At 53.2% G+C, this 142,335-nt stretch overlaps 1 protein-coding gene and 1 long non-coding RNA gene across 7 annotated transcripts; both read right to left on the minus strand.

Moving 5' to 3' along the window:
* Positions 1 to 46,354: 46,354 nt before the first annotated feature.
* LRFN5 (leucine rich repeat and fibronectin type III domain containing 5) lies at positions 46,355 to 106,544 on the minus strand. Of its 3 annotated transcripts, XM_087746960.1 has the most exons (4): positions 106,024 to 106,214; positions 54,936 to 56,343; positions 53,494 to 54,206; positions 46,355 to 46,736 (listed from the first exon to the last, which is right to left on the minus strand). In XM_087746960.1, the coding sequence occupies exons 2-4, from the start codon at positions 56,321 to 56,323 to the stop codon at positions 46,627 to 46,629; spliced, it is 2,211 nt and encodes a 736-aa protein (XP_087603086.1). In that variant the 5' UTR covers positions 56,324 to 56,343; positions 106,024 to 106,214; the 3' UTR covers positions 46,355 to 46,626. The 3 variants fall into 3 exon arrangements, with proteins under 3 accessions (XP_087603086.1, XP_087603085.1, XP_087603084.1); XM_087746959.1 differs by lacking the exons at positions 46,355 to 46,736; positions 106,024 to 106,214 and adding an exon at positions 106,424 to 106,544 and having other exon boundaries at positions 49,360 to 54,206; XM_087746958.1 differs by lacking the exon at positions 46,355 to 46,736 and having other exon boundaries at positions 49,361 to 54,206.
* Positions 106,545 to 111,991: 5,447 nt separating this feature from the next.
* Positions 111,992 to 120,914, minus strand: LOC148056956 (uncharacterized). Of its 4 annotated transcripts, none has more exons than XR_015702150.1 (4): positions 120,587 to 120,914; positions 120,081 to 120,243; positions 112,689 to 114,093; positions 111,992 to 112,576 (listed from the first exon to the last, which is right to left on the minus strand). It is a non-coding gene; the product is annotated as an uncharacterized LOC148056956 (long non-coding RNA). The 4 variants fall into 4 exon arrangements; XR_015702149.1 differs by having other exon boundaries at positions 112,689 to 114,325; XR_015702152.1 differs by having other exon boundaries at positions 112,689 to 116,175.
* Positions 120,915 to 142,335: the final 21,421 nt, after the last annotated feature.

A 142,335-nucleotide genomic window follows, 5' to 3' on the forward strand; every position in this document is an offset into this window, starting at 1 on the left:
GATTGAAGGTCTTGCTGCCACAGCCAACTTTTCTTCATTTGCAGCAGAAACAAATAATAGTCTTGAACCACTTCTCACTCCTGCTCTGTAAACCTGGACTGACTACTTTCATGTCAAGAGAAATGCAGTCTTGTCATACCAAGATGGAGAATGAAGTCTCACACAGCAGCTCTGAACAAGTTCAGTTCCTCCTCCCTGCATGAATGGAGAAACATTTTCTCTGGAGGAAGGTGAAGGTTTGGCTGTGTGTGGGAAACCCAAACACCTGAACTGCTACGGGATCCCTGCTCAGCAGGAGCTGTCAGGCTGCCTCCACCTCCCCTCTAAGATGAGCATCCTAACATCACTAAAAATAGAAACTAATGGTTAGGTTTTATACAAATAACAGCTGGGATAAGATGTGGTTTAGATACAGAATTTTAGATCTTCTAGAGGAGAGGAATTGGATTGAAAGGAACCTGTTTCCCCACAGCTAGGGTACCCTTGCAAAGCTGGTCCTCTTCTCCCGTGCTATGTAATTTTATAGCGTCTATAGCAGGTGTCTTCTGCTATCACCTAGTCAAAGCATAATTTCTGTTTCCTTCCCATCACCACACAATAGACTTGAAGGGTTGCATTTTTTGCTTTTGCATGCATCTGTATGAGTTAAACAATTCATTGCTTAAATTATTACAATTTTAGACCAAACTTTTCTAAATCGAGATGCTGTTTTACTTAAACAATTTATGCATTATGAAATGGGAGAAGCAGGTTCAGCCATCATACCAACAGTATCCACAGATCTTGGTCCCCAAGGAGACAATTCACTATTCCCATCACGCCGTGTTTTCACCAAGGAAATTCCCCAGCTCTCGCCATGTTACGCAAAGGCAGGGCATTGCAGAACAGCAGAGACTTATTGCTTCCTTGTGTGTCCAATGCAGCGTCTGCAGATTTCACAGCCTGCCCATCTAGCATTTCTGTACTTCTCTTTCATAATTTAATTAGCAGTGGGATCAAGCACAGTGGAGGTCAGGCAGCAGCGTGGGGCTGATGAGAAGTGTGAAGCTTCACAGAGGTGCAGTAGAGACGACATCAGCCTCGCAGCCCCCCGGCTCTGCACACAGGGGCACCCCCCTTTGCCCTCAGCCAGGCTTCGTCTCCTCACTCACAACTCTGAGAGATCAGTAAACAGCAGGAGCCTCCCTGCTCCTTCCAATCAGTGCAATTAACTTGTAAACTGAGGGAGTGTGCGGATCTGTCCCTGGTGAGCCACCCTCTCATCTAGTGACTCCCGTTAGCTTACCTCAAGGGTGAGTATGGTGCTAACCTCACAGCTCAGCTGCTGCTGCTGGCAACTGGCATAGGGAGAGAGTCTCAGTACGGGCGGTCAAAGAACTGGTCTTGCATTCTGCCTGCCCTATGGAGACCTCTGGCTCCACAAACAGCTGTTAAAAAGCAACCAAAGAAAAGGAAATAAATTAGGGAAAATAAAAAATAAAACAAACGCTGTATGGGAGCACAGAAGAAACAAGTACAGCTGTGACCTAAGGTCAGGGATCTTAATTGTACCTATTAACACAAAGACATAACCTTTGCCTCTTCCCTACTCCTGTCTAGCTGTGTCTGAATACCAAAAGTTTTTCTTCATCTAATGAGCTCCGTCCACCATTTGTGTCTCATTCCTCAGCTCCATCTTCTGAATGGTCCTCAGAAACTGTGATCAGCCTGAAGGCCAGCTCAGTCTTTTTTGTCTGAGCTTAGATAAGCACTGTCAGCGCTATCTCTGTATCCACCCATTTCCCTCTCTGTCCTCCTACAGAGGATGCCAAGTGGATAAAGACACATCTGGCTGCTTTTGACCTTACCAGGAGTGCAGGAGTGTGTGTTGTCCTTCATCCTGAATTTTGAGCCTTTCTTTTTCTCTAACCCCATCTATGTACAGTTTCACCGAGCTTAACTCATGGGACAGACCCAAGCACGCACTTGGCAACCAGCTCCTCTCAGGGCTGAGGACAGCGGTGAGCAGACGAGGGCCATCCTCCATCTGGCAAAATTCCCCGCTCAGCCCTCAAAGCATGTTGCACAAGCCAGCAGATTAGAGGTTGCTCTGCCCACAGCATCAGGCAAAGCAGACTCTCAGCTCTGAACTTACCCATCCTCTCCACCCCAGGTCCCAGGGTGACGGTCTCCTGCTGTGGGAACGACGGAGCCATCCACTCCCTGCACAGCCCCCGCGCGGTTGCACAGCCATCCCCAGGCTGGTCTGGTGGGGCAGGAAGGTGGCAACGACCAAAGTGCCAAGGGCCAGACGATGACCAGCGCAGAGCAGCCCGGCTGGGCGGCACTACCTCGCTGCGTAACCGATGGTGGGCTTATGGTGAGTGTGTGCTGATGTAATGCCCGGGGAGGGGGGGATGTAGAAACCGTGGCTGCAGGGGAGGTGTTTTGATGGGGAGGCAGCCAACAGCAGAGCTGGTATGAATCACTGCCAATTACCAGGACATCTAAAATTACATGAAACATCTACAGTCTGAAGAATTACAAGCTAAGTACCAGGCAGTTTCCTCCCTGGTGCCAGCAAACCGTAGACATGAGCTGATTTGGTTTTATCCATTCCAAGCAAAAAATATTATGATTGCTCTGCCTGGGTTGTCACAGCAAAAGCCTCGCCAGGCTGCGGTCACTGACCCCGGGCAGGAGCCAGAGGGATCTGTCACGCGGCTCCTCCTCTGCCATTGCTCTGCTGCTTTGGGCCACTCTCGTGATTCTCCCTGGTACAATAAAAAGGTCTTGTGTGCGCGTCCAAGTGCCTTTCGGATCATGTGGTTCTGGGGCTTGATGCAGATAGACTTCATTCCCCGACCTGGTGAGCTCGTGAACAAACCCCCGAGGTAAGGAGCACAGTCACACCTTAGAAGTGCAGATTTTTGGTATTGGCATTCACTGCTGCCTCCCTGGTGGCAGCACTGAACTCATTTGCTAGGGAATTTCTGCTTAGTATTCATAATAATTTGCCTCACCCTCAAAAATAATACTACATTAAAAAAAAAACTTTTTTTCCTGATATACATTCAGGTTAATTGGAAAGCATCAGTCACATACCATCCCTATGGGCATGCAGAGCTTACAGACGACAATGTCATTCTTGCCCTGTCAAGCATCCCAGTAGGTTTCTTTTGGGCACCCAGTGAGCAGGAGGCTGCATCTCCCTGACCAGTGCAGGCTAGGGAGCAGGCGGGGATGCAGAGCAGGGGCAACAAAACGTTCCCAGGAGCAGCCTCAGGCGTAACCACTTCACAAAAGAAAAAGCAACGGGAGAGGATTCGTACTCCCGGGAGTGCGGGGTGCTTCCGAAGGGTTTCCTCTGCCCATTGCCCTCTGCAACCAGCTCTGAAAGCAGGGCGAAGATGCAGCTTGCTCCAATGTTTGGCAGAGGCACAGTCACTGTGAACTACGATGAAGAGGGTAAGTGCCCCATGTCCTGTGCTGCTGACCAGAGAGATCACCCCTGCTCCTGGTCCTACTCCCCCCATGCCCAGGCCTCCTTTCCTCGTCCCTCTTCTTACCAAGGTGCGCACTGCAGGGCCATCGCTGGTGTCCCGTGTCCCCTGAGAGCTCCTGGCAGCAGAGGCTTCAGCAGGGTGGGAGGTTTGGCTGTGGCCCCCCAGGGCTGGCAGAGCAGTCCCAGCTCTGCTTTCCCTGCGGAGAGCAGCAGCCAGCGCTGCAGCACCAAGCCCAGGCTCCTGCAAAGGCTTCCCCGGCACTCATCTGGTTAAAAGCAGGTGGTATCACCGAGCTCACACATCTCCCAGAGCAGACACGGATTCAGCCATAGCCTGTTCATCCCTGGACAGGCATCTTGCTCTCCTCTTCACACAGAGGGACTCTCGCTGAGCAGCCAGAGATTTGCCTCTCCAGCAGCTTTTCAGAAGATGCTACAGCACTGAGACCATGCTGTCTGCTCCCCCACTCCTTCGCTGAGACCGTGGAGGCCAGTGCCCCACAAAGTAGAGTCCCTACCAAAGAGCAGGGCACCCTGATGGGGGTGGACAATGTCACCCCGCTGTAGATTGCTGCATGAGGACCAGCGCTGCGGGGATGCGGTGCCTGGTGCATCACCCTCACCTCCAGCATCTCTTGCCCATGGCACGCACGGGTCAAAGCCAGCCAGGCATGGCCTGTGTGATCCAGCCCCTGCTAGCCCTCAGAGCCCCCAGCCAGCCTCGCCTGCCCAAGGAGGCTCCTGCAGCACACCTGAAGGAGCACATGAGAGTAATACCGTCACCTCTGCACTGTTAGTGCGTGGTAGCCCAGCCAGGGCCGAGCAGCAAAGGGGCACGTTCAGGTTCAACATACTCCCCACCCTGCCGAAACACAAACATGTGGATTATTATTCAGCAAATAGTGCTGGTTTTTGTAAGTCACCTAGGCAGTACGGCACTCTACACCCGACTCAAGATAACCCCCGCGGTGCCGGCCAAGTAGTGATTAATGGAGGAGAGATGAGTGCGGCAGGTGGGAAGATGAAGAGATAACCATCGGAAAGATGCTTTGTATGTGCTTTTCATAACATGCTAAAATAACACCCATAGTACTAGTTTCTAGTAAGACATACACTGACAGAAATACTCTGAAATTTATTAAAAATAAGCATATATTTTGGAACAGGTAAATTAATATGAAAAACGCAGACTACGGCTCTCACTGCTTTACAGTTAAACATATACGTTCTTGTTAGAGCTGGCTAGGTTTTACCACTACATCCATATAGGGATAGTTATACAACTAAAACTTACCAAATCAACGTCTTTGATGAAGAAAATAAGGAGTCTTGATGAATTTCAAAACAAATTGTTAGATTTTCTGGCATCTGTAAATGTTTAGACCACTTTACTGGAAACACTTGAGGAATTAATTTACAAAAAATATTTGAAGAAACCACACAGGAGCATGCAAAACAGTAAATGGAGCCAGAATATTCTAGGGGCTGGAGGCAATCTCAGGGCATCCCTGCCCACATCCTTGGGCATTCGGGGGGGGAAAAGATCTCTCCTAGTCCTTGCCCCATAGATTCAAAAATTTAAAACTCACTGAAAATATTATCTGAGGAAAAAAAGTACCTGTTTAATAAAATTGCACCTCTCTGTCAAGGAGCAGAAACATGATGATTTAACACGCAAAATCAATTATACCATGGAAATAGCAAAGCTCATGAATGCAACATTGTTAAAAAGTGTTTTCACATACCATGTGAAGTAGTTGTAAAAGCAAATTTTGAGTTTTTAGAAACATGGTTGTTAGCAGATGAAATCTCAGCCAGTAGTAGGCCACAGCCAAGAAGTAGGAGCATTATCACTATCATCCCTAATTTAGGAAAACATTCTTGAAGAAATTGCTCCAGCCAAATGTGTGTAACATTTGGCTCCAATTTAAATCTCACTTAAACCAATATGCTATAGGCAAGGCAGGATGGAATTTGAGATCTTTGGTCTCAAAACTACCGAGCTTGTTTCTCTCAGTTTGGCAACCACCCTTTGCAGCTTTTTAATGGGATGGTGTGAAGTGAAGGATTCCTGTTCCTTTTGGGGCTCAGCTTGCTTTTCAGACCTCTCAGGGGCAGGGTGAGGGCTTCTGGCCGCAGCGCACCCTTCCAGCCTTACCGAGTGTTTCGTTCTCAAAAGCTCCTGTGCCACTGGAGTCCTCCAGCCTAATTCTGTGCATGTTGCACCATAGGAAATGGTTCAAGCTCTCAAATGGCTCATTCCGGCTTTCAACTCAAGCTCTGGCTTTGGGAACATCCAGCAGCTTTCATATCTTCAGGACAAATTTAGATTTTTTTCACACTTTGTTATGGAGATTGCCACATTGCAGAGCAATTAAAAATGAAACATCAGTAACACGGCAAAGATGAAAGTACAGTTTCTGTCTTGCGGACAGACAGTATTTCCCCACCATTCCAAGATGCTTTGCAATATATGGCTCCTTTCTGGGAAGACCACCTTTGCTTCGGTAGCAGGGACAGCAGATCTGCAGGCTCCTCGCTGTCTGGATAATCCCATCTGCACATTCAGGCTGCAGGGTGCTCCCCCCATCTGACTGAGAACTGTGAATTGGAAGCAACAGGGACCTGCTGAAAAATATGTTATTCTTCCCATTCACCACAATGGCCACGATGCAAGCTTCCCCTGAAACAGCCTGCGTTCCCGCGGGTCTGCTCCAGTCCTGCAGAGAGGACGGGAAGCACAGCGTGGCGCTTCTTCGGCTGGCATTCACCAGCGGGCGAGGAGAGGGGGTCAAGCACCCGGCTGCTGCAGTTTCTGCAGAAACCTCTCTGCTGTTGTGACTGCTGAAGGCTTCCCTCGTGCAACATGCCCACCAGCCCTGTGCAGAGAAGCACCAGACAAACATCAGCTCGGGCACAGGGACGAGGCCCTGCTTTCCCAGGCAGCTCTGTGCTGCTGACAGAAGCAGAGGATGGGCAGCAGAGCTCTGCAGTGCTGCGCTGCTCCTGCACGGGTGCTGGAAACAGCCAGGGCCTTCGCGCCGAGTGGCCCTGTTCAAAGGTGATGAACTAGAGCAATACCTACACGTGAGCTCAGAGCCAAGGGCATGAATCGCACGTTTCCTACCTGGAGCATCTCAGTCCTCCTCACTGGCTGCCTCCCACCCTCTCTTCACATCCCACAGCTGCTAGCGTTCCTTCATTTTACTTTCAGATGATAGCACTTCAGCGAGGATAAAGAGACACAGCTATCAGTATGTTCATGGGGTCAAGGCAAATATTACAAAAAGCAGTAAAAGCATTATACGGCACAAAACTATTAGTGACAATTCATATTGACAATTGTGTGTGAGAATCACACACGGAAATCAGAAAACTTAGAGACTTCACCTCCAAGGAAAACATGGCTTTGTTATGTCAGTCTTTCATATTTAGTTCTGCCTACCATTTTTGAGAAAAGTTGATTTAAAAATACAGTGTATCCACGTACCTCAAAAGAACTTAAAAAAAAGGGCAAGAAACAGGTTATAAAGTGTTAATACATAGGAAGCTCTTTGCGACATAAAATTATTAATTTGTGCAATGACTGCATAATTAATACTTGGTCTCATCTCATTCTCTTTTAAATGTATTCCCACATTGCATAGAAGTTGTTGGCTAATAAATTAAACAGTTTGATGTTGATGAATCACAATTTTGCCTATCAATATTAAAATACTGCCAGAGGTATGTTTTTCAGTTTGCATCATGAAAGTTTAAATTGTAATACTGTCAAAAATGTAGACATCATATTTTCCCAAGCCTCCGTGCAAAATCAGAAGAGTCCAAGTTTTGTTTTCAGATTTGTGGGTTTTGGACTATTTTTGTTTGCTTTCCTCCATTCAAGCAATGACATGAACATAAAGTACCTTGCAAAACTTCAGACTTATCAATAATAGCATCTGAAATGGAGAAATCCAGTTACCCAGGAAATCTCAAGTCAAAACTAGTTTGTTCCTTCGACTATGATTAACGTGGTAAGTGATACCAGATGGTAAATGCTTTGAGAAGCCTCTGCTCTCAACAGAAGTGATAATTACTTCCAAAGCTGCAGCAAAAGGATAACAGAGAAAGAACAGGTCCCAGCCCAACATCAAAGGGACACAGGAGCGAAGGGCACCTCGGCACACGGTCTCTGCCAGGAGCCTCGGGCGAGGGACCCCGCGGGCCTGGGTGCTCCCACCCAGCACTCACCTCCCAGACAGGACCAGGGTCTCCGTGCTGGGTCTTCTGGGGCAGCTGATGGCATTCACGCCGTCCTGCGTACCGTCCACATACCACAGAAGTAATCTCCTGCCTCCAGAGGAGGGGGGTAACTGCTAGTCCAAAACAGTCAATAAACCCTTTATGCTTTCTATGGTTAAAAGACAGAAAACACTGACTTAGTAAGAGGTAAGCCACATACTTGTCCAGCTTTTGGCATCACGATGCCTTTTAGGCACTCTGGTGGCTGGCAGTCCTGCAGTGTTCATAGCTCTGACTTTGGTGGCAGGCAACACTTCTCCATTAAACGCATGCTTAATTGCTGGGCCAGGCTGGTGCTGTGATGGTCTCCACGCAGCACTGTGGGCTTTGTGCTATGAGCAATTTTCATCAAAGGGACTGTAAGAGGAGGAGACTGTATGGCTGCTAAAAATGATTTGATAGGCAAAATACTTTGTCATGAGCTGAGTGTTTCAGCAGGAGAAGGTAGAATAGGTTATACCCGTTTTAATAGCTTAGGAGGCCACCGAGGGTTCTGCCACTCTCCATGGCAGAAACCACCTGAACCCTACCCAGACAGCCCATGGCATGTGTAGTCACGCCTTGTATGTTTTTGCAGACCTAAACCAGAACCCAGCAATAAAACAAACTCAACAGCACAAGTGCATTTTTCTGCACGCTTGGGAAAGCCTCAGCGCCCCATCCCGTTTCTGGAGGTACAGCTGTGCTGCCTTGGCTGACCTGCACTGCAAAACCATTGCTGGGCTGTCCAGGGGAGAGTCTGTTAGCTTATGCTGTGAAGGTAAAAGCAAAAACAAAGACAGAATTGAAATTCTGGAGTCATGAATAGTTACCAACGCAAATGAGAGACACCAGCGTGAAAAGCCACACCGCTCCAGCGTGGGGGAGCAGAGCCCGGGCACGTCTGCTCAGCAGGACGAGACTAGCAGTGCGGGCAGCAATGCCCAGCTACGGGTGCCTGCCTGGCCCCCAGCCCAGTCGGGACCTGAACCGCAGCCATCAGCACATCGCCTCTCTCTGCCCTTTAATGCTAACAGCCCTGGCTGCCTCAGCACCAGCCATCTCTTTTCTTTATTGGCCAATAAATACTTTCCTTGCACGCCTGCAAGTCATATAAGCCCACTTCCAAGCCTGTGAATGGTAAAAATGCCCAAGTAAAATCCACATGAGGCACAGGGTTACAGACGAGAGCCCTTGGGAGGGAGGGCTCGGACAGCAGGAGCCAGGGAGGAACAGGTCTGAGCTGCAGAGCTCGGGGGTGACAAAACCAGGGCTGCAGCCTGCTGGACTCCGACAGAGACAGAGAGCCAGGCACAGGGGAGGGGAAGAGGCTGAAAATGCCTGGCTGCATGGGGAAGACTGACTCCTTGGAGAGCTCAGCCCAGGCCAGACTGGGAGATGGAGGAGTGCAATTAGCTAATGACACCAGTAGCAAGAAAAAGGTATCAGTTTTGCTGAGACTCACTGCTGCTTCAGCAGCCACTGACGGTGCAGCCCTTGCTGAGGTGGTCAAAATTCAGCAAGATCAGCTGTCCCAAAGCCAAACAGGGCTTGTGGACCGATGCCCCATTTCATGGATTAAAGAGATAAAAAGCCACAAAAATTAAAAAGACAAGATTAAGGACTTTCAAAGAGCATCATCCTGCCTTTCTGAAGAAAGCTGATTTAGTATGTTGGATGGAGGCTTCTCAGAGGTACAAAATGAACAGTCCCAAAATTATCACAAGGTAAAGCAGATTTGAATACCCAAAGCAACGAGAAATTACTGTTTCATTATGAAAAAAAAAAAAAAAATGCAACTGCATCGTGAGGTACCACAAACAAAACACCGGCAATAAACGTGAACTCTCGGCAAGGCTCAGCAGTCCTCTGCATCTGCGTGCTTTCGCTGTGATCACTGTCAGGACACACAGCAGCAACGGCTGCTTTGTGAAGGGCAAACCAAGGAGGTCTTCAGGTCCGACCAGGAGCACGACAGGATATGATATTGATGGCAAAGGCAGATCTATCAGGTTGACAGTGCATGATCCACAGGGAATCAGGAGGGTTCCTTGCAACTATTTAATTCAAGACAGTAAGTGAAGACTTATTTGGATTATTTTACAAGTAGAAAGAATAAGTCCTAGAAGTGAGTCTGATGAGAGGTCTGCTGCTTCTGTAATTTCACTGCTCAAAAGGTCATATTGCAGAAAAGTCACTTCTTCTAAAAACACCTACAGAGGTGAGCCTCTGGAGCGAGTGTGAAAGTAAAGTGGTTGTTAATGTACACTTAACCTTTACACCACTGAGAAGGTAATAAGTGAGAGCAACTGCACCAACAGTAGTCTTGAAAAATGTGAATTCGTCTCCATCAAATGTTAGTTAAAACTTGAACAGTCTCCATCAATACCTTTGGGGACTGCAGTATTGGCCCAAAAGCTCTAACAGGAAAAGCTGCACATCGAAAACTGGTCAGCTCTTAAGTTTCACAAACCTCGTTCTCTTTCTTCTGCAATACAGTGACAGACAGAGAAGGCTCCTTGCTTGCACGGCGCGGTGTCCAGCAGAGTTGAAGCCCTTCAGCACTGGCAAGAATGGTGTTGTCTGACCTGCTGTGATCTCCAGCCACCAGCCCAGCCTTGCACGAGGCTCAGATGGCTTATCTTCTACCGAGACGTGAGAAAGCAGTCGCCTCCTCAGCGCACAGTGAGGATTTCAATGTACTGATCTCTACAGCTCCCGTATATAAAGAAACACTGAAGACTCTCAGAAAAATCAAAGCTTGAAGGACATTTCAGTACTGCATGCTGGCATTTGCATTACAGCCTGCTCCCACTGCTTGGTGAGATATTTTGGAGCAGGTACTACAGCAGTCCTTAGCACTACTGACAGGAGCTGCCTGGAGAGCATCCCTAAGGGACTGTCAGACCAAAAAATGAGGAGAAAACATACAAGAGTGTCACGGGCAGTGATGGTTTGCACAAGGCTCCAACAAGGCTGCTGTTCTGCGGTGATATCAGCTGAAGTCATGCTCTGACTTCTTCCAAGGGAAGATCCATTTTGCTGTTGGGGTCAGTGCAATGCGATGGGAAAGTTGCATCTCCTCGACAAACTGTTACGTGGTAGGAAGAAATAGTGGTGACCTCATTTGTCCTGTGGTACAGGGCACCTTTGCCAATAAAGTCAGCGTATGCTGCTTCCTCTAGCAGGGCAGGAGCTTTACTAAAGCCCTGGCTTTAAGATTTCTGGCCTCAGCAGAGCTAAGACCCTAGACAGTGGGAGAGATGGTCTGGGGAATGGACTCTCATCAGCTGCCGTGTGATAAAATTGACTTACTTCAGTACACATTGCCAGCTACATCGTCCACGGCTGGTGCTGAGGGTCTGCACTGCAAGAGCTGGTGGTTTGCTGCAACCTGCATTATGTTCCTGACGCCGTGTCCCCGCCAGCCATCGGGGATGGGCTGGACCATTCCCAAAATCTGGCTGCAGTGCACCTTCCACCCGCTGACCCCCACAACCACCAGCGATGGGGGAACACAGACCCAGCCCTCTGCACCACATGGCCCGGGGAGGGCACAGCACAGAGCAAACCACCCGGGCTTTCGTCCTCCGCACCTCTGAAGTCACCTACCACCACACCTGCAGAGTGCCCGAAAGCTGCATGGTCTGGGGAGGCGTCCCCGGCTGCAGCGCTGCCGGCACGGTGTGCCGCCGCGAGTCCAGCCCTCTCCACTCTCTCTGGCATGTTTTCCTTTGCTGACTCCCGAAGGGCTTGCAATTTGTTACCAACAAACCGCTGCTTCACTGACGTCACTAGGGTCTGTTCTGGCTGGTTGCTGTTAGGAATACTTAGTACCCGATTCCCTCTGCAAACCCAGCTCTGCAGCAGAGACTTCTCCATAATAGAAATTAGTATATCTGTAAGTGCTTAACCAGGCTAACACCAGCAAATCACTTTTAGAAGGATTAAGGATCTTTGAACTTACTCTATGGAGAATTTCAAGCCTTGAAATTTTACTCCTAAGGATATACTAATTCATATAAAACTTCATATAAATCTCACAGATTGATTTAGGAGTAAGCATTCAATTTTTAGTTACTTCAGGGATTACCTTTCATTGACACCATTGCCAACATACACGGCAGTGGCTAGATTCTTCAGCTACATTGAGGAAAACATTGTACCAAGTACTGACCATGCTGAGGAAAAGACCATTTCTACCCCAAACTGCTCACCATCTAAGTACATCAGATGATAGAAAACAATTTGACATATCAGCTTATATTGCCTTGAAAGATTATATGTTAGCTAATCCCTTCAAATATCTGACCTTGTTCAATAGCACTTTATGAAATAATCTTATTAAATAGAAACTCAATACAAACTGTGACCATGCATAACCAAAAGTAGACGTAGTTTTGTAACATGCAAAACTATCAGACATGTCAGAAGGTAGCCATGAAGACAGGGCAATAGCAACACTGAGCTGAAATATTAAAGGTGGGGCTGAAGAAGTTTCAAAGAGGAAAATGGGAGCTCCATTAAGGCAGGGGTGCTGAAATTATTGGGGTCTGGCATTCCTCAGGGATGTCTCCTGAGGAAGAAGGACCAACTGCTTAGTACCACCATTCTTAGGCGAGATCCCCCCATCTTCGGAAGCACTGAGGATTCAGCTCTGGGATCTCTCACTTGCTATCAGATATACTGCATCTACAATTAATCCACTAGCCTAATTTATCATACAAGAAAGTTTGTCAATCACAAACAAGCAAAGAACGAACAGTTTGTCCTACTGTGCGTTTCAGCCATCTTTCAAAGAGATTGTCAATAATAATGTTATTGATCACTAAACCCAAGGAAAGAGGGAAACAATAAAAAGTCAAGATACAGATTCCTTTACTGGCATTTGAGTCACAACAGCTCTGAACCCCACTAAAATAAAGCCATCTCCTGTCTATATGCTGCACTGAGAGCAGTCACTGCTCACCAGGGTCCTAGGGGAAATATCCCCTGATGGGGGTGAGGAGCAAAGTCCCCCTCAGCCTCAGAGCTTCATCTTCTGTGAACCAACCAACCCACCCACCCACCCACCAGCTCTCAGCTATTTAGAGAGACATGCAGTTTTGATGTAAAGACTTCAAGTGACAGAGAGCCTACTATACCCCAGGGTGAGCTGCAGTTCTGGTTAATCACAGTCAGCCATCAAGACCTGTGTCTTGTGTCTAGTCTGAGTTTGTCAGGTTTTAGTTTTCACTGACTGGCTTTTGCTAGACTTTATTTCTGCTAGATTAAAAGAGCTGTTAAAAGATGTTTATATTTCTAGCTGCCAGCTCTGCAAACCTCTCCAAGGCTCTGCCAATTGAGCCAAGTTTCTTCCTGGGAATAGGGGAAGCATGAGCTCCAAATAATAGACTTCATATGCTAAACTTAATCTTCAGTGACACCTGTGCAAACAAAATACCTTCAAAGGCATTGCTAAAATATAATTGACCATCCATGCAAATGAAAACAACTGAAGATGCAGAAGGAGACAACTCAGCTCGCTGCTCCCACTGCACGGGGTCTGCAGCAGCAGAGTTAAAAAAACTGCAGACAGGTTTTATGTCACTCGGACATCAGGGAAGTGCTCACAGAAAAAGAATATCTCTCTGAAGTGTCCTTTTAGCATGTTAGTGCACCCGTTCCCCCCATCGAGGGGTGATCCACAGCTGACGAGGACATGGGACCAGCCCTGTGAGGCTGCACCCGAACGCGACGGCCCCACGGGGATGGTGCGGTAGCGGTCACCCCCTGCAGAAGGCGAGGGGACAGGGCACAGGACAGCGTGGGCGGTCCTGCCAAGGCAATTCCCCAGGCGCCTCACACCCAGTGTGGCCCTGGCAGCTGGAAGACGAACCATGCTGGTCTCCCCAGCGTGCCTCCATCGGGGCGCCCAGAGGAAAGAGCAGGGCGAGGTTCCCGCCACGGGGCCACTCACTGCTCACCTGCGGCGTCACCCCAGCAGAGCCGGCTTCTCTCCAATGCTGTGATTTCCAGGTACTCACGCAGAAAAGTGCAGTGTAGCCAATTATTTTGTGTTTGTGCCTCTGTGAAATGCTCTGTTCAATTGACAAATTGACCAGAAAAACAAGCGAGGCACTTCCCACCTTCCCCATGCCTTTGAGTGCCAGCTCGCTCTGTGCGCTCAGCTCTCTGCAGCAGGGAGAGGAGATCCTTTGAACAGGGAGTGAAGTGTTACCCGTACCTAGAAGAAAGCTTAATTGGATATAAGAAAAGATTTTGTATATTCAGTGTAAAGGAGACTAAGTCACTTAGAAAAGGATCAAACAAATCCTCTGAAGTGGGCCAGTATCATTTGATCAGCACTTGGTGTCTTCAAATTGAAAAGAGACTTTTTTTCCTTTAGTTTGAGAAGGAGATGCTCTAGTTAAACCACAGGTTTGAAGCCTATTGTGCCCACTTATGTAAGTGAGAGGGTATTATCCCCACTGCAGGAATTACTAGCCTCATATGCAAAACCTATCCACACAAACAAATGATTCATATGGTTTAGAATACAGAGTTGGGAGATGCATTGCGGCCTGTGAATGAGGGAAAGGCTGGTTTCATCAGGCTCAGGACCTGGGAAATGGGGCAGTGTTCCCACCTTTTGCCACTCGGAGCAGGGAGCTGCAGGTCAGCTTTCAGTATGACCCACAGGTCTGCAGCTGGCAACCACACAAGCACTTCAGCCCTCGAAGCCCCCCATGGCATGCTGCACCCAGGGCCGGAGGACCCCCTCCCCAGCTTGAGATGCAAAGGCACACGTCTTGAGCCGAGTACTAAAAGCACTGCATGGCTGGCACCACTGCAAAGGTGGGATGAAGTTTATTCCTGCATCCCTAGTTCTGCCTGTGATTTGCTGTGGCAGGAGCCATCTCTTGCCATGTATCTTTCAGCACTCAGCACCACGGCCCCTGTGCAAAGCTGGGCCCTCTCCGCACCCGTGGCTTGCAAAGGCAGGCAGGAGGCATGCAGCATTCCCTGAAGGAGCTGGACCTTTGTCCAAAACCTCTGCTTCCTGGCTCAGCTTTGCTTCAGCAGCGATGGTTTCCTTTGAGAAGGCTTGAGCTCTAACCGCCATTGCTAGTTACCAGGCTCAACAATCCTGGCAGAGATGGAAATCGTCAGCACAGGAGCCAGAAAGCTCCTGTGCAAGTTTTGACGTTGTGAAGGTAACTGCCCCGTGCCCTCGCCCTTGTCAAGGCATGGGCTATGTCTCCCTGCCCGACAAGCAGCACAAGAGCTCACAGGAGCACGCCGGCTGCCCTGGAGCAACCCCAGGGTGGCCGAGGGCGGTGCTGAGCCAGTCCCCGAGTGCAGGGCTGCCGCGCTGACACCAGCAGCACCAGCACGGGACGCAGCGCAGAACCAGCATGGGACCACCGAGCTCAGGAGAATCACACCTGCCCTTCCTGGAGCAAGGAGAGCCAACGGGTCTTCCAAGGTTGAGAATTCAGCCAAAAAGCCAAAAAGCAGTAGAAGAAGTGAAATACTAGAATAGGGCTGAGGATGTTCAAGCCTGTAGAACCGAAACTTGGCACTGCCAAAAAACAAGCCCCTGACAATTCCCTTCTCAGGTCAATGAGTGCAAATGAACTGTGCTTAGAGCATAAAAGAGAAAAAGCACTTCTCTGCATATGTAGAAATAAATGCACTAACTGACCTAGAGGTAATTTTTAGTAGACACTACCTCTTCTGCACACTGACAGTAGATACCACAGAAGACTTCATCAAGACCTGCCTTCCCGCCCACATACACTTCCCATCCGTGCACACAGAAGCAGCCTTGCCTTGCAGAGTTCAGATTATTTATTTATTTTCATATATGCTGAGCTTGCAGCCTGGCAATTCACCAGAGTATCTGTTTCACGAATGCCCTGATCCCTCCCAGGACCCAGGCCCTCTCCAGCCTCAGAAGTCAGCTTTCGAGATGGCCTAAGAGCAAGCAGGTACTTATAAATTCCTATACAAGCATAACGCATTATCTTGGAATAAGCAAGCCTCACTACTACCTTCTGACGTGCCTCATACAGTAACACAAGCAAGACCTGAAAAACTGATGGTGGGGGAAGGCAGCTAGACCCAGTTTTATAAAAGGCCTTTGGGCTGGTAATTGCTGAGTCAGTAGATGTGTGGTTAGCTGGTTTAGCTCACCTGTGAGCAGTCTGGCCTCCATGTGCCTCTGCTTAGCAGCTGGGAGGGCACTTGCAGCCCTCTGTGTGTCCGAAAGCAGTTTTGGGTGAGGCTGGTCCTTCTGGAGGATGTTCTCCCCAACAAGCCCTTCCTCTGGCAAGGCATCAGCCCCACACTGCAGACCCCAGGGCAGGACGGCACCCCAGAAGCGGTGTACTCGTGGTGCTAAGGAGCTTAGGGGTCTGTTGCATTATCCTGATTTTGCAAGAACGCTTTCATTGTTGCAGCAGTGTCTGCACTGCACTGGGGCCAGCGTCGAGAGCAACGGTGCCCACTTCACAGGGGCCCTGCACATCAGACTCAGGGGTCCAAGGGTGGGCTCTAGGGCAGCCGCAATGGGTCTGTAACCAGCTCAGAAAGTCACTGTGCTGCGAGCCTTTAGCCGAGCCTGGATACAGCACAAGTTCAGAGGCAGGGCCCTGCACGTGGCCACGTAAGCAGCAGTCATGGACACGGCGACTCCTGTTCATCCTCTGGCCCGGGCACTGCCTGCCTCCCCGATGCCGTTCACACTTCCCAGCCTTCTGCAGCAAGTGACACAGAGAGCTATTTGCCTTCCAGAAGGCTCAGTAACAGACAAAACACTTCTTGATTATGGCCTTCCACAGAGCACAGCTTTGCACTGCTATCAGCTAACAAAACTTCATCTGCATTCATACCTGAGGATCGCCAATTCATGTGGCATGGCTTTATTTTTGTGATGGTTGATTTTCTGAGAGACATGTGCAATGCTCTGTAATTGATTGCAGAATTTGAATTCATACTTGCATTGCAATCTATTTTTAGGACTTGGAACTTTTAAAATTATTTTAGTTAAATGGTAAAGTCAGTATTCATATACGTATATATAATTATTTAATGGAACCAAGGTGAAAATAATTAAGAAGATAAAATAATGCAAGGGTTTTAATCAAATGTCCTAAGTTGCTTAGCCTGGCAAATCGTTCATCGTGAACACAATATCTAACTAAGTAACATCATGATGAACTAAAGCTATCCGTCAGGCTCACAAAAGGACCAAGTTAGCCTGTTTTACCCACTGCACAGATGATTAAACAGCACCATAGTTCTCTCATACTAAGTGTCTGATTTTATTTCCAGTGTATGGGAAAGTCAGAATGGAGGATATCTTCTTCCTCCTGCTCTGTTCCAGTGGGCGCTAGCAACATCACGTATCTTACGTGAGATAATCAGCTTTCTGGTGCATCTAACATTTCTAACCAAGACCTGCATATTCATTTTTTATGTGTTAAGCCCAATAGTATGTAGAAATTCCTTTGGATTTAATGATGACTAAAGGTAGTTTATTTTATGTCATTCTCATGCTCATTTTATAATTCAATCCATGATATCAAAGTACTGTGCAAAACATACATGTAAGAGACACCAGCCCCCAGATGTCTAGCAGAAGCTGAGCAGGTGAAGAAAAAGTTAGCAATGGAAACCCTGACCAAGGTTTTAGAGCAAAACATAGGAACTGGTTGGGTTGGGATTAAGGACTTTGTATTCCAGTAATATTTGCCAGGACTTCTGGCATGAGCCAGGCTCTGTAGTGCTAGATGCAGCACATGTGGAAATATCAAGGAAAAGCATGGTCTGCCTGAAAAATATTCAGATTAAAAAATTTGCGGAAAAAAGTGATGGTAAAGGGCGATTACAGTTTCTGATTATAGGTGGGAATGGGAAACCCACAGAAATGAAGTTTGTCCAAGGAATCTAGTGCTCTTCCCCCACCTCAGATCCCAAAACAAGGTTTGCCCTGCATCCTGCACTCTAGTCCTAAAATCTCACAGCATTTGTTGCAGGGGTCAGTGGCTGGGCTGAGCCCTGAGGTTTCCCTGTGACTTATCTGCACCATTACTGCGTTAAAAATTTATTTCTTTTCTTGTTATGAAGATTCATGAGAGTAAAACTCATAACAAGGTCAGTGGAGAAAAATATTTCTCTTTTCCTCTCTGTTCCCCAGCTGCCTTTCTGCATCCAAGCTTTTGGAGCATTGCTCTTCCCTTCACTCACCAGTAAGAAGTGGTTTAAGATGAGAGGTACCTGAAGAACCCCTGTGCTCAGCACCGCAGGAGGACCAATGTGCTGCAGGGGACCGCCTGCAAGCGTTGGTCAGCACAGCATGACGGGGAGCGAGGCGTTTTGTCCTCTAAACAAGCATCCCTGTAGAAACGACCTGCCAGAGACATTTTCTGTGTCAGCCATGCTTTTGCTGTATTTGATGTTTTTAAGGCTTCACAGTCCCCTTGGATCTGCTCCGTTTCAGCTGACGATGACATCGCCTGGGTGCCGCGGCTGTGCGGAGCAGCGCGGCCCCTTTCCCCCTTTGGCGCGTGAGGAGCACGGGCCGTTACTGCACCATGTCCCTGTCCTGGTCCCCACAGCGGCACCAAGCAGCCGTGCAGCAGGTGTGCCTCACCATCATCCCTCTGGAGGAGCTGCTTGTAGGGCCAGAGCAGCAAGACAGGTCCCAGCGGAGAGATGAAGTCAGAGGGGCAGAGCTGGCAACGTCGCTGCGGGGCTGCTCGTGGGGCGGGCGGGATGCAGCCACCCTCCCCACCGCCCACAGGATGGTCCCGCAGATGAGCCCGGAGCTGGGCTGGTGGCCTTTTTCCATGGCAAAGGCAGGCGCTGTCTGGGGCGGGTTGGCAGAGGCCTTCATGATGAGAGAAACGAGGCTCAGCAGAGATTTCCTTCCCTGTCCGTGCAGTACCCTGTGCCAAGATCCCAATAAATTAGTTAATTTTTAAGAAACGCTCTGGTTTGCGTGTCTGTGCAACACAGCTGATATGCTGTGCCATTATGGTAATCGTTTCATCTGGAGGCTTTTCCTAGAGAGAGAGAAAGGAAAATGCTTTTCTGTATATACACTTTAAATGCAAGCTGCAACCTCAGACCAGCACTCTGGGGTCTCCTCTGCTGAAACATTTATATAAGAAGCCATCCAACACCGGACTTTCTCCAAAAATGCATTCAATGAGGAGAGTGCCTCATTTAAGTACCAGTTGGAGACCAAATTCCTGTATACAGATAAACTGAGCTCAGAGGCTACTGCTTTATAATGGCACTGCATTAGGCACAGGTGATTTTCTTTTCTTTCCTTTATTTTTTTAAATAGGCAGTCTGGCATGCTATCTCTTCCTACTAATCTGAAAAACAAAGAAACTGAGCCTTTCCTTCACTTACAGGAATGTTAAAGTCACAATTTTCCCAACATTACTCTGGTATGAACCTACCAAATGGCCTTAGCACTGAGTCACAGTGCTGCTCTTGCCAAAAGTGGGCAGATATCTTTTCAATCACTGTGGTTTGTTATTCTTTCATCTACGCTTTATCTAATACAGTTCTGAAAACTAGCAAAGTTTCTTTTAAATTCTAACTGAAAATAAATTAGTTTTGTCTGGTCTATTTTCCATACGCCCAAAGGCACCCGCAGGGCAATGTCTGTTTCATGTACTTTAACTTCACCGTGAATGTCCCTAACGCCCCTTCAAGGCCCCTCCAGCACAGGCTGGAGCGTCTTTCCCGTAGAGGCCGGAGTCCCCGCAGAAGCAGTGGAAAGGCACAAAGCGGCTGTGAGCCATCGACCTTTTCCTTGGGGATGCTCTCCATGGGGGATGCAGCTCTCTGTCCCCACAGCCACGGTCCTGCCACCCCATGCCCTGCACCCCGTGATGGCACACGCAAGGCCACCACCGCCGGCAGGGACCCGCCAGCCCTCCACCCCTTGCTGGCTTACCAGCCCCAGCCTCCCTCTGCATGAGCTGTGCTCGTGGGACCCCCCCAAAGGAGGGGTGTCAGCCCCACTAGGAGTACAGGCAGAGGGCAGCCCCCATGCCTCTCCTTCGGAGAGACGCTCAGTTTTTGCCCCGGCATTAGAAACATCACAGTGATACCAATCGTCGAGCTGCCGCTGCATCCCACGGCCCGTTCAGAGTATGCACGGCACTGTGCATGGGTTGACACATGCATAAAGGAGGACAACTGCTGGGATCATACCTTTTTTGAAACCTCACATCAGCTTGTATAGCATCATTTCTAGATAATGATAACCAGCCTCAGCCATTGCCTATCAGTTCTCAGTGCAATTAATGAGTCCCTCCTGCGGCGTTAGCAAGTTAATATGAACACATCAGCTGTCAGCTGAGGCACAACCCCTGCTCAACACGCACGCAGCAGTGCCCAGGGCACCCTGCAGCTCTCGCCATGCAGCCTGCTCCTGTCCCGGCTCCAAGGCAGGGCTGGTCCCTTCAGGCTGGTCCTTATAGGAACACCTCAAACAGAGATTGTCCTGAGCTGAAACAAGACTTACCTACTCAACGACACCCAAATTAAAAAATAAATAAATAAATAAAAGGGGTAAGAGAGGTGGAGAGGGGGCATTGCTCCATCGCTGCAAGCCCCAGAGGAGGAGGCAGCCCACAGAGCACAGCGGGGCACCCCGCTCCTGCCCTCACATGCTCGGGGATGGGACCTGCTCCTGCCTGCAGCGCTGTGCTGGGGTGGCCGTTCCTGGTGGCCCTCAACTCCTTTGCAGGGAAGTGTTTGCAGCAGCAGCTGGAAGCACTGCCGGGAACAGGGCAGTCACCTAAAGGGAGACAGTGCCTGGCAGGATGGGACAGATTCTGCAGCACACAGGCTGCGCCCAGGAGAGCATCAACAGCTGCCCCGGTGCGCGGGGACAGCCACCCTCACGCCAGGGCCAGGAACCAGCTTGGCAGCAGCAAGCTCTGCAGTTGCCAGCATCCATTCCTATAGGAACGCTTGCAGCTAACCCACACCGGGGCATCAACCACCCCAACCTCTGTGTGCGTGTCACCCTGCCGCTCGCAGCACAATACCTATGGCAAGGAGTGCAAGACCCTTATAATCATGCACGTGACTAACAAAACCACTGCAGCACAAGCGCTTTCTCCTCATACTAATAGCAACGAGACATTGGCACAAAATGTACAAAAGCAACACCAGGCATCTGAATTAAGCTCAGTCAAGTTATTTGTTATTCTTTAAACCAAACTGCAAAATTTCAAACAAATTTAGACACAACTTCAGCTTCATTTTCTGCAAAACAGATGTCCTGCATGCCAGGGCAAAGACAACTTCTGAAGATGAACAGGGGTGCTCTGGGAGTATGGAGGCCAGGGGCTCGCCTCTGCAGCTAAGTGCAGTTCTGGCAGTGCAGAATAAAGCTGTTGTGAGGTGTGAGAGCATGGCTCCGCAGTCAGGGAGCAGCTATTTGCAAGGAACCAGCATTTTGCCAAAGCTGGAATGCAGATTTAGCTGGGTGAGTGCTCTGCTCTTTCAGTGAGCTAAGGTGGATGAAGGCACCTGAAGTTGAAGTAAATTCCTTTTTGGTTCAAAAGTGAGATCCTCCCAGGCACCAGCTGCTCCTTCCAGTGGTACCAGAAAAATCCCCATGCTAGCGCTTAAGCATGGTCATGGCATACCCAGAGAGCGCTCCATTTTCTCCTCCTTTAACTTTACTCCCTGTCCTGATCACTGAATAGTCACTCCATGCAAATAGTACCCCCCAGCCAGCCCCCAGAGCGGGGCTGAGGGAGCACGTGTTCCCGCGGGCCGTACCATAAATTTATTAATTCTCACTTTCACAGAATCATAGAAGCATGGTACTCAGGGGTACCCAGCCCCCTGAGCTGGAAGACAGGGACAGGGAGCAGAATGAAGTCCCCATAAGCCAAGGGGAAATGGTCAGCGACCTGCTACACCATGCAGACACACACAAGTCTACGGGGCTGGATGGGATCCACCCAAGGGCACTGAGGGAGCTGGTGGAGGTGCTCACCAAGCCACTCTCCATCATCTATCAGCAGTCCTCGCCAACTGAGGAGGTCCCAGATGACTGGAGGTTGGTACCTGGAGTACTGCGTCCAGCTCTGGGGTCCTCAGTACAAGAATGACATAGACCTGTCAGAGAGGGTCCAGAGGAGGGTCACAAAAATGATCAGAGGAATGGAATACCTCTCTTACGAGAAAAGGCTGAAAGAGCTGGGGTTGTTCAGCCTGGAGAAGGCTGTGGGGAGACCTTATTGTGGCCTCCCAGTACATAAAGGGGACTTATAAGAAAGATGGGGACAGACTTTTTAGCAGGGCCAGCAGCGATAAGACAAGGGGTAATAGTTGTAAACTAAAAGAGGATAGATTCAGACTAGGTATAAGAAAGAAATTTTTTACGATGAGGGTAGTGAAACACTGGAACAGGCTGCCCAGAGAGGTGGTAGCTGCCCCATCCTTGGAAACATTCAAGGTCAGGCTCAATGGGACTCTGAGCAACCTGATCTGGCCGTAGATGTCCCTGCCAATTGCAGGGGGGATGGACTAGATGACCTTTAAAGGTCCCTTCCATCCCAAAGCATTCTATGATTCTATGAAATGTGATGCCCATCTACAAGAAGGGATAGAAGGAGGATCCCGGGAACTCCAGGCCTGTCAGCCTGACCTCAGTGCTGGGGAAGGTTATGGAGCAGATCATCCTGAGTGCCATTACACAGCACGTGCGGGACCACCAGGGGATCAGGCCCAGTCATCATGGGTTCATGAAAGGCAAGTCCTGCTTGACTGACCTGATCTCCTTCTATGACAAGGTGACCGCTTAGTGGATGAGGGAAAGGCTGTGGATGTTGTCTACCTGGACTTTAGTAAAGCCTTTAACACCATTTTCCACAGCATTCTCCTAGAGAAACTGGCTGCTCATGGCTTGGACAAGTATATTCTTCATTGGGTAAAAAACTGGCTGGATGGCCGGGCCCAAAGAGTTGTGGTGAATGGAGTTCAATCCAGTTGGCGGCCGGTCACAAGTGGTGTTCCCCAGGGCTCAGTACTGGGGCCGGTCCTGTTCAATATCTTCATCAATGATCTGGACGAGGAGATCGAGGGCACCCTCAGTAAGTTTGCAGACGACACCAAGTTGGGTGGAAGTGTTGATCTGCTGGAGGGTAGGAAGGCCCTGCAGAGGGACCTGGACAGGCTGGGTCGATGGGCCCACGCCAACTGTATGAGATTCAACAAGGCCCAGTGCCGGGTCCTGCACTTGGGTCACAACAACCCCAGGCAATGCTACAGGCTGGGGGAGGAGTGGCTGGAGAGCTGCCCAGCTGAAAAGGACCTGGGGGTGTTGGTTGACAGCCGCCTAAACATGAGCCAGCATTGTGCCCAGGTGGCCAAGAAGGCCAACAGCATCCTGGCTTGTATCAGAAATAGTATGGCCAGCAGGACCAGGGAGCTGATCGTGCCCCTGTACTGGGCACTGATGAGGCTGCACCTCAAATCCTGTGTTCAGTTTTGGGCCCCTCACCCCAAGGCGGCCATGGAGGGGCTGGAGCGTGGCCAGAGCAGGGCAGCGAGGCTGGGGCAGGGGCTGGAGCCCAAGGCTGGGGAGGAGCGGCTGGGGGAGCTGGGGGGGCTCAGCCTGGAGAAGAGGAGGCTGAGGGGAGCCCTCATCGCTCCCTACAGCTGCCTGAAAGGAAGCTGTAGGGAGGTGGGGGTCGGTCTCTTCTCCCCAGTAACAAGCGATAGGACAAGAGGAAATGGCCTCAAGTTGTGCCAGGGGAGGTTTAGGTTGGATATTGGGAAAAACTTCTTCACTGAAAGGGCTGTCAGGCCCTGGCCCAGGCTGCCCAGGGCAGGGGCTGAGTCCCCATCCCTGGAGGTATTTAAAGGAAGGGTAGATGTGGTGCTTAGGGACATGGTTTAGTGGTGGGCTTGGCAGTGCTGGGTTAATGGCTGGAGTTGATGATCTTGAAGGTCTTTTCCAACCTAAACGATTCTGCGATTCTATAAATCAGATAGTGAGAATGAATATTCATACCCTTAAAATATGCTGTATTTTAAATCCTTTCTTCACTGAAATGCCAACAAGAAAAAAAAACCATGTCAAAGAAGAGATATGCCCCCAGTAAGAAGCACAGCTGTCATACCAACCTCTGCAAATCTCATTTTCTGTTTATGTATTCCATGTGTGTATATAATTACATAAATGCAATTGCTTTCACATGTTTGCAAAATAATCCTAGTGAATGGATTGTAAATTATGAACCAAAGCTGCTGTGGACTGAAGATAATTGCCCTTCAAAAGGATGCTGGTGCTGCCCTTGGCCGAGCAGCGCAGCCAGGCTCTACAGCTCTCTGCTTGAGCCCGGTCTCTGCAGGGCTCGGTCCCTTCCTGCCACTGTTCAACCTCAACAGCTCAAACATTAATCCAGCAATTAGGAAATATAGAGTTACTTCTCTACCAAGAGAAGTTCAGAAGACAAGTCCCACTCCAGGCAGATGACACAGCAATGACAATTACTGCCTTACATTAGCAGAAACAAAAGAGGAATGGCAAGATATTAAACACACGACTCTGCAGTAAGAAATTCTGGCAGGTTATCGCCATTGAATGGTCACTTCCCCTGTCTAAAAATCTGAGTTCAAATAAGAGTTTCCTCTGTAATGAATTCAAGGACAATTAGCTGGAATCATCCAGTGAAATCTAAGATACCTCAGAGGAAGTGTTATGGCTTGCCATAAAAATATATACACTCCATTTGTTATACTCAAAATCTTGTTATGGGCAAAAGGGAGGGTACATCTGAGATGCCAGGAATTTATTGCTAGTATAATTAACATTTTACCAGCCTAATCAAAATATGAGAAGCGGTTATTGTTAGTCCAGTTACAACAGCACTGATCACTCCAAATTATCTAATCACTATTTAAAAATTCATTAAATGTAGTTAAAATATTTATAGGTAAATTCCCTGGTGTTTCTTCAAGGGGGAGCTCCCCAGCGCTGGGGCTCTGCTCCCGCTGGGAGCCACAGGAACCCTGGGCTGCTGGTACCCTCCCGCACCCGTGCTCGTCCCCATCACAGTTTCATTAATTATGGGGTCACAGATGGTTCACACCAACCAGCAGAGCTCCTTACTAGCACTCGCAAGTAATTAACAAAAAGCAGTTAAACTACAGCCAAAACAAACTCAGGCGATAGTCACCCAACCACCGGGCAGCCGCTGCCCCGGTGCAAACACACTGATACCATTCCGCACCACGCAAAGCCGGGGCAGGGCTTGAGACTGCCTGGTTGGTACGGAGCCCACAGCACTTTTTTAGCAATAGCAAAATTAATGAGATATTGGTTAGTTAATTTGGTGAGGAAAAGCATCAAGAAAAGCTGAGCCATTACAAAATACTTGGGAAAGGTACTCAGGGGAGGAGGAGGTACCCACCGGGGCACTGGCTGGAGCTGCCAGCCAGCCCAGAGCTGCGCACACGACATCCATCCCGGTTTTGCTGGAAGCGGAGAAGCGGCCCACGCATGGGCCTTCCTCCCACGGGACGCTGCCGAGAGCGGCCAGCACCGAGGGTGGATGCTTTCCGCCTCCCCACCGGGTCTGCTTCTCAGAAGTAACTCACGGCAGGTACGAGCGGCAGCTCTGGGCACAGGCGGTCCGAGGCTCTGGGCTGCTCGCCCCCTGCTCCCCCCCGCTGTAGCCCCTGGAAGGACCTCAGCCCCCCAACCCACGCAGCAGCGGGCGGGAGGCCTGGACAGAACAGCAGAACAAGGAAACGCTGGCGCAGCAGCGCGACGGGCATCAGCCATCATCCTGCCCTCAGGGATTTATTCACCATTAATGCCGTATAAAGTTTAGAACAATCAGCCAGGTGTTGTCAGACGAATACACAGAAGTTCAGAAAGCTTCTCTCACTAGCACTCTGTGCTACAATGTTATATCTTACACCTAAGCTAATTGTTGGACTAATTAAGAGTTTTCTTTGATTTAGAAATCTTTTAAATGCAATGTATGCATAGTTTTGGCTCAACTATTTTTGCAGCAGCATTCCAAAGAACATACTCTGTGCGAACCGGCTTGTTGCATCCAAAGCAGAGCCTTCAGAGCTGCCTGGAGGAACCCACTCAGACCTCAGCTCCAGCTGCAAGCTCGGCTCTGGCCTATCTGCAAACTCAGATGGAGGATATAAATTTAAATTTTTCCTTTTAAGAAATTCATGCAGTCTAGTACCATTGATATCAAAGCAACTGGATGTAAATTTGATATTCAGTATGTATTTTCCTGTTCAAAATAACTCCAAAGGGATGACTAAATTACTTTTCATTCCAGCTTGGATTTATGACTTTCTCAAACATCACATGGATGCATTTGCCTGCCCCTTTTTCACCCGTCCAAGGTCAGGAAACATTTTTAGTCCAAGTTTACTCATAAACAGCCAGGGGTGCAGCATTTTTAGTACTTTACAAAAAAAGTATCTGTAACAAACAGCATGACTGTTGAAATTTTCTGAACAGAACTAAAAGTGTAGTATTAAAGTAATCCATCACGATCTGTTTCCAGCCCAGAATAACCTTTCATTCAATCCCACGTGAGGTCTCGGGCCAGTCGATAACCCTGATGGCTGCCACAGCCCAGCCGAGAGCCGCCAGGCGCTGTCTTTCACACAATATTGGAATCCAGGGGACGCGCCAGCTGCGCTCTCTGCACTCACCTGGCCGGACCTCGGGACCATATGGCAACTCACAGCACAAGATTTATCTCATGGACTTGAGTGCAGCAGGAAAAAAATGAGCCTGTGCAGAATAACAGGTCCAGCAGCGTGGTGACCTTGCTTGTTCCCTTCATTCAAAGCAAGCTGGTACTGTCCCCAAAAACAATAAAGAGCAACTAGTGGAGAGTCAGCTCATTTCCAGACAGGCTGGATTCAGGGGACCTGACAGTAGTGGAAACAAGTCAGGGGTGTGTGCAAGTCACCATGTAATTCCCTGCCGAGGCTCACAGGGGTAAGGTGTTTAACATAACCATGCAAGCGCAATTGCATCTTCCTTCCAGTCCCAGCTGCTTGGTTTCAGCCCCTCTCTGCCCCCACACGTGCCTGCCTGCGGGTCCCTCCTCCCACCGCGCCCGGGGCTCGCTCCCATAAATGTCCATTCACGGCACTCTGGTTCCCAGGGTAGGGGTCTGCAGAGACTGCACATGACACTAGAAGTACAGGTAACAAATTCAACACCCAGTGTTTTGTGTCTCCCATCCATCACCATTTTTGCCAAGTTTGAGTCTCCTGTCACCAGAAGAGGTGCTGGGGGAACATCTCACTTTAGCTTAGTGAAGCCGCTGAAGGCAAAAGCCCACACATGAAAAAGCATTTCAGCAGTGATTTATTTTCTTAACACATTTCGATGGGAAAAATGTATTTGCAATGATTTTGGTATCAGTGAGAACAGTGGGAAACATAAGAGAATTTAAGAGGCTCCAGCCAGCAAAGAGACTGGGAAAAAGGAGGCTCTTTAAAAAAAAAAAAAAAAACACAAAAGCAAAAACCAAACACAACCACAAATGAGCTGGTTATCCCACTGAAATAACTGAAACCACTGTCAGGGGAAGGCTCCAAGTACCCTTGCTAAAATACACAAACTGCTTCTCATGTAAATCTCCCTTTTTCACTGCCTCATTGATTCTGAATAGGATGTAAAGATGAATAATGCTAAGATAATTTAAAGCAGAGGAAGATATACCAAACAGGAAAAACTAAACAACCTTTTGGGGAGGAAAAAAAAAGAAAAAGATGAGATGAAAAAGAGAGCTGTTAAAGACAACTTCTTTTTTCACATCAAGTAGTTACATTCACCATAGAGATAATCTGGAAAAGCAGAAAGAAACACCAGTTCCTCCCACTTACTCTATTATTTCGTAAACATTTTTATGGCTTCAGACACAGGCTTGCAGCTGGGGCAGAAGGGAAAGACGCTCGATATGAATAGCCACAGCATGCACTGCAGCCTATTTAATGGCAGCTATTAGTAAGAAGGGACCAAGTGAGGAACCTGGTCCTTGGTCCGCAGGTTGTTGGCATGGCACAGGCCAGGCAGCAGCAGGTTAATGCTCAGAGATGGCGGTGGGGCGGCGGGTGCCCTCCCCATCACCTCCCCCTTCCCCAGCAAAGGGCAGCGCTCTCCAAAGCGCCTGCCTGGGGCCGCGCAGTGCCTGGGGACAGCAATGCGGGGGCCTCGTCCTCACCCGTCACACCCAGCAAGACACCCTGCACTTCTCCGGCTGGACTTCGGCAGGGTAACAGGAGTGGAACTGGGACAGATCCCTCTTCACAGCCCTCCCATCCTTTCGTTGGACACTGCCAGGCCATCAGGTGTCTGTGTTTTGCTCTGCTCCAAAGCATCTAGCTGCTCAGCAGCATGCAAATGAAGCAGTATCCCACACCCCTACAGGAAGATAATGAAGATTTAATGTAAAAACATACTATTAAAGTGTTGCAGATTCCCCCCTCCCCCTATTTTTGTTTAAAGCATCCATATATGCTTGGAAACTGAAATGCATTTGCCTGGTCAGATATGGACTGGATTTTGCTATTTCACCATGCAAAGATGGAATCTACCAGAAAAATAAAACCTTTTACTCTATCCCTAGTTCCTCCACATAAAAAAAGATTACCAACATACAACCCTCTACAAACCTCTCATCAGCTCTGCTCAATTCTCTTTTTAAATGACTTTTTTTAAGGAAACACAAGGATTTGGGTTTTCAAAACAGCACTTCCATCCCAGCCACCTGAGCTGCGTGTGTCGGATAGACAGAAGGCCCTAATGGCTCTGATCCTGGGGCTGGGGGTGCCCGACAAGGGCAAAGTCACTGCTGGAGCTGGACAGTGCTTCCCACAGGCTGGAGAGACAACGAGCAATTGGGATTCTTCCTAACAAACTGGCCAAGGGGAGAGAGTAAGGGAGCTTGTTAAAACAGAAATCCTGGGCAACTTCATTGTGAAATCTGTTGAGCAAAAGAAAACCATCATGACTGAGCACCCACTCAGTATTCACCACTGCCTTCATGCACTCAGCTTCACAGCGGCCAGTGCTGCTGTGAATGGTAATAAGTATTTTATCATAAGTGACAGTCACTGGCTGTTGTTTCATGCCACAAATACACTCTATATAAAGCGGAAGGAAAACGCCTGAAGAATTGCAAATGCCTTTTGATAGGCTCTTGTGGGAATCTTATTAAGGACACTTGATTTTGCTCTGCAGTTATTGATGTTAGAACCAAATGGGAAAAATGACTGAAGTGGCAGCAAGTACCTCCCCAGCACAGCAGACACATCCCAAACGTGACAGCAGTGGAAGGACAGACAGAGCACGGCGAGTGGAGGCAGCTTCCTAGGGCAGTACCTAAATACGGCAGCAAGTGAAACGTGGAGCTACCGCGCTTGCACAGACCAGTGCAGCTCTGCTGCGCCGGAGGAAAACTCCTCCGTCCGGCGGGATAAACCCTGGAGTCCAGGAGCCTTCAGCCTGGAGAAGTCACAGGAGCTGGAAGCCAGCTGTGTGGTGACCATGATTATTCTCACAGAGTTCAACAACAGAGCATCACAGGCACTCACCTTACTGTCAGCACCGTTTAATTACGTTTAAAAAGGGGCCCCAAGACTCACACCCAGTCTTTGCAAGCTTTCCTGCGATGGTTTCCTTACACTTGTAGTCACTGTCAGTGTCTTCCAAACGAGCCCAAGGTGACACGTTGTAGCTGGAACAGTGAAACAGGACACAGGAAAGCCTTTTTAACCAAAGGGTGGTGTGTGCCCCATACACGCACAGGGACAGGATCATTTGGTAGCGGAGTCTCTTGTTTTACTGTTCCAAAAGTGCCTACTTGTGTACATTTGTCTCCTGGAGAGAAAACCACTATTCTCTTAGCAGCTGAACTCCTCCTTTCCACCCATTCCTTCAAAAGGGATTGCTAGTGTGATTTAAGACTCTTTTCCCTAGATACACCTCAAGGAAACTTTGTAGGTGGCACAGTGGGACAAGAGGCTTCATCCACTGACTTGCTCCTCATTTTGCATGCTGGGCAAAACAGCTACTTAAAAGCAGCAAAGAGGTTCATGAAAAGAGATGAGAGAGTCCCTCAGTTCATTTGGTTTCCTTTCAAAGTTAGAAGATTTGTGTGATAAGAAAAAGTACTTCCCTCTAAACAGAAAGACAGAATCACAGGAAATGGCCTCAAAGCCCCCGACGAGCCCCCTGCCCAGGCAGGACCTGTGCCATCCCTGGCAGAGGTGTCTGCCCTGGAAGAAGCCTCCTGAAGACCTGACGGTCCTCCAGAGCGAGCTGCCCCAGGCCCCCAGCCCCACCACCTCGGGCAGGTCCCACTTCTCTGCTCTGGGCCACCTGCTCTGCAAACCCATCATGTGTTCCCTGGCCCTCAGAGACACCAAGCAGATTATTCCTTTCCTCTTTCAATCACCATTCCCTTCTTCCTTAAAACACACTTGAAGACTATTAGCATATTTGATAGCACTCAGTCCCAAAATGTCAGTCCTTGGTTTATATTTAATTCAAAAAATAAATCATCTGCTCTTTCCCAACAGACTATTTTTATAGATGGCTCATCATGCAGTCCCTGGACCCCCCCAGCCTGCCCACCTCCTCTTACAGAGGGAGACAGAGTTGGACCTGCAGCCCAAGGAGAAGTCCCTACGGTCCCCTGGGGAGCAGAGGCAAGCCTGCCTGTCTTGCAGGACCGAAGCCTCCATGGTCTGTGCCCTCGCTGCCACGCAGAGATCTTGCGGCAGCCCTGCCTCCAGCAGTGCTGCACACCCTCGTTCCCCCCAGCCCGTGCTACGCAGCCCCCGCAGCGCTCCTTGACTCTGCTCCTTGTGCTGGTTTCTTTAGGTCTGCAGCTTTGCCGTCTGCAGCCAAAGCCCTCTCGCTCTCAGCTCAAAACACAGGCCGAGTTCACCAGCCACAGCACGGGACTCCCAGAAATCAGGCAGCCCTTTTCTCTACCAGAGCAAACCAGGCGCCTGGTCAAGCTCATGGTCCAGGGCTTTGCACACTCTTGCTCATGACAGCTCTGGGTTGCGGCAGGGGTCATTCTTTCGGGGACAGGGTGCAGGAGTGTCCATCTCCCATCTCCAGCCAGCCCTGCCCACGATTGCCCACCCAACGCACGGTGTGCAGCCGGGATACTGACCCCTGCGCGCAGCAAGGGCAGTCAGCTGAGCATCCAGCAGGCACTGCAAACCCAGGTCCTGCCAGAAGCTGGGAAGGCTAGCCCCAGACGAAGCCTTCACCCCACGAGCAGGGGGCTGTGTTTTGCCAGCCGCGCCTGTCAGCACTCCAGGAACGCAGCGGCAACAAAACCCACACGTTCCTCTGGCACAAAAATACCTCTGCGTGGGCTGAGCCGCGCAAACGCTCCTTCCGCACCAGCATCCGCACCGTCACGACAGGCAGGCGAGACGTAAAAATAGCACTCCCCATCTCCCACTGCCTCCTTCCAGGCTGAGAGCTCAGTCTGCCGGAGGGTTACGTGTGCCAGGGGGGCGAGCAGCTGATCCAGCACTGCGAGAGGGGGGAAACGCTGGCGCTCCTGCAGCCCACCCTGCACACAGTGCCCGGTGCACCTGCTCCCGGCGAGGCAGGGCTGCGGGCAGGCAGCAGGGACCAGCACTCCCCAGGCAATTGAGCTCTGCTTGACATCAGTCAACACAGGTCATCTCAGCAGCGTGGAGACAAAGCCAGGCATTCAGTGCCATCGTAGGAAACCAGTCAATCTCTGAATTGCACCAGGTATGGGCTAAAAAAGCAAAACAGAATAGAAAGGGGGGAACTGTATTCTGAAAGGCTTTAAAACTGGCATTTCATTTCTGTTCAGAGGCTGAACCCTGAGCCTGCCTGAAACAAGTGTTACAGCAGCAAGACAGTACAAAGGAACAAGATGAAGGAAAACCCTTCACCTAAGCACGCACACACAGCCCTCTGTGCACCTTCTGCAAGTCTCTGCTGTGCCATCCTATTCTGCTTTGACCCACATGGCATTTAGGGCAATGCTCGAATATATTCATACACTTTTCCCTCATCACAAGGGGCTGTTCTGACACACGCGGGCCATGAGGGGGAAAAGCAGCGTGCAGGTAGGAGCCACTGCCGGCAGTGCCGCTGGCCCAGGCATCACGGGTCAGCCAGGGCAGGACGGGTCAGCGCCAGCCGCTGCTGGGACAGGCTGTACGAGGCAATCCCTCTGCTAGCTCCGACACAGCCCTCAGGCTGAAGCTGCCTCTCCCCTGGAGCTGAGGGCAAGCAGCCAGAGCCTTTCCTGCCATCTCCGCAGGGTCTGTTCCTCCAGCCTCCCCCGGCTCCCCAGCACAGCGTTTATCACAACACTTAGCACAGAGTTTGGTACTGGTAACACTGAGCAGAAAATGACCCTGACAGAGCCCTTTGCAGCACTGGCTGGCACGATGCTGCGCCAGCCCTTTCCTGGCAGAGGCGCAGAAGCAAGAGCCTGCCCTGGCTCTGAACTCACACCTTCCCCAACGAGCAAGAACGGCAGTGTTTGCTCTGCACCATGCAAATGTTCAGCAGAGAAGGCATCTCAAACTCCATCTGCCATCACACAACAGCAGCTTCTGCTGTTGTTTATTTAGAAGAGGGGTGAAGGCAGAAGATATTTAGCAGCTGGATGGGTTTTCATGGAGCAAACACAGAAGGAGCAGAGCAGAACAAAGCGTGCGACTTACCCAACACAAGCGAATAAGATGCACAGAGCGTGCCAAGGCCAGTGGCAGTCTGAGGAGACCTGCCTGCACCTCTCATGCTCAACAGAAGGTCAGGGTTTGCTAGTGCATGGGCAGAGGAGAGGAAATCCCAGAGCTGGTGCGTCTACATAAAACCCCAAGTCAGCTGTTGCACCCCTGGAGAGGAGATGTCCACATGCACTGTTGCTGTTGCCTTCAGCCAGAGCCCTGGTAGCCTGGCCAAACAGCACACATCCATTGCCCAAGGCTCAGACCTGTTCAGAGCACAGGGAGCCCAGCAGCTCCCGCCCAGCGCTCCCCGCAGCCAGGCAGGGTGCTGAGCCCCACAGCCCCGCACCAGGCACCCAGGAGGTGCCCCCACAGTCATACTTGCAGCTAGGGGCAGAAAGCCCCAGCACGAGAGTCCCCATCCATCTAACAGGAGGCACACGAGCTGCTGAAAAAAAAAAAAGTAGGTAGGATCAAACACTGCCTTTCCTCTAGCTTTCTGCAGCCAAGGGGCTCCCAGCAGCGAAGAGTGTGTTGGGAGCTCTGCATTGAGCAGTTGGCCATACAGTGACCGACCGAGCTGTGGGGTGCGAGCCCTTGGGCTCTGCCTGTGCTCGCCCAGCACCCAGGACTCTGGTTTCAGGGGAACTATGGAAATACAACTTCACAGAGCTAGAGAAACGAGCCACATTGCCACACGCTCCCTCCTGGGTCACACACCCCTCCTCGCATACCAGTGCTACCGACAGGGTTAAGGACAGGCGGTGTGCACTCGTGCTTTTGCAGTCGTTAGTTCATCAGCAGAAAAAGCACACTTGCCTGGGAGGCCCAGCTAAAGGCTGCACTAGTTTTTGTAATAGGTCTAAAATACAAATCTGTTTAAGCATGGAATAAATATATATTTATCTTAGTTTCAAAGAGTCACATGATTTTGTTAATCTAGGAAGAACAATCAATCTACAGCTGCATTTATGTGGTAATTTTGAATGTAAACAGGTAGTGGAAGCAGTTTAACATCGGGAGCTCTCGCACGACACTAGCGGAGCCGTCTGCGCTTTTCCTGGCGTCCCGGCTGCACCGGGCAGCAGCGCTCCCTCCAGCTATGGCTCTGCCGGGATGGTTCGCACTGATCCTTCACGGTGCCACAGCAGCAGTAAGGAAACTGCGTTCTTCTGTGAGGTTATTTCCAAATATTTCCATTTACCAAGTCCTCCCCTCAGTATCATAACAGTTATAGAGCATTTCCTTGTGTTCTGAGGCACTTAGGGATGAAGCTAGCAGGCATGGCCCCACAGCTGAACCACACCAAAACCAATGTGCCCTTACTGCAGAAGAAAAGCCTCCACTCTTCACCTGCATCACGTTTTAGATCTTACTATAGCATCTGCATTTTAGATCCCTGACCAGCTAGGGCTGGAAAGGGACTGATGATCTGCCATTAACTACAGCAACAGGAACACAACCTTTGCCACCAGCAGCAACCAGTGATGAACCAGGAGGTCCCCTCCGAGACACTGCCTGTCCCACCATGCTCCTCTCTGCACTGTTCAAGCCAGACTTTGCCTTAGGGATAGCACACACAGAGCTGGTGTTAGTTATTGCACTGCAGCCAGGGGCACGTCCTCTGCCACAGGCAGCAGCGATGTGCTGAGGCTGTGCACAGCCAGCAGGTCCAGGCGCTGTGCTCAATGTCAGCGAACAGGAGCAGATTTCTCCACGCAGCCTCCCCCGACACCCTCTCACGGGCTGGAAACCAAAGTCCCGGTTTTTATAGCAGGCAGCCTGAGCCAAGGGGCTAGTGCTCTACCTCCGCAGCACCGTCTGCGTCTCCTCCAACTGCTGCATTTAACCCCTCACTTATTAGTCGAATCCCTGTTTCCTACATTTAAAGCACTCGGTAAAGTGTTGTTCTACAGGGCGATGAGACAGCAGTTTTGCCTAAATGCTGATAGACTGGGGAGAGGGGAATGGGACAGCACGCCCAACAGCATTGGAAATTCAGAGAGCACTTGCACCCGGGGCCAGCACACCTGCATCCCTCGGGCAAAGTCGGCACACGATTAATAGTGCTGCCTCTATTTCCAAATGAGAAACAGATTCAGCTCTTCTATATTGCGCAGATTTTTTTAAGTTCAGTTTATTGCAGCCTGTCAGAAACTTTATTTGCAATTTGTACCCTGCTGTATCACTTTGAAGCATAACCTGCATCTTCACATACAAGCTAGACTAGTTATTTGTTCATTTAATGTTGGGGAGTAATAGGGACAGAAAAGATACTTGAGCACTACATTTATCTACTACATCAGCAAAAATACACAAATATATTTCAACCCTGTTTGAAATGCAGCATTGTTATTCAACAGTTACAGACAAAAGTTTATCCAGCACAAGTAACAGGAACTACAACGCAGCATATTCTAAAATAGCAGTCTTCGCAGTTGTGCTTTATAGCACGATTATTCCCCAGAGATGACTCTAATTGTGGTGTCAGATATATTCACCATTTAATGACTTCAAGAGCTTCGCAGCACACAGCTGGCAAGGCTCCGCAGAGCGTACGAGCACCCAGGGACCGTCACTGCACCGAGAGCCTCAGGTTCCCCCCGGCTGCCTGCTCTTCGCTTTTTAAAACTGCTGTGCAAGGGCTGTTTCAGTGAAGTGCACAACAAACATAGTTGTAGGGAAAGAAGTCTTTCCTCTGAAGGGGTTGCGAAGGCTACAGGTTTCAGAGGGAAGCACACCAGCGGTGAGCACAGAGCACTGCACACCCGGACAAGCTGCCTGGGCAGCCTGCCCCGGGGGCCAAAACACTTCTGAGGAGCAAGCCATGGACTGCACTTGGTTTTGTAATTACAGTTAGATGCAGCCGACATTCAGGGTACGAGAGGAGTGATCTGATACAGGAGCTGATCCCTCCAGACCAGTGCCCAGAGATGCACTTGCCAGGCTGGGCCCCTTCACACCATCCCAGTGAGCCCAGTGCCTGCAGACCCCCGGCACTGCCACCCTCTGCACCCTCCCAGTGCAAAAGCAGCAAGAGATCAGAGAAAGTAAAAAACCAAAGGCACAGGAGAACAATCCCTCACCCCCCTCTTTTACAGCCAAAGAGACAAAAACTCAGCAGGCAGTTTGCTTAGCTGGGGAAAGCACTAGACGTCAGGAGCCCTGCATTCCTAGAACTGAATACCACCCAGAAACAAAAGCTCCACAGCCTTAGACCATCCCATCAAACAAGGGAAGGGAGCCCACCTAGTCTGATGGTAAAGTCCAGACAGAGCTGTTGCTCTTGCACAGCACAGCTTTTCTGTGAAACACCTGAAACAGACACTTAACAGAGCCAGGAGCCCTGATGCCCGTGCGAGAAACCACACTGCCATGGATCTTCAGCTTCCTGCTATCTATTAACATCCAAAAATCCAGAAGTTCTGTGAACTTCCATATAGAAAACCTAAGCTATTGACAGCAGACCAGCTTTTGAACATTGCCTTTGGGACCCCCTAAGCCAGGGCACAGCCCCCCAGTACCCACAGGGTCCGGGCTCCACTAGCACCAAAGCCCAGGGAAGCAAGAAGCTGCTGGCAGGAGAGAGCAGGGCCGCCTCCCCCCAGCAATACACGGTTACAGAGCCCATCCCCAGACACATGTGCAAGCAGGACCAGAGACAGCTGTGCTAGCCATAGCTGGGCTTGGGGGCTGCAAGAGCAGCTGGAAAGAAGCCGTTCACACAAACCCATCCAGAGTACCAACACTGACCTGTGTGTGCTTTCCTGACCGTGCAGAACGGCACAAATCAGAGCAACCCTCAGGCTTTGGGGCTGCTTTCCTTCTTCCAGCACAGGCAGCACTTGTGCAGGGCTCTCACCACCCCTGACGGACAGGGTGTCCAGGACATGCTCTGGGATAGCATCTCTTCCTTTTTATAATGCTCCTTTTCACACCAGCAAAGTAGACAAACTTCTTCCATGTGTTAAGCCGCTCCTGGGAAGCCTTGTTAGGTTAACCCCAGTGCTGCTCCCAGCCCAGTTTCACAAATCAAATCAAATGCAGCTCCCTCACCCCACCCCTCTTCCTTATTTCCCTCCTCCGCCCCAGCTGGGCCACTTTTATACCAGGTGGCTGGTGGGCTGGCCTGCAGGCTGGGAGGGCGGGCAGCTGGTTTCTGTCATCCTCATTTCTCTGGCTGCAACAGGCACTGCTCATTGGCTGGCATTGGGCTTCACCACCCTAGGACAAGGCACCGTCAATGTGAAACCCTGGGAGAAAACACAAGGGCACGTTTGGTATTTTGGAAATACTTTCAATGTAGAGGGTTAGCTAGCAGCCCACGCCTGCTCTGGAGGGGATGTCACCCTCTCCGCCGAGGTCTGCTGGGGCTGCGGAGACTCAGTGCCGTGTCAGGGGAGCAGGCGGGGCGGAGAGGGGCACCCGCGTCTCCTGCAGACTGAATTAACCGAGACGATGAGTTATGTGCCAAGGCAAGGGGTGACTGAACTGGTGGCAGATGTCCTCGGAAAGCTGGCTGTCGGCTAGCTGTAATGTAAAGGACTCGCCTTCCCTCCCTCCCGCACAAGGAGGGCCACAAAAGGCAGACAGCAACGGCAGGGGAAGAGTCCTGCTGCTCCAAGTGCTGCTGGTGATGCTGCACGCACTTTACTATTGATTCAGACCCAAACTCCCACCATATCTGGGCAGGACCTCAGAAGGCAAGGAAAGGACTTCCAAGAAATTCCCCAAGGCTGTCCCAGGCCGGGAGAGGCTCCCAGCCCCATGCCAGCCCCGTGCCCTGTGGTGGCCATCATGCTGCTCCTGGCGAGGACTGCTGTTGTCCTTTGTCTTAAAAAGACCCCTTACCAAAGATCCTATAAAAGAGGCCTGAGTTGCATCAGCACTGATTTACAGCACAGGAAGGTACACTGGTTTTACCTGAAAATCACGTTCACCTTGACTCACCTCTTCCCTTTGAGTATGCTGTGGGTGCAGGTTGGTCACCACAGAAAGCTGCCAAACAGTGCCATTGCCAAGCACAATGATGTGAGAAAACCATTAGTGCCATACCTGCCCGTTCAAGAAAACTGCACAACGGCAAGCGGAAACGTTGACATAACCCATGTGGACAGAGTGGTGGAAGCAGTGGGAACGGCCATTCCCCAAAGGCAGTGCCGTCCTCCCCTCTGCGGGTATTGGTGTCCCTTCCCTGCCCCAGCCGTCCGAGTCGGCGCAGGGCGATGAGCTGCCTGGGCCACAGCACGACTCTTGCCTGGGAAGTAAACTTGGAAGTAAAGTGAACCAAACCGGCTTAGCCATTACCTTTGGCCAAGACCACCCCCTTGGTCCTGCATTGACCCGCAGAGACACAGGACCACCCCGGAGGGACGGGACCCCCGGGGGGGTCTCTGCCCCAGCCCCTGCTCAGCACGAGGCCAGATCTGGGCTCAGACTAGGTTGCTCAGGGCTTTGCCTGCAGGCTTTCAAAATCCTCCACGGACAGAGATCCTGCAGGCTTTCCTCCCCATTCCACTGCCCGGGGGAAGGTTTCTCCCCACATCCAGCCCGAACCACTCGGCCAGCAGCTGGCGAGGCAGTACAGGACCACACGAGTCCTGCCTCTCCCCCGCCTTTCCCCCAGGGGCCGGGCACAACACGCTAACACACAAAAACCTGTTTATCTCACTAATGTTCAGTAAAGGCTCGGTCCCAGCAGTGAATTACCCACTGCCACCACATTTGTCCTCTAAGACAGTGACAGGAGATCAGTCCAGACACAGATAAGGTTCCATGTATTTTAAAATTCAGTAGGGTTTTAGGACTTTAAAGGTCAGACAATTTTTTAGGGATGAACACTCCTAAATAATGAAGATGAATATTAGACCACTTAGAAAAGAATGAATGTCTAAGAGCTGTATAATTACTGCCATTCAGAAGCTTGAGCACAGATGCGGCAGTGGATATTGCAACCTGAAATAATTCCAAAAGACTACATTATTTCCAACGTAACTGGAGAAAGGAGTTGCCATATCATTAATCAACAGTGAAATGTCTGCAGCAAGGCAGATGACAGCAGCATGTTGACGTCCTCCTTATCTCACCCATTTTTTACTCTCTTGTAGCCAGGGAAGGTCTCTTAGGAGCTGTTCGACAACCGCCATCCGATGGCTTGTGTCAGCACTGAATCAGTCCACCTCAGATTTCATGTATACAAAATAGTTTATGGAGAAAGCTACTAGAAAATGTGGTAACTTAAAAGATGGCCTACAATTCAAAGATGAGTTTTTCCCCACTGTCCTCAGAACTCCCAGTGTATCTTGGCTGGGTGGGAACTGGAGGGTGCAGTCAGCACCTCTGTTTGTGCAGGTCCTTTTGCAGCCCCCAGAGAGCTGAGAGCTCTCGCCCCGGACCCCAGCCCATGGTAAGGCAGGTGGAGCTGCAGACAAGTGGTGGGACTCCCCCGAGGAAGGCACCTTCTCGGGTGTTGCAGCTTCCTTGTGCTGTTGGGAAGGTCAGTGCCGCCTCTCCTAAAACGTGCTGTCACAGGCTGAGAAGGATGAGCCTGACTGGGAAGCTTTTCGATCCCCCGAGTCCCCACCTTAGTGCCCCTGAAGGGAGTTTGCCCTTTGCTGGAGTTTCTGGTGCGGTCGCTCCTGGGCAGCATGCCTGTATCCCAGGTGCAGAGGCACGGGGACATGTTCTGCTCCGGAAGGCTAACAGGGAGTGACAACCCCTCGCATCCTCCTGGAGGCTCTAACTCACCCCCTGACTTTTCTGGTTGCACTCGTGGTACATGAGACCTGGCAGGGACCGGCTGGAAAAGCAGACACCAGAGAGGGGCTGTTGGCAGAGTGGAAAAGGGGGTGCACTGCCGAGACAGGGCTCTGGTCAGCACCAGCCACGTGGCACGGGAGTGCGTGGCAGGGCCTCCTGCTCCTTGATAACCAATGCTTCATCACTAACACTTGCCTCCAGTGCCGAACCAGCACACGGGAGGTGTCTTAATTCATGGGCAGTGGCTGCAATTAAAACGTGTGCCTTGAGCGCAGTGCCCTGCTGCAGCTTGTCCCCAGGGCTCTGCGCAGGGCCGCGGCTGTGGGACGGGGCTGGTGCAGCCCCGCGGTGCCGGGACCCCACACCCCGCAGAGGCAGGGCACCCCGTGCCTCCCGGAGACCCCCGCTCGGCAGCCGGCAGACTCCTCTGGACGCCGGCCTGAGCTGCCAGTGGTGCAAGGAAAAGGGCAGGACAAATTTATGAGGGCTTGGCCCTGTGTCTTCTTGGCTCTATCCCCAACGCTGGCAATTTTTTTCTGTTCTTCTTCTTCACCATAAAATGGCTGAAATACTTCTTTAATAGATTAAAACTGTGTTTTGACCTCTTGGTTTCAATCTTCATCCGTTCAGGTAAGGGAGTTACTCGTGTCTGGTATCAGTAAGCTACAGCTATGGTTTTGCTGAAACACCTTTTGTTCAAAGCACCCCTTCCAGTGAGATTGCAGCATTGGGAACACATCAGCTAGGCTACCGGGAATCATTTCCACATTCCCATACTGTTCACCCACTTGGTCAAATAACATTTTCTGAATATTTTGAAACTTGCACTCATCACTAAGGTTAAGAGGCAGTTTCCCTTTCCTTCCTCGTACCTCGGTCAGGTTTTGGGGACACAGACTGTTGCTTGCTCCCGGCAGGCAGGACCAAAACCGATGGGTGCCGATTCCAAGGGATATGGCAGCAGATGGCTGGTATTTCGGTAGAGGGACTGAAGGCAGTTCCTTGCTTCAGTTTCCCAGCACACCCAGTCATTCTTATTGTATCTTTGCTGACAGATAACAGTTGGACACATTTTCACTGGCAAGGAAGGCTGATACTGCACATGCTATGGAGGAAAAGCGTCTTTGTTTATACCAATCCTGTCCCCCAAACCTGTTGCCACACAGGTTGTTCTGGGACATGGGCATGGTTGTGACTGGTGTTTCTCTTGCTCTGGGATAGGCTAATGTGTTTGCTTTCCACACCTGACTCAGCCTGGTATCCTAGGGCAGAGTCATAAAGATTTTCTGAGACATGAATATGTAATGTAATAGACGTCATAGAAAAAAAATGCCCACGATGATGAGCGAGTCGCGGTGCACAGTTAGCCCAAAGACGCGCTGGGTGCCAGACCCAGCCTGGCGCTGAGCAGCGGCCCCTTCCGCAGGGGCAGCCTGGGAGGGTGGGTACAGGGCGACGGGCAGCCGCAGCCCGCGCAAGCCCTTCCACTGAGCCGTAGCTGTCGTCGCAGTGACACCATGCAGATTTTGCCCTGGTGTGCAATAGAGTGAAGAAAGAGGAGCTGGGGGGGAGCAGGAGGTGGAACAGAAATAATTACAAGGGGGATGGAGGGAGTAAGGGAAACCAGCTGAACAAGAGCAGGTATGATACACTCTACAGCTGTGCTAGTAAGAAAAACACCTAGGGGTGAAAAAAGTTATCTGTGTTATGAGGCAATATCAGCAAAAAAGAAATGGCATGAGCAGGCAACAAATAGAAACATCTGATGGACTTCGTGGAAAGATCCCTCAGGAGTATTTGCTGAGAGGAGAGCTCTAACTAGGCTGTGAGCAGGGCCTGATTCATTTAGGGGCAAGATTATGTGACGCTGTTCCCTGCTATTGGAAATGAGGGGACTGAATGTCTCCAGCCACCATTCCCAGTCCTCCAGATTCCCACTGTCAGACTGTTTCTGTGTTCAATTCCCATCCTTTTTATTTCCACCGGGCTTTTTGGATGAAGACAAAATTCTGCGCTGTCACTCTGTCCATCTTGTGCAGCTGGGAAAGGTGTCATCACCCCGTACGACGACACTGTATCCTGCGATTGACTGTCGGCAGTAGTCTGGCACACACAGTCCCCATCCAAGGTGTTGAAAGGGTGCCGGGGGGCTGACAGCATGCTCAGCAGCTGCCTGGTGTCCTTCTGTGGTCCACAGACAACCTGTGCTCTCCTGGGGTCTCCCTGGGGGACCCCTGTGGGTAAGGAGCTCTGGCGGCAGTGGCTGTCCTGGGGGCTTCCCAGACCACACGTTACCACCTCGTCTTCTCTCCCCCTGGCTTTCATTGATGAGTTTTCAGAGTTGACACTGGAGAGCAGCCCTGGACCAGTGTGTAGGCAGGAATGTACTCAGCATCACCACCAAACTCTCGCAGCAGCTCCGAGGCTGTGGTGGGCTCTGACAGGACGGAAGGAAGCAGGAGAGGCAGCAAGCAACGGAGCCAGGGCCGCCGGTTTGTGCCCCATTTAAGTTTCCCCCAGCCCACCGGGAGACATTCCACCTCGCGCTGAGGACAAGCCCATCTGCAGCTCCTGGCTGGAGGAGCACTGAGACTTGCACAAGCCCAGGGACCCCATTAAACATAGACCAACCTAGGAGAAATGACTACTAGCTGCAAAGGGAAACAACCGCAAAGGAAATCCTGTTTCAGAAATGGCCGGTGATGATTCTTCAGGAAAATAAGTGGTGTAAAACCTGACCACGTGCAGGGACAACGGGCAGGGCTGCCACACCAGCCAGCCCAGGGGAAAGACTTCCCAGTGGCAAGCTGGGTCGTGCTGCAGCATCTCGGTCCCTGGGGCTGGGGATTTCAGGAGGCGAGGTACTCCCACACTGAAGCAGGAGATGCACAGGGGCACTGTCGCGCACCATGACACACAGCGGCTGTAGGTGGTCTCCAGAGGTGTGTAGGGAGCAACCAGCGTGCAGATCTTGTAAAATGAACTCTCTGAATCGGTAAGGGCAGGACGATATTTCCCAGCACCGCAGCAAGCAGGACTCAGCAGGTTCTTTGGCTATTTTCTTTCCACACACATGCTAAACAGACAACAGCCACTGGCACTGGACATGTGAACAAAATGGACAGTTTTTCGGATTTCCATGACAGTGCCTCTGGAAATCCCGCAGCTGGGGTAGCAATCAGGAGGCTGGCTTGCGGTGTACACAACTCCTGCACGGTGCACATCCCCTGCCCAGATGGAAGCATCCCAGAGGAGCCAACTCCACGCTGCCCCAGGACCCGGCCAGCCTCGGGTAGATGGACAACCTGGAAGTGCAGCCTGGAAGCGCTTCTGTAGTCTCATGAAGTTTCCAGGAGATTAAAAGCAAAGAAAAAAACCCCAAAACTGAACAAAAAAAACCCGACCAAAAAAGACCATGTAAGTTGTTAGCAGTGTCTATTAAACTCGGTGTTGTTTAATTCTAAGGATGCATCCTCAGCACCCACGGCCGGTCCCTGGGTCCATGCCTCCTCAGGTGTTAGGCTTGCCTGCCTGGTACACAGGCTGAGCCCATGTATACAGAGGTTAAAAGACACGGTTAAACCAGGGCACCTTGCTGTGCTCTCGGTGTGGCGAGGTTAGGGCCGTGCTGCAAGGCTGCTCTGCAGTCAGGATACGGCCTCTCTCCCTCCGGAGCGCGGTGCGGGGCCACTACTGCAATTCTCGCTCCTGGGACAGCGGGAAAAGGGAGCCCCAGGCACAGCAGCCCAAGGCCCGGCTTCAGGGTGCAGCAATAGTCATCAGTACCTCATTAGCAATTCATGGCAGCTGAGTAAGACCGAAGTCCTCACTGCAGTCCTTCGGTTGCAGTAAGGCGGCGATAAGGCAATTGCCTCCTGCCAGGAGTGGAGAGGAGGAGGAAAAATGCCCACACTAATTTGGGGTTACAGTTTGGGGCCAATATTGAACGGCATTTGCATTAGACATGGAAAATGGAGATTCAAATCCCCACTGTAAATCTAGTCAAGTCTGGTTTCCCACTTCCCAGGAACTGACCCTCTACAGGGTGCTCTAGGGTTTAATTTGTCTCTGAATAGAAATTTTTTCTGAAAAAACAAAAAACCAAGAAACAACAAAACCAGAACAAGACCATGATAAATCTGTGTATTTCTGTGAAAACAAGGTTTAATCAGAAAATTCCTGACTAACTCCCTAGTGCATTGCAGGACTATAAGAGCTGAGCACACGCTGCAGTAATGAACGCTGGCAGGCTGTAACGTGTGGGCTTTTCTCACTGAAGATGCCGTGGAATAGCACTAAGATATAACCCATCACACCGCCATCGTTTGGGCTTCACGCAGACCCTGTGAGCCGTGCGCAGGGCTGCCTGGGAGCCTGAGCTCCCCAGGAGGCTGCTGGGGCAGGGGGTGCTGCACCCCCATCTGCCTCTCCTGGACCACCGACTCACCACCAGCTCCTCAGTGCCTGTAGACATGTTTTCCTGACCTTTCTCAACCTACTAAGAAAAGCACTTTCCAATATTAATCCATTCATTTACCTTGGTGAGCACCAGTGGTGACACCGAGACGTTGACCACCGAGTGGTGTCGGGCCCATGGAGTCACTCACAGGGAAAGCCTTCGAAGCATTACAGCCACCCGCCTGGAGAGAAACCCACCCCACGTCCCAGGGCAAAGGGTGCACGAAGTGTCGGCTGGTGCAGTGCCCACCAGGAATAAGAAAATGCTGTTCATGGGCCAGAATTTCCTTCAGCTTTATCAACTGAGATGATTTGCATGATTCTGCAGTAAGTATCCAAGTTCTGAGTCTCTATAACAGGCCATTTTTGCTCATGGATACAATGATATTCCTCTAATCTCCGAATGTATGGATGACATGCTACCAAAGCCATCCTAGGCAAAGCAGCCCCTATCGCCGGTCCACCAACAGGACTATTAGTGACAGTGTACAGCTGGCGTGCTCTACTCCACAGACCTTCCAGGGGTTTTTTTGAAAATTTGATTCACAACTTCAGCAAATTTTGCCACAGTGAAAGCTGGATTTGTAACTAACATTGAGCTGACAGGTGGAACTTACCTTGACAATTAATTAAAAGAATATAGAAAGGAATCAGCAAGGGAAAAGCAGCTCTGCTATGTGCATGAAAGCTTGAAATTGGAGCCATTGAATGAGGGTAGTAACACGATATTGATGTGAAATGAAATCCTGAGAGCTGATAGGGTCTGTGCAGCAGGAGTTCGGAGCTTGTTGGTTTAATGAGGGTTTCAGCAGCTGCACAGTCTAATGCGGGATGTCAAAAGGAAGCAGCAGCCTCTCAGTTCTTCTTGTAACTCACACTTCTGAGTCACGGATTCTCTCTGCCCAGCTGTTTCCCAGACCTTAGTGTCATCTGATTGCTCTGAGAAAGGTCAGTTGTCCTGCAATTTCAGCAGGGAAGTCACTTCGGTCTGCAATAAGGGAGGTGATGAGTTTGTGGACTCAATTTCCACTAAACATTGTATTGAAAAGTAGTTTATTTTGGGTTCATCCTCTTCCAGAATTCAAACCCCAATTACACTATACAGTAAGGAAAGGGAAGAGCTGTTATTATAATCCACATAATAATTATAATCCAGCTATAGGCAGTGCCAGAAAGATCCCCAGTCATGCTTTGTGAGAATAAGACTGATGAGTCCAACTCCTGATCAAAATTGATGTTTTTTCCCCTTGAAGTCTCCATTTGGCATGGCATTCTTGTGCACTGGATGAAACATGGACCGTTTATCCCTGGGGTCTGTGGGGCTGGACCAGCACAGAGTTTTCTGCACATGCACAGGCCCTTGGGTGCCAGCAAGCTTGGGGTCCCCATCGCCGACGCCTTGGGGTGAGCCCTCGCTGCCGCTCTCAGCTCTGCAGCCTTCGGCTCTGCAGCCATCAGAGGAGAAAGCATAAGAGGAAACCCAAAGGGTGAGCTCCTGGCTTAGCTCAGACTCTGCTCCTACGGGCTGCCTTGTCCTGGGGAGATGCTGGTGTCTGTGGATATGGGCAAACCGTGGGCGAGCTGCTCAGCCAGCTGCCCAGGCTGAGGTCCGTCATCTGCACAGCGTGGCAGAAGCCACCGGAGGGGTCAGAGCCCCTGCGGGGAGCAGCCGGGCCGGGAGAGCCACATCTGGGCAGCTCCATCTCGGGCCCTTCACACAGCCGATGTGAAGCCAGTCCCGCCAACAATAAATATTTATACTAGCTGTAATCTGTTCTTCAGAAGTTATATTAAAGCTGGTTGATTCACTGAAGAAGCTATAATTATATCTGTAAGCCATATGGGATTCCTAACGAGGAAGAAAAGAAAAGAAAAACCAAACCCCTGGTCTTGTTTGAGAAGCAAGGCATGACGAGGAGAGCCGCTGTCACGCTGGGCTGGCCAAAGGGGCTGGTGCAGCCGTGGGAGGGATGCAGTCCCAGGCCGGTCCCCAGCTGTCCCCCTGCCCCAGGCTGACGTGGCACAAGAGCTAGCAGCACGCCGGTGCTCGGTGCTTTGCCTGTTTGCCTGGCACTCCTGGCGCACACTGCTGCAGGAGCCGACGGTGCCGTAACCCGCCACATCCCAGGTTCCCAGCCTGGCTGCAAGGGAGGGGGTTTCTGCGAGGCCGGCAGCCCTGGTGCCCCAGGGCTTTCCCCACGGCGGGCAGGGGCAGACAGCGGCTCTCTCGCCACTCAAAGCCCAGGCCCTCACCCAGCCCCAAGGGGCAAAGCCGAGTGGCTCTCCTGCCCCACGGGTGCCTGACCCAGCCGGCTGTCCTGGGCAGGCGGCACCAGCGACCGCGGGACAGGGCTGGGCACAGCTCGCTGCTGCTCGCTCAGCAGAGACCCGGGCCCTCTGTGGGCAGCGAGGAGGCATTCGCCCGCCCTGTGCTGTGGAGACACGGGTGAGCCCCTGCCGTCACCTGCCGGGCGCGCGGACCACCAGCGGCACGGGGCCCTTCGGTGTGGAGAAGCAGCACCGTGCACAGGGCACACCGACCACCGGGCAAAACCCTCCAGATCAACCAACATGCCCACACCGTCATAGTAAAACATTTATTTGTTCAGGTGATATAAGCTACCATGTTTACAGTTTGTGAACTCACCACTGGCAACATTTAACATGACTTGGGACTGCAGCTGTTGCCACCAGATTTTTCATCATAATTTTTAGTTTTATAAAAACCTTGGACACCAGAAAAAAAGGTATTCAGACTTAATGTGGCAGATGGGAGACGGGCAATCTGTGAACGGGGAAAGAAAGTTTATCTGACGCAGCCAACCTCGACGGCCTCTTGGCTTCGGCTGCAGCTTCAAGTAAAGGTTTCAGCGGGGTGAGCGTGGTGCGACACGTTAATCTTCGGTGAGTTGGAATCGTATTGTTTTCTGCCGAGTAAGAATGTCGGCGGCAGCGTTTTCAGGGAGCGGAGGCGGGCAGGCATCCTGCGGATCGGCCCCGGCTTCTGTGCAAAGAGACAAAACAGAGAGAGTGAGGGGACCAGAAGCAGGATCCGGCCCTCCTCCGCAGCCCGAAGCCGACCTGCCGCAGGGCAGGCAGTGCCAGAAGGTGCTCGGTGGGGCCATCCCAACCACGGCACCGGACCGACAGCGCTGGGAGCTGCCCGCGGAGCCGCCCCGGGCAGGGAGCAGGCAGCAGAGCCTGCCTTCGGCCCCGGCACCCCACTGGCGCAGGTGCTGCCGGCAGCTAACAGGAGAAAAGGTTAACCGCACCTGGCATCCCTGCCTGGGGCTCAGCGAGCCACCACCCGCTGGAAGTGCTGGCACAGCAGTGCTTCTGCTAAAGGGAAAATGAAAGTAAGGAAAAAACCTCCCCCAAACCCAAAATGGAACCAGTAAAGCTCATTGTTCCAGAATCAGATCATTTTCCAGTTTCTAGATTTTCTTTTGCCCTCACTGAGGCCAAGCCTTTTTCTGTGGCAGGGATTTCAACTCTTTGCGTAGTTTCAGAAGTTTGCACAGAACGGAGAAGACCAGAACGCAGCAGTGGATGGGCACGAGTTCTGCACTTGCCTCCGTGAGGTTTGCATGCAAGAGAGAAAGTCACTTTAGACAGAATGTGCAGATGTTTAATTGTCCTGCCCTGAGCTCCCACATCGTTAGCACCAAAGGGACCCATGGCGTAGCAGACAGCCCATGGGGCAGCTGTTTTTCACCAGGAGGAGCGCTGCCTCGCCTGTGGTCCCACCGTGCCTGGCTTCTCGCCCTGCCACCCCAGCACGGCTTCACTTACCTTAGGGAATGCAAAGCTGCAGTTGCGGTATGTAAATACAAACTAGACACCGTGTTTTAAATTCATCCTTGGTTTGCTGCGGGTTACAGCTCCCAGCTGCCTACAGACTGGCCGCGTGAAGCCAAGGCTCAGGTCTGCCGGTCCTACGTGCCCACACCGCGGGCCGGCTGGCGCTGCCCTCCGCCACCCCCTCCAACGGCCGCCCGGGGAAACCAAGGGGGCCGGGGCCGCAGCCCTCACTGGTTTGCCTCATTTCCCTCTCCCAAGGGAATTTTCCCCTGCAGAAGAGATTGCACAGCTTGCACATAAAACACGGTGGGTGCCTCTAGAGAAGCAATTTGTCACTCGCACGTAGAACTGGCGCTCCAGGAGGAAAACCAGCTTGGCACCAAGCTAGGCACACCAACTTGGTCTCAACTTCCAGATTTATGACAGGAATGCTTTCTAAAGTGCACTGCTTGAAACGACCTGAGGTGACACAGCTTGTCCCCGCACAACCAAACCAGGAGCTCATTCCGTTCGTTTTCACACAGACCAAGTTTCCAACGCGGGGTCTCTGCAGCCGGCGACATGCCACCTTTGCTTTTTTCCCCTTTTTAGTTTCCTTCCTTCCAAGCTAAGCTTCCTTCTTTCTACAGCAGCAGCCTTCATGCCTGGCTCTCGTGAATAAATCAATTATATTAAAAGTCTACAGTCAGCAAGACCAGTACGATTTGCCTTTTGTTGGTCTTGCATTACTGATGCCGGGGTGTAGGTGCTTTAACCCGTACCGCTTCAGCCCCACCAACCTGCGCGCTCGTGTTTCGTGGACGTCCGTACTGTTGTGAAAGCAAGACCACAGCCACATTCCAACAGTAAAAGTCAGTATAGGGCACGTGTATTCTTATTTACAGAGTTGATTTAATCTGACATTCAATGCCTAATGCGATGCACCTGCCTGCAGCCTGCAGGGAAGGGAAGACAGCACTGCCGCCCGTGCGCGCGGGCGCTAGCCGCACCCCTTGGTGGGTGCCCGATGCCCAGAGGGACGATTCAGCTCTGAGGGCAACAGCGGCAGCGGCGGGGTGTAGCACTGCAGAACGGCTTGTGGAAGGAATTAGCACTTGGCTGCCTGGAAGCCCCGGCCGGGCAGAGGTGCCGTGGTGGGTTACTTACCCAGCACGGGCCGGATCCGGAGCACAGGCTCTGGCACCAGCTCCAGACACCCCGACACGCAGCAAGGCACGCAGAAACATATTCGCAAAGGGAAAATATGGGATATGTGTTCTCTGTAAGCAGGACCCTATTGACTTTGCCATGGTTTGCTTCTTTTAAACCAGAACTTTGACCAAAATTAAGATTACGTACTAAGTTACCAGGGGAAAGGCATGGTGTGATTTTTTTTTTTTCGTGGCTGTTGTTGCTGCTTTAAGAGAGCAATAGCACACCCCTGGTTGCAAGCAGCACCCTAGAACAGGACAGTAAATGTTCTTGAGCTATTGCAATGCTGACAGATGTTGCCACTCTGCAAGCGGTACCTTTGAGACTCCAGTTCTTCTCAATTAATAGGAAGAGAAGCGATAGTAAATGATAGCAGCTGTGACCATTACTTCTGCTGATTGAACCAATTACTGGGGGAAGAAAAGCACTCCCTCTCTCTGGGCACGGTTTCATGGCAGCACAGGAAGGGCTATGCTGCGCCTTCTCGAGGGCACGCACGCAGCGAGCGCCGGCTGCGGCAGAACTGTCAGCTGTCACAGCTCGGTGTCTCTCCACCAGCCCAGGATGCTCAATGCCAGGCGGCTGCCTCAGCAGCCATGCTCAGGTGCCTAAGGAGTTACAAGGAGACACCTTCTGCAGTCCTGAAGCATTGACCAGCGGGGCTTTCATGGTCCCCAGGAGGCAGGAGCATCCCTGTGCTGCTGGCAGCAAGCCTTGAGCCTCCAGCAGCTTTGCAGCCAGCGGGGACGAGCCAGCCTCGCGGCGGCACCTCGGCAGGCCCCCCTCGGCAGGCAGCGTGCCCGGCAGCAGCCGCCCCGCAGCGGTGCAGGCAGCGGGCGCTGCTGGGCCCTTCCCTGCCAGAGCGGTGTGTGCCGGCGGCTGTGCCCCTCTCCCGGCATGGGGCCAGGGGCCATCGCTTTCCCATTCGCTCCGTGTTGTTGCAGGGCTGCCCGGGTGCGTGGGGAGGGCTGTCAAACACATGGGAACACGCTGGCAGAAATAAAGCCACGTTGGCACCCAGAGCAGAGCAGTACCATGTATTCACTGTAAAGAACATGCCCAGAACACAAGCGGAAAGGCAGCACAGAAAACAACTAACACAGCAAACTTTTCACCCAACAAAGCCCTGCTTCTCCATCCAAATACTGTTTGTACCAGCCCTCTTTAACACAACATGTATGCTCTGAGAAAAGGATTAGGAAAAGGTGTAAGAGGAAGCATGTGCCAGCAATTTTAATGAGAGCAAACAGATTTCTGAAGTAGTTTCTCCTCCTCCGGTGCTTGTGAAAAAAGACACCATCTCATGGCGAAACCAACGGTTCATCTATTTCCGAGGAGCGGACCGCAGGCTGGGCGATGCCCCGAGGGGCAGGTCTGTGCCGCCCGGTTCCAGTCTCTGCAAGCTCCCCTCTGCTGCCGGGCGCAGCCAGGGCTGCAGCGCTGGGCCCCGCACGGCCGCCTCCCCTTGCCCCGCCGCCCCAGGGCTGCCCTGCCCGGCCCCTGCCTGCGCCCGCACCAGGGAACACGCTGCTCGGCTTTACTGAACTCGTATTCTTATTTCTGAAGCATTAGAAAACGTTGCTGTACTGCACTCTGCACAAAGACGTACCAACGTTATTCTGATCAAGGAGGACTGCAGCACTTTCTGCCTCAAACTGTTGGCAACCTCTGGTTTTGCAGAACAGAAAGGACAGAGAATTTCCTCCTTCACAGGGCTTTCCACACTTTGACTGAATCAAGCCTGAATGAAATGAACTGTCCTGCTGCAGTTACTCCAGTGGAAATGGGAGATTTCATGCCCGGTGCACTCCCAAGGGACGATCCTCTCTGCCGAAGAGAGGAAGATGCACGAGACGAACCCTCAGCTGTCCAGGTCTGACCGTTCCTGCACTATTAGCAGAGAATTAAATCAAACGCAGGGACATATGGTCCTTCTAAGCTGCTTACACAGATGCACTGTGGACAGAACACTCAGCTTCAGTGTCTAGGAAATGATTCCTTTGAGTAAAAAATTAAAAATATAAAAATAAGATTCCCTAAATCCCCAAAAGCTATTAATATCTTAGCACTTCCACAAAACATTAGACACATTTACGTCCAATTTTAGGCAACATATAAAGCATTTTCAGTTGATGTTTTTAAAATGCACGATTAAAACAAACTCAGCAGAAAACCCTTAAAGCTCTCCCTGTACCCAGGCGCAAAGTGGAGGTACTGTCCGCAGAGAGCAGCTCCTCGCCGGGCACAGCAGCACGGCTCTTCCCGTACCCGACAACGCCTCCCTTGTCAGACTACCGGGACCTGGGCAAACACATCACTGCCTCTGACGGCGCCGTCTTAATCGCTAGTTCCTGTGTATGCAGCCCCTCGAGAAGAACGTGGACTTCCAGAGAAATCTAAGGAGGGATTTTTTTTTTTTCCTTTTTTTAAACTTTTCCAGTAGGAAGCGGGTATTCTAATTTTGAGGCTTTGTTTCCTTTTTGGTCTCTGCATTTCCCAAGGGAAGAAAAAGGGCTTTCTAAAAAAGAAACAGCTGCTTCTTTTTATGTCCTTCACACCACCCCCACCCAGACTCTCTTTTTCCACAACAGGCGGTACAACCGCCGAGAGCAACCCACAACGGCTGAGAGCAAGGGGGGTCACCTGGCGCGCGTCAGCCGCAAGCCGCGGGGCCGTGGAGGCAGAGACCGGGGGGCTGCCGGAGCCATCCCCTGCCACGACGTCCCCTGCCAGGACGGCGCCCGGGCTGGCCTGCTGCCTGCTTAGAGCCAGGGTGTCTTCAGGCATTGCTTGGGTTACACTGCCCTCACCAACAAGCACACAGGGTGTAAAACGTAACTATTCTATCACTTCAATGGCTGCAAAGCCCATATGAAACCTTTTGTGTGGCATCTGAGAATGCACTAATGTTGCAGAGTTAGAGCTGTCTCTGATGTAAACATGACCATACAAGTTTAATTAATACTAATTGTAGCCTTTTCTTTAGAACAAGCAGAGGGGCAGAAGCATGTCTGCCATCCTCACAACGTGAGGTTTTCAGCTGCTGTCACCTATTGCCGTATGTTTACATCCTTACATAGTGGCCTGAAATTATTCTATCCCACAGGCACCACAAACAGCAGGTTAAAGATGAGACCATCTTCCAGTCCCTTCATTGTGCACAGGGACTACAGAGAACTGAAACGAACCATAGAGTTTACAGGACATATGCCCCAAAAAGCCTAGGAAAGCAGGAGAGGACCATCATCATCCCGATCAGTCACCAGGATGAGCTGCTGAAGGGCCACGTGCCGCCGGCTGCAGCCCTGCCCCGCGGCACCGGGGCCAACCCGCCGCCCTGCTCGCTGCCCCTGCCCGCCTCTCTGCCCCGCACCCTGCGGTGCCAGCGCTCTGCCCGGAGCTCGACCAAGCCGCGTTTCCCTGCCCCAACGGAGGACCGCAGCGATGCCTGCCGCTGCGTCTGGGTGCAGGGCTGCTCCCGCGTCTCCCGCAGGCTCCCCTCGCCCACGTCTCACACCTCCGTGCACCTGCGCTGACGGGAAGGGGCAGCCTTCGCCGCAGGGCCTGCCGGGGCGGGGGCCAGCTCTGAAAACGGAGCAGCAGCCCAGGCCTCGCATGTGTTGGAAGCAACGGGCAGAATACACCTGCCCTGATTGCTGGTGCCGAACGGCAACGGTTTTTTCCAGCGTTGGCACTGGGCAAAGCCATTGATGCGGGATGAGGGTGCTCGGGGACTGCGGGCTGGGCACCCTCTCCGGGAGACCTGGCAGCGTAGCCCAGCTGCTGCACCAGCGCCCAGCCCCAGCCAGCTGGGCCCTGTCGGGAGGAGAGGGACCCCTCGCCCCGGCACCCTCTTCCTCCTCCTCCTCCTCCTGGGCCCTGCAGCGGGCCCCGCCGAGCGGCACCCGCGGGCCCCGGGCACGGCTCCTGGGCGGGCAGTTACCGCGAGGCTGGCTGGTGTACGGAGTGAATATTTTATTTTACACAACATAACAACACAGCGTTGTTGTTTCTGTACAGCATCTGCCTAAAAACAAAGGCAACACCATTGTCACGGAAAAGAAATATACAGCCTGACCGTTTTAAAAAATATCATTTTACTGATTGATCCAGAAGTGGTTATTTGTCAGCTCGGAGGAAATTTCATTTCCTTTATAAAAGGCTTTTTCTGTGAAAACTCTCTCTTTTGTTTTCTGCTACTGCAGAACCAGGAAGCCAGTCCTTGAGTAGGGAAGGCACTGGTGCTGTTTCATGCTTTTTTTCACCCCTTAATCTTTTTTTTTCCTTTTTTTTTTTTTAATCTCTGAATGTTGCCTTCGGTTTTGATATTAAATAAAATCAAATGAAAACTAAATAAAACCCTGTGTGCACTGGGTGGCTTATACAGAACCCCGCATGAACAAGCCATTAATCAGCAAGACAACAGTGGACTTCCAAATCCAATTCCCCAGGAGAGGGAGTTTCACACAACGTTTGGTGTTTTGTTTTTCATTAAAATAAAAATGAAAATTAAAAAAAAAAAAGAAAAAAAAAAGCAGGTCACACAGTGCTTTCCAATATCCACTCAGAACTGGAGAAAGTTGCTTTTCCACTATCCACACCAGAGCTGTCTGACTGGGCTAGCATCCCGTTCATGGACATGCTCCTTTTGGACCGCAATCCGCCTGCGCCCCGGGCGCTGCTGGGGCAGCGGGACTCCATCAGCTCGCCGCCCAGGGAGAGCCTGCGCTTGGCTCGGGATGCGTCAGCTGGCAAAGTGAGGAACTTACTTGGCTTTGATTGTGCTCTTTTGTACGTGGGGGCCCCTTTGACAGAGTCGGGGGGACGGCTAGCTAACTGCAGGGCCGTGGAGTTATTTCTGTTAGTGTTTTGGGACTCGATACCGCTGACAGCTTCACTCTGCAGCTCGCTGCTTAGCTTTGGCCCCGGCTTTCGCTTCTGCTTCTGGGAGACAGAAGTGCTGGAAGTCCAGGCGGGAGGCAAAGCAGAGGTAGTGGTGGCCGAGTCCTGGCTGGAGGCGGTCTCCAGCGACTGCATCACGCCGTCGCTGGCAGACTTGCAGCACTGGATGCCCTCTTCGTGCCCGACGGCCTGCTTGGACATCGACTGCGACAGCACCCCACTGCAGCCCTGGATCTGAGCCCCATTTGTCTGCGAGTACACGTTGCTGACCTTGGTGGCCTTCTGCTGCCCATTGTTGTTACACACCTTGTAGCGGATCATGAGGATGATGATGAACACGAGCACAGAGGCCACGATGATCCCACCAATGATGATAATCATGGTCCCACCCAGGAACTGGGACTGCATGAAATGGCAACGCACGTAATCCTGCTCGGTGGTGAACTGCGTGCAGCCCACCACCCTGGTGGCGGTGAGCGAGGTGATCCCGTCATCGTAGATTGCCAGGACACACAGGTCGTACACAGTCCCAGCGGCCAGGTTGTTGACCAGGAAGGTTTTGCTTGTGGGAGGTATCATTCTGGGGGAGAAGGAAATCAGCGTGAATGAACCCGGCAGACCCACAGGCACCTCCCCGCCGTGTGCTGCAGCCCCCGGCCGCGGTGACCAGCACCAGGGCTCGGCTCCTCCTCTCCTGCCGCTGCCCCTGCAGGGCTGCTCGCCATCCCGCAGCAGCTGCTGCCCTGCATTTGGTGCAGCAGCAGTCGCCGCCAAGCCCCCCAGCACGGCTCGGCACTGCAGAGCCCCTCATGAGAGTGACCACGTCAAAAATGTAAAAGAAACTACCAAGAAAAGACAGTTTTGAATGGTGTGACTGTTACCGCCGGCAGCACAGTGCCTCGCTGCACACCACCAGCACACCGGCACGCACACCGCCAGAAAGGGCTACAGGAACGTGTTCACGGACACCTTTCGCCTTGTGTTTTCATAAAGCTGAGAGCATTTAGATCCATTTAACTCATCTAACTTTACAAACTTTCTGCCAATCAGATTAGTTCAGAGGACTAGAGGTCCATTTGGACTATCTAAAAATAACACCGTTCAAGGTAATTTCCTTATTTGCAAGTAGAAAATTGCATGAGACTTTCCTGAGACTCCCACCGTCTGTTGCCACAGGCAGGGCTCTGCTCGGCCGGCGCGGCGCGGGAAGCTGCCGCTCCGGCGGAGGGGGCTGCGCGGAGCCGGGGGCAGCACGTCAGCGCCGGGCAGCCTGGCAGGGCCCCGCGCAGGCGGGCTGCAGCTGCCTTACCTGTAAACAAGGGAGTCATCATAAGTACCGTTGTACTGGATTTGGAACATACGTATCCCGGGTATGTTCCTCTGAAAATTGAATTTCAGCAGAGCGGTAGAGGATGTTGCTTCCGCAACGACCACCTTCTTATCTTGGCTCACTTTAGTATCCCCATTGCTACTGCTCGCGTTGGAGCCCGACTTGGTGGAAGTGGAGATATCCGAGGAGCCGGGGTCGGGCTCGTGGATGTGGTTCGTGCTGTTCAGCAAGTGGGGGAGTTTGATTATGTGCAGGTCCACTGTCTGCGTGGCCTCCCCAGCCGGATTGGAAGCAATGCAGGTGAAGGAGCCCGTGTCCTTCACCGTCGTTATAAGGATGTCGAGCGTCCCGTTGTCATACACCACGGACCTCGTTGCATTTGAAATCAGTTTGCCCTCAGGTGAAATCCAATGAATTGCTGGTTCGGGGTCCCCCCGGGCCTTACACCGCAGCGCTGCCCGCTGGCCCTCCAGCACCCGCAGCTCGTGGGTGTGCCGGGTGATGAGAGGAGGCTCGCACAGGAACTCCTCCTCGGGGATCGACCAGAAGTACCGGCCGGACAAGAGGGTGGGAGAAGCACAGGTCTCCAGGTCGTCTTCCCTCGACAGACGCCTCAGCCACAAAAGCTCACAGTTGCAATGCAAAGGGTTCCCACCAAAGCTCAACGCAAAAGTCGAGGGACTGATAATTCCTGAGGTTGCTAGTACCTGAGCTCGCTGGAAGAGAGGATCAGGCGGTAGCTTCTGCAGTTTGTTAGACGTGACGTCCAACCTGGTCATCTTGTGGAGGTGGGAGAAGGTCCCCTTAGGAATATGGTCAATCATGTTGTGGTCTAGACTGAGAGTGTGCAAACTAACCATCTTCTCCACTGCATCCCAGGGGATGGTTTCCAGATTATTGTAAGACAAATCCAATTCCTCAAGAGCTAAAACATCATCGAAAGCTGTGGAAGAAATTAAAGTCAGCTGGTTGTTGTTAAGTATCAAGTGGTGAAGATTGGAGAGTCCACTGAACATGTCATTGGTGATCTTAGTCAATCGGTTGCTGTTCAAATGCAAAGCCCGCAAATTGCGCAAGTCAGCAAATGCGTGAGGTGTAATAAAACTGATTGTATTCCTGGACAGCGTCAGGTCCACCAGGCTGGTCATATTGGCAAAGTCTTTCCTTTTAATGTTTGTAACAAAGTTGTCTGCCAGCCGTAACTCCACGGTCCTCCTGTCAATGTTGGGAGGAACAAATAAGAGCCCTTTCTTGGCACAAAGGGTGGCAAGGTTCGGAGACAAAATCTGACAGACACAGCGCTTTGGGCAGATCTGAGCTCTCACCGCTATGCCAATGAACAGCAGAAACAAAAGCAGTTTTTCCATTGTAGATCAGGTTCAAGAGCCTGTAAGGGAGAGCAAAGGTCTGTTAGTCTCTGCAAGGTAAGCAAATCACATAATAAAAAAGCAAAGACAAACCGTCTGTGGTTAAATCATGAAACTGAGGTTCACGTAACGGTGTGCCATCCTCATCGTGTTACCTGGTGTCTTTATCATTCTCTGTATCCTGACCTAAGAGCTTCTATACTGCCTTCCAGAAGAACAATTGAGATATATATTTATGTTCGCATACGCACATATATACACCCAGGCACCCAGACACTTCTATACAAATGACAAAGCAGTTCGGAAGCAGCTGGTGGCACGGTGTCAGCGGTGCCTTTCAGGCCTCTCCTGCCAGAGCTCATCCCGCCGTGCAACGCACCTCCACCCTGGGCACTCGGCTTTCAGACAGAAGCTCCTGACCTCACGGTCTGGAGTTCCTTTGCCGTAATGCCATTTATGTATTGAAAATGAGGGACGTTTCATGTGTGCTTTACTTGCTAAGCTAAAATTCTCATCAGGCTCTAAATCACGGCAATTCAATGGGTTTATAGCCATCTCCACCGAACATTTAAGCTCTTAATTCTATCTGCAGCATAAACTCAGAAGGAGCTAATTTTATGTCATTCAAAAACCAAAAATGCAAATAAATCAAACAAAAAAAAACACCAAGAGAAGCCCCCAGAACAGGGATCTAAATAAAAATGGAACATGGGCTAATTTTAGATCATCGCTGTTTTCCCGGCTGCCGCAACCAGCAGCGCTGCACTCTTCTCCCAGAAAGCCTGACAGTTCAATTAGCCTTATCTCTGACACTGCCAGATCCAGGATCCTCACAGAGTATGGAAACAAGGAAGATAACAGCAGTGCCCACACCAGCTAAATGAAACCATCTATCAGTGGCTACGCCCAAAGCTCCGCAGGAGCTGCGGCGCTGGCTTCTGCGCCGCCCTGCGCCAGCGTCCCCTCACGGCCGGGCAGGCGGCTGGGAAGGCGGCTGCTCCTCCAGGGAGCGGCGGGCGGGAGGGAGCACGGTCCTGCGGAGAAGCACCTACATGTCTGAGAGGCAACTTGTGCGGTTGTAAGCAACCGACCTCAGCAGGGCTCCGCATTGGAAATGAAGCTCTCGGCTCCCTTTGGGATTGATAAACCTATGCGCGTACAGATCGGATTACTCAGACGCATTATCATCCCAGAAATGTACTAATGAAGCTCATCTAAAATAAAAGAAAGTTTCACAGGTAGCCATAAGCAGGAGTCTTGAATCATCATGGATATTTAAAGACATTTAACGTCAGAACAATAATTACTGCTCCTATTGTCCAGTCCATCCATAATCCAGCCACAGTGCCATGCAAACTCCGAGGAGCCAACAAGTTGCAAAAAGGATGAGTGAAAATACCAGCCTCTAAACGCTGCTGTTCAGCACTATCAATTTTTTTTTTCCTGATACTGGGATTCCATCTCGTAAAGTCCCCACTGGGAAAAAAAAAAAAAAAGAGGTCTTCACCTGAGGATGCTGCTGCGGGCATGGCCTATCACTGCTGCGGTGCTGGGAACCGTTACCGTAACCACGACCGTTACTGCTACCCTTAACTGTAGCAGAAAGCAAACTTCCCGGGCAGCATTCAAACGCCTTTTGTGGATTCAGTTTCACCCAGCCCGTGCCAGCACTGCGGGTCAGGGTGGTCCTGCAGGTGAAACGGACTTGGAGGAGAATGGTGATGCCGAGCAGTGGAGGACGCACGGCAGAGCAAACGGCATACTCCATCCCCCAAACCTCACTGGTGACGCCCACCTGGCCACCTCCCGACACGGCAGCCGCAGTCACCACCGTGGGCTGTCACCCACCCTTTCCAGGTGGGACTTTTCTCTCTTAACCTAGATCTAGCACACACCAGGTTCAAATGCACTCAGCGGCTCAGGGCATCCGCAGCACAACTGCCAGGGTCCCCAGACAGTCTTGGCTCACATCCTCATTTAGATTTGCTAACTTAATACTGCTAATTTAGATTTGTAGCTGTGATTAAAGTAATGTGCTTGGATTTCGCCAAGTTCATTTGAAGAGCTATACGAGATTAAAACCAAATCAGCACGGCGCATTTACAAGTTTGGAAATACTGCTACAAGATGAAACGGCAACATAAGGAGACGTAAACTTAAATCACAGCTGGAACGACAAGGTTATGACGAGGTTACCCACCAGTGGAGGTGGGTTTTTTTCAGATTTTAGCAGAGCTTTTGATACTGTCTCTGACAGTATCCTCTGGACAAAACACCCAGCACATGGTGATAGCTGGACACACTGTGATGGGCGAACACCAGCCTGAAGGGTCAGGCTCAAAGGGGGCAACACCTGGCTGGTGGCCAGTGGCTGTGCCCCAGGGCTCAGGTTTGGGGCCGGTCCTCCCCAGTGCTTCCACCAGTGACCTGGACAGGGAGGTGAGTGCACACCACGTACGCCTGCCAGCAACGCTGAATTAGGAGGACCACTGAGTCCTTCGAGGGCGGAGAGGCTTACAGAGAGCTCTTGGTGGATCAGAGCGCTGGGCGGTCACCAGTCCTGTCGACTGTAACAGCATTCTCCTGGAGAAGCTGGCTGCTCACGGCTTGGATAAGTGCACTCTGCGCTGGGTTAAAAACCGGCTGGATGGCCGAGCCCAGAGAGTGGTGGTTAAGAGAGTCAAATCCAGTTGGCGGCCGGTCACGAGTGGTGTTCTCCAGGGCTCAGTGTTGGGGCCAGTCCTGTTCAATATCTTCATTGATGATCTGGAGGAGGGCACCCTCAGTAAGGTTGCAGATGACACCAAGCTGGGTGGAAGTGTTGGTCTGCTGGAGGGTGGCTGGAGAGGTGCCTGGTGGGAAGGGACCTGGGGGTGTTGGGCCGGGAAAACAGCGATGATCTAAAATTAGCCCATGTTCCATTTTTATTTAGATCCCTGTTCTGGGGGCTTCTCTTGGTGGTTTTTTTTGTTTGATTTATTTGCATTTTTGGTTTTTGAATGACATAAAATTAGCTCCTTCTGAGTTTATGCTGCAAATAGAATTAAGAGCTTAAATGTTCGGTGGAGATGGCTATAAACCCATTGAATTGCCGTGATTTAGAGCCTGATGTCAACCAACACCCCCAGGTCCCTTCCCACCAGGCACCTCTCCAGCCACTCTCCAGCAGACCAACACTTCCACCCAGCTTGGTGTCATCTGCAAGCTTACTGAGGGTGTCCAACACCCCCAGGTCCCTTCCCACCAGGAACATGAGCCAGCAGTGTGCCCAGGTGGCCAAGAGGGCCAATGGCATCCTGGAATAGTGTGGCCAGCAGGACCAGGGAGGTGATGGTGCCCCTGTACTGGGCACTGGTGAGGCCGCACCTCGAGTGCTGTGTTCAGTTTTGGGGCCCTCACTCCAAGAAGGACATCGAGGTGCTGGAGCGTGGCCAGAGAAGGGCAAGGAAGTTGGTGAAGGGTCTAGAGAACAAGTCTTGTGAGGAGCAGCTGAGGGAGCTGGGGTTATTTAGTCTGGAGAAGAGGAGGCTGAGGGGAGACCTTCTTGCTCTGTACCACCACCTGAAAGGAGGTTGTAGCAAGGTGGGGGTCGGTCTCTTCTCCCCAGTAACAAGCGATGGGACAAGAGGGAACGGCCTCAAGCTGCGCCAGGGCAGGTTTAGGTTGGATATTAGGAAAAACTTCTTCACGGAAAGGGCTGTCAGGCCCTGGCCCAGGCTGCCCAGGGCAGGGGCTGAGTCCCCATCCCTGGAGGTATTTAAAAGCCAGGGAGATGTGGTGCTGAGGGACATGGTTTAGCGGTGGACTTGGCAGTGCTGGGTTAACGGTTGGACTTGATGATCTTAAAGGTCTTTCCCAACCTTAACTATTCCATGATTCTATGATTGTCTTGGAAGGGGTGGGAGAGGGGTGCCAGTGCCTGGCTCGGTGCCAGTGAGCCGTCCCCCTCCGACAGGTCCAACCTAAACCTCCCCTGGCGCACAGGGGCAGGAATCCACACCACCGCCATCAGGAGCCACCTCTCCTCCGAGGACAGCAGACCCCAGCAGCCCCGGCGCTCCCCTGGGCACACGCGGACCCAGCTGTCCAGGACTTCCCGAGGAGTCAGACCCGAATCAGAAACCTCTGCAGGGTTTTGCCAGGCGAGGTCTGGCACAGAGGCACGGCCGGAGTGACCCTGCCCGTACGGGGCACTGCTGCTCCAGAGCCCAGCACCACCGGGGCGCTGCACTGCGGGGCGAGCGGCAGCGCCCGCGCACGCCTCAAAGGGCCCCGATCGGCAGCAGGCTATGAAAATAAATGACCACCCACCGGTTCTAGCAACAAATTGAGGTCATGTGAAGAGCTAATGAATTTGAAATTTCTGCCTGGAATTGATCCAAGGGACATGGGAATGAAATGTCACGTACACCAGGCTGAGATTGCTTCTTTTTCCCCGACGTGCAGCTTGCTGGGCTTTTTTTGCCCCCATCTTCTCTGGGAGCAATAGGTTTTATGATACTTAGTGCAGCATCTGCCGATGTGTCCAGTGCTCCAAAGGGTCATATGCATATTGCAAATTGCATAACACACAGAAGCAGCGGGATCCAGGAGACAGTAATTAATTAGCAAACGATTTCCACTGCATCCGATTCAGTTCAGACGGTAGGTGCTACACAAAGCCAGCGTGCCAGGGAAACCCAACGCGGCACACCGGTAGCTATTCAGAGCCAGCTGCTAATACGGTGCCTGGCTCAGACATAATCTGTTATCACTAAGGTCATGACAGAAGCTACTGACTGCCTTTCCTACCCCTCCAGGCCTCAGCAGAAGTTGTGATTTTCAAGGTCTTTGCAAATGCAATTTCGTGGTGGGGAAAAAGTAGTCTAGAAGTTGATGATATTCACCTGCTGGGGATGGAGGATGGGGAAATAGCTGGCACCAGTCACCAAAGGCATCATCCTGCAGCCATGCTAAAATGGGTGCATGTAAATGAAGATGCTGTGATATATGGCATACGAGCTGCTAAAACTACCTAAGCAGAGAACAAGGAGCTTCAGTTTCACAAAGGTCAATGATTTGTAAACACTCCTGAGTGTTTTGCTGAATTGGAAACAAAGTACCTAAGAAAACAGAAACACTCAGATCACAGAACCTCACCACCAGGTTTCCCTGGGGGCTCTGCTGGCCGCCCGGCCGCTGCACAGGCCAGGACCACGGGCCAGGACCACGGGCCAGGACCACGGTCGCTCGCCCTCTCATGCCAGTGAGGAGCAGCACCTCCCGATACGGGCAGCAAGGAGCCCTCAGCTGCGGGGCAGCTCCACCCGATACCCAGCCTGCCTGTTTGCTCTGCGGGGAGGACCGGCTGTGTTGGTTCTCTGACACTTGTGAAACTTGCTGTAGGACTGAACAGTCTAATCACCACGGGGAGGCACGCTACAGAGGAAACACTGTGCCCCAGTCTTGTTAAAGGGCTTCAAACACTGCAACAAATACAGCTGCACCCCCTCTAACCTCTGGGAATTTTAAAAGCTACAGGACATCAAATCGTGGTTGCTCCAGGGCCTCCTTTGGTGCGCCTGATGCCGCCGCAGAGGTGGTCAGGTGCGCCCCAGAGGTTACGTCCCCCTGTAAATAACGAAGTACAGCCCCGCGCTGGAGGCAGGCTGGCTAATGAGCTGTTTCACATAGCTGCTCTCATTTTCCTCCAGCCTTAAGCCACAAACGATACGCATGCAAAGCAATGCATTCTGGGAGGCAATTTTTCTCCCTGTAATGAGGTCTAAACTGGCAAGATTAAAGTGAACAACAACAATTATTTTAATTAAAGAGATTTCTAGAGAAAGCAGAACCGGTATCAGTAAGCCCTAGACCACGCCGAGCTCATGGCTGATGTCTGAGAGCAAAGCTTCTGCTGTTTGCACAGCCGGCGGCAGGGCACGGTGCTGAAAATACAGAGCGAGGTGGTCCCTGCCCCAGAGCTCGTGGGGGTCTGCACCCCTCGCCCGGAGCGTGCTGCCTGCTGCGGCGGGCAGAGGCACGGACTGGGGCGGGCGCAGGAAGGGGGGCAGCAGCGGGGGGACATCTGGCAGCAGGACCCGGCTGCAGCCCTGGCAGTGGCAGGGCTGGAGGCGGCTCTTCACAGGAGGTGGCTGGGGAAGCAATGGCGCTGGGGAGTCAATGCTGCCCCTCGGAGGGACGGGGTCAGCGCACAGCACTGGTGCAGCGGCTGGGAGCAGTGCTGGGCATCCTTTGCCGCCTGCTGTGCGGCGCTGGGAAGGCGCTCCTGAGGAAGGACCGCATCAGCACATCCCGCCCACCAGGGCTTTCTGTAAGCAGCTACCGAGCCGGAGCTAGAAACACAGATTAGACTGACCTTTCATCCAAGCCACAAAGGCCCCCTCCAGTTCTGTCTGAAAATCAACTGGTTTTCTCCAGAAATAAGCTGACCACAATGCTGCGGTGTGGACAGCAAAACTGCAAACTAGAGCTATCAGGAGGCAGGGGATGCTTAAATCAGCAAGTAATGGCAGCAAGGAGGGCAAGGCAGGAGAGAAGATCGAGTGCGAGGGGAGGTGAAGGTGAATCTCCTCACACTGTCTGGCCCAGCCGAGGGCCAGGGCAGGGGACACTTCTGCCTTTCGGTGCCGGGCCCTTTCGCCCTGCCCGGGGCTGCGGAGGGGAGGACGGGCGGATCTCCCACCAGTCTGCCGTGGCAGGGTCCCAGCCCGCCATGGCCCACGGAGCATCGCAGCACCGCACAGGAACCCTGCACAGGAGCGGCACGGCGAGCCACAGCCATGCTTGCACCAGAGCCAGCAGCAGCTCTCCCGCTGAGAGAGAGCCTGCTTCGGTCTGTGTCTTCCTGCCCGAGCATCTCTCAGCAAGGCCACGGGAGCACCCACCGCCGCGTGGCACCGGGCAGCCCCAGGCGGGGGCTCCGGCATGCCCAAGAGCAGCGCTGGCAGCCAGAGCCCGGCTCAGGCACCCCAACTCCAGCTACCCTCGGCTTCAGTCTGGGACCGTGTCAGCCAAACGGCTGTGATAATGGAACAGTCACTGCTTTATAGCAGGACAAAATGCCCACCCTGTCACTATATTAACTTCTTAATTGCTTTATTAATCAATTAACCATTTACTAAATTGGCACAGCTAAATTTCTGAGGAAGAGTGCAAATATTAACCTGCTAGAAAAAATATTGGCTGCTGCATAATAACGACAGTATGTGCTGGCAGGTCTGCTTCCCCGGGCCCTGCGTGGCGAGCCCCCGGTGACCCAGGGCGGCCCTGGTGCGGGGGAGGCAGCACCCCCATCTCCCCTGCCCCGGGCCCCCCGGGAGCTGCCCGGACCAAAGGTTTTGCACTAGGAAGTGTCAGGCACGACAACAGTAAAAAATAACTACGTCATCCAGGGTACCGAGTATAGAGCAGCACGAAACCACTACATGCGGCATACCCAGAAACAAATCCATGAAACACCAACTATCTCCAGGTGATTAATGCTTTGATCCACAAACACAGCACTTGTTTCTTGCATTCTCATGTGCACGGTAAGCCTTTCCCTGAAGGAAGGAGTGATTAGGCAAACTATCAGGGAGTCCTTCACTCAAGCGTGTACCAATGTCCTAAAGACACTTTGTAAGAAAAACCTGTATCTTGAGAATATTGCCCATGTATTACTACAGACAGGCAGCGCTGGCTGCACCCGCAGCCGTGGCAGGTCAGGGCACTGGACATCTGGTGACACAGTGCAAGGGCACCGAGATCATTTGTCTGGCACAGAGGGAACCAAAACCAGACCGAGCTGGAACCCAGGAAAAGGGTGCTCCCAGGGGAAGGGCCAGAGCTGGAAGGTAAGTGACACAGAGCAAACAGAGGCAAATGCAAGCGCACTAGAACGAGGAGCTTGGGGAGGGATGTGAGCACCTTCAGGCAGGAGCCAGCTAACACTGGGCACGACGGACACGTCCCCTGAAGCCGGGGTGCTACCTGCGACTGGGGACCGACCCCACAGCTCATGTGGGACTAATGGAAACAACAGGTACCAGTATGAGTGTCGCACCGCCAGACTGTCACTACTGGCAGTCACCAGCCCCACGCAGCCGGCACAGCCCCCGGCACAGCCCCCGGCACAGCGCTGCTCCCTCACGCAGCTCAGCCGCAGCCGACGAGGGGCTCCACGCTGAGTCCCGGGAGCCCCCTCACACCTTCTCTTCAGCGAGCTCTGATTTCGTGATGCACCTGCATTTTCCCCCGCTGTGCTGTGATGGGCAATAGCGCAGAGGGGGGTGAACCACCCCCTCACTGCACCCTGACACATCCCACCGCTGCTCTGGCACGTCGGTCAGACAGGACAGCTGGGGGTGTCCCAGTTCCTAACGCCTGGGTCTGGCATATGGCACAATACATCGTACCACGTTTTATTTCTGAAGTTTCCAGTTACACGTAGTTCAGAAAGTTGCTAGCGGATTTCAAACACACTTGCAACAAAACTTTCACACCGAGTTGGTCAACTGTTTCAGATGTTTTCATTTATAAATGTGCACACAGAACCACAATTACTTACCAGTCCTCGTGACCTGAGTCTCCCAATTTATTTTCCTGTGGCTGTTAACAGCCAGCAGTGTTTGACCCGGCCCAAGCAGCCGATACGGTTTAGACCTTTCCCTGAGGGGTCTGAAGTCTCTGCTGAAGGACCACCAGAAGGCAGTGACCCACGAGCACCCATGCAGACAAGGGGCTGGCAGGAACACGAGGGGAACCTCTGGCTATTTCGGGCGTGCAGCTTCTCACCCCCCCGGAAAAACACCCAACAGCCCCAAGCAGCCCCGGGGTTCGCTGCAGTAGAAGAGAGGCTGTGCCTTGGACTGTATTAGAAGGATACTAAACTCGTTATTACTGTTAATTGTACACATTGCTCAGTTATCCATCTGCCCTGGAGACAGGCAAGCAGCAAGGGGCTGTCACGTCTCACGTGCAGCAATTCGGCTTTTTATACCCCGCAGTTCATCTGTTTCGTGAGCAACTCTATTGCCTTCAATTGTTTGTAATCTTCAACATAATTTGCAAGTTGTTACTTGCACTTATTTTGTCTGCTGATTTTATTATAACCCATAAGATTAGAGTGGTTTGACATAATACTTTGTTTCAAAATCCCATCAGCGTCACACAGCCCGATGATGCACCAAGGGCACCAACTTCACTGCCAATTCCTGCTGCCTTGGGGTGCATGCCCTGGCCTGCAACCCCCGGTGCCTGCAGCTCCCTGGGAAACCGGCTGCTCCGCGCCCTTCCACGACCGCCCCAGCGCACGGGTGACCCTTTGGAGCAGCGAGGAAGGTAAGTGGATGTCTGCTTCAGCTTCAGTCCAGGACCTAAGTTCCTGACCCCGGTCTCGGCACGGGGGGGGGGGCACGGCCACGCAGCAGCACCCCCAGGCGCAGCTCTCAAGGGCACACAGCCTATCCGTGCCGCTGGGCCAGGGCACCCTGGCCGGCACCCTCAGCAGCGGGAGGGAGCACTCCTGCACCCGCTCCCGCTGCCTGTCCTCTCGCCCAGCCGCCGCCCCATGAGCAGAGATCCCTACCTGAAGCACCGCAGCTGGGACGGGTGCCCCGTGCCCGAGCGCATCGCCTGCCCAGCTCCTCCCGCTGCCTCAGACCTGGCCTCGGAGAAGCACCAAGGGCTGGGGAGAGGAGGGACAGGGACACTGGTCGTTTGCAGTATTAGAGTTCAATTGCTGCAGAGTCACTTGGTGAGCACCAGTATCGCTAATGGCGAACATGGGATTTGCTACACACAATCAGATCAGTGGGACATCTCACCCTGCCCCTTGCTGCGGGAAGCAGCTGATCCTCACCCACTTCCAGAAGGCAGCCCGGAGCAAACGTGACCGCGCAGATACCTGCCCCTCGCAGGGACAGACCCAGACCTCCTGCATGTTTTCAACTTTCCCATGTGTGCCCTGCTATGTGGGATGCGATTATCTCTGCCTGCCACTAATGCTTTTAAAATTACTCATCCCTCCTCGATTCCCATCCCCTGTTGGGTCACTGACCTCGAAGGACCTTCACATATATTGTATCACAGTCCTGCACCCTGGGTAAAAAACCTCTCTTGCGTCATCACAGCTGCCCAGCTTATTCAGGACATAATGGGAAATGATGTAAAGGAAACTCAGTGACGTGAAGGCAGATCCCTCCGCAGAAGACAGAACCGCTGAGGTTGGCAGGACCTCCGGAGCCCACCTCGTCCATCCCACCCCTGCTCAGGCAGCGTGGGCCAAAGGAAGCCGCCAGGGCCGCGTCCCTTGGACGTCAGGTATCTCCCAGTGCCACCAACCTTGCTAAAGCGGGCGCAAGGAGAGACCCCGGCTGAGAGCGAGGGCCCGGGGCGGCACTGCCAGTCCACACGGGGATGCTGCATTTCCTGGCACAAGGTATGTTTCTTCCTCAAAAGCTGTTTCTGGTTTTGTGCTGTTTCTCATCTGTCTTCTACAGAACAAAATGCTTCAGCTCTTGCCCTTGCAGAGTACAGCTTATAAACATGCCTGTAAAGCTCAGAAATTGAGGAGAAAAATAGGGTAATTATCCTTTATTTAGTCTTTAAAGCACTTTATTTTAGAATTGTTTCACGTTGTCTGGAGCAGACAACACTCAAAAATACCAAGTCCTCAAAAAGGTAAAAATAATACTGGGTTCCCTGCACCAGTGCAAACGGAGCGTGGCTCCCAGGTCATGGCTGAAGAGCTTCCAGCAGGAGACGGGGACCAAGGACACTTCCCAGGCACTCAGGTCTTTCAACTTCTGCTGACACAGCTTTTTGTGTCCTGCGTTTCCACAGGAGTGCCGGAGCCTTCCCGGGACGCGTGGGGAGGTTCATTATCGCAAGCCTGAAGGCGGCCCCGCGCTCAGGGGGGCTGCGCCCCAGCCAAGGACCCCCAGCCTCCAGCACCAGCTCGCTGCTGGCCCACAGCAGGCTCACCCGGGGCAGGTGCCACGCCAGCGGTGTACACCCTGGTGACACCGGGGTGAGTGCAGCTAAGGCAGCAGGGACACAGGGATTTCCAGGAATTCGGTTTGTTTTCCCTTTTTGTTCTGCTCCCCGCTACTCCCTCGTCGACTGTCTCTCTCTCACACACACGTGTCCCGGCAAGCTGCTCTGAACACGCGGGGACCGGCACTCTCACCACCGGCTGCCTGCCACGCACACTGACAGTAGCATGGCGGGGCTGTCACGGTGAGTCCCCTGCACCGGGCAGACACGGCAGCAGCACGCTTCCTGCACGCTTCCAGCACGCTTCCTGCACGCCTGCTGCTGGCGTGGCCCAGAGCCCACAGCCACGCACGGGAGCTATGCACAACACTGCTCAGCTACCGCCATTGCCGGCTAAAATTAATGCATTTGAAATGCAATGAGTTAAATGCTGAACAAGACCTAGAGGAAGGAGAACTCCGACACGTGGGGCTGCGGCGAAGGCAGCTCATTAGGCATTTGTATCACAGACAAGGAGCCAAGAGTGATACATGGGATGACTCAACGCGGCAGCACAGGAACACGACTGCAGCTCTGTAATTTATTAATAGCTGTGCCGTGAGAAAAATGAGCTGGGCGATCCCCCCTGGCCCCCTGATATGTGGGGCTCGGGGGGCACCTCTCCCCAGGTCCGCCATGGCTTGGGGAGATGGATACTCAAACAAGCACAAACCAGAGCAGCTTCTGAAAAAGACTCTGGTTAAAACGTCGTGATAAAAATACACACTGAGGAGAAGGGTAAGAAATGTGGCGTGCTGACAGGCAGGCTGTGGGATCGCCGGGGGGGCCGCCTGGCCGGGGGCGGGCGGTGGGCTCGGGGCCTTACCCCTCTGCCCCACGGGCACTCCCACACCAGACCCCAGCACCAGCAGCGGCTGCTGCTCCATCCCGTGGTGCGGCTTCACAGCAACACGCAGTTTGCTACCCGGCCCCGGATTTGGAGGGGCTGATCGCGATACCCTGCTACCAAAAGACGCCCAGCTGGGAAAACGCCTGGCCACGCACGCCCCAGCCCCCTTGCGTCAGCACTCCTCTGAGTGCCCAGCCTCTCGTTTTAGGTATTTAACGGGTAGAGGAAATCACCTCCTGGCTTCGTGTACGCTTAAAAAGTAAGGGAGATATTTGCACTCTCATCTGTCCAGTGTAAAACCCAACGCGCTATGTTTGTGGCTGTATAATTACCCTGGGCTCAAGCAGGTGCAGCTGAGAGCCTATTTTGGCTTTTTTCGTTGTCTTTCCTCCTTGCCCTTGAAATAGGAAGCCTCAGCAACACGTCCTCTTGGTCCGGCGGCAGCGTTCCCTCCAGTGAAACACCAACTTCCCCCGGCAGCTCTAAACCAGTGTCCATCAGTAATTACCAGCAAGCAACAGACCCAGCACCTGAACGGTCCATCACCACTACACAGGATTTTCCTTTTGCACCTGTTGAAAGAAGCGTGCACTAACAAAACGCAAGCAGCCAGGGCTGCCGGCTTGGTGTCCTGGCTGGCAGGGCTCTGCAAACACCGCTGGGCTCAGACAGACGGAGCGCTCGTCTTCCTAGGCCCCCCCTCTATAGAATGTGCATTATGGATTCCTTCCTTTGCTCTTCTGTATGCAGTGCAGGAAAGACAGCACAACCGCCTTTGCGACCTCCCGTCAGCTCACTCCGCCAGCTCCCGGAGCTCACAGCCCCCCAGCGCAGATGGACAGGACCCGGGGATGGCCGGGAGCCCAGCCCCAGCCCCCTGCCCGCACCCTGCCCAGGGCTGACAGTGCCTCCGGCCCTGGCCCCTGACCCAGCACCCATCGCCCCGCACACCCGCACCGCCCCGTGCAGCGCCGGAGCCGCGGCGGGGCCGGGGGCTCGCCCCACAGCAGGGGCAGCACAGCCCCCCGCCAGCCCGCAGCCCCCGCTGCGGCCGGAGCTCCGCCGAGATGGCTCTCACAAAAACCATCTCACGTAGGTCAGCAAACAGATGTTGGGTTTAAGTCAGAAACACCAAGCTATTGCGTTTTCCAGCTACTGGGGTGCTAACCATACAAGATACTACACAAATCGCCTAAATGCTGACTGTAATATCAGCATTAATTGTGCGGCTTAAAAATGCAAGCAAGCCTAAGTGAATAACTGTTTAAACAAAACAGCTTTTAACTTATCAAAACATTTGTATTGAATTGGAGTATCGTGGCATTTTCAAAACTAAGTGTTTTTGCAACATCAAAACACAACACAAACGTGAAGGGATTTGCTTTGACACTTCTCTGTCACCAAGTTTGCCAAAGCAGCGCGTTCCCAGGCGGCGTGGGGAGGCGAGGCCCCCGCGCTCGCCCCTGCAAAATCCGCCCTGCGCTCTCCCGGCCAGTGCCGTTTGCTGGGAGCGCGTGTGCTCCCCGCGGCCGTTCCCGCGCAGTTTGCTGGGAGCGGGCATGCTCCCCTCGGCCATTCCCACTCGGTTTGCTGGGAGCGGGCATGCTCCCCTCGGCCATTCCCACTCGGTTTGCTGGGAGCGGGTGTGCTCCCCTCGGCCATTCCCACTCGGTTTGCTGGGAGCGGGTGTGCTCCCCGCGGCCGTTCCCACGCAGTTTGCTGGGAGCGCGTGTGCTCCCCGAGGCCGTTCGCAGCAGACAGGTCTGCACATGGAGGGGTGAGTGGCAAGCCCTGATGTGGTGGGGAGAGGCTCCTCAGGGCCACCACCACCCTGGACCCCTCCCCGGCGTGGAGCCTGGCTGGGGTGGCCGTGCACCGGCCGTGGGCACAGTCACGTACTCACACGACTGCCCTGGGTACCCGTTCTCGGGGAGCGTACCCGAATCACGGGCTAACTGCTGAGAAAGGATGCAGAGAGTCAAGAGATTCATCTGAAACACCGAGCATTTCTGCATGGCAGGAAGCCAAAGAGAAGGGAGACTGCCACAGCCTGGATTTCTGGCCAAGCGGCTGCCACTCTCCTAATAAAACCTGCGACTCATGCAGATATGTCTCCTCTGCCTTGGCAGCCCTGAGCAGCAGCAGGGCTGGCATTGCCGCGGCTGGGTTAGGGCACGGACTCCCCTCACATCGCCTCACAGCGCAAATCCTAGGATGATCCCAGAACATGCACTTCCAGCTTTCCCTTTCTCCTTTTATTTTTGTTTTAAAGGAAATGCAGGTTTGAAAACTCAGCACAAAGTAGTTGTTTCAGAAATGTCTGCCCAAACGCCAAAGCCTCGAAAGCACAGCTTGGAGCCAGGGTGCAGGGATCTGACACACCGACCCCGGGAATGCCAAGCCAGAGCCGGTGCCACTCGGCTCCCTCCTGCCGACGCACCGCCACGCGCGCGCTCAGTACTTGCCGAAGGACCCTGTCCTGTCGAGGAACCAGGATGGATGGTGCCCGCCGGATAATTAGCCATTAAATATTTTGGTTTATCTGGATTGTTCACTTGTGGTGTCAGGATTTATTTACTGCTCGCTGTTCAAGCCTTGCTCTGAAGAGAGTTATTATCTTCTCCTTTGGCTTTTCCGAATGATGCCCAACGACATTCACCTATTTTCTCAGCTCCCCTGAGAGGGAAGGCAGCACCATCCCCGTTTCACATGTAGGGTCTGGAATCACAGAGACGCAGCACTCCCCCTGCTTCTGCTCCTGGCCCGCCCCGCAGATGCCTGCCCCGGCCCCCTGTGTCCCAGCTGCTGGGAGGAGAGGCACGGGCACCTTCTGGTGGCGCAGGAGAAGGTGGGGCTGGTCCCCCAAAGGGCACCCATCACCCAGGACGCGGCCCCGGCCAGGCGGGAAGGTGAGGTTCACCGCGCGTGCAACACCGACGATGCTCTTCCTCCTGCCAAGGTCCTGCTGCAGGTTTTTCATGGGTATCAAGCAAGGAAGATGGCAAAGCCCTCCCCAGAATAAGTCACCAGTTTGTTTTCTACTTAAAAATAAATTAAAGTCATCTCAGAAACTGCTGAAATGCACTGTACCAGATTATCAGATGATCTTCAAAGGTCCCTTCCAACCCAAACCATTCTGTGATTCTACACATCCAACAAGACAGACCTTAGCTGGAGGTAGGAGATCGATACCCAGTGCTTCAGCCCACATGCAGTCTGAACACTCGATGTATAACATTGGTATAAACTAGTGAAAATAAGGGTAAGATGTGGAAAAGTCTGACAGCCCTACTAATAAGAACAGTCACAAGGTTATTCCTCAACATGAGGATTTTCTGAAATCAAAATGTTAGACCTGTTCTTGAGAGAGCAGAGCTCTGCCAAAGCTGCAGATCTGTTTTGCTCGAGTTTTAATCTCAGATTACAAAATTGCATAGAAAGTTTAACCAAAAACCCCTCCAAATAGATTACTCTGATTTTCTTTTTTCACAAGCCGCCTTCTACACAGCGCCGGAGGGAGCCCCATGGGGAGCCCCTGGGGTGCCGCCCGCCCCAGCCTGCCACCACCCCTCCCGCCCTCGGCCACCGCCACGGCCGCCGGCAGCACGGAGGCTTTCCCAAGCGCCGCGGTTGGCCGGGCAGTTTCCAACTTGACAGCTTTTGACAGTAAATGGCGTTTCCCAAAACCAATCTTCCCACAAGGAAAATATCATTATTTCTATCAAACAAAATTATTTGCCATGCAGAAAACCAAAATGAGATGCTTTGTTTCAGCCTGTTTGGACACCAATTGGGATAGAACGACCCCAGCATTTTCGCCGGTCTAAGAAAACACCAGGCAGGGTCCCAGTCCCCTGGCCTGCCCTCAGGGAGCCCCAGGCAGCACAGGGCTGAGCACACTCCTCCCCGGGGCAGGGCAGCGACCGAGGGGTCGGCACCCGCCCGCCCTGTGCGGACCCCTGCTCCCCGGGACGAAGGGCTGCCAGAGCCCCAGACGCAGACTCGGGCGCTGCCGGTGCTGCCCCGCTTCCCCCCAGCCCCTCGTGCATGCAGGGGCAATGTGCCAGCAGCACCAGCAGCACCAGCAGCACCAGCAGCACCAGGGCCCTTCTTCCCTCCACACACAGACGGGCAGGAGGCTCAGCATGAAAATCATCCAGAAGGATTATTCTGTCCGTGATGAGATCCTGAGCAAAGGCTGGCACCACTGCACGGTGAAACCTGAAACACAGCGTGCCGAACCCTGGTACACATCGCTGTGAGCAGGGCATGGAAGACACAATGGCATCGGCAAAGCCAGAACGACGTCTACCGGTACCAGAGGCTCTTGGAAACAGGGTCCTGCAAAGGAAGCGGGACACAATGTAGAAATGCCCGTACGCCTGGGTGCAGCCACCTGCACCTGCTGCCCCACCAGCCCAGACACTGCTGTTCGAAACAAAGCCATGGCCAGAGAGAGAGAGCACACACATTAAAGGTGCTGCAGCCAGCTCTGCTTCCCCGATGAAGCACGCCAGCGGTGGGGATCCTCTCCCAAAAATAGCAAAGCAAACATCTCTACCAAGCCTTGGATTCACCTCGGAGTCACTGGTTCACTCCTGGAAACTGCAAAAAACATACGGGATGGAAAAAGCTTTACCTCACTTGGGGTTGTGTCATGAGAGGGCTTTTGGGGCACAGAAAGCTCAGATTTATCCACAGCCAAAGGCGTCTATGTGCAAAGGCCCAGGGGCCCCTCAGCTTTTAAACAGGGCATGGACAGGAACCGCGCTGGCTGCCCCGGCACACGGATAAACTCAACGCTGCAGAACTCCCAGTCCACTTTCCCAGTACAGCTCCACAGAGACTCTTTGCCCTTCCCTCAAATTCAGGGGATCACTCTTTAATAGAAAGGCTGTATTTTCAAAAATGTCTGCATACTCCTAAGTTTAAATGCAGTGTTTCATCCACAACATGTAGGAGTCTCATCTTTGCCTCCGGATGTAGTTCTTCACCCTTCCTCTGAGCATTATCCCAGCACCCATGCTTGGGAAGGGACCCACTTCTGGCACTCGCTGCACCCGCTGCAGAGCCGCCTTCCCCGGGGATGGCACCCGCTGACGCACCGCAGGGCCCCATGCTCGGTGGTACGTGCTGGGGCCATCTGAAAGCTGGGAGCCCAAACTGTTCAGGTGCATCGAGCAGCGGATTGCTCTCTGCCACAAGCTCGCAGTGGGTCACCAACCCCATTTCCAGCGACCACGGTGCCTCCTGCAGCTACGTGCTTTGGGGGTGCCAGCTCCGCACCAGTGTCCTGGTTTCAGCTGGGACAGAGTTAATTTTCTTCTTAGTAGCTGGCACAGTGCTGTGTTTTGGATTTAGGATGAGAATAATGTTGATAACACACTGGTGTTTTGGTTCTTGCTGAGTACCGCTTACACCAGTCAAGGACTTTTCAGCTCCCCGTGCTCTGCCCGGTGCACAAGAAGCTGGGAGGGGGCACAGCCAGGACAGCTGGCCCAGACTGGCCCAAGGGCTAGTCCATACCGTGTGATGTCACGCTCGGTAGGGAAACTGGGGGAAGGAGAAGGAAGGGGGGGATGTTCGGAGTGATGGCGTTTGTCTTCCCCAGTAACCGTTACGCGTGATGGAGCCCTGCTTTCCTGGGGACGGCTGAGCACTGGCCTGCCCATGGGAAGGAGTGAATGAATTCCTTGCTTTGCTTTGCTTGTGTGCGGCTTTTGCTTTACCTATTAAACTGTCTTTATCTCAACCCACGAGTTTTCTCACTTTTACCCCTCTGATTCTCTCCCCCATCCCACCGGGGGGAGTGAGCAAGCGGCTGGGTGGTGCCTAGACGCCGGCTGGGGTTAAACCACAACAACCAGGTACCCCTCCGGGCGGGCAGCTGGGACCCTGCACTTCTGCACAAGAGGAGCATCCTCCCTGTCACTACTCGGATGCTTTTTTTATTAATTGACAAGGAAGACCTGCAACCATGGAGTGCTCTTGTGATCAAGGCGTGAGCATGCATGAAGGCATGAGGAAACACATGCAGCCAGGCTTTGCTATGAAATCTGGCAAGCAGGAACAGGAGTGATTTGGGGAGGGGAAGGAGCGCTCGCTGCCACCGTGCAGCGCTGCCCTGCAGCAGGAGGCGCAGCCCCAGCGTGGACCCGCAGCCGGAGCAGCTCTGCGCCAGCGCAGCCCCCCAGGCATCTCTGGGCAGCCTCTGCCTCAAGCACGCTCTGCGTTCACGGGCCGCCATGCTCGAGGGCACAACGCTGCTCGGCAAGGTCGCCTTCACTCATCACCCAGGTCGGGGAGCTTTACCCGCTGAATCTAACCCTGAATCAAACCAGGATTTCCCCCTGGTCCGGGGTGCAGCTGAACAGGGGGGCAACACACTCTGACGGGCTGTGGCTGATGAACAACTCGCCCCACAACAGGGCACACTCCCCCACAGCCTAGTGCCCGCCGCTCAGGAGCCGAGCCCCCGGCAGCGGGCAGGAGGCAGCAGGCAGCAGCTGGCTGGGGGTGAGTTCAGGCAGGCCAGAAGGGACGGTGCTGGGTTTTACACGGGCTGGTGACCCCAAGGGCTCCTCTGTTTGCTCCTCTCCAGCTACTTTTTAAAAAAATTTGGCCAGCATTAACAATCAATTTTGATAAATCAAAATGCAGGGAAGAAAGCACTTGCTAAGTGAAACAAACGCCACTAACTTCAATTCTATTCATCCTACAATAGGAGAGCTGAAAAATAGTTTGTGAAGCATTAAAATACTACATTGCTGGATCTCTCAGAAGGATCCATGAGAAAGTGAGTCCATATAGCACGCAGCGGGGCCTGGAGCCTCATAATGAAAAGAAATCAAAATACTCCATCCATCCCGATTGCGTGAGCTGTCCTACCTGCAGAACAGGGCAGGAGGCCCCGGGCCGGCGGTGAATGGGAAACGATGCCCTGGCGGGTACCGAAGGCAGGCACCACGCTGCAGCGCCCAGGAGGGAGGCAGGTGGATGCCAACAGCCCCGTCCCGCTCCGGCCGAACACCCGACTCTGCAGCCACGGAGTGCCCTGCAGCAAGGGCAGAAGTATGCACGAAGGCATCGAGTCGCAGATTCAAACCCCCGGTCTGGCACAAGCTCTGCATCTGCTTTGCAAGTGTGAGGGGTTATTGCAGGAGAGAGGAAGACACCCAAGGAGATTTTCAAACCAGCCAATTGTCTCTGTCTGAACCCATCTGCATGGTTAAGCCCTTCACCAGCAGGGCCTCGCTGCTCCTCCGCTCCCCAGGGAAGCCAAGCAGTAACTGCCGTGCTGCAGCGCGGAGCCATGCGGGCACACACGAGAGAGCGAGGCGCCCAGTTACTCCAGTAACAGTGAGCAAATGGGTCCCAGAGCAGACAGGTAGATGCATAACCTCCAGTTACTCCAGTAACAGTGAGCAAATGGGGTCCAGGACAGACAGGTGGACGCATAACCTCCAGTTACTCCAGTAACAGTGAGCAAATAGGTCCCAGGACAGACAGGTGGACGCGTAACCTGCCTGACAGAGCCTGCCACACATCCTCCTTGAAGTCCCTGAAATGATCTGTTCCTGACCACCATCATACGTCAGTACAGGATGCCCAACCTCAGCAATTTCTAACTTATTGCTGTGATAAAAATGCAACAAAATCATTCCCAAGGTTGCCTTTACCAAACAAACATGAAGGTTTTTAATGCACCGACACCCATGCTCCCCCACGGGCGTGAGCCCGGAGACCGCACGGGGACGCGGGCACACGGGGCTGCAGCCAAGCCGCCCTGCCCGCCCGCCAAACACACGTGCCGTCCGGTCGGGAGAAACCGACAGCAGGCGAAACGGCGCTGTCGGAGAGGGAGGTCATCAGTACGACAGATCAAAGTAAAATTGGGGAGTTAATCACAAGTAGATTTCCAAGCCTGAACAGTTTGTAGGTTCTATCAAGTGCTGTGAAAATAACTAATTTCTTCCACTGCCTCACTTCTGCATGGTCTACAAAATTAAATTAAAAGTAAACTAACAATGATTTACTCCAGATGGACATTTATTATCCTAGTAATAATATCGTGCAATCATTGCGGGATTAACTGAGGCCAATTCTTTTCTTAGTCACTGTACTCTTACATAAACATATAGTAAATTAAACGATCTAAAACCAGACGGGCATTTATTAGGGTTGCCTCTACACTTGCCTGAACATCACTTGTGGATGTGAGTCATAAAACATAAGCTGGATTTTAAGTTCTAAAGTTTAATTTAACGTCAAGAAATACCACGTACAAACCGTAGATCTCTCTCATGGAAGCAAAGTATTTAGGTCTGGCCTGTTAACTGGTAAATCAAAACAGATGTGGTCAAATTAGCTGCTGAAATGATAGAAGATGTGCCATGTCTACAGCAGCCTTGATGCTTCAAAGACAAAACCAGGGAATCTCAAGGAGATAAAACGTTTTCACCACAATAAGGAATGATGTGCTCCAGCAGAATACATGTAATAACAGAAGGACAACAAGAGCTGAAATGGAAATTTGTTTTGCAGAAGCCAAGAATAGTAAATGATTTATATGCACTTATTTTAATTTATTTCAGGCTGAGTGCAATTTATCTAAAGTCATCAAAAATTAATAGGCCATACAGAAAGGAGTTTTAATAAATTCAAACTGAGGGGCATGCAGCAAGTACACCTCTTCTCAGTTGCTATTAGCGCATAACCATCTAATTAATGCACCACGTTATCTTGCCTGGAAGTCCAAGCGATCCCCCTTGGTGGGAAGGGGACCGGCCACCGCGGCCCCGGCTCGGCTCCCGGCACAGCCCCTGGCGCGGGGAGCTCGCGGGGCGCGGGTGCAGGGTCCCTGCGGGGCTCCCTCCTGGCAGGCAGCACCGCCTGCCCCGGCAGCGCCCGCCAGAGCCCCTGGCAGGGCTGGGCCCTGCCTGCACCTGCCCGCCCCTGCCCGCAGCCTCCGGCTGCCCCAGGAGTGGAGCCCCCCGGCACTGCTCCCACCTCCATCCCTCCCCAGCTCCAAGACAGCTCCGCTTCTCACTCTCCTGGAGGCAAACTCAACCCAAATGCAGTTCAAAGCTGAGGCTGCCTTGGGGCGCAAGTCGATGCAGAGAGAAAGTGCTTTGGAGCCCTAGCGAGACCAAGGCTGAGCTCGAGACCACCCTGGCTGCCCAAAGGGATCCACAGCCCCGCAGCAGCGCCAGCCCCCTGGGAAACACCCCGCGTTAAACCCCCAGAGCTTTGAGGTGACTACACCGGTTTTCCCCAGCCTGCCTTAAACCATGGTTCAGAAAGAGCATTACAAAGCAGGGCAGCAGCAGCGGTGCTGGTGGGCTGCCCCGGGCAGGCAGTGCACGGTGCCAGGGCGCTTGGCCGGACAGCCCCACCGCAGCCGCCCCCAGCCTCCCCTGAGGAGCCCAGCACACCCTCAGACACGCTGAGTATGTAGTCAGGGTCCCAGCCCAGGGCCTCCTCCTGGGGGAGCGATGGGCAAGAGGGTACCAAGAGTCAGGAGGAACTGCGTGATCAGAAAAACAAAGTCCAAGAAAGAGAATGGTGGGGACAGGAGCTACGGCACTGGGGGCGATGCTCCCGCTCCAGCCAGGCACCTCTGCGCGAGCGGCCGGGCTCTGGCAGGGAGGAGAGCCCCAGCAGGGAGCTGCTTTCCTGGGAACTGCTGTCCCCAGAGCTGACACTTCTTCAGCCACTGATTGCCCCAAGCCGTGATGCTGCAGCCTGAGCACAGCACGCCCCAGGGAAGGGAGCTCCCCAAAGGGATGGTTTGAGGTGACACTGCCCCGGGAGGCGAGTCCCTGGCAGAGGCTCTGACCCACCCTGGAGTAAATTCCAAGCACTTCCAGGAGATGGGAAATTCCTGGGATGTGGGAGCACCCCAGGACTCAGCAAACACCCAGCATCTGAAAATCTCGTGACAAGCGCGAATGGCACCACCACCGCACAGCGTGTGTTTAGCAGCAACAGGGCAGTGCCGGGGCGGGGGGAGTGCCGGGCCAAGCCCCCAGCCCCCAGGACACTGGCGATGCAGCCGAGGCAGGAGCGGCAGTGCACACCCCATCCCAACACCCCTGCTTGACGGGGACCCTGGGCGCACGGGGTGAGGCTGGGCGCAGCAGCTGCCTCCCCTCGGCTGAAGGTCAGGGAAGAAATGGAGGCAATTTAGTCCCCAGTGAAAAGCCAGCACGGAGCAGAAAGCCCTGCCTTTCTCCGTGTTGGTTCAGAGTGCATGCACCGAAGAGGCTCAGCACCGCAACGCAGGCGGCCAATGCCTCGATCTCTGTACAGGCTCACACAGCCAGCCAGGGGACACAGCTCTCAGCAATCCCTCTGGCTGCGCACGGACACGCAAAGCAGAGCTCGACCGCGGAGCAAGCCTGAAACAGCCCTACTCGAAGCACAAGCACAAGAGCTTACTGACCGCGGGTACGCAGCTGCAGCAGGAAACGGACGGATCTTGGTCCGTGTTGAGATCCAAAGGAAATCAATGGGCATACTAAAAGCAGTATTTTCCTTTACCTACCAAGGATGACAGTTTCAGTGAAATACTGGGACCCGTATTTTTTTAAAACTTCAGATACATCTGTCAGGGTTGGGCAATTTTGCCTAAAAGAGAAACTTTCAATGTGCCATAAGGGAGAAACTATTTTTGCAGTCTTCCCTTTGGCTCAAAATCTGCTGCTGGGATTTTTTCAGGAGGTAGTGCTCTGCACGCTTGAAAAAACTGATCGCTCTAAAATACATATTTATGGTTTCCTGATATAGGGAAAAACAACAGAAGAAAGTAGTGATAAGCTGCATGAAATGTTAGCAGTGCTCTGGAACCAGGACAGACAGCAAATTGGGAATCAGTGGCAGAGTCGGGGGGAAGACAGAAATTAAAGAGTTACTCAGGCAGAGGTGCTGAACCCCAGCCACTGCCCTGTGCTGTCTGCCAGGGGCAGGCCAGGCGAGCCCAGGGGTGCTCGGCCGCAGGGGTGCTCGGCCGCAGGGGTGCTCGGCAGGGTCTGGCAGGGAGACCTCGGGCACAGCAGCGCGCAGCAGCTCTGGCTGCACAGGCTGCGATGACCAACGACTGCTGCCAGCAGCCCCATCCTGGCGGCACCCGGCGAGTCGGTCCCTCGGGTGACACACAGCGTAACTCATTGCACCTCCTCTGGATTCAAAAATCAGGGAGTTGACCCTCTTGGAAAGAGTGAAAAGTAAATTTGCAGAGGACACAGCAGAAGATAACACACTGCAGAAAGTCATTAAGCCTATCTCTGTAGTGCAATCAGGAAATCGTACACCAAGCCTGCGCTATCAGTTCAGATCAGTTCTTTCCATAATTGCTGGCTTACTATTTAGAGGCAACAGAATAACGGTGCCAAAGGGCTGAAAACCTGGTATGCTTTGGAGACTGTGTGAGGTATACAGTACAGGGCAATGTGTAAGGAAAGCTGCCCTGGCCAGGATGGAGACAGGAGAACCTGCAGAAGCCTGTGAAACGTAAAGCCTTGCTCTCAAACAAAGCTCTGTGAGCAGAGACCAGGACAGGCAGGAACCATTGAACGGCCTCGGACGTACGGATACTGAGGGACGGGGACTCGCTGTTATGCCAGCTTAGCACTGTGACCGCACCGTCACACGGTCACGCCGAAGAGATGTCCAGTCGGCACTCACTAGGCTCAGGGCACCAGAGCTCGGTGTGGCAGCGGTCTGCGGGGCTGCAACGGGACCAGCGTTCAGAGATTACGGACTCAGCATCATCAAACAGCCTCTGACGTCATCAGTTAAACAACGGCCAATCAATCAAACATGAAACTCTCCAAACAGCCACAGCAGCAAGAGCTTGCTGTGAAGGTTACCAGGCCTGGAGCTGTCCCTGCCGCCACTGATCTGCAGCGAGGGCAGGGGGGTCCCCTGCCGCCGGGTGGGATTTTGTGTAGCTGGAAATCATCCTTCCTACCTTTGTCAAGGTACAGGAAAATCTATCTGTACCCAACAAGGACAAGAAGAAACAACAAGAGACGCGTGCCGGTTAAAGCCTCCAAGCCCAGAGAGCACAGCTCGGGGCACTGAGGGTACCAGAGGGGCGATCACCACCCCTGGGAAATACAGACTGCTGAGAGACGGGCTTTGGAAAGAGATGGGAGAGGAGACACCTGAACTCCTATTTCTGACGTGGAAAGGGGAGCCATGAGACTGAAGTCTCGTGGACAACCCCAGGGAGGAACTGCGAGCTGGGCTTGACAGCAAGAGACCCCGAGCCCCTGTAAAACTGAGAGTGCACCTGAAACAGCCCGGCAAAACACAGAGCACCCTGAGAGCATCTCTAGCTGCCAAGGGCGTCCATGCCAGGAGCAGGCACTCACGCTGGATGAGCCGAGCTCCAGCAAAATACGCCAGTTTGAGCTGGCGAGGCTGGAGAGCAGGTCCTGGGCCGTGGGGCTGGCTGGCACCTGCGGCTCCGCGTTCAGAGCATTGGGCACCTTACACACCGTCCGCTACCTCTCCCGCTCCTGGGCACAGTGACCCGCAGAGAAACGGCTCGCCGGGGCGGGGGTGCCTCATGCAGATGCTCTGCCGAGGGGGGCTGCAGGTCTGCGGTGGCTCGCTCCCCTGCTCCGCTGGCACAGCCAGGACGGCGAGCAGGGCCGACGGGAACTGCTGTCTGACAGTGGGCTCACATCCCATATGGGTCCCCAGGCTCCAGCTGCCGCGAGGGTGCCTTGGGAAAAGCAAGCACCAGAGAAGCCCAGAAATCCTGCACTCAACACTGAGCTATCAGCAGAGGAGGGCAGGGACGGGGAGACAGAGAAGCCAGGGACGGCAGAGCATCCAGGTAGGAACGGCTGCCGGGACAGGGCGCGGGAGAGGGGGCTGAGCACGGCCGGTGCCGTCCCGGCAGCGCATCCAGGGCCAGCTTTCCCGGAGCAGGAAGGGCAGGAGATCCCACTGCTTCACGTTCCCAGGTCTGCGGGAAGAGCCCGCGGTGGAAACTGTGAGGGTACGTGAGTGGGAGGAGAGCAAAGCCAGTGGGAGGCTGGCAGGGAGGGGAGAGGAGAGGGATCCGGCTCGGGAGGCGCTGAGAGCACAATTCCCCCCGGACCCAATCATATTTAATTTTTCTATCAATTTTCTTTAGCCTTTTCCCATTCCTCTGGTTCGTCCACAGTGTTCCAAGATTTGTTAAAAATAAACCATTACTGTCTCGGGGAGCTCCTTGGCCAATTATTTTAATACTCCTGGGTACCAGTTATCCAGTTCTGACACTTTTAAAATGCCTTACTTAAACTGTCACTTTTTAACCTCTTCCTTAGTTCCTGTAGAAGTAGGAAATATCTCACTGTCTCCATGAGTTTGCATTTCTCTGCTTCTTTGCAAATGGCAAACAGAAATAATCACTGAAATCTTCTTTCTCTTCCGCATCACCCTTGACGGTATTTCTCTCTTTGCCTAGTGTTAGGTCCAGTCCTATGACAGGGTTTTATTTGTTTCCAAAACATAATTCTCCTTCTGCACCTGGTACCTGACCCAAGGATATTTAACATTTTAATTAGAAAACTTCCACTGACCTCAGAAGACAGATATGCAGGCACAAAAAAAGGCCCTCAGCATGCAGAATTTTTCCTGGGGAGCAGGGCCAAGAATTAAAAGCGTGGTCTGGCAGAAATGTGGCTCATGAAAGGGTGGTGAGAGGGCAGCTCCAGCAGCACCTGCTGCCCTTCACCCCCAGGGACAGCCCGCGCCCACCAGCCCCACGCGCCTCCGAGGGACGGGGCAGTGGGGTCCTGCCAGCACCCCAGCTCCGAAAGCACCCCGAAAGCACCCTGGTTCCTCCAGCACCCTCCCGGCTCCCCAGCTCCAAAAGCACCCCACCAGCTCCCTGGCTCCTCCGGCACCCCAAAAGCACCCTGGCTCCCAGACAGCTGCTCTGGGCCCATGGTTTTAAACAAGTGGTCACCTAAGCAAGTGCATCATTATTTCATGTGTTAATTGGCCATTTCTCCATCCTCTGCTGCTTGACATTAATAAACCACATTGTTTGGGCTACTCAGGGTAGTGTCGACACAAGTGTTTACTGGTCATTAAGCACGGAGCTTTGGCTAATAAAGAAAGCCTAGAGTGGAACGCAAGGCTATTTCTTTTAATAAACCGCAACTCAGAACTTGCAAAGACACCGCATCGCTGATGAACAGCATTGCTGAAACGTGGAGAAGCTGTACGGTGATTATTTTTATGACCTTACCTCATCTCTGAGTTACAGTTTTGTACAGTTTCTGAATCTAATTATCACAGATCATTTTAATTAATTGGGGAAGGGCTGAAAGAACAGTGCTGTATCTTCTTGTCTTTTTCCAAAAGACAGATCAAACATCTTGTAAGACGGAAAAAGTAAAAATACGCAAACAAAGCAGGTTTCCCTTCAGCTGGACAAGATCAAAAATATTTTACACAGGTTTTTGGAAAAAGAAAAAGAAATCCTTAGCCACTTTCAAAACTACTAGCCCAGAGGAATTATTCTGAAAGGTGTTTTCCCCCCTTTTCTACATCTTAGTATATAAAGATGATACCATCAAATCTGCAGCGTGAGATCCAGTCAGTTTGCAGGTTTTATAACTATCTCCTCTGTGCCAGATAATTTAATGGGTCTCTTGGTCCTAATGTTCTTAACTCAGCAATGTGTTTGAGCATTTTAGATAAGAGACATACTTAAGGCTTTGGCAAAGAAGTTTAGATTTTAATTGCTGCTTCAAAAATTGATCAACCGTGCTGCTGTTGCAAGACTTCTGTTGAACTCATGAAACGAACGCTTGACAGATGGACACCCGCACCCCCCAAACCCACCCGTACAGCAGGTTGAGACTAATCCTGGCTTAAGCCATCAGCAAGGCCTCGCGAGGGCTGCGCACCAGGAAGCACTACTTTTATGCCATAGTTCAGCTGCCCCCCGCTGTGGGCCAGCTGTGCAGGAGCCTACGCGGTGGCCGCCAAGGACCATGCCAGGCTGCGCCCGTTGCGCCGCACGCCCTGCAGCCGTGCAGTGGGTTCCGCCAGCTTGCGCCCCATCACCGCTTTTGGTAGTGGCTTGGAGAAGGCAGAGATCGTGGGAGATCTTGATGACCTTTTCCCACACCTTCCCGCCCAACCTGTATTTCCATTGCTCGCAGGAGCAGCGCGGTGCGTTCCAGACCAACGGCAAAAGGCAACTCTTGTGTTACATCAGATGTGAACAAAACCAGCCAGAATTGCACTGCAATCTGCAGTTTGCTAGCTCGGAAGAACAAAATCTTTCAAGAATTTGCAAAAGGGAATTCAACATGTGGAGCATGTCCCTGGGCGCTGCCCGCTCCACCGCACGGGCTCCCCGAGACCTCCCAGCTCTGGGGGAGCAGAGCTGGCTGCTCCCTCCCCGCGGGGCCGGCGCCTTCGCCCCTCGCCGGGCAGGCTTCCCGTGCCCACCACTGAGGCGCCGCCACATCAAAGCGGCCGGTGTGAGCCCCCGCTCCCAAGCATTTCACGCCAGCTCCCGGTGGGCAGCGGGTGGAGGCCAGCCCTGGCACGCACACCGCGCACACCTCGCACGCCAGAGAGCCCGCAGGTCTGCCTGCGTGGTTGCGATGCCTGGAGGGGACAAACACCCCCGCGCGTGCCTGCAGCTCTGCCGGCCGTGGCAATGCGCGCCCGCACCAGGACAGCTGCCGCCCGCAGAGGGACGCTCCGTGGCGAAGGCGCAGCGAGGGGCAGCCCCCCCGGAGCTCTGCCGCGCAGGGGACCAGTGCAGCGGGAAGCCAGGAGCTTCAGCGCAGACATCATTCAACTCCCGGTGGCCATAGCACAGTTGCTCTCTGTTGCATCTCCTCCCTGCATGAGCCTTCCCCACTCTACAGAATTTTCAAAGAACAACGAAAATGAAGCCCATGCAGATCCCAAGCGGCTCTGCAGCCTGCGCTCCTGGCTATGTCACCACACCAGCTAACCACAGAAGCCCCCGCCGCTCAGGATGCCTGGGCTCCATCAGTGACCAGGCCGGTGATTTTAATCTGAAGTTCGGGCATGTTTTAAACTTATTTATTTTCCATTGAATACATTTAGGTATAATTCCCTCTTATCTTAATTAATATCAGGAAAATTACGCAGTTCCCTTTTCACAAAAGGAGAAAGAGCAGCATTATGTGGGAAAATGCTTGTAGAAACAAGAAACCTCAAACTTTTACCTCAGGTAAATTAGCATGACTTTACTGAAGCTAATTGAGTTATCCTTAAATTATGCACAGAAATCAAAGGAGGTACTTTGCTCTCCCCAGAATGTCCTCTTTAAAAATGCATTACTTTTCCTCATTTCTAGGCTTCTAGGCACAGGAAAGCATTTTTCCGTGATGTGGTGCATGTCACATCCTACTCGCCAGCCCCAGCAAGCTGGTCAGAAAGGAGCTGAACAAGAGGAAGGAAGAGGAGGACGCACAGGAGAGCCCAGCGCCCGAGCCCGAGGCTGGATGCGTCCCCAGCGCAGGGAGCAGCACCCGGCCACGTTGCCCATTTGCTCCAGCCTCCCACACGTTGCTCCTGCTGCTCTGATGCCCTCAGATTTACACGGGGAAGTGAGAGACAAACCCAGCCAGGGCTGCTCCTCCCTGCGCAGCACCCGCAGCACCCTGCTCGTCAGCTCAGTAGCAACCGCGCAGGGACGCAGCAGGGCGGGGGGAGCTACCCCTGCCCAGAGGGACCCTTTGCGGGGTTTGGGACGGGGTATGAGCCTTTGCCATCCTTTGCTCTTGCCGGGGATCGAGAGGGGCGAGGGGACAGTCCGTTCTTGGAGATTTTTCATAGTTTTTCACCTGTTTGTGTTTGCTACAGCCAAAAAAGAGAACAGCATGCCCTCACCTGCAAACCAGCACAGCTGAGACAGAGATGATGACGGGATTTTGCTAGGAGTTTTTTAACTTTTGTTTCACTCTGAACTGAACAAGAACCAAACTTTTTTCTTCAAAATTATTACTGGGGAGCCCGAGCGCCTCAGCCTGCCGGGGGCCAGCACCACCGGCAGTCTCCGCAGCGCCAATGGCAGCAACGGAACAGCACAGCGGCCCTCAGCATTCGCAGAGGGCTGCTGGCACCCTGCTTCGCACGCCATCGCATGCTCCGGGTCCCCGCGAAACCCACAGTCCTCGGGCAGGTCACGCCGAAACTTATCCTAAATGTCAGAAAAAGTCATCAAACTTCAAACATTTTGAGTGGAGCATTTTGTATTCCAAACGATGGCATTTTTTAGCAGAAAAGTTTACTCAGAAAATGTCCAAGGTGTTTCCTGATACAGAGGCTGCCTGCTAGTTACGGCTGCAGGAAACACCCAGAGGCTCAAGCGCAGCTAAAACGCAGACCCTGTGCCCCCAGGTATGGGGCCAGCCGTGCAGGGGACGGCGGGACAAGGCCCGGTGCTGGCTGCGGGGACAGCGGGGCAGGGCCCACTGCGGTGGAGGGGACGGCGGGGCAGGGCCCATTGCAGCGTAGGGGATAGCGGGGCAGGTCCCGGCGCGGTGGGTCCCGGCTGTGCCCACCAAAGGACCGACGGGGCGGGCTGCTCAGCAGAGGCCAGAGCTGGCTCAACCAGGCCACGCAAAGGGCAACGCAGGTTTTGGGGTACCAGCAGTGAATTGCTCCAGGGGCGGAGCACCGTGCCTGACACCACACACGCCGGCCACGCCGCAGCTGCCTGTGCCTCCCAGGAAAGGATTAGTCGGGGAAGAGACCCTGGACAGCCACGGATTTCAAACCACCTTGAATAAACCATGCAGGAGAGGAGAGGTTTCTGCAACACTGTTGTGTTTTAAAACTGTCCTGGTTTCGGCTGGGATAGTTAATTTTCTTCTCAGTAGCTGCTATAGTGCAGTGGTTTGGATTTGGTATGGGAATAATGTTGGTAACACACTGATGTTTTGGTTCTTGCTCAGCAGTGCTTACACCACTCAAGGACTTTTCAGCTCCCCGTGCTCTGCTCGGTGCACAAGGAGCTGGGGGGGGGCACAGCCAGGACAGCTGGCCCAGACTGGCCCAAGGGCTAGTCCATACCGTATGGCATCATGCCCAGTATAGAAACTGGGGGAGTTGGCTGGGGGCAGCGATCGCTGCTTGGGGACGGGCTGGGCATCGGTCAGCGGTGGTGAGCAATTGCATTGTGCATCACTTGTTTTGTACATTCTTTTATCACCATTATTATTATTATTACTGCTACTACTGCTTTCTCTTCCTCTGCTGTCCTATTAAACTGCCTTTATCTCAATCCACGGGTTTTACTTTTTTTTCCACTTCTCCCCCCATCCCACCGGGGGCGGGAGGGTGAGCGAGCGGCTGCGTGGTGCTCAGTTGCCGACTGGGGTTAAACCATAACACGTGGCTACCGTAAATGTACCACCATCATTTGCCAACATTACAACTTCTGTTGCTGATTGTTGTTTTTCCTTTAAGCTTTCTTGTACTAAAGAAAGCAACTTACCCTTCCCATTGCACTGAAGGCTCTGAGATATGCAAATACTTTTTCATGCGCTTAATTTCTGCTGCAAAGAACTGATGCTAATTGAATTTCTTTCAGTAAGAAAGCCTTTTACTGAAAATAAAATTTTATTTTAAGGAATCCCAAACTTTTTTTTTTTTTAATTTTCAGCTTCTATATCAAAGTTCTCCCTTTCCTATCTCTTCTGCTTTCTGCTCGTTTAATTTTGTAACTAAAAATGGGGTGGGGGAGATGGAGAAAAATAAAGCAGTTCAGCTTTGCAGCTTGGGGACAGCTAAGAGCAGAGCACCGCTGTGGGCTGCACTTTCAGTGCCCACAGGACTCACAGTCTTCTTCAAGTTAGTTTGCCACTCAGCAGTTCAAGTACCGCTGATTCTGTGAGCACGGTAATGTTACACCTCTCCCAGAAGCAGGACTTTTAAGTCTTTTGAAAGATACATGCCTTCTATATATTGCACTTATGCTTTATTGTCAGGATTGCGCGTTTTACTCAGCAAAGAGACTGTTTTGAGGCAATAAAGGTGCTACATTTGCTTCACAGGTACTAGCCAGGTGTTGCAGCAGGGGAGGAAGGTTAGCCCCTTCCCTGGCGGGGATGAGCCTTTTCAGCCAGTGCTTCATCCCTGGAAAAACACTTTGCAAGTCACTGAACTGGTTCAGAGCTCAGTTCCTACTTAAAAATCCCTCTTCTGACAGTTTTATCTACCCGGCTGCAAGCTCTTCAGAGCAGCACTTGTGTGTGCAGCACACACACAGCGGCACGGGGTGAGCGAGCGTCCATCCCCTGCTCCCGGTACAGACCGGGCGAATGCAGACCCCAAATCACTGGCACAGCCCTGCCGAAGCTCCGTGTCCCGAGCCTCAAAAACCATCACCTGGGCTGGGCTGGCTGGCTCCAGGGGCTGCTGCGTCCCTGCCAGGCTGCGGCTCTCCGCTCTGCCTCCCTCTCCGTCGCGCTCGGTGTGGAGGAGGGCTTCCCTTGCACAGACAGCCGGGCATCGGCCAAGCCCAGCCAGGTGTGGGCAAACCGCGCAGGTCTGAAACAACCCGGGACGCTCCCGAAACAGCCAAACCTGACTGCTGTGGGCCAGGGCAGCGGGATAACCTGCCTCCTCCTACCCCTGCCTTCATCTTGCCTGTTGCTTTCGGAGCGACCACTGCGACCGCACTCCAAAACCAATCTGCGTATGGGAGCACTGGTCCCGGCTGGGCTGAGCTGGGGACTGAGCCCCGGGGTGGAGGGGGAACCCCGCGGTGGAGAGGCTGAGCCCCGGGGTGGGTGCCTGCCCAGGGAACCTCTCCCAGCATCTGCCCGTCCTCCAGGGAGGGGAAAGCCATGCCACACACCAGGGCGCAAGTGCCCAGAGCAGCACAGAGGAGCTGGAACAAGGCACGTGCCTGCTACAGGTGACTGCTGGAAAATAACTGTTGCCGTGCGTGCACCCCGTTCCCGCAGACACCCACTGCTAATGAATAAGCCAATGACCTAGGAAAGCTCGCTCACACACCAGCTCCAGCCCCCGGCTCCGATGGCTACACACATGTTATTTGCTGATCACCTGCAACCTGCACCCGCTGGGGGCGGAGGCGCAGCCTGTACACCCTTCGCCTGCAAGCGGGGCGAAGCCCACCATTGTGCTCGCCTGGGTGCCAGGGCACTGTGTGCCACACTCGCCGGGGTGCCAGGATCACTCTGCTGCACTTGCCTGGGTGCCAGGACCACACCGTGCTCGCCTGGGCACCCAGTGGGTGCCGGGCACCTGCAAGGTGGCTGCCCCGGCCAGCAGCAGCTCTCTGCCCAGTTCGGACACCTCTGTGCCATGACATCTCTCGGTGCAGTCCCCTTGCTATGCCCCCAGCTCACCAGCAGCAGACCCCTGAAATGCCTCCCCTCCTTCCAGAGCCCGGCTGCCTGCCCCTTCTCCGCTCGGTGTCCAAGCCCTTCCCAACATGGGATGCTGAACCGGCACCTCCCCTCCTCCAGCGCCCGCGCTCCACGGCTGCAAGGAACCAGCCAGCACCTCTCCCCCAACCTCCGGCAGCACCTTCTAATTATAAGCTTTCCAAAATAAACTTCCTTGAAGTGTTTGAGAAAAAAATATAAAAACAATAACACTGGTAACAATAACTATTATTATTTTTAAAAGAAAGCCACAGTGCTGTTGCTCTGGCAGATGGAGGCAGTAATCTCCATCCTCTTGTTCCCTGCTTTTCACAACCAGGGCCAAGCAGCTTGGAGAGACAAAGACAAAAAAAAGAAGGGGTAGCTGTGTGGGGGGAGAAGGAAGCAATAAATAAATGGTCTCCATAGACAAGAAGAGCTGCAGGGCAGCCAGAGCCTGCGGGCAGGATCCGAGCCTGCAGGCAGAGCCCGTGTCTCTGGGTGCTGACGACCTGCCACCCCTGCGGAGGCAGCTCCTCGTCCTGCGCAGGGACGGGTGCTGAGCTTCCACCCAGCTGAGATCTGCCGTAAGGACGGAATTGCCCAGACTAAGCCACACCGACTCAGAAACACAACAGGGCAGGAGCTGACCCTTGGGTTTGCTTTTATCTAGTCATTGAAAACATCATGAAACTTTATGGGGACACGTAAATACCCAGCAGCAGCAGACCAGCATGTCTCAAGCATCACCAAGAGCAGCCACAGTGCTCCCAGGACCCTGTCGGAGGCAGCAGTGACAGCCCGGCCAGCTCCTGCGGCGATGCCTGGACACCACAGCGGCAGGTTATGTCCCTGCGCCAGCACCAGGACCTGCTCGGCTTTGACAGTGACAGGCCAAGGATCGACACCAGACAGCAGCAGCAGCAGCCCAGCGTCACCCTGCCACTCTCAGATCAACCGTGACCAGGGGAAGCACCTGGAGGCATCAGCGACAGGTCCATCGGTGCCCACGCACCACCGGTACCACCCAGGAGCTGCTGGGAGAAGAGCAGCCACAAACAGGCTGTGTTAGAAACAGCAGGTAGGAGCGCTGCCAGGAACATTACCCAAGAAAATATGAACCCTTTTGTTCTCAGGAGCGATGCCCTAAAGGCATGAAATTACTCTCTTTGAACTGAAGGAGAGGAAGACAGCGAATGCCTGCGATCGCCTGCTCCAGCAGTCTGCCTCCATCCTTCGCTCCAGCAGACTGCCTCGGGTGCCCAAGCCAGCCCTGGGGAGCCCGCCTCGCCCCTGCCCGGGGAGGCCGCCCGGCTCCAGCTGCGGCTGCCCCGCCAGACCGCCATGCGCTGCCCGCCCCGGGCCCTGACGGAGCAGCCACGCGCTGGCCGGCTGCACCCCGGCCGCAGCAGAGCGGGGGAACGGCACGGCAGAAGGTACGGACTGGTACCGCGCAGCACAAGCGCCGTCTCATCTGCCAGGCTCTGGCATTTGGAGATGACATAGGGGAAATGGGTTTCTTACCCAGCAGTGCAGCAGAGCCGTGGCGTAAGACAGCCCACACCACTAGAATGGAATATTGCAATGCTTCCCTCTGCTTTACCCATTTAAATTAGGGGAATGTGCTACTTTGCTATTTGCAATCAGTTAAACTCTCATTTACATATGCACACAGAAAAACAAACAAACAAATCCCCAAAGCACGGAGCAATATCTCCTAGAGATACCACAGCAGCCTTTCTTTCAGACAGTCTCTGAATGAGTTCTGACTGTCCTTACTGCATCTTCTCAGTGTAAAGAGCTGTCTTTACGTGCAATTTCCTTCCGACATATTGACACTCAGCCCATGCACCCACCATGGCACAGCTGGAAATATATTCGAAAAGACTTTTCGCAGAGCAAAGTGACTCCATTTTGAAGCCTGGTGCCCCTCAGTAACCGAGTCTAATGAAATAACAGAGCGGCCCACACTCACGGTGGAAGGATTCAGCCATCAGCTCTGTCCTCTGTGGTAACACACGGGAATACACTGATATAATGTGAAAAATGGGCACCGCATGGGACGTAAGCATCATCATCTCCGCAGAAGCGATGAGACGTCGCGGCCCGACAAACGGGAGGTTTCCTGCAGAAGGACACACGCCACCGCCCGGCTGCCTGCGCTAGCAGGACCGGGACCCGGGCGCACAGCGCCCCGACAGGCACTGCTGCACACCAGGGCGCTCCCACCGCACCCATCCTCCTCCTCCCCACAGCATCAGCCTCACCAAGCTTAGAAGGAAGCCCAGCAACGCTGCACGCGAGGAGGGCTACGCAATGCCCCCTCCTTCCCTCTCGCCCCAGGGAGCCTGCACCACCCCTCAGCACATGTTTAGACTGCCCTTCAGACACGCTGTCAGCCCTGCCCGCTGCTCTCGCTCCGCTCCAAATCAGCTCTTGCAGCACTGGGATCCTGCCCTGCTGCCCACTCACAGCCTGGCTGACACAAGTAACCCACCAGGTTCATGGGTCAATGAAAACGTCCTTCATCACTCGGTGGGACAGCACTGGCGAGGCACAGGCAGTCGCAGCCCACTGCACCGAGCGAAACATTGCACAGAGCAGGGTTCCGGGCGTCCTGGGCTCTGCCCCTGGTTTGCTGCTCCAAGTGCACGTAGCTGCTGCTCGAGAAGTCGCATCAGCCTCCCGGGCCACCCAGCCCCGGACCCACAGCAGCTCCCTGCCCAGCGCATGCTCCAGGCGCCGTGCTGGCCAGCTGCCGCGCTCAGCATCGCTAACACAAATAAAGCCGGTCTGAGACTGCCAGAAAGGAAGAGCTTGTGTGAGCCCTCCACAGCTGAGAGAAGTGGGAAAGCCCCACTGCTCAGGGGCAACTGTTGGAAGCCCCCGCCAGCATGGCTCCTGTGCTGCAGGCAACCCCAGCCTTGGCCACCCGCTGCCACCCTCACTGGGATCCCGCTCACCCCCTCCTCACCCAAAGCCTCGGCCACGTTAACCCTCTGGGAGCGGGATAACCGCAGCAGGCACGGCACTGCTGTCTGGGCGCCCCGTGGGACTGCCCTGCCCCAGGAATCAGCCCCAGTTTTGGGGTCCCCAAGGGTGACGGGTGCAGCATGGCAGGCGCACAGCTCTTGCCCCAGAGAGCAATGCTCGCCGGCAGCCGTGGGACACAGGAGCTCACTGGTGGCAGGCAGGGAGCCAGAGCCAGGGTCAGCTCACCAACCCAAAATGTGTGGCCACGCAGAAGCCCCTCAGCCCTGAATGCTGGGCTCGACGCAGTGAGCACGGGGAGCGAGGGGCTGGGGGCTGCGGCACAGGGACCGAGCACACCCGGACAGCCCGGCACAAGGAGCTGCCGCCAACTGGCACAGCTGGAACCGACTGGCACAGCTGCAACAGCTGCTCTGACAACACAGAGAGAAAGCTAACATTTGCGAGGATGGTAACATCAGCTTCGAATCAAGTTAGGGATGTAGGCAGGTTGCCGTTTCCATTCCTGTCCTCGTTTGCTGGGGAACTGACTTCCTCCATTGTCTTTTTCCCCTCCCTTAACTGGTAACAGGCATCCTCCCCCCCAGCCCCTCCAACTACCATGAACGCCATGATCTTGGCTGCGCGAGTGTTGGCTGGAAACTGGGAGCACTGGGGAGACTGTTGTTCCCGGATGCCCAGAGATGGTGCATTTGCAATTAATTTCATGATGAAACAGCATTCATGCATCGACATGAACTGGCATTTAGAAGTATTTAGATACCATCCTACTGCAACATGATTGTATCATATTAGCGTACAAACTTCTTTATGGGAACGAATGCCATGTCAAAGCTACAGCCTTAACCAACCGCACATTTCAAAGGAAGCAGCAGGGCAGAGGTAAGAAGAAAATAAGACATTGCATCACACCAGGACAGGAACAGGAAAAATGTCAGGACAACTGATCGCTGCCAGTGTGTGGAAACTCACACCAAGCACCACGGGAGAGCTGCTAGGCTGTGACTGACCACGGAGACCCCAAGCTTTCACTTCTGGCCTCCAAGGAAACAGGCTCAAATCTTCTAATTTTGGGAAGGATTTGAAGAAGCTGCTTGAGCTTAATGGACAGCAGCAGCACCCGGAAGGTTTAAGCATTACAAATACTGTAGCAGAAGGTGGCAGTCCCAGGAAAGCAAGGCTGCTGTGAAGGGCGCCGACTGGCTGGGCATCTCGGGCAGGCCTGCTGCTGGTGCCCACCGCGCCAGCGCCGGGGCCGCCCGTCCGGCCAGCGCTGCCGCCCCGGGGAGAGGGGCTGGGAGCGGGGAGAGCCGCGCGTCCCTCCCGCTCCCCTGAGCCCGCGGCTGCTGGGGAAAAGGCACTGAAAGGACGGCTCCTCCGCAGGTACCAAAGTTGGGAAACCTGTATTTTAACCCTTGTCTTTGAAGCCCGGTTGCCATGGGTACCACAGCAACCGGGAAATCAGCATTAATTTCCCCCTGCACCCAAAAAAGTACATGCTTTTCTCCTGTGATGGGTTTCTCTATAAGGAGAGTCAGGATTTTATGATCTAATATCTCACAGACTGTCAGGATGGAAATAAAGGCTTCATTCCCTGGGAAGGGAGGAATCAGCCTGCTGAGGGCTTGGGCTTTCCCCTGCCCTGCGGGGGCGAGGGCAGGGGGGTGAGGGCAGGGGGCGAGGGCAGGGGGCCAGGGCAGGGGGCCAGGGCAGGGGGGCCAGGGCAGGAGGCCAGGGCAGGGGGGTGAGGGCAGGGGGGCCAGGGCAGGGGGCCAAGGCAGGGGGGTGAGGGCAGGGGGGCCAGAGCAGGGGGCCAGGGCAGGGGGCCAGGGCAGCTCCTCCTCTGCAGCATCCCCAGCCGCTCTGCTCCGCTCCCCTCCACGCCTGCACTCCAGGGCCGCCCTCCCACCCTCCTCTGCCTTCTACTTTTTTTCGCTGGGGGAACAAATTTGTTGCCGGGGCCTTATTTATTTTACCTTCTGTGCCTAGTTTACTGTAAAGACAGCTGCCAGACTACTGGCAGTTTGGGATTTTCCTTCTGATGAACAGTAACTGGCAGACAAGCAAACTCCCTGCAAAGTGCGACCGAGAAAGTAAGTGCTACAAAATAAGAGCAATTTATTCCAAGTCAGTCTTTGGTCCTCAGAGATAATTCTCTTCTGCTGTCAGGTGCTTAGATTACTTCAGCACTGCCAGGCTACATGAGCTGCTTTCGTGTCTATATTTTCACACGTGTGTGTAGATACCCTCTTTTTTCGCATTACATTTGCATCCACCATGCAAGGAGGGAGGCACTGCCTGATCTGTGCTGCACGCTAAGCATAATTTTGTCATGAGATTGCATGGAAAACCAGAGCACGCATCTGACCAGTATTCATTATTTTGGACAGTGAAACCTCCTGGTCTTTCTGGAAAGCTCTGGTAGTCTGGAAACACCTTTTGTGCCCACCCGGTCCCAGCTACGCGCTGGGTTAGGCCTGGCCGTTTCATGGTATGCCTCTCACCTGGGAGCAAATCACCTCTCACTGAGATTTAAACTTTAATCTCCAAATCCACTGAATTAGCCATATTCTACTCTTGAGTTACTCAGGTACGGCCTTACTGATGTCAAGGAGTTTTTACATTTCTATTTCTTCACCCCTCTTTGCTGGCAGAGGTGTGCCCAGCCTGTGCATTGCTCTGATGCCAAGGCACCACAAGTCACAAACCAATACCTCTGAGCTCCCCTTTCCAGAGCAGGGCCATGCAATCGCTACGGAAAACATCCGCAGTCCTCTGCCTTCCCTGGACCTCTGGGATGTAATCACACAGCCCAGACCCGAGGGATTTCCCTGTGTACAGGACTCACAGCATTTAGGACCCCACCAGAGGGAACAGACGTTTTAGCCCCCATTTACATCTCCATCGGCATCGTGGCACTCGAGCAGGGTTCCCAAGCCCACGGCCGTGGTGCCGCAGGCAGCTGGAAGCGCGGCGCAGCACCAACGGCAGAGCCTGAGCGGGGGCTGGGGCGGGGAGCGTGGTCACCCACGGTCACCCGCGTAGCAGGTACAGAGGGCACACGCCATGCCCTCAGACAGGCCACATTCTGAACACCATTTGGTGAAACGGTGCTTTCTGAGCCATGCTGAACATTAAATACCCAGCCTAGATTGAAACCATTTCATAAAGCAACACGGTAGTAAAAGCCTTAACAAAATCCCCCGTTTTAACTAGTGCTCAGCAGTAACCTGGGGCAACTATTCCAGCGAAGCTGTGCAGGGGCTGGGCATCTGTGCTCTGGAAGCCCAGGCGAGACAGGTCCTGCTCTCCCCCCCGCCATTCCACGCATCCGCGCCCCGTGCCTGGAGGAGCCCCACCTGCAGCTCCTCAGCGCAGCGGAGGCAGCAGGGCCGGTGCCACTGGGCAGCACCTGGGTTTCACCTCCCCAGCAGGCAGCACCAGAGGCTGCAGCAGGTTGACGTGGTGGGATAGGACGTGGTCACAGTGGGTACCACTGCTGCCTCTGCGCCCTGCGGCCGGGGCCTCACTCGGGAAGGCGGTGAGCAAGCACGGGTGCAGGGGATGAGCAAACGGCTGTACAGGATCAGATCAAAGCTTCATCCAGGCTCACCTCCCGCTAGGAGCTGGAGTGGTCGGGGCAGACATTTGGAGAGGGTGCAGCAGAATGGGCGTCTTGCCGAGTCCCCCCTCCCCTGGCTCCCCCCGGCTCTGCGCAGGGCAGGGAGAGCTACCCAAGGGGCGGCTGCTCCCTTCAGCTACTGCCGCTCGGGTTCACAGGGCGGACGCGCGCGAGCCACCGCGCTGGAAAGCAGAGCTCAAGACTCTGACCTGGCTGGCATCCACATCTTGACATCAGCAGGTCAGCCTGTCACTAATTGAATTATACCTGCATTACTTAATAAACAAAGAATACTCTCCACATTATAACGATGTAATCCTTTAATTGGTTTATGAGCGCAGAGTCCCATGGGGAGTGTCACAAATCCATCAGGATGCCCTGAGCACTGCATTTCTGAGCTGGAGAGATAAGGAGTGTCATATGCCGGCGTTTGGCTCTGGGCTGAGCCAGCAAGGAAGCCAAGCCAGCACTCTGTTCTCACCCCGCACCGCCCAGCACCGGCACTGGCACTGCTCCCACAGGCTGCGGAGCTGCCACCACCGGCAGGAGCAGGTGAGTCAGACCCCGTCCCCCCGGCACAGCAGCCCTGCCTGCGGAGGCTCCCTCCATCGTAGGCTGTCTGCCCACCCCGGTGTGCTGGGGGTGACCCCACCGCCGCAGTGCGCACCACAGAGCCGTCCCAGAGCCCGCACTGGGTGCCCCTTCCAGGCGAAACGCAAGGGGACGGTGAGTGCTGCAACCTCCTCGGGGCGCTCCAGCCCCTCATCTGCACTCGGTCCATCAGACCTTACCAACGCAAGTTCCGCCTAACTCCCCAAACACACACAGTGGGGACATCGGGTCCTCATCACCCATCAGCTCACCCTAGAAACCCTCTTCTGTTGCACCACACAACTTGCTAACATAGACGTAAACCACGACTATGTCCATGAAACTCAGCGTGCTTTGAAATGGCAGCGGAGTCTTCGCGGAGGGAGACGACACTTAGCAGAACTCGGATATCCTGCTCCATGATGCCCCATGCATGCAAATGTCAGCTCAGGATCAAGCCTTTAGTGTAAAAAACCCACTTTCGCATCTTAATACTCAGCATTACTTCCACAGTTTGCACTGCGGGCCGAGCAAGAGCTTGAGGAGGAGACAGGGCACTGGGCAACGCGGCTGCAGCTGGAGCCCCGCGCCCCCGCACGCCAGCCGCCCTCCCTGTGGCCCGGCGCTGTGCCGTGCTGCGCAGGGTGCCATCCGCTCACAGCAGGACGTGTGTGCTGCTCCAGAGATGTTTGGTTTGGATTTGCCAAGTCCAGCATCACAGGAGAAACACACTGTGTCCTCAGAGTGCAAGTGATTCTTCTGATTCATGTGGTAATTGCAATGCTGTTGCCCTTCCCTCTCCTCTTTTATCCTTCATCTCTCTTTACATTCTCAGTATAAATCAAGGAAGAATTACCGGCCATTGGGGAACCATTTGGGTATCTGATTTCATGTATGGCCTGAATTTCAGCCGGCGATGAGCGAGTCTAGCCTCTCCACAGCATTCTGAGTCTCGCATCCTGCTGGCCACAATTTCGCTCCTCATTATTGTTATTTATTTATAGTTATTAACTTTCCAGATACAGTCACACGGTCTGTACACAGGCTTCTTTAATGCTTCTTAGAAGAAATTAAGGTTATTCAATTCAGCTCTCGGTAGCCTTCAGTGAAACCGCAGAAGACAATAACACAGCCCCTACGTGAGCAGCAAGGGGCTGCGATGCTCCAAGAGCGCTACTGAGGATCACGTGGCTGAGCAATGCAAGCAATCAAAGCGCATTTACCTAAGCAGTTTATCTTTTACTCATTTTTATATACTGCACAATGCTACACTAGTAAAGCTCATTTAAAAACTATTTTCCTAATTTGTTCCCTTAGAAATTAATACAACCTTCATTTGGAACTAGCAGGCAGCTGTAACTATCCATCCTGACCCACTGTGTCTTTTTCCATGGTATTTATCATGTTTTACTTCTATGAACAGGGAAGGACATGGGGATTACTTCAGTCCACAGAAGGCGTTTCTTTGCAGAATGCTTCTTAAATAAAACAAGTTAGAAACAGAGCGTCTGACCCAGGGCAGTAATGGGCAATAACGAATACAACAGAAACGTGAGCCCTGGGGGAAGTAACCTCCCGTTTCAACCACCGCATCGAAATGTCTATAGGTCAGGCTGCTGGAAGACGAGCAGCAAGCCGGAGTGTGCTCTGCTTGCTTACTGACAGCCCAGCAAGCAGAGCCTCTGCGCGGGACGGCAGGGCGAGACAAACACCGCGCCAGGACAGGCGCTGGGGTCCCTGCGCCCGCACGGCAGGCGGGGCGTCTGCCAGGGCATCCCCGTCCCCGGGAGGTTCCCCGGGGCCCAGCGCTCTGCTCTGCATCAGAGGGGACGCCCCACGGCCCCGCGCCGCAAGGCAGGGGCTGAATCCTGGAGGCGACCTCGGATCCAGCAGCCCGACATCCCGCAGCCGGGCCTGGAGGCACTCTGGGAAGGAGGGAAGCAGGAGGCCGGCAGCGGCCAGCTCTGCTCTCAGGGCTCCCGGCCGTTCCCCCTGACACCTGTGCCCCAGGGTTCACCCGGGCAGCAGCATCGCCGGGTCCGTCTTCACACCCGCAGGACCGCGGCGGCGGGCGAGCACAGCCCTGGCACTGGACAGAGCCTGGCAGATGCCCACCACAAGCAGCACCCGTGATGAGCAGCCAGCCCAGCAGGCCACCTGCGAGTCATCGCCCAGGGTACCCGCCAGCACATTGCACCACCCTGCTCAGTCAAATAACACCCTGTCAGGATGGGGACCACCATGCCATGACTCCTCAAGACTCAACGCTAACGGCCAACACTCACTGAAGACCACCATATGTCACACAAAGATATACAAACCTCCCCCGAAGCTGGTAGCCTCTGCAGAGACGTATTTTACTGTAAACCTCTCACCCAACAGAGAGAACTGCTAGGCACTGTGATTTTTTATGGCTTTCTGTTAAATTTTTAAAAGCCAGTGTTTCACAGCAACTCCTCTACTATTTCCAGGAGCTCCTCCACGCCAAGAGGTTTCAGAGAGCGCCCTGTGCCCCCCCGCCCTCAGCAGGGACACAGCCACGCAGGCAAACGTGGGTCTCGCGCGTGGCGCTGCCCTATGGCGCCTGCAGTAACAAGGGTAATGGCACAGCCAAGAGGGCCCAGAGCCAGGAACACCCCAAGCGTGTGGACGCTCCTACTGACTGCCGAGGGATTACTCACGTATAGAGTTAAGCCTACATGAGTGTGGTAAGCGCCAGTCTGGAAGAAGGACTACACGGCCCATGCACCAGGCCCTCACCAAGGCTGCAGCAAGACAAAAAGTCATGCTCAGCTCCTGCACCAGCAGAGCTTTGAAATGGCTCCAGTGGAAGTGCTCCACTGTAATGAGGCCGGAGGTACAAGAATTACACCCTGGGGTGCTGAAGTTGTCTGAAGAAACTATTAAAAAAAACCAAGACTGCTTTATACCACCAGGATAAGACAAAAGCATTGCTCTGCAACTTTTAATTACAAGAACAGTTGTGAGGGCTGGGCTGAACAGCCATTACACCGAGTTGGTCACTGTGGGAGCACAGTATTCACCCATCACCGCACACACACACAGCTGTGCACGTACTTCTGCTTACCAAACCATGAGCTGAAACAGCTTCTTTCTGTCTGGAACAGGAGCAAAACCTCCTCGTCTCGGACAACCGAAGAGATGCCACAGGGCACCAACCACATCCCCATGGGTATTTCCAACAAGCACCAGACCCCGACGGCAGGGCTTCTCACTGCTTGCCGACATGGGGATGCAGAGAGGGGAGGCATCTGCAGTGCCCGCCTGCAGTGAGAGGGGTTAGGGTTAGGGCAAGGGAACAAGGAGCAACTGGAAAGGAGACTGTACCTTCAAAACTGGTCCCTAGGTGCAATCCTTGCCACGTGCTTGGGGACAAGGACACATCTGTTTGGAGCAGCCTAACCCACCACTGCTAAGGCCAGGGCACCAAGTGATGAGCAGCCCACAGAGGGGTGCTCTGCTTGCAAATGCCGGGCTGAGCCTCTGCAGCAACATGTCACCCAGAGGACCAGTCCTCTCCATCTGCACCCCGCAGTCCCAGTCCCCAGCACAGCGCATCACAGCTCCTCCCAGCCCGTGCGCCGGCTCCCTTCCCACTATTTCCCCCAGCAGCAGGGCACGCACACACAGCTCGAACACAGAGAAGTCACGGAGGTGCAGCCCGGAGCTCAGATGTGCAAGAAAACCTCTCTAGGATCCAAAGCCATAACCTATAGGGCCCAAGTGCTGCCAGACCCACAGGCCACACTGCGAGGAAAGGTCATCACCTGGACCTGACCGCAGCACCTCCCCAGCCCCACTACAGGCCATGCCAGAGGACCCCTGCACAGCACGTCAGGACACTGCCCTTGTGCATTGGCAAACTCCACTGGAGCCTGAACTGGGGCTTGTGCTGTTATCATTTCTTTACGCCATAGGGCTGGAAGACACTCAATTTTCTGTGTCAGCTTGCACAGGTTCGGTGGCAGCACCCAGGGCCCCGCTGCTCCCCCGACCGGGTGCCACGGGTCTGCAGAGCCCTCTCCCACAGCCGAGGCTGGGCTGCAGGAGGTGAGTGGCAGAGGCTGCTCTGGAGCTGCAGTTTGGAGCCTGGCCCCAAGCCGTGAGAGCAGCATCGCCGCTGCCAGGCTCCGGCAGAGATGAGACGCAACGCTGACATGTCAGGAGGAGCCCCGAGCACAGCAAATCTGCCCACAGCACAGCAAAAACAGCTTCGTACAGCGCGGCAGCGCTGAATCACGGTCCCGAATAGAAGGCTCTCTTGTGAAACACCACGTACCCGGCAGAACCACTGAGTCACAGCTGACAAGGCGACAAATCCTGCTTGCCTTACTCAGACCTGCTCCCACGGAGCCATATCAGGGGGTCTCTACATCAAGTATTTTAAAAGCGCGTTGGTGAAAACAAAAACAATGCAGCTACCAGAGCACCAACTGTACGTGCCTTTCTTTGCTGGGGCAGCGACTTCACGTAAAGGGTAAACTCTTAACTCTGGCTACAACCCAGAGAAGTTTAACCCACACCTCACCCACGTGCAGCAGAACATCTCTGCATTACTGCTCAGTGCTGCCAAAGAAATCCCATCCCAAATCCTGGGACCAGCAGCACTATCACCAGGGTACTGAAAACAGGTTCTGGGGCTTCCTCTCGGTGTGACTCTTCCTACCACGCTTTTTCTTCTCTGTATGTGTTTTCCTTGCACGTCTGCTGTACTGGCGGTGGCCAGTCCTTCTGCTATGGGAGGCACAGCTGTCACGCCTCACTGCCGTGGCTCTTCTGTCAAGCTCAGGCCTCCTGCTCCTCTGTCCCCCTTGGCCAAGCACAGAGACCAGGTAGTATAAAGAATTAGAAATAAATACCCAAGGAATATCAGATATCTGGCAACATAACAACACTGAGGTAATGAAAACTGAAGAGTTTTATCTGCCTCCAGTCCAAAAGAAGTCCAACGTGACCTGGACAGAGAAGCCTGAACAAAAACTTTAAGGGAAAAAAAAGATACTGCCCTTTAAAGCAAAGCTAGCTAATCATGTTTTCATGGAAATGTTTTGCTAAGAGACAGTTCCTGGTGAGAAACTTCATCTAGAAGAGCAACCTCAAAAGCAAGGCACTGGACATGGGTTTTGCAGCATTGGGAACCAGCTTCAAACACTCAGAGTTACTGCTGGCCCCATGCTACGCAATTAGAGAGGCATTCACCAAGGTTCCCATTATCGCTTGAATTAGCCATTTGACAAATCACCTTTTGCATTATTCAGCCTGCTTGGGGCAAATATTATTTGTAGAGTGATTTATTCCACGGGAACACGAGAGCTGCTGCCCGGCTCAGGCCGCAGGCATGGCGCACCCAGCCTGCGCCCCAGCCAGCTGCACCAGGGCAGGGGACGGCGGGCCAGCCAGGAGAGGGGCACGCAGGCGGCGAGCCCTTCGGACACCACAGACCCCCTTAGACCCGTCTAAAGAATGGGACAATTTGGCAGTTAGAGCAGCTGCCATGTAAATCCGTGCCCACGGGTCCTCGGCAGGGCACGGCTCCTGGCACCGCACTGTTTCACTGTGCTATGCAACTCTGGCTAGTGGAGCCCGGACCCCGGACCGAGGGGCCAGCGCTATCCCGGGGGGCACAGTGCCTGTCCTTGAGCAACCCTGGGCGTGCAGCAACCCAGCTCAAGGGGCTGCAGGCCAGGACCTCCTCTGAGAGCCCTGCCTTCCCGTGAATAGCAGTCCTTCTCCCTCCCTCCGTAGCCTCCCTTAGTTCTCCAAGAACCGTCAGAGAGAGCTGCCACAGAAAATAAAATGATTGTCATTACTATTTCATGACGGGCTGCAGGCCAGTCAGACAGCCATTACTATCACCACCACAACCCAACGAGCGATCCTGTTTGTTGTTTGGGAGTATATCAGAGGTCTCCATCCTCCTCAGGAGCCCTACAAGACCTTCGCTAGCTCCACAGACATGCATACATGGACACAGACTCACCCCTCTGCAGCAGGGATATGTGGGAATACTTATGATAGCCTGGAATTAGGGCACTGTCTTTCACCCCTGGGTCTGTGACACCATTTCCAAAACACGGCCTGGACAGCCGTGACCATCCCTCTCCACCTCAGCAGGCAGTGACACCGCTGCTCCGATCAGCTCCTCCGCCAGCGGCTCGCCGCTGCGCAGCGGGTGCAGCACGCGGCAGGCTGCCCGGCACCCCGGGCTCTGGGCTCCGGCCGCGGCAGCTGCCACACGCCAAGACCCGCGGCTCCACGGGAACGGACCGTGGAGTCCATCTGGGAAGGAGAATCCCGCTCCCTCCTCTCTGCACCCCCCGTTTCCATCGCCAGGCGGGTCCCACCGCAGAGCTCCCATGGGACGGGGCCGCCCGGCGGGAGAACCGAGGCCAAAGGCAGCCACCGGCTCCCCAACCCGCTCCCCGCCCCGAGCAACGAGAAGTCACTTCTTCAAGATTTGTCCTTCTGTTTTCAAAACAACGTCTCAAACTTCCCAGAACCAGAAGGTATAGCCGACTAATTAGAAGCAAATGTTTCTATTTTGTTGCAAAGTACAGGATTATTTGATGCATGTTTCTAGAAAGAAGGGTTCACTCTTAAGCAACAAAACCTTACACTGGTTTGGATTTGGCTTTCCAGGCTCGAGCGTGTCTCCAGTATCGCTCCTGTTCAACCACGTTTCTTTCTGCTCCCCATCTACATGGACAACATGCTTTTATTTCCAAAGCGTTTTAGGTAAATGCCTCAAGAAGAGTTTTTATTTAAAACGCACATGTGCACGCACGCACACCCCCCTCTCTTAGCACGAAACTCATCAAATAGTGTCAGCAAGCACATTTTAATAGCATGATATTGAAAAGTAATTTTACTACTAGCTAGAGAAGTCTGAAGACTGCAGAGGATATATTTAGATGTGTATAAATAGATAACACTCAGTGATGTCTGGTCAAAGGAGTACAAATCTTCTCTAATGCATGGAATATGCCTGGCCCAAAACGCTTCAATAGCACTTAGAGAAGCCCTTTCTGTTTGGCTCAAGTTCTATAGGCCCATTAATAGCAAAGCTATTAGAATGATTTTCTGGACTGGTTGCTTGCTCAGAGAATATTCAGAAGATTGCTCTATAAAACTGAACCTGTTACCACATCTGAAAGCACAGGCAATATTGATCAGCAATGGAAAGCCATTAGCTCTCCAGCGTCTGAAATACCTCCACGTGCCCCAGCAGACGGACAAGCCCTTTAGGCACCTCGGGGTGCTCCATCTTTCCAAGGCGCTTTCAGCCTGCAGGCACCCTTGCTTGCCAAGTCCGTCCCTCCTGGCACACCCGCCTCCGCGCCGCCTCAGCTCTGGGGGAGAAACCACGCACTCAGCCGCCGGCAGGGACGGCGGCCCACGGGAGATCTCTTTGGGGAAGAACTGGTTCCTCCTTGCCATGCTGCTCTGCCACATTTCTTCTCGGGTTCCGCCTGTTTTGTCCCATACACCCCGTCAGCCCGGTTCCTGGGCTGGGCAGCCAACCCTTACCCTTCTTCCCCTTTCTTACAGCCGCAGCCTGTCGCCGTTCATACCTGTGGTGGCAAACCGGAGCCTCTCCAGACAGCAAGAGTTGTATGAAAAACTCAACCCAAGCCCCCAGGGAACCACCCCGAACGGTGCTGCGCCACGGAGCCCAGCCCTCCTCCTGGTCACAAACAGGAGACGGGAGCGCGCAGCCCACCCCAGCAGGACAGCGGGGAGTCCACTCCTGCAGCTGCACGTGCTTCGGCAAACAGGTGAACTAGTTCGGCTTTGAACTCGTACTAGGCACCTGAACTACCCAGGGTTCACTTCCACTGGCTGCGCTGCCATGATAAAACCAGTAATTGCTCTTTCTGAACACAGAAAGGCGAGCTAGTATGCCGGGAGAAGCTTCTTAGTGAGCCTTGTGACTCAAGGCCTAACTGGCAAGCTCTGGTATGCATTTTGATAGTCTTATGCATTTAAACAAATGCATAATCCCTTCAGTACAGTATATATTTAGAAATGTAGATGGGGAAGGTGTTTGGGCACTGAGAACACTCGGGCTCTGGGACGGCTCTTTGTGCAGAATCGAACCCAACTCCCAGATCAACCGAGAAATCACCGGGCTTGCTCTGGAGCCCACGGGCACACCTCCACCTGCCCGGACGGACCGTAGCAGCACCGCGGAACCGGGGGCTGACACCAAGGCAAAGCCCGTACACAGCGTTTGGGGAATGTCTCTAAGCTACCGGGGAGCCCAGCCAGAGACCCTGAGGCAGCACAAGGCACAGACAGCCCCGAATTCCCAGGTCCAGGGCAGCCCGGGCGTGCCAGGAGGCAGCCCCACCGTACCAGGGCAGAACCGGTCCCAGCGCACACAGTCAGTTTGGGCATCTCCGCACCATGCTCCTGGACGTAGCCATGGCCAGGATCGGTACTGCCAGAGCCAGCCAGGGCCCATCCGCACAGGCAGCCAGCCGCAGACACGCAGCAGTAACCAAAAAGGCTCCAAGGACTGGGGATGGATCCACCTCATCTCACTGGTTTGCTGTCTGGCCACGCTGACTTCAACGGGCCTGGGCAGACCAGCACTCTGCTGAGGATGCTCCGTAGGAATGAACTGACACCACGTTGCTTTGGGAACATGCGAAATGTAAGCATGGATGGCAAAGATCACTGTCAAGACAGCACGATGACCAAGGCGCGGGGACTCGGGCCTATCCAGCTCCATGACAGTCAGCTGGAGGCCGTGAAGGGCTGGGCTTAGCTGGAGGCACCCAGCTTTCCCACCCCCAGTCTAGGACACTGGTGAGGTCATGTTCATACCCACAACTGAGACTAACACATCCTTCTGCTCTAGACACTCAGCGCAATGAGAAACAGTCCCTGCCCCAGAGACACGACGGACCAGGTGGGAGGGAGAAGATAAAGGTGCAGGAGAGGACACACCGCTGTCCAGTGCCACAGATGGAAATGCGAGAGGGCAGCACTCAGGTTAACTCTCGCAGCAGACCTCAGAGGGCTCCCTCTGCCTCCCAGCCTGTGCTCGCAAGCGGAAGAAGGGGCTTTCCTAAGTGCTTCCAGCCCAACCGTGCCCATGCTTCCCCGGGCACCACGGCGCCCAAACCGGGCCTGTGCACGCTCGCCCTCCGCGGGCCTCTCCTCAGCTCCCGCTGCTCCAGGGACCAGGGCATTTGTGTGCTCCTGACACCAACATGGCCGTGAGGCTTCCGCTGCCTCCTCTACAACTGCTCTGCCATCTCCCCTAATGGGAGCCTTCCAGCAGGAAAAAAAGGCTTATCTCGTCCTACATTTGCTTTCCTGCAGACGAGAAGTGTTCGCTACACAGAGGAGCGAGGGGAGGGGAGGGGAGGGGAGGGCAGAGCAGCGCCCGCGTACCCTGGGGTGCTGGGGACAACGGCGGCCCCCCAGGAGAGAGGAACCGGGGGAGAGGTGCGTGCCTGGGCGAGGGCTGCGGACGGGGCGACCGCCGGGAGCGCAGGGGCAGGCGAGAGGCGGGGATCCCCCTCGCCCCTCGGGGAGCTCCGCACCGCGCCCCGGCCGGGGGAGCCGGCCCCGGCCCCGGCCCCGAGGGAGCGCCCCGGCCCGGCTCCGCGCACGGCGGCGGCCCCGCGGCGCCTCCGCCCGGGCACGGGCAGCGCCCGCCGTCCCCCGCCGCGCCGCGCCTCGCCCCGCCGCAGCGCTCCCGCCGCACCGGGCGGGCGGAGGCTGCGCGCCCGCGGCTGCCGACGGCCCCGCCGCGCTCCCGCCCAGGGCCCGGCCCGGCCCGGCGGTGCCGGCGCTCCCCGGGCGGCGGCAGCAGCGCGCCGCGGCGCGGAGGGGGCGGCGGCCGCGGCCGCCCGCACGGCCCTGCAGCACCCCCGGCCGCCGGCGCCGTCCCGCGGGCAGCGGCGGCAGCGCGGCCCGGCCCGGCCCGGCCCGTCCGCGGGGCGCCCGCCCCGCCGCGCAGCCTCCGCGCCCCGCGCTCCCCGCGGCCGCCGCCCTCCCGGGAGGAGCGTCCCGCCGCCGCCGCCCCCGTTCCCGTTCCCGTTCCCGTCCCGGCGCCGCCCGCCGCGCTGCGGGGCTCCCCCTGCCCGGGCCGGCCCGGGACCCCGCCGCGGCCGCCCCCCCGCGCCCCGTCCCCCGTGAATAAGTGCCGCGGGCTGCAATGCAGATGCGGCCGGGCACGGCAGCCCTCCGCGATTACCTGGCGCCTCCCGGGGAAGCACGGCGTCCGGAGCGCTCCCCCTGCAGCTGCGGCCGGGCTCCGGCGGGCTCCGGGGTCTGGCGGCAGGCAGGCTGGCCGCCTCTCCGCCCTGTGCCGGCGCTCACCAGCCGCATCCTAGAGCGGCTTCGCGGCGGCGGCTGCCCGCGGCCGGGGCGGGCAGGGCAGCCCGCGCGGACGGCCCCATGCGGCGCGGCGCGGGCGGCGGCGGGCAGCGCACATGCACCGACGCGCGGGCGGCGGCGGGCGGGAGGCGGGGGGGCGGCGCGGGCACGCAGCGGCGCAGCCCTCCGAGCCCGCCGGCATCGCCCCGCCGCGGGCCGCCCGCTCCGCTCCGCTCCGCGCCGCGCCGCGCCCGCCGGCCGGTGACCTTGCCGTGTACCTGCGCCGGGTTAATCCTCGCAAAGCGCCGCCGCTCCGCGCCCCGCTGCGTAATCCTGCGCTGGCGGCGCTGCCGCTGGACGGACGGAGGGACGGAGGGACGGACGGACGGGGACGGGGCGAGGAGCGCGGCCGCGGGCAGCCGCGCCGGCGGGCCGGCGCCTCCCGGGGGCGGGGGAGGGGGGGGGCGGCTACGGCGGAGCGGCCGCGCAGCGCGCAGGGGCGGCGGGCGCCAGGGCCATGCGGCTCCGCGCCGCTCCGCGCCGGGCGCGCTCAGGCGGAGCAGCCGCGGCGCCGGACGCTGCGGCGGGGCAGGGCGGGGAGCTCGGCGCCCGCGGCTCGCCCCTCCGCGGCGGCTGCTGCGCCCATCCTCCGCGCCGCCGGCTGCCGCCCGGCCCCGGCCCCGGCCCCGGGCAGCCGCGCCGCTCGCTGCAGCATGGAGGCAGCCGCCGCCTCCCCCGCGCCGCGCCGCGCCGCGCCGGGGCGGGCTGGAGCAGCCGGGCGCCTCCCCGCCCCGCCGCACGCACGGCTGAGCCGCAGCCGCCCGGCCGCCGCGCAGACGTGCCGCCGGGCCGCCCCCCGCCGCGCCGGGCACGGGGCTCCGCTGCGCCGGGCGGGGAGCGGGCAGCGGGCACCCACACGGGCATCCACACGGACACGGACACGGACACGGACACGGACACGGACACGCCTCCGCCTGCCCCGCCGCGCCGGGGCCGGGCTCTGCGGTGGCGGGGACCGAGCGCGGCCGCGGCCCCCGGGGCGCCGCCGCCGCCGGGGGGGCCGGAGCCCGCGGGGCCGGAGCGGCGGGAGGGGCGGCCGCAGCCCGGCGTGGTGCGCTCGGGGTTTGACCTGGTTGATCGCTGATCCGGCGAGCGCTCGGGCGGCGCCGGGAGCGGACACGCGAGGGTAAGAGACAGCGGCGGCGGCCCGGTCCGGCCGCACGGTGGCTGGGCTGCTGCGCACCCTCCGGGGGCCGGCGGCCTGCCCGCGCCCTGCCTGCGCCCTGCCCTGCCCGCGCCCTGCCCGCGCCCTGCCCGCCAGAGCCGTCCCCGCGGCGCCTGGTCCGAGGCCGCGGGCCGGCCGTAACACCCGACTTGTAGGAGGGGATGATCCTGGCAGGAAAGGGGGAGGCTGGGCTGGCTTTGCGGTCAATAAATTTGGGAGCTTTTAGGGGTTTAGTGATCGTTGTCTGTCTCTGGGGCATCTCTAACGGGGAGGAGAGCGCATTTCATGCTACGAGAGACTGACACCTTTCTCTGACGCTCTTTTGTGAGAAAATGTCGGTGGTGTTGCAGGACCCGAAGCAGAGCAGCAAGAGGAGCTCGGCCTGTAGAGCCTTGAAGAGGAGCTCAGGAACCTCGTCAGCTGCCAGCGACCCTGCGCCCGGAGGGAGGCGTAGGCAGGCGCCCTGCACCCGCTGGGCAGTGGGCCCCGTCTCCTTGGACACCCTCCCCTTGGGATGGCAGGCAGCTGCCTGCTCTGCTGGGGCTGCCCACATCTGCTTGGCTTCTCCAGCCCAGGCGCTCAGGATGCTGCCTGCGGCCGGACCAGCACGCAGGGCAGTCGCTGCCGCAGGATGCGGGGGGACCTCTCCGGCTGCTCTGTGCGCTCAGGGGCAATGGAAGCAATGCTGCTGGGACACCTTGGCGTTTTGCTGGGGATGCGCATGGCGGGGAGCCCTGTCCCAGAAAAGGAAAGACGCGGTGACAGTCCTCGTGCCTCTCTGCTGACGCTGTGTGAAAGCTGTTCGTGCCCTGGGATGTAATGTCTGGCATCAGCGTGGGGGAGAAAAGGGAACGCAGCAGTGCTCCCAGGCTCAGGTCTGTCCACGCGACCTGAGAAAATTGTTCTCCGTGCAAACTCTGAGGTGGACAGGGAGTTTGGTTTTGTGGTCTCCACAGCAGCGTGTGACCCTGGCCTAGGGAGGAATGCGCCTCCCAGAGCAGCAGCCGTGCTCTGCCCTTCCAACAGCCTCTGAAGCTGCCCAGGGCTGGGTCCCACGAGTTAGCGTCTATCTCCACATCCCAGCTGCTATTTCACGGAGCTGGTTCGAGTTGTTATAGGGGCAGAGAGGCTAAAATGCTGGCAGGAGGGAATGAATCTAAATCTTCCACTCCCTTGAGGGAAAGCTGATGTCAATAAGCTGATTGTGCTAGGGTCGGCTCTGCGGTTACTCTCCCTAACACTCAGTTGTCCTTTGGAGCTGGAGACAGTCTCGTGCTCGGACCTGATTCAGCTTTCACAGTGTGCTCTCCTCTGGAGAGAGCAGAGAGACAAGAAGATGCTCCACGGTAAAACGTCTGTTATCTTGGCTGATGTCTACCCGATCAGACAGTCTTCTTGGGCTTCGTCTTCAAGCACTTGCTGCTCTGTCCGTTCTCTGCTGCCCCAGGAGCAGGATAGCTGGCGTGATGGCCCCACCGGCTGTGCGGCTGGCATCGGGAGGGGAAGCGAGTGTCTGCGTACTACGGCTTTGCTGGCAAAAGGGGAATGAAAAAGCCCAGCGGGAACTCAGTGGGAGCTTGCGCTCAGAGCCTTGTGCGTACCGGAGGGTGTGTTGGTTTGCTACCGTCCAGCACAAACACACTACGAGGACTGCTTCAGGACCACTCTGAACGGGTGCCGTTACAGCACAGTCCAGAAACTCTGCGTCCTTGCAGGCAGCTACAATAATGCCCGGCACTCTCTGGCCTCAGTGGTCTGAGCAAGGGCTGCTGCAGCTTCTTTGCCAGCCTGAAATCCGTGTTGGATGTGGGATTGAAATGGCACCACCGCCTTGTTAACGAACGCAGCAGAAAAACTGCTCCTCCCTGGAGCGTCTGGGAGTGTGGGGAGCTGTGGATGTGCTGGGGAGGTTCACTCCCTGCTGGGTGAGGACAGCCAGTCTGTCAGGTCAGTGGATGTGTCTACAACGATGACTCTGACTTCGTGTACTCACAGTGTGTCTTCCAGCCACCTCCCACTCCCTCGACCTTGGCGTCAGGCTGCCCTGTGGGTGCTGTCCCCCAGCAGCAACAGGGCAGATGCTGGGGTCTTCGTGTGAAAGCAGGGCAGCCCCGAAGGCACTGGGATGCTCTTGGCTGTGATCTGTTTGCAGAAAGCAAGTCACTCCAGCTGCAGGAGACCATGTGTGTCCCCTCCTGGGAGCACAGCATCAGTGACAGGCATGGATCTGGAGGACCAGCAGTTGTATGGTGACTTGCCTTCAGCTCAGCTGCTCTGTGGGGGATGGTGCTGGGCAGGCCGGCTCTGCCTGGCTGCCCCGGTCCTGGAGGCTCTTTGTGCTCGCGTGACTGGGCACTTACCCACCGCCACGTATGGCTCCCTGGCTAGTTAGAACTGGAGTGAGACCCCAGCAGCTCTCAAACAGGAGCAGTCAGCAGTGCATTTTATTCCATGCCAGAGCAATTCCATGTCAAGCGAATCCTGGACCCAGACCTAAGTGACGATGTGTGACTGTTGTGCTGTTGCAGGTCTTACCCTGAAAGCATTCCCCCTCCCTCTGGTGCACCCCTCCACTACACCCTCTCCCCGGGGTGCTCCCAGCTGCCCGGGTGACACCGTGGGCGCTGTCTGTGCCTGCACGCTCCCCTTGATGCCCGGGGGTGGGCTGTTCTGGGAAGGACCTCAGTGGCCTAGGAAGAGGCAGGTCTGTGTCCAGGGGAGCCACCGCGTGCCTGGCAGCGTACCCCCATAGGTGGGGTTGGCCTGCGTGGCCCCAGGACCGGGGATGCTCTGTATCGCTCAGCTGAGCTCCCGTGTAGCTCTCTGGTCAGGACTCACCCTGCCTTGGGGACCCCCCCACTCCCACCGGGGCTCAACCACCAGGTACCTCACCCATTACCCTCCCTAACTCACTCGCTTGCTGCGAGTTTTGTCTTAATCTAGCCTCCAAGCATAGTGTTAATGCCTTTTTCCTGGTAGAGACAGTAACTCCTTAACGGGAAATCTTTCCCCCCTCATAGGTATCATCTTAAAATGATTTCATCATTTCTTTTTTTGGCTGAAATAAGGAGAGCCGCTTGAGGAAAGTGCTTTGTACAAATAATACATAGAGCTGCTTTTATGCACTCTTTCTAACCCTTGATCACCTCATGAGGGAGGGACCTCAGGCCTGGGCACAGTGCCACCCCGCTGCAGCTGGCTGGCTACGGGGTGCTGCGCCCACCGCGCTGGCTCCCCACACCTTCCCAACCCACGTGTATGCTCGCCACAGTAGTCACAGGGGGCTGCTCGTCCCTCGTCACTTCACACCTCCTCCCCAACCCCTTGTCGTAAACCAGAGCTGTCCTTCGAGCTGCGGCTGGAGCAGGTAGCATCCTCCGAGGTCACTGCCAAACTGCTGGGCAAGCCAAACTGAACGCTGTCGTTGGGGCGAGAAAGGAGAAATGCCCCTTTTCTGAGGTGGCGATGCCTGTGCAGAGGGCTGAAGGAACGGCTCTTTAGGTATACGTCTCTCCGCACCAAGCAAAGCGCGTGACGCTGGCACAGGCGGCCCTTTCTCGGTAGGGACCTCCGCGCGTTCATACAGCGTGCTGCGTGTACACCCTAAAGGAGAGCGGCAGCAGTGCAGCATAGCGGTGAGAGCAACAGACGGGTGGCTGCAAGTTGTCGCATCCATGCTAAAACTCTAAGGCAAGAGGCAGCAAATGTTACTCTTTAAGATAGACTGTTGTACCTCATCAAAAAGCATTTGGAAACTGCAGTGTTTACTCATCCTTACGAGAAGAGAATTCAAAGCCTTAATCACTGAAATGTCAAGTGCCGCGCTGCGTGGAGTGGATCCCCCTCCTCCAGAGCACCTGGGGAACGGGAAGCGCGGCGGGCATGAGCGTGGCGCCAGCCTCTCCCTCCAGAAGAAGCAGCGAAGCGTGTTGCGTTGCCCCGGTACTCGTTTCCCGGGGATTTTTTCCCATTTTAAGTTCTTTAGTCTGTAAGATGGGGGAGCTGTTGCATTGTACAAAAAATGGCAGAGGCCGTTCCCGCTGGTTCCTAGGCATTACGTCTGCTGTTAACCAGGCTGCAGCAGGCAGGCAGTGGAAGCCTCCTCGGCTGCCACCCGAGGCTGCAACAAGCGCCGGTGCCTTCTGGAGCTGCTGAGCATCCAGTGACCGCTCTCGCCAGCCAGGGAGGCATGGGGTGAGCGGTGCGTAAACCTGGCCCAGGCAAGCAGGTTTTGGAGAGGCTCCTTCCTCATCATTACTTCTAATTTTATTTAAGGTGAACTGGCATTGCGTTTCGGTCCGGGGTATGCTGGCGAGTGGTAAAGCACCAGCACAGAGTGGTTAGCTGCTCCTCGGGTGCCTCCCAGCAGCCCCGCTCTGCCCATCCCTGCCAGCCAGCGCTGCTGGTGAACGGGTCCTGGCACCCAAAACCACCGCAGGGAGAGGGGCGGCTGGTGCCGGGTTTGTCCTCAGGTGGACTCTGTTCATCCATTGAAACCAAAGGAAGTAAAGAGATACTTAATAGCTGAAGTGTATCCTTTTTTACATTTTTTAATCTATTAAAAAGAAAACAGTTCAACTTAAATTCATTATTACAGTAATTGCACTGTCTGTTTGTTTGATCCTTTAACAGATTTGCTTTTTGAGAAATAAAATAAAGCACTGATATACTTTGGATTTTTCGGAAATCTCCTGCATGATTGTATGAAGATTCCTACCAATTGGTACCTGGCTTTCAAAAAAGTGGTTTATATCTGTCAGTACTTTTTAACCTGTAGATATAAGCTGGAGGACTAACACAAATTAGTGCTGGATGTCCAGTAGTGATATAGCACATGCAACGATTTTGCATTGCATGAGCACGTTATTGTCCGGGAAATACCCTGAGGCACAACGGAGAAGAGTTTGCTGGGCCGTCTAAGAGCCTTTCCCCCCTCAGCCCCAAACCTCGTGGGCAGGACTCTGCCCGCCTTCTGAGCCACGGGCTCAGGGCATGGGGGCAGCGTCCGGCCCAAGCACCGCGTCGGTCTTCTGAGAGCTCCACGCTCCACGCGATGGCTTTGCTCGCCCCCACGGCTCTCTGGCCGTGTCCAGCCCCGCAGCCAACAGGCTGCTTCGTGGCTGGGACCCGAGCTCGGCGAAGCACGGCTTGTTTAATTCGGCGTGCAGAGATACAGGAGTGGGAGGAAACATGGCAGATGGAGACCCTGCACATGAAATGGGAAGAAAGAGATTTATTGCAGGGCTGTAAAGCAAAAATAGAGACTAAACCCAGTCATAATTTAAAAAAAAACAGCCTACCCCAAAAAAATCTGTTACCTGCAAAAGGCTGTTTCCTTCTGCCAGGTTTCATGGTCACCTCCAGGTCATGGACAAGTGTTCCCAGGGCAGGCAGGGACCCAAGCAGTAGGGGAACTGCCACGGGCCCGCTGCAGCCGGAGGGCAGCGCCGATGTGTGCACGTGGGAGCTGGGGCGGAGGTTAAATGGGTTAAATGAAAAGGAGGGGGCTCCCGACACCCTGAGCAACCCCATTTTTCCAGCTGTAAACAGACATACAGCTGCTTGTGTTTTTGAGGGGACAGACTTCGCCTTCAGTCCATGAAGCCCTTTTCTTGGCGTAGGAGTGCTTTTTACTTTCCCGTCTCAGCTAACTGCAGGAGGCAGGAGCCAAAGCAGACCAGTGGCCCCAGGAAAGGACTCAGTGCTGCAGCGCAGTGCTGCTCTCTGATGAGCTGGTTTGGGGGAAAAACAGCTCTAAATTTCTTCCTCAGGAGGAGATTAATCCTGCTGGATCCAAGGGCAGCGACTACCCACCGCTGAATGCGGACTGCCGACCACCCATCGCTAAATGGAGGCTTCCGACCAGTGCGCTGCAAGGCGCCCGCCGGGCCCCCTCTCGGTGTTAGACCTCACGCTCTGCCAGCAGCAGGATTGCCTCCCCCGGCACAAGGGAGCCTGCCGATTCTCTCAAGCCAAGACAGGCACAAAAGGGTAGGGAGGATGACGGAGAAATGGCAGAACACCACTCGAGATGCCTTTGACCCGAGTTGGCAACTGCTCAAGCCCACATACCATCCGTTGAGTGGGCTCCTGCTGCGTTTTAGCAGGCAGCTGTGTTGGGGGCCGCGCGGGTGGGATGGGCTTCCCCGGGCAGGTAGCACAGGCGCCTTGTCCTGCCTCACCAGGGCTCAGCACCCCGCCCTGCCTGTGGAACGGAGCGGAGCAGCTGAGCTAAGGATGCGCTCCGTTGCCTGTCTCCTCCTCCTCCTGGCGGTATTTGGGTGTGCCCTTCATAGTGTAGTAACGTGCCCCCTTAGCACTTACACACTCTTCATTTTGGGCTTTGGTCTTTTAAAATTCTTTCTTATTCACGTTTCTTTCTTACGCAATTTATTCCTTCTTTGTTGAGGTGACTTCTCAGTAGAAAATAGCAAAATCAACATCACCAGCCTGCTCGAATTCCCTTAGCGTGCTTGCTGCTCTGGAAGAGCCGTGTGGAGAGCTCGTTTCCATAATAGACTGAAAGATTGTTTGCTCTTCTACCAGTCGCTGATTTGTTTTCCTTAAGCCAAATCTCACACGGAAAAAAGTATCCAATAATTCAAGCCATTTGCACTGTCTTCCTTCTGCATGTCCCATCTCCTCTCTTATATCCAAGCAACAAGCTGAGGGCTCATGTTCAACTGACTGGGATGGGAGAATGAAGAACTACAAGAGACCTCACTTATGCACACAAGAAAAAAATAAAAAAAAATTCTTTCATTTCCAGTCTTTAATTTACAGTCTTTGCAGTCACAGTTTAAAGCCTACGGAAGCTCACCACTGCCATAACCACACTGAAGTGAAAAAGCTACGCCAAAAATGAGTCAATTGTTACTGAAAAATTTTACTCCTGAACGCAGGCACGGTCTAATTTTGTCTGATGTTTTGCTCCCCAGACAAGGAATGCAATATTCTATTGGAACGGGAGGAGAAAGCAGATTTAATAATTATTAGGCATAAGCATCCCAAACAAGCATAACTGGAAAAATAATATGGTAACTAATATTTTGGGGAAGTTGCTAATTGGAAAAAAAAATACAGAGACACACAGGCAAAAGAAGTCTAGTAATAACTTCAAAAGAGAGTGAGCCGGAGCCTGGCATGGATCCCCACAGCTTCTGAGCTTGTTCAATTAAAATCAGCACTGAATGGGTTTTCTTTCACTTCCATTACTCAAGCTGCATTCTTCAAAGGGATAGCAAATGAGTGATATGCATATGAAAGAACCATGGAGTATGAAATTACAAAATGATACAGGGTTTGGATATTTGCACTTTGAGATATTAAATCTTCTGAAGGAAAATATTTGAGCAAATTCTGAATAAAGAACCCTACAGAGGAGGAAGGAAGAGCTGCGAGATAAATCTAATAAGGAAGAGACTAAGCAATTTCCAGGCGCTATTGAATTATTCGGTTTAACCATGACACAGTATTTCCAGTCTGGGATTTACTCTTCTGTCCGGTCAGGGCAGCGAGCACATTGTAATGGCCTTTCAGACCCATCTTTCTATACCCAGGGGGTGTGGGGCAATCTATGGGGAGCACCTGTGTCCTTCCCATGCAGTTTCTCCTGACAGCACAGTGCCACGCAGGCAGGGGAGTCCCCAGCTGGCCTCTTGGGGCTCCGAGGGGCTCAGTCCCCTTCACCCAGACTAGTCCTTCATGGGAATTCACTTATTCACCACTCAAGTCATGAGGTTTCATAATTTATAACCTGTAACTCTTAACTCATGCACCTATGAGCAAAACAGTTCCCTAGCCAAGGGTGAGAGGGCTCGTCCATCCTCCGTCACGGTGCAGGCATCCCCTGCATCACACCGGCAGGCACGAAAGCCTCAGCAGTCCTGCTGCTGTTGGGTCCATTTCAAAAGCTTTTTGGGTAAGCTTATGTTTTATACCTTCCAACTTGGAGGTTTGGTCTATACCATTTCCAAGAGTTAGCAAATTCTGACGAAACTGCCCGACGCTCGCGATGCAAAGGTGCTGGCTGCAGGGGACAGCCGGCTGCAGGGGACAGTGGCTGCACCATGGCCCTTTTTGGTGGCTCTTTCGGGCCACCCGTCCTGCCTGCCTGCTGCTCTCACGTTGACCCAGTGGTGCTGCTCCCAGCTCACATCAGGCCTCGCTTGGCATGAGCGGCGTTAGCCAAATCTGAGGAGGCATCGCAGGAACAGTGACAAGGTGCCAGGCATTCCCATCCTTTCTTTTTTCCAAGGGGGCGCGAGGGGAGGACTAGGGCTACCTGCTGCGTAGCTGTGCCCATTCTTGATCTCAGTCTGCCAGCCTGCTTTATTTTTAATATTATGTACAGGTTAAAAGGCATTAGAAGTCACCTGATTGGCACTAAATCGTCTCATATTTTCAGGAATATACTGCATGGGAAACACTTAGACAGTTGCCTTAGAAAGCTCCTAGGCCTGACGGTCTCTCTAATCAGGCAAGACTTCCATGCTGTGTTTAAAAACCTCAGAATGCCACGACTTGATGGTAATTAGTGATAATTGTTTCACACACGGGCACTGTATTTGACTAATAACTCCCTTTACAAGAGTTAGGGAGATCAGGGACACCTGGGTCAAGAACCGTCACTGTTAATTACTCTTTTACTCCTCTGTTGCTAAGGCAGGCTTCTCCGCAGCTTCTGCTGGTGCTGACCTTCCAAGGAGCGGAGGATCGGTCCTGCGAGGTCCCGAGCAGCTCAGCACTGTGCTCAGGCAGCACCAGGCCAGGCAGAAGCAGGTTCAAGTGCTGCATCCCAGGTCCCTTCAAAGGTGCCAAACACAGATTTTTATTTCTGAAGGAAAAGAGGCAGGTATACAATCCCCAGTCTGACCTGCCAGAGAGCGCAGGCCTAGAGCCACGCGCTCATGGGGTTTGCTGCTGTTTGAAGTTCTTCTGGAGAGGAACCCAGGCTGGGTTAAAGAAAAACAACTTCAATAGGCAAACTCGAACGGCCCCTTGGGTAAGTTGCTGCAGTGACTTACTATCCTTATTGTTAGAAAGTGCACCTTACTTCTACTTTTAAGTTTCCTACTGTAGCTTCCAGACATGTATTTTTTTTTCTTTTTTTTAATGTCTAGCCCCTAAAGAGAAATGTTTCTCAGGCACTGGGTAACGTTTGCCAGTGTGCTGTGAATGTCCATGGGATAACAGGGAGGGGTCAGGAGATGTTAAGAACTGTGCTGCCATCTCCAGCCAAAAGCCCCTCTCTTCCCGCCCGCGCGCCGCGGTGCCCTGCGAGGTCACGCATCTGCCAGCTCTTGAAACTCACGCGGGGAAGCTGGAGAATGAAGGCGGTGCTGATACTGCCACACAGGCCTGGGCAAATGGGGCTGCAAAAAAGGGGCTGATCGTCTGAAAAGGATGAGAAACTCTGCAAACCAGAGGAAATCAGTTATCAGATGGTTTTCCCCTTGCGTCAGTACTGCCCGACTGCACGGGGGTCGCACTGTCGTCCCCTCTGGGAAACGGGTTTCCTTTGTACGGTGAGACCCCGCTCTGGGGCACTTCAGCCCCTCTGAAAGGCACAGTGTCCCCTGCCCGGAGGGCCACCCCGGCCCTCGCAAGGGGTGACAAGGCCTCGGTCGCTGTGGCCTCTTGGAAGGGGCTCCTTGGGAACGGCTGCCCAAGCGCAGGGAGAAGCCAGGGGTTTCCAGGCTTTTCCCCACCGCGATGAATGGACCTCGCAAGGCACGGCAAGCACCCAGCCCCGCAGCCAGCTGCCTCCCCATGCTGGCCTGGCCCCCGGCCCTGGCTGCTGCTCAGGAAGGTGAGGGCTCCTGGGGCACCTGATGCGCCAGCACAGAGCCCAGAAGCCAGACACACCGCGGGCACCCCCTCCCGCCGGCACACGACCGTGGAGCCAGGCAGCCCCTGCACCCTGCGGGGGTCAGCCCCTTCCCCCCTGCTCGGGGTCTGGTCCCGGCAACTGGGTGCCCCCACACCGGCCTGAGCCCGGCTCCTGGCGAGGTCTGGAGCCACCGGCACGTTCCCTGCTCCCGAGCATCGCCCTCCTCCGCTCACACCCCTGTTCTCCTGCCTACCCAGCAAAGCACCTGTCTGACCCAGCTCTGCTCTCCAGAGGAGGTGTGTGAATATCAAACAGTTAATCAGACGCTCTGACTTCCAAAAAAAAACCCTCCACCCCTGTTATTTTACAGACTCAGAAGGCAAGACTGCAAAGATGCAGTGTCCTTATGAAGTCAGTGAGCAATACGATTACGCAATGTGAATATGCATTCAGTGTGCACAGGAATGTGAAATTATACAGGAAATGGGAACTATACCTCCAGAAAATGTCCTTTACACGGCAATGACCAAGCACTTCAGATACCTGCGTGGAACAGCAGTTGTCCCTATGCACCGAGCGAAAGGCAGTTCTGGAAACGCTCCCCTCTGCGTTAGAGATAATATGCTTCAGAAATGCCTTTCCCATTACTGAGAGACTGCCCTGCCGTAGCGGAGTCTCCCCATCTCAGCCTCTCCACTCACAGAGATCCGTATGAGGTTCTGCAGCTCAGTGTGAATTCTGCATTGCCAATGGCAGACATCTTAATGAAAAGCATCTTCCCGTCAGCAGCAGCTCCAGCCTGCTCTCAGCAGTCCTCCTGATTAGCCCGCGCAGGAGCTGTCACTTGGCGCTGACCTGAAAATCTGCTTACCTGATTTCTGGGTAGGAGGGAGCTCAGGGCTGCTGGTGGCTGCAACGCGAACACTCAGCACAAAAATCTCTGCTCAGCTTAATGCCTTGCTACCCTTTTGCAGCCCCGGGCAGATCGGCCATCGAGGTGCTGGGAGCAGGCGGAGGTTTGCCCGCATTTCAGACCGCTGGCGGGGGGCGGCAGCGGAGCGCGGGCACGTCCTGGGGGCATTCTGGTTGCTTCTGCTTTGAGAAGATGCATCCTTGGATTTCCCCTAGATTTCTCTTCTAAGTAAAGCCCCAAAGGTGCTCACTGTGCTCAGGTTTACAGGTACCACAGACAGATGGCACAGGAGCATCTGAGGCAGGCTCTCCTTTGCCTCTTGTAGCACTTTTCTGTATATACCCACCAAGAGACCCCGCTGGAGCTCACCCGTTTGATCACTCAGCAGTAAAATCTGCAGGTGCTTTTTTCCGTGTCGGTGTTACAAGTTCCCGTTCACGCTGCAGCGGGATGCGGAGGTGCCACCGAGAGCCCACGTCCCCACGGCTCAGCGCTGGGTGGGCACGGCGGCGAAGCGTGTCGCCAAGTTTAACTCCCTGTCTGTCAGACAAGGCTGGCAGGGAGCAGAAAAGTACCAAGACTGGAAGCTGCATTTACTGTAAGGCTCACATCTGCTCACACTATTATTCCCTAGTGGAAACAGAGACCATTTTTCCGTGTTAGGACCTTTGTCTCTATTGAGAGTTACTCCCTGCTGCTGTCCTCTCCAAGGACTGCTCACGCACTTCAGTTCTTCGCCACAGCTTCTCTCGTGGGCAGAGCTCTCTCCGTGGTCCCCTCCCAGGAGCTCCCCACCAGCCCTTCCCAGGCCAGCCATCCCTCCAGCGCAGCCAGCCCCTCTCCTGCCCAGTGGTTATCAGCTGTGTCTCCATCCTGCCGAGTTTAAATCAACATTTTTCCTCCTAAAGCCCGCGCACGTTGGGTCCATACGTTACTAGGTCCGTGATAATCCTGCCCGGGGAGTCAGTCATTAAGAAAATGTTACTCACTGGGGAACTCTGCTGCAATTTGCCTATCTCTGAAACCTGGCTTGTTTGAAGCCTGAATTACCCACATCCACTCGTCTTCAGCTGCTATTTCTTCTCAGTTTCTCTTGTAACTTTGCACACTGCTAAGGACTAACCTAAAGATTCCTGTTTTCCCATCTGACTTCAGCCCCCCCCTTTGTTAAAATACAGGAGCAAGTGCAGCTGTTTTCCCCACCCGATGATACCATTCCCCGTTTGACAGTCTCAACAGTACCCTGGGATGAAGACCTGGTTTCTGTGCATAGGAAACTTAGTGGTCTGAGCTCCTCCTCATCCTCATCCATTTCCACACCTTCTGTCTCCATAAATTTGTTTGTTTTCGCCATCACCTGTCTGCATCGGTGTTCAACACCACAGCCTTACCAAAACCATAACCATGAAGTGAATTAGCCACTTGGTTTGCGTGCCTTGCCCAGATTTCCTTTGGTCTTCTCCCCAGCCATAACAGAGCGGAGCCACCTTCCTCTCCTCTATGCTGCTGATTGACCTTCAGCATGGTATTCTACATGCTTTGCAAAGACTTCTTTTTACTTTTCTTCTGGAAATCTTTGCTTTCTCCAAGATTTTCACTGTCTCCAAGATGTAGTTCCCTTTGGTGGATAATCTTTTTTTTCCCCCACCCTTTGCAAGTTTTCTCACTCCTTATGTTCTCTATAAAACTGTTCATCCATTTGGGGCAACTTCACTCAAATTCTCCCTTTTGTGGAGGAACGTAAATAAAGCAGTGCTCAGCTAGATTTGAGAAAGGCATTTTTTGATATTCAGGTGGGATTTTTATCTTTCCAATGGAAAGACCTCATATATGATAAAGAAATAGGTACTATTGTCTCCATTTAGCTTTCTCTCTCATCGCTCCCCTCTCCAATTTCAAACTATGTAGCAAAAGGAACTGCTGCCAGAAAAGCTTTTTACCTTCTGGAAAACTACAGATACTCACGGATAAGATGTTCTCAATCCGTAGAACCAAAAATCTGCTCCATGCATGACCACCAAGTCTCTTCATTTCTGAGACAAGCTTGCTGAACCACTGGCTCAGTCCAGGGTGGGATTGTATCGCTGGTCACATCCGAGAGAGCTGCATTTCAAGGAGAGCCCCGACTCTGAAACAACAACAATGAATTAATTCTCTTTCCCAAAAAAACAGAAGAAGAAAAAAAGAAATAATCTTTTACCTTGCTCATCTGACTGGAAAAGCATTTCTAGAGATTTTATTAACTCTGTCTCTTTTTAGATTAGTTTCTAAAGCAAATTTATCATGGCAATTCTGTAAACCTAAGTACATTTCCAGTAGAAAGACAGAAGAGAGTTTTGTCAATCCCGTTTTTATCTCCAAACATGAGAAACACCAAAATGTGCAAAAGAGCTCACACATGAAATACCAAGTCTCATTTCTGCAGTATTTCCATATTTAACATAGGTTTAATGAAAAATGTGTAAAACTACCCTGCTGGCCAAATACGGCTTTGCTGCTTCCTTCGTGTGCGTTGAGGCAGGCATCTCCGGAGACCATATGCTCATGGCAAGGCAGCGACAGCTCCCAGCCCAGACCCCAGCTGGGCTGAGGGCTCAGCACGCCCCGAGCCCCGTCCTGCGAACCCTCGCCAGCAGGGAGGAGCCGCTGCCGGCTCGGGCAGAGGAGCCGCCTGGGCCAGGGGCTGTGCTTGGGGCCAGGGGGACCCCGGCACCCGCTGCAGGGCCCCCAGGGGCAGCAGGGATGCAGGCTGTGCCCGCAGGCTGTGCCCGCAGGCTGTGTCCCCGCTGCTGCGAGCCAGGCACAGGAGTCTTGTGGCAGTGACAATATCAGTGCGCTGTAAATAGCCGTAATCAGCTTGTGCCGTGGCACGGGGCACGTCCAGCTGCCAGCCCAGCACCAGGGCACATGCGGGCAGGCAGCCTTGACGTGTCTGGCTGTCACGGTTTCACCTTGGTGGGCAGCTCAGCCCACCCAGCCCCTTGCTCACTCACCCCCAGTGGGATGGCAGAGAGAATCGGGAGGGTAAAAGTGAGAAAAATGGTGGGTTGGGTTTAATAGGTAAAGCAAAAGCTGCGTGCACAAGCAAAGCAAAATCAGGAATTCATCCACTGCTCCCCATGGCAGGCAGCTGTGCAGCCATGCCCAGGACAGCAGGGCTCCATCACGTAATGGTGACTTGGGAAGACAAATGCCATCACTCCAAACATCCCCTCTTCCTCCCCCTTCCCCAGCTTTTATTGCTGAGCACAACGTCCTATGGTCTGGGACATCCCTTGGGTCAGTTGGGGTCAGCTGTCCCAGCTGTGCCCCCTCCCAGCTCCTCGTGCACCCCCAGCCTGCTCGCTGGCGGGGCAGGGTGAGGAGCAGGACAGCCCTTGATGCTGTGCAAGCGCTGCTCAGCAGTGACTGAAACCTCCCCGTGTTATCAACGCTGTTTTCAGCACAGATCCCAAACATAGCACCATGCAAGCTACTATGAAGAAAATCAACCCTATCCCAGCCAAAACCAGTACAATGGCTAATTCACGTACAGCTACTCCATAATCTTCAACACTGCTTCCGTGTGATTAGTAAAAAACATAGGCCAGTCTTGGATTAATTTTGAGGTTAAATTCCCACTAAGGCCAGAAAATGGTACCAACAAATGCCTCCTGGCGTCTCCTTCAGCCCTTTGCTACAGAAGAAATACAGCACACCCAGAAGTGGAAGCAGGATGAGGAAGAGGTGGGTGAGCAAGATTTCCCCTTTCAGTGGCAATCAGCTGGTGGATCCACTTAGCCTTGGCTTGTAACTTCATCTGCAAACACTCTGTGAGGACGCTAAGCCACTCGCTTTACCAGCCCTGGACTTATTTCAAGCCTGCTTTCTGTCAAAAGCCAGTAATTAGATGCATTCTTTAAATTGTTAAAGTGTTTGTATAGTAAGCAGTTACCAAATTCTACCTCACAGTTCTACAATTAGCAGTTCTGCATTGTTAATAATGAATTTAAGACTTTTGTAACAACTCTCAAGGGCTTCCATTCCTCCTGGAAGGATCATGGTGGCATTATAAAAATGAGTCTCTACACTGGCCAGCCGGTTACTAACTTTGTCTAGGTCTGAAAAGGGTTGGCATTTCAATAGTAAAGCCAAACTCAATGACCAGCATCTTTTCATTAGCAGGGAAATAGCAGTTCAGACCTGTAACTGTGATGGTGAAGGCTCACAGGAAAGGTGAGATGAGGCAGTAGTACTGAGAGAGATACCCAGCAAGACGTGGGGAGCCCTTACGCCAGGGGAGGGATGCCTGTTTGGGAAGACTCCCATGGCAAACAAACAATCTTTGTGTTTTTTTCTCTTCCTCCCTTCCAGGTAGCCCCAAATGAAAAGGACGCCACTTCCCACATCCTTCTAGCATCTGTTCCCAGACAGACTCCACTGCTACTTACTAAGCGCAGTGCCCAGCCTGGCACCGCGTGTCGCATTAAGAGGGCTGTACGGGACACAGAGATGCTGAGGATACGCACGGTCATTTTGTGTTTTTTTCCAGGCAAGTTCTGCAAAATCTTTGAGGATGGAACCATGTCTGAGAGAATCCTGTGGAAACAAATAAGGCGACATTCCTGAAGCAAATGGTGCTCAAAACACTATTACAGCCTGGCCTTATATTTTTCTTAAGCAACAGCTTGGAACAACTAGATTTCCTATTAGCTCTGCACGGTAGATTTTGTGGTCATTTTGCAATTTATTCAAATAACCCACCAGCATTATTACAGTTCTTTGATGGTGAGAAGGTTGACATTGAATAAAACTTAAATTAAGGTTTTTTTCCCATTCCACTTTCCCAAAACCCAGCACTAACAAATAAAATAAATCCAGCCACGAGGTTGTACTTCTTCTCTCTTCTCTCCTTTTGGTTTCTCCCTTCATTGTATCACCCACCACATGTTAATTTCTTCCCTAAAAAATCCTGTTGCCACTGCTCGGTACTAAGTTTGGGAATACAGGAGACATCGTTACATTCATTAGCGCCCAAATGAGTGTAACAAAAGGATCAAACTCAAAAGCTGGATGGACTGTGAGTTGCAAAAGCAAAGCAAAGCATTGTTGCTCATTTGTCCGTTCCAGACAGGCTGCCACGGCAAGGAGAGGACAGCGGCCACTGTGAGTCTGTGTGGCCAGTCACCGGCCATGAGCTCTGCACTGAGCTTGCCAGGCCTCAGCACCGAGGCGTCACACCTGCCTGAACTCGCCGTCCCCTGCCTGCAGCTCCCCTTTACCTGGCAGAGCCGTGACACTAAGTGTGCCTCTGACAATTTTAACTGCTGCTTTTTCTGCAGCAATTCAATCTGGACTCATAATCGTTAGATTTCAACTGCACTCACAGTAATGTCTTGGCTTTACTTATACAAAAGGTGTCCCCAGGAGAAAGACTTCTAGCGTAATGCCCGACTGGCCTTCAGCGTCTTGTGTGACCCCTGGAGCCCCTTAAAAAGAGGAATCTGGCGCCAGTGAGGCAAGCAGTAGGCTATGAGCTACGATGAGTCATTTGGCAATACCATACCTGAATCCCACAGAACTCTTGGGTGCAACTCACTTAATCCTGGTGGTTCATTAATATTAATATTAATCAGTTTAACTAACAACTTTGTTCCTAAGGCAATGAGCTACTTGGACTAATCTTATTCCCATTCCAAGGGACGGTCTGTCTGTTTCAGTAATCGTAGATACTGTCTCGGTTCAGGTTGTGCCTTTACACAGGCCTGGCTCCGAGTGCCAGCACACAGAGCTATTACCCTTCTTGTAATACTAACGGAGGACAGGTTGCCAGTAATTTCTGGCTGATGATTTGTCTATCTATACTGTCCTCATGACAGCTCTAAGAAAGTGCTCTGACAATGAGAGCCAACGGCTGGTCATTCCCATATGACAGGCTGGGACCATGCACGTGGTACGTTGCAGCGGTCCATGTCGGGAGAGGAAATATCTCCTTTTGGTTTTGTTCAGGGCAGTCATGCAGTAAAACTGACATTAGTCCTGTCTTTGGGTCAGTTCCTCACTTCCATCCCACAAGGGGTAGATATGTTGAAAATGGAAGAGCGATGGCACTCCATGAGGCAAAAGTAACATCACCAAGATTAGCAAGAGAGAAAGCAAGCAGTTGTTCCTACCCCGAGCCAGGGAGGAGATCTCGTGGGAAGTGAGTGGTGATGGAAGTGGCGACCCAGCATGCAGGGGGGTTTATTCGGGGGTGGGGGGTGGCAGAATCATCTTGCAAAAGCTCTGGTCAGGCCATTATGTTTGATGAAAAAACACTCCTGGGGCAGGGGGGGAACCTTCTTGTGAAAAGTGGGGGGAATGGTTCCTCAGTGACTTTCTACTTCTACTGAAAGCTCGGATCTTCAATATTTTTGTTTAATTTTCCATTCCCTCCCTTCTTTTTTTGATGTCTCTTTTCCAGTGGAGAAAGCTGGAAATGAACTGGGAGGCATAGGGAAGGGAGACCTGAAACTGCAGGAGGAAAGGGCTTGGAACTAAAAATGGTTTCCAGAAAAGAGGAAAATCTTCCCAAATGATTGATTCTTATTTAATCAAAAGTGCGAAAAAAATATTGAAGTACATATTTACACTTTAGTTGTGTGTTTGTTTTGCAGAATTGTGTATTTATCTTGCAGAAAAATAGGGTGTATTTCTGAGCAGCCGTGGTGGCTTATGACTTACGTTCAAGGCAAGCACAAGACAAATGAGGTACCCCCAGACAGCTGAACACCAGCCAAGCAGGGTTCACTGCCCTGTGGTCCAGTGATAAATAATCACCACTATTCAGTATAGACTGCATAAATGCATAAAAATCAGGAAAAATAAATAAATCATGAAGAGGACACCTGAACAGGCAACACAGCACAACATTGCGGCTCATAAACTGGACTGTGAGGTTTAGAAAAATGTGGAGGACAAGTCTGCAATAAGTAATAGTTTCTCTGATGTGTGTAATATATCAGATCTTGTTTGATGTATCATATGATACAAGGTATGCTTCGTATTCCATTAATTATGTCAGCAATTGAGAGCTTAAAATAACATTTGTATTATGATAAATGCTAGTTTCTGGAAGGCAAGGCTCCCCTGCAAGGGCTCAACGTGGTTCACCTCCTTCAGCGTCCAGCGCCGGGGCAGTCCCCGGCAGGACAGCCTGCCATCCCTCAAGGGGAGGAAAATGATGTCGCTGGTACCGCTAAGGGCACAGGCACTCATTCATTCTCAGCATTCCCTGAATTTAATTCCTCGCCAAGTACCCCTGCAGAGCCATGGCAGCCCTGCCCCACGGCCCAGGAGGAGGCTTGACTGTGCCTGGCCAGGGCGACGCGCCACAGGGATGTGCCACACGCACTGCTCCCGCTGCTGCCCACGGCCAGCTTTCTCTGCCTGTGACGCCTTGTGGCCCCGACCGTGCGACCCGGCCCCGGGACTGCCCAGGCAGGCGCCCAGCCCGTGAGTCCCGCAGGCTTTCCCTCCCTGCCCGCAGACTTCAGCAGGTGCAAGCTGCTGCTCTCGCGTTTTTCATACCCAGCTATGGAAGTGTTGCTCTGCAGATCAGAATTGATGGACTGACGTTGATATGGCAGAGCACCAACCTGCACCTCCCTGCAGATTTCCAGGCACAGCTGCACCTAGCCCTCACCATTCCCACGACTTCTGCAGTGTCTGACACCTCTGAGCGAGAGCAGAACCTGCTCCTAGGAGGCGGCTGGAGGGCAGCTCCGTGGTGAGGGGTACGGCACTGCTCCAGGAGCTGCAAGGGGTGCCTGTGTTTCCTCCACGGCAGCTGCAGAACTACGTGGGCAATATAATGTGTTCGTATTCAGCATATCCTCTCTTAGAGCAAAACAAAACATTGCTTCAGCAAATGTTAAGAAAACCCCTGAAACGTTTTGTATTTATGGTATTTCAACTTTTTATCCTTGTTCGCAATTAAAAAGAGCTTCAGGCATACAGTTAGCCAGAGTAATCTGTAATATGTGTAAGGCTTACATGCATTATCAGCAGCTCCGTGCAGTACCAAATGTGGAAGGGGCTTCTTCCTGAATGCATTGTTATGTAAATCTAAAGGAAAGGAATACAAACATTTCTGTCTTATAGGGGATTTTTTATCAAATTAACATTTACATAAGCAGCTTCGTGAGACTATTTTTAAACCCATTGATTGGGATTCCAAACCTGCCATGTTTTTCCTGAGAGGACAGAAATGACGTCGCTTGTCTCACGTGCTCTCAGTAGGGCTGCTGTAGCCAGGATGCTCTAAGGATATAAGCAAGGGAGATTTATAACAGAGACAGGATCTTTTATCTTACCACCTGATGTAGCTGGAAGAAAACAGGCAGTATTTAAGAAACAAAAGCTTTTCAGATATGAAATTTCACCTTCCGTATCAGTGGTTCTATTAAAAAATATAAACTCTCTCTACAGATTTTACCTTACTTATATATTTAGATTATCAGAGCTATAAGTTTATTGTTTCTGCAACATGGAAAGATAATCCCATTTTCTCCTCTGAGAGCAGAAGACACAAACACCCACTGGGTCCAACCAAAAGTCCACATAACCATTTATGCAGCATGAGCTGTGTCAGAAAGCAATGTACTTCCGGATCTCAGACCCTAAAAATCTGTGCAAATCAGTGTACTATATCATGAAAAGAACTAAAGCCTAATGCTGGGAATAACAGAACACAGGTCTGGAAAACGCGTGCTGACTTTGCAGATGAAATCCTGAAGCCAGAAAATCTGGCAGTCTGGTTCATAAATGCAGAAAATGTGCCAAAATTAATGCAAAATATGGAGAATGCAGGAATGAGAAATATCTAAAAGCAAAGATGATAGACTTGCATGCTGGCTGACAGCCCTTAACTGGAAAAGAGATTAAAGCATGCAATCCCAGAATATTCTTCCAGTTTCCAGTGATTTGTGGCTTTAAGCCACAAATTGGGTTTGTTTAAAAAAAAAAATCTAGGACTGTTTTTTTCTGTTATAGATTTACTCAATCACTTTTGAGTTCAAATGAACATTCAGCATTGGCAACAGCAACGCCTAGTTTTTGAGCTCATGCAAGAAACACAACAGGCTCCCCAAAGGATGTATCATCCGAAACCTTGTGGCAGCCACACACAGCTCAGCACCTCCAGGTTTCACCAGCTCAAGGCCTTCTCTCCTCTCTTTTCAGATTTTCAGCAAGTCTCTAAAAAGGTCCCCTAGGGTGGCCCACAAGTCAGTTTGCTCCAAGCGAGACCCTGGTGGGATGATGGGGCCAGGCGTTACCTGCATCCCTGCTCCTCTGCCAGGACAAAGGGCCACGCAAGGGGCTGTCCCCGCTCCACCCCAGGGGCTCCCAGGGGACCCTGACCTGGCGCACGCTGCCGGTCATGCTGTGAGCAGATAGGATGCATGCCTCGGGTGTGAGGAGATCGCAGACTCTGTTACTGGTGTGCCTGAAATCCTAAGGCTCTCACCCATAACAGTGCAGATGAAGGAGCTACACACACAGAGTACCGCAGCCGAAGTTGTTGCGCACACACACACACACACACACACACAGGTAGTTTCTGCCCCTGTTCCCAGTCTCCTGCTCCCCAGCCCCTGCAGGTGCTGCGGTCGGGCTCTGGGGCTGGCCCTGGGGTGTCACAGTGTGTGTTGGCATCGGGGGTCCTTCACCAGAAGGAACATGATGTCCATGCAGATGGTTTCTTCTTCCTCACCCCAGAACCCACTTGGGGTCTTTTCTGTGTGTTTGTTCATGTCCTTTACACATTTTCTCCTTCTTCAATGCTCCGCAGCTCCAGGTTACATCCAACTGCACTACGTGCAGAGCCTTGACATGTGGTAGATGCCATTTCGTGTTCTCTTTGTTACCCTGAAGACAGTTGTGTCCAGCTCCAGCTCTGCCTTTCTTTCACGGCCCGTGGGTGGGTTGTGCACAGCCATGGGGTCTCCTGTGCCCATGTCTCATCAGCCCGCTCTCCTCTGTGCCATGCCCCCTGTCTCTGCTTCCCAAGCCCCTGCTCTCACACCAGCCTGTGCTGCCCTGCACGACATCACACCGTCAGTCCCAAACGTCCCATCCTGCCTGGAGTAACGGCTGGTGGCTGCTGCCGACCGTGCGAAGCTGTGGCTGCACAGCACAAGGGAAAACAGAAGTAAAGCAGCTCAGACACAGACACCTGGTCAACGAGAGAAATTGCTGTCGTACCTCAGCTGAGTGAAGGGGAGCTGCAGCCAGGTGACAGTGAGTTCAGGCAGAGCAGGCGCGCCAAGCCTCGGTGCCAAGGCCTGGCAAACTCCATGGAGCGTTCATGGCTGGTGACTGGCCATGGCGATGCTCTGCTGCTGAGCTACACAGCTCTAACGTGTCATGTCAGTAATGACATTGCTACTGGATTTCATTCATCGCTTTGTTCTTTAGTTACTCAATTGCTCGAGATCTTTCTTCAGGTCTTTGTAGTCAGATTCAGATTTAAACAACCGGGCAATAAATGAACTGGTCAAGTTCGATACTGCTGGAAGGCAAGGCAGAGGGGTGACAGGAACGGTTCAGTGCATAACTAGGAATTACCTATTTCTGCTTAGGAATAAAGGAAAATGTAGTCACTGTGAATACCTGGCATCAGTTCAGCTCTTGGGGACAGCAAAAGGCAAAGAGTCTGTTTGAACTAGGACAGAAGCCAAACCAGACAGCATTATTTGCTGCTCTCCGTGTAACCCATGGTGAGCTTTGTGCAGCTGTGGTCTCCCCTCACGGGGAGGACGTCTGAGAGTTAGGGAATGTGCAGAGCAGGACACCAGAAGCGGCCACAGGCTTTCATGTAAGATGTAACCACATATACTGAAACTCTGCAGCATGAGGAAGAGCTGTCTGCATGAAAGATGTGATGATATCCAACAACAGAATGAAGAAGCAGCATGAGGAATTATTAGCTACTGTTTCTCACAATACGTGAACTAGGCAGCACACCAAAAATGATCATACAGCAAATTTAAAGAACGGAAAGCAAAGTGTCGCCTCTCGAAGCAGTGTCTTGCCATGGCTGTGCTAGTAGAGGAATGCACGCAGCAAGGACACAGATATCTTCCTGCTTTTTTTTCTTATGGAATAATACTGCATGATTTTATTTTGAACACTTTTCAGTCTCATCTCTGTCAAGTTCGGCGCTCGGCTGGGTTGATAGATAGGTGATTTACAGAGGGCCAGGCAGAGCCGCTGCAGCTTCCAGCGCCGGTCACCTCGGTCCACCCAGTCACCTGGTCAGTCACCACAGCCAGCCTGAGGCCTGGAACAGGGAGCAGCAGCAGCCTGGGATGAACCGTGGATCGCTGTGTTGCCGTGCACATTGAACGAGAACACGGGTGTCAGGAGAGACTCTGCTGTCACTTGCTGTTGGGCACTAACGGCAGCTCTCGGCGTGGAGGCGTTGAGAGGGGAGCGGGCCTGCGGGGCTCTGTGAGGGCAGACCCCAGCGCGGAGGCATTGCCTGTCAGAGGGCATTGCGGGCCCAGCACAAAGCCCCTCCTGGGGCCCACCAAGCAGTGGCGGGGGAACTGACCACCCTCCCTGCCGGCCGGGGCTGGGGGAGGCAGGTTGGGCCTCTGGGGTACCGCGGGCGTGATTAGCTCTTAAAGGTGGGCCATGGCCGACGGTGCGGTCGCTCCCACGAGGATCTCTTCTGCCTGCAGTGCTCGGTGGCTTCAGCAGCAGCAGCCAGCGAAGGCACCCGGCCACGTCTCTCCGGCTGGGACGCAGGAGACACCCGTCCCCTCCCTCGGCAGCGGCGTGCTGGCCATGACAGGGTGTGGGGCTGGGCTCCTCTCAGCCATGACCCGCGGGGGCTCAGAGCAGCGACCTGGCTGAGGGACTCCTCTGCTCCCGGCTGAGCCCTGCACGTGGCCGTTTGCCGTCAGCACGACCGCGCTGGTGAATCCAGGACGTCTGTGTAGCACAGTCAGAGCATCGTTAAACACCCAACACTGAACTGAAATGTTGTTAACCCCCACTATCCCAGTCTGGAAATCTAGTCTGCATCTAACGCCACGGACTTCCCAAAGCACATTTCTTCGGGCAGTAAAAGGCCAACAGGTCCAGGAAAAATTGCATACACGTTCTCGAGACAAATCTTCAGTGGTGCAGCATCAGTCCCACAAAGCAAGGCCTGCGCCCACAGGCTGCTGCTCTGGCCAGAAGCGGCGTCCCTGTGACCCTCCCTGCTCAGAGAAGCCCCGGGCAGCCGCTTACTGGGCGAGCAGCCGTGGTGTTGTGCCCTCAAAGCGGGCTTTAGAGCGCTCTGCCAAAGCGGGTTATTCTGTTCCGCGGCGGACATCCCACCTTTCCACCGCTTGCATGCTCAGATGGGGTGTGCTGGATGCTGGCACACAGCCACGCTCAGAGTTTCTGACATTCTTAAAGCCTTCTGATTAGCCTTTAATATTTATACATATAAATCACATGGTTATGGAGATATAATCTCCTGACTGAATTTCTTTGCAGGCAGGAGGAATCTATAGAATTATTTCAGCTGGAGTTAACAGTTATATCTTAAACATCTATTTTTTAAAGTGATAAACTTAATTTACCACAGCTTGCTATCAGCAGGGGACTCCATGCTCTCATGAACAAATGGAAAATCGAGGAGGTAAAAATGAGGACAGGATATGATGTTATAAAATCAAATGAGATATTTAGAGTGATTTTTGGAAAAGACTGATATTTTGCAAAATATCTGAGATCCTCATTGGTGAACTGACTAAGCTGTTCTAGGTAACCTGTAAGGGCAAGGCTGTATATTTTCAGCAAAGCTCAGAGAAACCTTGTATTTGCCCAGTGGCTAAAGTTTTCAGCTGAAGTTTTATCACCTCAGTGAAATGTCATAGATGTCAGGAAGGACATTTTATATGTGATAGGGTTTGCAGTTCCCCACATGAATGTTACACTTCTGGAATTATTTAAAAATTGATGATGAGATGAGGTGGGCTCATTATGGAAATTCATTAAACTAGATCTGCTGGAAAAGAATGAGAAAGGCATTTTTTTCCCTCCTATTCCAAGCCAAAATGAGCCACTAGTTTGAAATCTTGAACTTTTTCTACCAGATAATTTTCTTTACCTTTCCCCTCATTCATTCAAATTTTTATCCTAATTCTTCAAAAAATCAGAAAAGGTGAGCATGTTGGCTGGCTCCATTGTTCAGGGAATTTGGGGCATTTTCCTCACCTGGAAACACCAGCAAACTTTGTGTCGCACTTTGAGCGGGTGGGCCAGTGAGCTGTACATGTGATTTAGGCCACCCCTTGCCAGTGACGGTCTGCTGTTGGTGCAAGGACGGGAGACAGCTCATCTACAGACCTGGCCTCCACGCCCCCATCCTGCGAAAGGACTTCCATTAGTTGCCGTGATGGATACTTTGGTTTAATTTGCATTTTTCTTAATGTTTTGGGTTCCTTGGCAGAACTCTACCAAGCCCGAGTAATGAATTTTAGTCCATTCCTGGGCACTGCAAAGACCCCTGGGCTCTGCTCTTCCCGGTGGTGCCCAGCACAGATGCCCTCCTGCCCCCAGGAAAGCCTTTCTCAGACTGGTTCAGGGCTGAGGCCATTTCTTGGAAACTGTTCCTGTAAAACCCTGAAAATCATGAGACATATAAGATAATTTCCCTCAATAAATGCTCCCAGAGAAGAGTCACAGGTCCTAAAGCAGAACGAGGACCGCCTTGCTAGGTGCTCTCCTTTAAGTGTTGGTGCTATCAGTTCACAGGGAGTCAATCAGTCCCGTTTGGGTGTTGGATGTCGATAAGGGTCCCTGAGCCAACCCCCTCCCTGGCCCCGGTGAAGCCCCGAGCAGGGGGACCAGAGCAGAGCAGGCCAGTGCCCCGCCATAGCCCCTGGGTGGGAAGCGCTGGAAAAACAGCCTGGAGGGGCTCTGAGTTAAGGCACCCTTCTTTCTCCCGTTTCAGGCAGAGCTGATAAACAAAAGTGACATGGATCCCTTTCCTCTCATCAGGACTGCTTCTTCTGCTACATTATTTATGACTTGTCAGAAATAATCATAATTGCAGGATTGTTCAGTGAATTATGTGCCATGAGTAATGCACATTTACTGTTTCCGCGGTACTTCCATCTTGCTTCACTGGAAAGAGCAATTTGTTGATTGCATTTAAAATGGAAGGACTGTTAAGAAGGGGCACATTTAAGTCTTTTTGTTCAAGCAGTTCCCATTGTTACGGCATGACTGTAGCCCACAGTCTCCAAAAGCCCGTTTATATACCAGTGACCCTCGGGTGGGGCATCCGAAAGGACAGTGAACTTCAGAATGTTTTCCTTGGAGAGGGCAGGTCCCCCAGGGAGAGAGGGAGGTGCAAACCGCCTGCCCCCACGGCCCATATGGGATGTCTGAGGGGTCTGCCTTGTAAGTTTGCCCAAGATGCCCTGACGTCAGTGCACCTTCGCCCCAGAGCCGATGGTGTTTCCCGGAGCCAGCCGTGCACCGCGCAGCTGCTAAGCCCAGAGGACAGGAGGCACGGGGACACGAACTCAGCGTGGGAGCCGCTCCGGCCACGTCACAGCTGAACGGCTCTTCAGCACCAGGCCCTATGCTAGGTCTGGAAACCCCCAATTTAAGTTCTGATCTCTGGCACTTATCACAAGAAATAAATCAAGTGGCAGTGCTCTCTGTGGGTCACAGATGGGAGTGTAGGCTCCATTCCTGTAAAGAGATGGCTGATGGATGCTGATTGCATGCATTAAAGAGATGTGCCTGTGGCCATTTACTCCACGCTGATTTCAAGCGCACATTTAAGTAAGTCCACAAAAAGCAAACATACCTTTGTGGAGGACAGCAAGCAGCAGCAGGAGATGGTCCTCCGCGTGGTTCACTGCACCTGATGGAGAGTGCCTGCTGCTGACGGGAGCTGCTCGGGCTGTCTCATCCTGCACGTTTAATGCAATGATCTGCATTGCTGTCACCCTGCTGCGGTTGTCTGAATGCCTTCTTTGTTGCTCACTTAAAGATTTGCAAAATGCCATTAAAATCATATTGTAAAACTGATCAAAGGATATTCTTATACCGCCAGCTCCGTCAGACGGGACGGAGCTGGGCAAGGCTGAGCTGGGCAGTATGGGCACAAGTCGGAACGGGGGAGTTGGCAAAAACCACGGCCTGAAGCAGCCTCCGAGGAGCAGCACGGGCCGGGGCTTTCCCTACTGCAGAAGCTCCAAGGTGTTTCCCCATCACAACCCTGTGATAGGGTATGCTGATAATTTAGTGCAGCATTGGATTTTCATGTGAATATTGGATTAGACTGAATTCTGGCTCTGCTTAAAAGTATTGCAGCTCTCCATAGAATTGAGACCTCTGGTTGGAAAACACTCCCCTAGAGGCAGCTTATTTGAGAATAGGTGGAAATCTGGGAATTTAGCAACTCCTTCTCCCCTCTGAAAAAAAATAACTTTTGGTTTTTATGGAAGGTTTTAATGGAAATTACTTTCATGTTTTTTTTCTATGAGAAATTTTCATGGGAGAAAGCACAATTCCTGATCAGCTCTAGTTGTTAATCTGTTTTGCAGGGGATACAGAACATAGAGATTGCCAGACTGGGTCTGACCTCACCTGTGTTTGTCGCCAGTGGCTTCCTCTACCTGCTGCATGGCAGGAAGGTCCAGTGGAGACGGGTGGCAGCCGACCCACGCCGCGGCGTGCAGGAGGCTCCTCCCCGGTGGTGCATCGCGGCGCGGCCTTGCCTGGATAGAAGCCCAGCACCGTCAGGGCTGGGGACCTTGCTGTGCACAGCTCCTTTCTAACCTGAAGTTCTTGACCGGAGCATCTGCCGCAGTGAGCTCTGCAGTGTGAAAGGAAAGTTTCCATCTATTTATTGCTGTATTCAATTATTTCTAGCTTCTAACTTATGTGATCACACTCAAACTCTCATGTTATGAAACAAAGAAAAGAGAACTAGCTGTCTTCTCTCTCAGTATTTTACATATTCATGTGGCATACGATCTTATTGCTGTTTCCTGCGATGTTGATACTCCCCATATTTCCCCGCTCCGTGTTTGTGATATCCATACAGGTGTCGTATATGCCCACGTAGAGGGAGAGGTGGCAGCACTGCACAGAGCTCTTCAGGTAAAGCCAGACTATGGATTTATATAATATTGATATTAGTTATCGCTCTACATTGTACACATCTCCAAAATCTAATCTTTTCCTGAAATGCAGTTGCACAGTGATCTTTAACGAGAGAATAAGAAAGGCATCAACTGGTTTTCTTGATTTGATACTTAGAGACACGAAAGGGGCACCAGGAGTGGTTTCTCCCCTTGCAGGGTAAGCTCTTTCTTCACCGAGGCAGGCTGGCAGTTGTCACAGTGCTGCCCATCGCGCTGCTTTGCCGGGTCCCCGCGGTTTTCTTCCCAGCCCGCCTCGGCCCCAGCTCACTGGAAAAGCTCAGCAGCCTCTGCTCATCCCAGCACAATGTTCCCCTGCTGCCGACTCCTCGCAGCTCTGCTCATGTGGGCACCAGGGTCAGGCCGGGAGCCCCTCACCCTGCTCCTGTCCTGTGCAGTCCAGCCGCCGCTGCCGGTGCCGCGGTCGCTGGCGGGAGCCGCTGCCTTCAGCGCAGGGGGTGCACATTGCTCCAGCAGATGGACATTCAACCAGTTCAGGGGAACTGACACCCGCCGTTATTACTTTTTTAATCTTTTTTTCTCTCCCACACCTTTCTCGCTGTGCTGCTGCAAACATTGGACCCTGGCCGGGAACTCAGCATTTTCCCCTGCAGTTGCCTCCTGACCAGCGGGACGTTACAGCCACAGAGGCCACTCTGTGGCCCCAGTCCCCCCAGCCCATGTCTCCCACTGGGCCCCAGTGAGTCTTTTAAGTTTCGTACGGGTCCCTCCAGCTTAGTGTCGCTTCCCTGGAGAGTTTGTAACTGCTGAAGTATCCCTTTCAGTATTTTTCCATTTCAGAGATTTCATAAAGACAAGTGGAGACTTTTGTAACAAAGAAAGAAAAGAAAAGGAAATGTAGTTTACAGATGGAATAAGAACATGTGAATAGAACGGGCTCGTGATTTAACAAACAGCGAGAAAAATTAAATTTAAATTGAGACTATACGACTAAAGTCTCAGGCCTGAAATGAGTTATTTTGCAACCAAATTCAGTTTTCCTGAAAAAGAGGGGGAAAATCAGATGTATTTTATTTGTGCAACATCAATAATACTTAAATGTTACAAAAATCTAAACCAAAGCATCACCTAGTAATACAGGTTTTAAATCTTGTAACAGTGCAAGAAACTTCCTGTAACATCAGAAATGGGGCGTTTGATTTTGTTTCATCGTTTTCAGCAGCACTGTGCTGTGTTCAACACGGGAGCGCACGTAACAAGAGGCCCGTGGGTTACAAACGTGCAGGAGGCAGGGAACTGCTGTGCCTGCCGCTTCCAGAGCAGCAGCAGCAGGAGCGAGCCATGCAGGGCCGCACCGGCCGAGCCCAGAGCCCAGTGCAAGTCCCCCGGCACAGCTCACACCCTCGCAGGTCTGCCAGCATCCCCCTGCCACTGCTGCCCCTGCGCAGGGAACCGGGAGCGGGGAGGCTGGCAGCCCGAAGGCAGCCGAGCAAGGGGAAGAACGATCCACAGCCTGGTGATCCCTGGGTGCCGGCGCTGCTGGGGCTGTGCCGGGCTGTCCCGGCACCCGCCGGGGCTTGGCTGGGTTGTGCCAGGAGCCTCCCCAGCACGGGAAGGTGGTACCACCGTTAGGGCGGTGACCAGCAAAATTCAACCACTATCGCCTTTACTTTTGTAAGGAGTCCAGCGAATTTCTGTTTCTGATGTTTTAGGCTTATGTATTCAGCCACTAAATTAGGCAAGCTTGCGCATGTAGCTCACATATCCAATTAGCAGCTCGTTAAACCCACTACTGCCACAGCAGCGGTCTGCATACCTGTGCTGCAGATGATGGGCTCCCCCCTCGTCCGAAGGAGCGGTGATGTATCAGTATATTATCCTGCCGGTACTTCAACGGTTATTAGCTTGTTTGAAGTCACAAGGTCACCTACACAGAGTGCAATTGGTTTTCATAAATACTGTTCATTATGCAAATTCATTATTTACAGACGCCATTAGGCTAAAGTGGATGTGAGGAACAGAGTAATAGGAACTGCGCTTTTGACATGAGGAAAAAATATTTGACAGAAGATGAATTAGGGCTTGGCCAAATGAATAAAAAGTAATTTTGAGAATGAGAATACAAAACCTTTTTTGTGAAGAAGTGACAGAGAGCCCTTAGCAGGAGCCACAGCTGGAAATGGGGTGAAGCTGGGAGGTCGGGCTTGGCAGGGCTGCCCGCGGCGCCGTGGCTGTCGCGCCGGCCGGGTGCAGCACTGGCTCCCTGCGGAGGCCCCTCCTCGGGAAGTCCCCTGCAGCCTCCCGCTTCCCACCTACTCACAGCGGTGCCTGGGCCAGGTCTGCTGGGAAGGGGTGCTGCTGGCACCAGCGGGGCCAGAGCTGGAGGCTGCTGGCGCTGGGGTCTGTCCGGAGCGGCTGTCCCTCTCCCGGCTGTCCCTGACATGGCATCTGTACCTTGCTGCGGGGTGCCAGATCTTTCTGCACTCGTCTGGAGATGCACATTTCAGTACCCACACCTCTATGGAGGAAATGTATAAACCATTAAATTAATTTGATTTGAGGAAGCCTGTAGCTTCATGGTCTAGAAACTTAACCATGGTTTCCACTCCTTAAAGCAAACATGTTTACTGTTCTGGCTGTGCTTCTTATTTGTTTTTTGGCTTCTTATCTGCCTTTTGTGGGGGAACCAGAGTAAAACTTACTAATTCACTCAGCACAAAAGCATCAGCTGGAGTCTTGCAAGCAGGCTGGCAAACACTCAGACTGTTTGTCCTTTGACTGTGGTTGTCATTAAACAGAACTGTGGGTCCCGGCCCCAGGGCAACCCCAGGGAAGCCTTAATCTGACACATAATTCACATTAAGTCAGGACACTGCATGCACGTGGTCTGGGGTCATTTTTGCCAGCAGCAGTTAATGCAGGCTTGTGCACTTTTTAATACATCACATCATTTCAGTGGTTGCTTGTCCTGTTAGCTCTTTGATGGACCATGGGAATGAAATTACTAATTTCTTGGTCTGTCACTGGTGTGAGAGCCAACCTTTCAGCTGACCAAGGACTGAATGAAGACAGTGCCATTATTCGACATGATGCTTTAATGCCCTGGTCTTGTCTCTGTCACTTTTCTTGAAATGGAGGCCAACCCTCAGTCTCACAGTCCTCCTGTTCCCTCTTCCCTTCAGATGCCGGTTGTCATGCAAATGTCACGGCTGCTAGCAGGCATGTTTAGGTGGCCCAGGCTATCTGTTTGCCTGACTCTGGGCCCAAGACACAGGCAATTAGCTACTGACCCTGCTGGGCTGGTGTCAGTCGATACGTGCTTTGGGCAACATACATACAAAACAGGTATCAGCAAGGTGCACCGGCTGCCCGTGCCGCCGCGGGTGTGCTGCTGGGCAGGGTCAGTCTCCCCGCACCGACACAACGAATGAGTAAAGTTGCCGTTCAGGAACCAGAGTGAAGATGATGGAATTGTTGATAATTGCTTGTTATTAAATCCATAATTAACTCCAGAATACTTTTGTCTTGCTGGGTGCTAATGGAATGACTAGAAGCAATCCCTTTACCTGTGCTGGCAGTGCCCACACGATAATTCACTACAGGAGACTGCAGGCTTTTAATCTCCAAGGGAAAATAAAAAACTCCTGTTTAAATAAATGTCAGTGTTATTTTGAAAACTTAGCAAACAAAGAAAAAAAATCTCTTCCCCAGACAATCCTCAACACCCATTACAGGACCTGGCATCTTATCTCCTTTCACTCTTCCCATGCGCCTTGAAGTGTTGATGTCAACATGTGTAACGGCAATGTGTGCTCAAAATCTTATAATCTCTTCTTCAGGATTCACTGGAGAAAAATACAACTTTTCTGTATGCGTGTGCAGGTGTGTATGCGCACACAGCTGACGAGCTAGGGAATGTTTGACTTGTTCACAAGCTGCTGCTTAACCCGCAAAGCTGAACAGCGCTGCTCAAGGGAGCACCTCCCGCAGAGCTGGTCCTTAATTGCCTTCAGAGAGGCACCTTGGTTGCCAGCTAAACAAGTAATCCCTTCTGTCCACGCCTGCTTCTCAGCCAGCCATGGCTCTCACGGAGGAGCGCTGTAAGCAGGTCTGGGATGGGTGGCGAGCGAGCCTTTGGCCAGGAGCCCTGCAGGGCTGCCAGGCTGGAGGTGCAGCTTGCCCAGAGCCTGTGTCAGCGCTGAAAGGCCTCAGGAGTGCACTCAGCAAGAATGACTTCCCAGTGAAACTCGTGATTACGGTAGCACACCAAGGAAGCAATACGGCTCGTCATGGTTTATCAGTCTCTGTTCCAGCACAGAAGGAATGGGTAATTTCCAAGGAAGCTGTGAGTCTCAGAGGGAGGACAGAAGAAATTTACCCATGCTTTGGTTTCAAAAAAAATGCGCTCCTCTGTTAAAAACGACAGTACAGAAACCAGGAGGTAGTGTTCACAGGGGAGCTCATCTGACCTTGGGACACAAGGATGGCCAGACAGCCCCCAGAGCCCTTTCTGTAATGAGTGGCTACAGAAGTCCAGAAGGTATTTGCAACGTCACAGATAACCTTTGTGGAGGATAATGGGAGCTGGGATCACAGGAAGCCACAGGTTCATGATGTCCGGGGCAGCCATCGCTCCTGCATTTTGTAAGCCACCACAGCGGCTGGTGCGAGGCTCCGGCATGGTCCCTGGAGATAAAGCCTCCTCCTTCCCCGCTGGGGATCACAGTGCTGCAGGAAGGATCTCCGTAACGCGTGCAGCGTGTGCAGCATCGCCCTGGTGCACAAACAACAGCCAGGGCTTGCTCTCATCTGTCTTCTAGAAAAGGTTCTAAGTGGTCTTAACAGATCCATTGCAGGTGCTGGAGCAGGTAACAGTTGCCTTGGTTGTGTGACCCAAGCTTAGTCTCCAACACTTTCAAAACCCATGCCTTGTTGCCAATTCAATTAATTTTGCTTTAGCTTCCAGTCAGGCTCTTCTTTCATTTTTTTTCACATAGATTAAAAAGTTTCCTAGTACCAGGGAATATCTCCCTGAAAAGATGTACTTAAGTCAGCATTTTATTGTATTTCAGGCAGGATAAGCAGGTGCAGCTGTTTAATTCTTGCCGGATAAGGATTTTTTTCCCGCCCCTCAAATTTTGGTCATTCATTTGGAATATTTTTCTTTAAAACACAGACAGCAGATCGCTGTGCAGTAGTCCAGTATCAGTCTTACAAGAGGAAAATTGCCTTCTGCTTCTTCCCACTGCTCCCCTGGCACGTTGGAGGCCCACAGCCGCTCCCCTTGCCACAGCACCGCACCATCACCCGCTGCCTGCAGACGGCCATCCCCGCTCCCCGCTGACTCAGCATCAGCACACCTTGCGCCAGGAACGATGCTCCCCAATAATAATGATGCTCTCCACTGGCAGGGGATGGCTGGCCACCGGACAGTGGCTGCTGGGGGCCATGCCCAGCCCATGCCGAGGGTCTGCAGCCCCCCACCCTGGGGATTCAGGGCTGGCCTGGCCACCCCGGCGGCTCATGGGTCTCTCACTGCACGCCAGCGGTCCAGGTGGGCTGCAAGGCTGTCTTGGGTTGCTCCCCTCCTGGAAAATTACTTGGAAAGAGAGCAGCTATGCATAAATCTTATTAACGGCTGAAGCTGTGCTGTGCAATAGCCTTAAAACCTCTGTGGTTTGAAAGGACTGTCGCTGAGGGTTAATGTTACAGGGAAATCTTTCCACGTTCACTCAGTTTTCACCTGTAATTATAACTTCAGGCTTGACAGATAAATCACTCTTTATCACTGGAGCAGAAAACATCTCCCGTTCATTTTGGTATATTGTAAGTGCAGGCAAGTTATGTGTGATTTAAAAAATGCAATTTTGTCTACGAGCTTTAAAACTATAGTGGTACCATTGGGTTTTATTTAGCAGCACTGCAGCCAGGACAGAATGGAGGTAGGAGTTCTCTCTTCCTTCATCAGTAAGCATGTAGACTACATCCCTTTTAACCCTGCTCAGTTTTATTTCAGGGATCCAAAAATACCAAACCAAAAATGCAGTTACATATAATGGTGACCTGAGAACAAGAGTGGGGTTATTCTTTGTCCAGTTACTGGCAGTATTTCTCAATGATTGGTGGCAATACCTGGAAAGGCTGGACTAAGAGGGGTTTCTCATAACCTTCCCTGCGGGTATAGGAGGTGGCAGCACATGAACTCTTATGTCCTTCTCGTTTTGAAATTGTCTGGAAAGGTTTGGGTTTAATGAAACTGTTGGAAGCGGAAGTCACACCAAAAATCATGAAATCTTGCTTTTCCCTTTTTCCTTGCATTACTGACCCGGCCCGAGCAATCCCTAGAAGAGGGACTGCGAATTCACAACACCCACATGGTGATCAGAGACTGCACAGCTCTCCTTTCCCACCGGGACTGCTGGAAGGCACAGCACCAGAGCCTCACCCTGTCCACGGCTTCTGGGCTGGTACAGGGTGCTGCTGAGTAACAGAGCCTAATTAACAGCAGGCTCTGTTAATTACACATCTAAAGTAACACAGGGTATTTTTGCCTTAACGTTTGTAATGTTCAGCAGTTTTCAATGCAAGATGTGTCTGATGTGGGGCACACATGGTTTCGTATGGTCGGTTGAAGCAATGGAGTATCAGCCTTCATCAAACTCGTTTTCAGACAGATAATATAAAAGATCTCCAGGGTGCATAAATATTGCAATCCGGTGTATCACCCTCAGCCTGGATCATGAACCTGATTTAAACAAAGCAGATTTCCTACTGAGCGCCAATTCCAGCCTAGCAAAAGGTGCAAGCACAAGCCAGAGCCTGCTCAAAAGCCAGGAGCACTGGCCCTGGGCTTTAACACCTGCCACAGGTCTGGCTCGTGGGTCTACCGCATTGCCAGGAGTAGCAGAAACATCAGTGGGGGCAATATTTTTGGCATGGAATCACCATTGCTGTTTAGCAGACAATACAAGGGTGTCAGGTAACTTACGACTCAGAAAATGTACCCGCTCATCATACAAACCTAATAGCCACCTATGTAGGGCATATTTCCTTTTCCTTGGAGGTCTGTATGTAAAATCCAGTTATAATGAAACAGTAAAAGAATAGAGTATGCTAGCTACGAAACTCTCTAAAAATAGTTCAGTAATAATGCTGCTGCTTTCTGCAGACTTAAAAAAAAAGGACTTTTCAAATCTATAATTCACTAATACAATCAAACACAATCATAAGCAAAATTATTCACACTGACTTGATTAGTAAAAAGAGTATGCTAATGAGATATCCTACAGCATCTTTCTCTGTCGTTGAATATGGCACCGTAGCTCGCTATACATGTCTGAGCATGGATTCATCAGTTGTGGGAAAACAAACCCCTCCTTCCTATGCTCTCAAAATTTGCTGGTTTCTGGAAGATGAGTGTGTTTTGGGGTTACTCCTCTCCAGGGCTGTGGCCGGTCTGCACCCACAGCTGCTGCTGCCATGTCCCGGCGGTGCAGAGCTGCCCTCCCCCCTGAAGGTGCTCCCCTGCCTCGCCTGGGCTCATCAGGTCCCCAGTCCCGGTTTAGGGGACCAGTGGTGGACAAGACTGCGAAGGCCACCGCAGCTTTGTTGCGGTGTGGCTGCGAGTGGTCTGCGCTGCTCTGAGCCTTCCCAGTGGTGGGGGACAGCAGCCAACTGGAAAACGTCCATGGAAGATTTTTCCTCCCAGACCAAAGGGCAGGAGAAAGGGTGAGGCTGTGCTCAGGGGACTGGGTAAGTGATGGCAAGGTGACCCAGGCCTGGGCAGACAGTCGCAGCTGGATGCCCTGGACAGCTCGGCAGAGCACTTCCACCCATGCTCCTGGCTGGACATCTCTGCCTGAGCTCCCTGCTGGCACGAGCCCCACGGGCTTGCGGGGATGCTTGTGGAGACGGAGCAAGCTACAGGCTGCAAGCCTGTGGGAGCAGGGCTCAGAGGTGCCCGACACAGAAATGATGCCCTGGGGCAAACTGGTGTCTGCAGTATCCTTCCACCCCACGCCATGGCAGGGGTGAGCACAGCTCCCCACAGCCCCTCCACCGCGGGGCCTGGGCTG

The sequence above is a fragment of the Nipponia nippon genome, unplaced genomic scaffold (genome assembly GCF_047370975.1).
Source record: "Nipponia nippon isolate SJK-2023a ecotype South Korea unplaced genomic scaffold, ASM4737097v1 scaffold_11, whole genome shotgun sequence".
NCBI classification, from domain to species: Eukaryota; Metazoa; Chordata; class Aves; order Pelecaniformes; family Threskiornithidae; genus Nipponia; species Nipponia nippon.

What these genes read in the sequence shown, in the direction of transcription:
- LRFN5 (XM_087746959.1), bottom strand. Translation starts at nt 56,323, where the DNA reads ATGGAAAAACTGCTTTTGTTTCTGCTGTTCATTGGCATAGCGGTGAGA. An exon ending in GATGACTCCCTTGTTTACAG is followed by an intron (nt 54,207 to 54,935) that starts GTAAGGCAGCTG and finishes CTTCTCCCCCAG; the next exon opens with AATGATACCTCCCACAAGCA.